The 121,927-nt window shown below is 43.6% G+C and overlaps 3 protein-coding genes across 4 annotated transcripts; 2 read left to right on the forward strand and 1 right to left on the reverse strand.

Annotated features, from left to right (window-relative positions):
• The first annotated feature begins 24,536 nt into the window (after positions 1 to 24,536).
• On the forward strand, positions 24,537 to 35,446 carry LOC311100952 (epidermal growth factor receptor kinase substrate 8-like protein 1). The gene is made up of 15 exons (XM_084141935.1): positions 24,537 to 24,636; positions 26,668 to 26,804; positions 27,154 to 27,218; positions 27,321 to 27,450; positions 27,620 to 27,708; positions 27,786 to 27,860; positions 28,672 to 28,820; positions 29,413 to 29,557; positions 29,707 to 29,759; positions 29,861 to 29,969; positions 30,457 to 30,582; positions 30,742 to 30,895; positions 31,238 to 31,403; positions 33,387 to 33,519; positions 34,940 to 35,446. The coding sequence occupies exons 2-15, from the start codon at positions 26,714 to 26,716 to the stop codon at positions 35,024 to 35,026; spliced, it is 1,572 nt and encodes a 523-aa protein (XP_083998061.1). The 5' UTR covers positions 24,537 to 24,636; positions 26,668 to 26,713; the 3' UTR covers positions 35,027 to 35,446.
• Positions 35,447 to 35,538: 92 nt separating this feature from the next.
• LOC311100955 (putative RNA-binding protein Luc7-like 1) lies at positions 35,539 to 64,313 on the reverse strand. 2 transcript variants are annotated; one of them, XM_084141938.1, is made up of 11 exons: positions 64,112 to 64,257; positions 62,684 to 62,754; positions 61,454 to 61,548; positions 50,236 to 50,334; positions 49,974 to 50,084; positions 49,699 to 49,842; positions 39,541 to 39,717; positions 38,833 to 38,921; positions 38,612 to 38,653; positions 38,344 to 38,508; positions 35,539 to 38,184 (listed from the first exon to the last, which is right to left on the reverse strand). In XM_084141938.1, exons 4-11 carry the CDS (start codon positions 50,329 to 50,331, stop codon positions 38,037 to 38,039), a joined length of 972 nt encoding a protein of 323 aa, XP_083998064.1. In that variant the 5' UTR covers positions 50,332 to 50,334; positions 61,454 to 61,548; positions 62,684 to 62,754; positions 64,112 to 64,257; the 3' UTR covers positions 35,539 to 38,036. The 2 variants fall into 2 exon arrangements, with proteins under 2 accessions (XP_083998064.1, XP_083998063.1); XM_084141937.1 differs by lacking the exon at positions 62,684 to 62,754 and having other exon boundaries at positions 64,112 to 64,313.
• Positions 64,314 to 81,550: 17,237 nt separating this feature from the next.
• On the forward strand, positions 81,551 to 98,170 carry LOC311100951 (protein FAM234A-like). The gene is made up of 12 exons (XM_084141934.1): positions 81,551 to 81,639; positions 82,224 to 82,505; positions 82,767 to 82,877; positions 85,872 to 86,054; positions 86,330 to 86,454; positions 86,682 to 86,814; positions 90,349 to 90,481; positions 90,685 to 90,828; positions 91,074 to 91,155; positions 91,282 to 91,434; positions 91,703 to 91,805; positions 96,089 to 98,170. The coding sequence occupies exons 2-12, from the start codon at positions 82,256 to 82,258 to the stop codon at positions 96,298 to 96,300; spliced, it is 1,629 nt and encodes a 542-aa protein (XP_083998060.1). The 5' UTR covers positions 81,551 to 81,639; positions 82,224 to 82,255; the 3' UTR covers positions 96,301 to 98,170.
• Positions 98,171 to 121,927: the final 23,757 nt, after the last annotated feature.

Consider the following 121,927-nt stretch of genomic DNA (forward strand, 5'->3'; position numbering starts at 1 on the left):
AGTGAGCCGTAAGTAGATATTCAAGAAAAAGCACAAAAACTTCCCACGCCCACATTTGACAAAATCGAGATTAGACAATAGCCTACGTTGTTTTAGCAGCGCTTTAGCAAGTTAAAAAGAACTCCTAAAACAAATCCAAATGTATATCTTGAATAAACGGTCGACCGCTGTCTGGCGGCGAGTGTGCTATCCATGGTGCTGAAACCAGATTACAGCCCCCAACGCTAATCTGCCCGATTGTGTAGTGAGGTATGGTGTCACTTCCTTTCCTGCATCCCGGTGTGTTAAGTAGCCTGGCTATTCTTGTACCACACAAACACTGAATGAAGAGCATTAGTTTAGTCTATTCTGACAAACATGTGCTGGAGAAACAGGTCCTTTAGGGCCAGAGTGGTCCCCAGAGATTGGGGATGTGATTGGAAGTATAACCACTATTTAAAATGAAAGCTCACCAAGTAGACAGGTCTGTTTGTTGCCATAATAACTGTACACCCACAAACACAGATGTGCTCCAATCTGTCCACATTATGAGTACTATTGGCTATTATTTTAGGATTTTTTGTTTTTATTGATGAGATTCTTATTCCAATCCCTGCCATCGCTGAGGTCTTTATCATAAAATCACCCTACTGTATCACCAGCATCCTGGTGTTCCAGGACCTACTGGCCTGAATATGACGTGCCATGTGATCTACAGTAGGCTACTCATCTACCATACACTACCATAGTATTGCAGTTCTTGAATTTTTGATTTTCCAAAAACCATAGGATCACAGGAAATGCACAGTGTGTGAGAGAGTCCATTTTATTATGTGTTCAATAGCACCAACTTTAGTTAATTTAGCTAAGAGAAAAAACATTGTTATTTTTTTTTTTTAGGGGGTAGATCAGCTTAATATTGCAGACAGATTGTAACGTCCATCAATGTAATTGTCTGCATCACTTCCAAGCCCCCATGTTTTATTTATATATATATATATATATATATATATATATATATAAACACACACATACATACACACATATACACACATATACATACACATATCCTTTAAAAATATATATATTCCCCTTTATTACTTTCCAACCCCACCACCCTTTCCCTAATTGGAGTAAACTAGTGAACAACAATTGTTCTTAATGATCAGGTTAATATGTCTCCAGTCACTGTTGATTAGTATCTAATATCAGACAAAGCTTCTCTCCAGATCTCTAACGGATATGGTCCTGAGAGGGTAAGAGGAGAGGAAGAGGGGAGGGTAGGGCACAGCGGAGGGAGGAGGGGACAGCCTGGGTGGTACGGAGATGATGGAGGGGGTGAAAGACCCATTACCAGATCTTCGCACCTCTCCCTTTCTGTCCGTTGCACTGACGGAACCGTGGAAGAAAACAGGAGGTTCCTCTGGGAGGTCAAGGGTCAACTCTTTAGCGAGAGAAGGTGAGAAAGAGAAAAGGTGACGGACAGAGAATGAGTCAACAACAAGAGTGATCACAAGTGCAGTAATTTCTATTGTTTCCAATGGTTTCAAAACTAGCCCAAAATTGTTGAGGGTAAAATTCTCTGATAGTATTGAAAAGGAGTTAGATAGTACTATTACCAGAGTGGTTGTGGAGCTGTGTGTGCAGGTACTGGTGCTTGGTGTAAAACTTCATGTAGATGCAGTAGATCATGCCCATCAGCACCATGGTTCCCAGGGCAGCAGCCATGAACAGGCCCAGTTTGGCATTGTCGTGGCCCACAGTCGCATCTGATGGGAAAGAGTGACACACGCTTGCTACCCATCTCTGAATATCATAAATTATTAAAACAAGTAAAAGTGAATTCCTTGGATATTCATGGATCACTTCATACACCAGCCTTTCAGATCGAATATAACCTACCCTCAAACTGCAGTATTGTTTGAGAACAACAGCAACATCATAAAGTAGCCCAGAACGAACAAATAAACAACAAATGAACCCCACCCCTCCTCTCTCTCCATTTCTCCCAACAGCTACCCGTCAGTGATTTCTTTCCCTCTAACGTGAATTCAACATTTGTTTCTCCCAGACCCTGCATCTATGAACATTTCCCCATCTGTGACTTTCACTCACACATTTGTTTTGGAGTGATCTCGGTCTCCTCTTTACTCGTCAGCACATCCTGGATGTGTGTTTCTGCAGGAGCTGGATGTGGTACTGATAAACTCCTCTGACTGGTGCTCTGGGACCAGCTCACTGGGAGGACCGAACAGAGACACATGGCCACCAGGCAGGCCATGAAGACATCCATACTAGCAGGTTCACCTTTGAGAAAGAAATTAGGACTTCTTTGGCAATTAGAAGTAATCAGAGTGCAGTTAAAATCTCCCTTTCATCCTTGAGTTCTACATTAGGATATTTAGATTAGTCACATAGAGAAGCTCCTGTAATTCATGTTCTTATTATGAGCATCCAACTACCACACAGCTCATAAGACAACTTTTTGTTGCAACATTTACTTTTAGGTCCACAAGCATTTCGCTACACCCGCAATAACATCTGCTAAATATGTGTATTCCACCAATAAAAATGATAGGTCTTGAAATGTGCGGTTTAAGCTTAGCAAGCACAACTTACTGTTTATTTAAATTCTCATGCATTTCCATGTATATTTAGATTGTTTCTCTCCCATTCAATGATACATTTAGATATACAAATCAGATATACAGACATATGTACATACCAGTTCTTTACCTGGTTTGGTAGCCACTCTCGTCTGCCAGGTGTGTTCACTCAGCGGTTCCTTCCCTTCTCTCGCTTTATCTGTACCTCGGATCCTACTCCCAGTGTCCCTAGATGATTGACAAGACTGCATCCAAGACAACTACTGTCCCCAGCCACCCACATATCCAAACAGAGAATACACACACATACAGTATGAAAGGGACATGCAATGCATGAATACATTCGGAGAGTATTCAGACCCCTTGACTTTATCCACATTTTCTTACAGCCTTATTCTAAAATGGATTCAAAAAATTCCTCATCAGTCTACACACAATAACTGTCACGATCGTCATAATGATTGGACCAAGGCGCAGCGTGATATGCGTACATCTTTTTTAATAGTGTACTGGCAACACGATACAAAATACAAAACAACCAAACAAAACGTGAAGTCCTCGGTTAACAACACAAACCAACACGGAACAAGATCCCACAAAACACAAGTGCACAACAGGCTGCCTAAGTATGGTTCCCAATCAGAGACAACAAGCAACAGCTGATTCTCGTTGCCTCTGATTGAGAACCACCCCGGCAAACCTAGAAAAAACATGAACTAGAAACTGAACATAGAACACAAAACATAGACCCTACACACCCTGGCTCAACATATAAGAGTCCCCAGAGCCAGGGCGTGACAGTACCCCCCCCCCCCCCGGGCTGGCGACGCGCACCACAGGCTTGGTGCGAGGGGCAGGAACAGGCCGGGTCGGGCTGGCGACACGCATCACAGGCTTGGTGCGGGGAGCAGGAACGGGCCGGACCGGGCTGTGGAGACGGACTGGAGGTCTGGAGCGAAGAGCTGACACAACCCGTCCTGGCTGAATGCCTATTTTTACACACTCTGTGTGAGGCATCAGCACAGGATGTACAGGGCTGTGTACTCGTACTGGCACTACAGCACGTGACACTGGCGCAGGATATCCGGGACCGAGGAGGGGTACTGGAGGCCACGAGCGTTGAGTCGGCACACTCCGTCCTGGCTGCATGCCCACCTTAGCACGATACGTGCGTGGTGCTCGCACAGGACGTACCGGACTGTGCCGGACCACTCGCGGCACAGTACGCAGCTCCGCATACCTCGGAACATGCCCAATCTCACGCTGCCTAGCCTGAGTATGGGGAGTTTGCTCTGCTCTACCTCTAGGCTCCGCCAACCTCCCTTCCAGCCCCCCAAACCCGGTGGCCTCCTCTCCTAATCCACAAACTCGTCCAGTAGCTGCCTCCAGCAGCCCCGTCGTCCATGCCGTGTGCCCCCCCCCAAAAAATTATTGGGGTTGCCTCTTGCGTGTCCGACGTCAGCCCGGTTGGCGCCGCTGCTCCTCTCTATGGCGCACCTCCACCGTCTCCTCCCACGGACGGCGATCCATACCGGCCTGGATTTCCTCCCAAGTCCAGGACCCCTGCCCGTCCAAGATCTCCTCCCAAGTCCAGGCTGTCTGCTCCTGGACACGCTGCTTGGTCCTGTTTGGTGGGATCTTCTGTCACGATCGTCATAATGATTGGACCAAGGCGCAGCGTGATATGCATACATCTTTTTTAATAGTGTACTGGCAACACGATACAAAATACAAAACAACCAAACGAAATGTGAAGTCCTCGGTTAACAACACAAACCAACACGGAACAAGATCCCACAAAACACAAGTGCACAACAGGCTGCCTAAGTATGGTTCCCAATCAGAGACAACATGCAAGGGCGTGACAATAACCCATAATGACAAAGCAAAAACGGTTTATTTATTTTATTTTTTGCAAAAGTATTAAACATAAAAAACTGAAATATCTTATTTACATAAGTATTCAGACCCTTTGCTGTGAGACTCGAAATTGAGCTCAAGTGCATCCTGTTTCCATTGATCATCCTTGTGATGTTTCTACAACTTGGACTCCACCTGTGATAAATTCAATTGATTTTACATGATTTGGAAAGGCACACACCTGTCTATATAAGGTCCCACAGTGCATGTCAGAGCAAAAACCAAGCCATGAGGTTGAAGGAATTGTCCGTAGAGCTCCGAGACAGGATTGTGTCAAGGCACAGATCTGGGGAAGGGTACTAAAAAATGTATGCAGCATTGAAGGTCCCCAAGAACACAGTGGCCTCCATCATTCTTAAATGGAAGAAGTTTGGACCCACCAAGACTCTTCCTAGAGCTGGCCGCCCGGCCAAACTGAGCAATTGGGGGAGAAGGGCCTTGGTCAGGGAGGTGATCAAGAACCCAATGGTCACTCTGACAGAGCTCCAGAGTTCCTCTGTGGAGATGGGAGAACCTTCCAGAAGGACAACCATCTCTGCAGCACTCTACCAATCAGGCCTTTATGGTAGAGTGGCCAGACGGAAGCCACTCCCCAGTAAAAGGCACATGACAGCCCGCTTTGAGTTTGCCAAAAGGCACCTAAAGGACTTTCAGACCATGAGAAACAAGATTCTCTGGTCTGATGAAACCAAGATTGAAGTCTTTGGCCTGAATGCCAAGCGTCACATCTGGAGGAAACCTGGCACCATCCCTACGGTGAAGCATGGTGGTGGCAGCATCATGCTGTGGGGATGTTTTTCAGCGGCAGGGACAGGGAGACTAGTCAGAATCGAGGGAAAGATGAACAGAGCAAAGTACAGAGAGATCCTTGATGAAAACCTGGTCCAGAGCTTTCAGGACCTCAGACTGGGGCGAAGGTTCACCTTCCAACAGGACAACGACCCTAAGCACACAGCCAAGACAACGCAGGAGTGGCTTCGGGACAAGTCTCTGAATGATGTTGAGTGGACCAGCCAGAGCCCGGACAAGGACCCGATCTAACATCTCTGGAGACCTAAAAATTGCTGTGCAGCGACGCTCCCCATCCAACCTGACAGAGCTTGAGAGGATCTGCAGAGAAGAATGGTAGAAACTCCACAAATACAGGTGTGCCAAGTTTGTAGCGTCATACCCAAGAAGACTTGAGGCTGTAATAACTGCTTCAACAAAGTACTGAGTAAAGGTTCTGAATACTTATACTGTAAATGTATTCTAAACCAGTTTTTGCTTTGTCATTATGGGGTATTGTATGTAGATTGATGAGGGGGAAAAAACGATTTATACCATTTTAGAATAAGGCTGTAACGTAGCAAAATGTGGGACAAGTCAAGGAGTCTGAATACTTTACGAATGCACTGTACATGCATGCACTCGCATACGAAATATACACTCACAAGATATATAACTTGAGCCCCTCCAAATAAAAATTGACAATTGTCAGGGTTTTGCACTGTTCATTGTTATTTTATAGCAAGCACAGAAATGATCTTACAACCAACTGCTAACATACAGGTATCAGTATCACAGTTAGTAAAATACACAAGGTGCAATTTTAAAATGTGGTAGCGCATCAGCAGTTTCTCTCTTATGTCAGTCCCTCAATTAGCCCATGTCAGCTAACATTTTTTAGATCGCTGACTAATGTACCAATCTAAACTTGTAGTAGTCATAGTCGAATTACCGACAGGGCACGTGCCCATTGATTTCGTCACTCTCACTCATATCATATTAACATGGCATAAGTCATGGCAAAACGTGTAGAATTGCAGGAAATTAGCTGTAAAACTGCACATTTTTCTTCCCACCCCATGGAAAAATGAGTAGAATTGCAAGAAATTAGTTTATAAAATTGCTAAATGTTCTCTCTGCCCCATGGAAAAATTTGTAGTTGCTGCAAACCTGCTTTAAAACTGCAAGGTGGGGGGTCCCCCAACCAAATGTAACTTAGGGCCCCCAAAAGGCTAAAACCAGCCCTGAGTCTACCACAACTCCAGCCAGCTGCATGTTTTTTTTTCTTTTGAAACATAAGGAGAAAACCCCCCAAAATTTAAGAAATATTAAAAAGTTGCACTTGCATTATATTACATTTTCTCTAAGTACTATTTATACAAAGGTGTATCTTAAAACACACAACGTGAATCTTATGTGTTTACCGTTCTCTAAAAACATTCAAATCCATCTAAAAGTAAAATGGAATGCAAGTCAAGTTCATGGCACATATCCTAATGGACGGACAAAATACAGCATTGAGGACACGGAGGCAATTCAGAACATTTCACTTACATTAATCAAAATCAAGTTCAATATGCTCAAGTAAAAGGAAGCTAAATTCTAACCATATCCGTAAATAAATAACAAAGGAGTAATTGTTAGTTGGACTTCCCAACAGGTGCTCCTATACTGGTCAAATTGATACATTGCTGCTGGTACTGTAACTTAGAGAATGCACTTGGGGTCTTGTATTACCAACACAATGGCAAAGTGAAATTTGGCAAGGACCTTTTTTACATTATGCTAAAACTAAAAAACTAAAACAAATTGACAACATATTTCCATCAATGTCTTAATTGACAAGTGCGTGGACGACTTCGGTATGCAAATATCAGATATTCATAAATTCTCTGTTTCTTCCCCCAGCCTTTTTGGATAAGGTGTATGCATGCACCAAGTTACCTCAACACATATTTTGAGGACATTTAACAGGGGCGGTCTGTGTAACTTTTCCTGCTTTTACTTTGGAACACAATCGTACAGTGAGAGGAACAATACCTACCCACCCAACCTGTGGTGGAAGGGAATATTCCAGTCCTTAAGAGTTCTCTACTCCATGTAACCAAGTGTGGGATGTTAAAAAGCAACAATATTGTGTGGAAAAACACTTGAGGTGGGCTGAAGATTTGAACATTTGAGGCAATGTCACGGCAACACATATCTCCTCACTTCTGAACAACTTCTGACAACTACTGAAAACGCAGTTGTTCACCCTTTGGCTTACTGCATAAAAAATGTAATGTAACCCAAAATGGCTGCATTCATATCATTTAAAACAGAGAGAATATCTGAAAGCAGAGGATCTTTAAAACTAGTAATTTAATCTTAAAAAGATCAATTGCTCAATCAATACCCATTCTTCCATGGTCCCTGATGTAATATCTGACATCCAGCGAGCTAGCAGCTCATATTTCCCTCTTTTAGTCCTTCCGTTTTCTCCTCGTTTCCTCCCCCTCACACGCCGGTTGAATCCTCTATAACCTCCACCCCTTCCCTTTGTGGGAGGAGCCTGAGGTTCTCCTCAGCGAATGGCGAGGGAGAATCCTTGGGTATGCCGTTCCTTTCCAGGTGTTCGTCCAATAGAGCAGCTACCGGGGTGTCGCACTCCACGGTGCTGCACTTGGTGTATACACCCCTTGTGTCGGTGCCACTTCCTAAGGGGTTGTGTCTAGTTCTGTTCCTGAGGGTGGAGTGGATGTACCCCAGGGGGACTGGCAAGGTGGTGAATATGATCAGGACAGCCAGGACAGCCAGGGCCCAGTCAGGGTACTCCAGAGACACCTCTGAGGCCTGAGGAAGAGATCAGTAAGTACACATATAAAGAAGATACAAAGTGGTAAGACAATAGACAATGTAGTTGGTGCAGACAATGTAAATGGATGGGCAGGTAGAGAGCAAGACTTGGACAAGCATACATAGGGAGGACAGAATGGTAACTAAAGCAGAAAGAAAAGGCAGAATCTTTACCATCTCCCTATTGTCACAAAAACTGCAGCTCATATATTGATCACATATAATATGTTACCAAAATATAGTGCATTCGGAAAGTATTGAGACCCCTTGACTTTTTCCACATTTTGTTACGTTACAGCCTTATTCTAAAACGTCAATCTACACACACACACACAATACCCCATAATGACAAAGCGAAAACAGGTTAGACATTTTTCATATTTCTTTAAAATAAAAAACTGAAATACCTAATTTACGTAAGTATTAGACCATTTGCCATGAGACTCGAAATTGAGCTCAGGTGCATCCTGTTTCCATTGATCATCCTTGAGATGTTTCTACAACTTGATTGGAGTCCACCTGTGGTAAATTCAATTGATTGGACATGATTTGGAAAGGCACTGTCTATATAAAGGTTCCACAGCTGACAGTGCATGTCAGAGCAAAAACCAAGCCATGAGGTTGAAGGAATTGTCCGTAGAGCTCCGAGACAGAATTGTGTCGAGGCACAGATCTGGGAAAGGGTACCAAAAAATTTCTGCAGCATTGAAGGTCCCCAAGAACACAGTAGCCTCCATCATTCTTAAATGGAAGAAGTTTGTAACCACCAAGACTCTTCCTAGAGCTTGCCGCCCGGCCAAACTGAGCAATCGGGGGAGAAGGGCCTTGGTCAGGGAGGTGACCAAGAACCCAATGGTCCAGAGTTCCTATGTGGAGTTGGGAGAACCTTAGAGAAGGACAACCATCTCTGCTGCACTCCACCAATCAGGCCTTTATGGTAGAGTGGCAAGACTGAAGCCACTCCTCAGTAAAAGGCACATGACAGCCCACTTGGAGTTTGCCAAAAGGCACCTAAAGGACTCTCAGACCATGAGAAACAAGATTATCTGGTCTGATGAAACCAAGATTGAACTCTTTAGCCTGAATGTCAAGCATCACATCTAGAGGAAACCTGGCACCATCCCTACGGTGAAGCATGGTGGCAGCATCATGCTGTGGGGATGTTTTTCAGCGGCAGGGACTGGGAGACTAGTCAGGATCGAGGGAAAGATGAACGGACCAAAGTACAGAGATCCTTGATGAAAACCTGCTCCAGAGCGCTCAGGACCTCAGACTGGGGTGAAGGTTCACCTTCCAACAGGACAACGACCCTAAGCATACAGCCAAGACAACGCAGGAGTGGCTTCGGGACAAGTCTCTGAATGTCCTTGAGTGGCCCAGCCAGAGCCCGGACTTGAACCTGATCGAACATCTCTGGAGAGACCTAAAAATAGCTGTGAAGCGACGCTCCGCATCCAACCTGACAGAGCTTGAGAGGATCTGCAGAGAAGAATGGGAGAAACTCCCCAAATACAGGTGTGCCAAGCTTGTAGCGTCATACCCAAGAAGACCCGAGGCTGTAATCGCTGCCAAAGATGCTTCAACAAAGTACTGAGTAAAGGTTTTGAATACATTTGCAAACATTTCTAAAAACCTGTTTTTGCTTTGTCATAATGGGGTATTGTGTGTAAATTGATGAGGGGGAAAATACTATTTAATCCATTTTACAATAAGGCTGTAACAAAATGTGGAAAAAGTCAAGGGGTCCGAATACTTTCCGAATGCACTGTATATGGTCGTATATCAACCATGGTAAAGACGCCTTTGAGTTAGGGAAGAAAGACGAGCAGCCTCCTTACCGTTTCTCTGTTCCAGGCGGTGTAGCTGGGCCGTTTGAAGCACATCCTCATCAGGCTGGCTCCCAGCAGTCCCAGCATGGCCAGCAGACACACGTACTTCCACAGGTACTTATAGACCACAGTGGGGCGCCAGCGCAGCATCTTCTCTATGTCATCAAGGAACCTGGACATTCAGATGCACAAGACAATGATCAGTGACAAGGGGGAACAAACAGACACAGCAAGTCTAAAGTCCTCTGTAGCTCAGCTGGTAGAGCACGGCGCTTGTAACGCCAAGGTAGTGGGTTCGATCCCCGGGACCATCCACACACAAAAAATATATGCACGCATGACTGTAAGTCGCTTGGATAAAAGCGTCTGCTAAATGGCATATTATTATTAAGTCGACCTGAAGGATTGATGTTTTGGAGCCACCTTCATTCTACACTGAATAATTGAAGTATGACTATTTCTTCATCAATTAATAACTCCTCTTTCGAGAAAGAAATGGTGTCATCTAATTTCTGATGGGCATCGTGTGGTTTATGTGATCAGTGTAGTTAATAGGTTCTTACCGGTCAGGGCCGTATACCCAGGACACGCTGAAACACTCAAACACCACCACTATGATGAGGGGCAGGGTGGCGGAGTAATCGTCAAACATCATCACAAAGTAGTTCCCACAGCACTGCGTGAACAGCATGCCAATCAGAAAGCCCATGATGCAGCTGAACACTGGGGGAGGAGAGGGAGAACATGACAGACCCCACACAGATACACTTGGCATATTTAGTAAAGAGGAGTGAGGATTAACACTCAAACCCCATTATGATGGCATGTTATAACACTTCTACTGTATATGAATAAGACTTCAAATGTTTCCCAATTTGTCTAGTTACATCCAGTGGTTCCCAAACTTAGGGTCAGAACCCCAAGATGGGCCACCTGATAGAAAAATGGGCTCATGAGAGAAAACACACACACAGACACCATCTCTCTCTCTTTACCTTTGAGCTTGGTCTTGTGGCGCTTCAGCACTTTGAAGTTGTCGGTGAGGGGTGTGAGGATGCCCTCCAAGGTGCTGAGGCCCAGGTTGAGCAGCATTAGGAAGAACAGGCCCGACCAGAAAACAAATCAGTCCGTAAAAACATCTGTGGCGCCCTTTTACTAGTAAAGGGCATTTCAAGTCTTTTCAATTTGCCTTTTCATTCTGCTTTGTACACCTAAAAGAGCTGGCTCCGAACAGCTTTTCGTTCAGTAGCCATGATTGTGTTGAATAGACATGGGGGGAGGGTCTCCAAGTCACTAAATCCACCGTTGACAATATGTGGGACCTCACTGTTAATGAGCTGTACATCATGGTACCTACTGTACATTTCAACATCAGGTCCCATATATTTACTGACATGCTAATACTACCATGCTTTATGCTAATTACATTTTGTTGGTGTGGAAGGGAAGTTGGTGTGAAGTGAAACTCAGACTTTTCCAGAATGTAATTAGGGGAGTCACTTGAGTTCTCAGGCAGATCAATGACTGTGGCACCAAAGTACTGTAATAAAGCTCGCTAGACCACCCGAGAGGGATCCAGAGTTGCGTGACGCTAGCACCACCTTTGTTTGACCTGTATGGTCCGGTGTCAGAGGATATGACACCAAAACTCAACACAGATATAGCAAACAATGATCTTTATTAACTACACCATTTCATAAGACGGTGTGCATTAAATGATAGGCGACCTGCTCAATTCATGCAGTCTCTGTAACCTTATCAGAGGTGCTGCAATGACCCGAAGGCACACAGGTTATTAAGTGTGATATTGCTCTAAAAAGGGACCCTACACACAGTAGTGAGGTATACGGTTAAGGAGAACGTCCAAGATTCTACTTCACTGCAAACCGGGCCTAGCCCAATGAAACGCAATTGTACCAACATGCAAATTCACTGCACACAGGGGCATAATAGCCTATGCACGGTCCGGAGACCCACACGTGATAATAACCTCATAGAACCCTCCCACATTGAGCTATGCAGTCTGCAATCCCCGTTCTGCTCGCCACCCTGCATCCCACTGCTGTCTTGCCTCTGAAGCTAAGCAGGGTTAGTCCTGGTTGGTCCCTAGATGGGAGACCAGATGCTGCTGGAAGTGTTATTGGAGGGCCAGTAGGAGCCACTCTTTCCTCTGGGCTAAAAAAAAAGATCCCAATGCCCCAGAGCAGTGATTGGGGACATTGCCCTGTGTAAGGTACCATCTTTCAGATAGGACATTAAATGGGTGTCCTGACTCTCTGTGGTCATTAAAAATCCCTTGGCAGTTATTGTAAGAGTAGGGGTGTTAACCCTGGGGTCCTGGCTAATCATCTCCATGGCCACCTAATCATCCCCAGCTTCCAATTGGCTCATTCCTCTCCCCTGTAATTATTCCCCAGGTTGTTGCTTAGAATGTGTTCAGTGAACTTACCGGGTAAAATAAGGGATAAATAAATATAACCCACGCTGTATTTTTAAAACATTTAACAAGACTAGGCCAATGAAAGAGGACATACCATTTAAATGTAACATTTAAAAACACTTAGCTCTCCCAGCTGAAGGGACCCCCATTTGGGTCTGGGCGTGTGCATAACCGTTGGGCCGGTCGGCGTGACTAGTGGCAGACCGGCAGTGGGTACTGTTACGAGATGTCCCCACGCCAATAGATGGCGCTGCTGTTATGTGTATCTGAGTGTGATACTATATAAATACTAGTGAGCCAAGTTAGGCATTACTTACTATACACTGAATGGAGCTTTATGCATGCTACAGAGTGATGCTGAAGTAAATACTTTATAATCAACATGACCTTGCTCTTGTATAGACTAAACACCATACAAAACATGGTGTCAGAAGTCAGAACCAAATAGGTATATCCTTGACGAATCAAAATATCAAAACAACACACGGATCAATGCACAATAGGAAGAGACATGCCAACGAGCTAACCAGCTACCAATAATAATAACAACGACAACGACAACAATGGCTTACCCGGTAATTCCAGTACCAGAGCCTATGGACATGAAGGATACCAGTACCAGAGCCTATGGACATGAAGGATACCAGTACCAGAGCCTATGGACATGAAGGATACCAGTACCAGAGCCTATGGACATGAAGGGTACCAGTACCAGAGCCTATGGACATGAAGGATACCAGTACCAGAGCCTATGGACATGAAGGATACCAGTACCAGAGCCTATGGACATGAAGGATACCAGTACCAGAGCCTATGGACATGAAGGGTACCAGTACCAGAGCCTATGAACATGAAGGGCGATACATACAACAACTGGACATTTTTCGAGCACAATGGGAAAACTATGAGATAGCTACCAGTCTGGACGAAAAGGACGCAAACGTCTGCAAAGCAACTCTGCTAACCATGATGGGAAAGGAATGTAATATCTTACAGTGGCATCTTCATATGCCTGAAGCAGAGAGAACTGACCCAGAGACTATACATTTTACCTCCCGTGAGCGACGTTCAGAATCAAAACGCCAAACATATGGTCGTAAACAGACAGAGTTTACAGGGGATAATAACAAACATAGAATGCCAAACGACTTACCCTGTCATTACTGTGGTTCAGTACATGCCAAAGCCAAATGCCCAGCATGTCACCTGTAAAGCATGTGGCAAACGAAACCACTTTGCCATAGTTTGTAAACAAGCACAACACAAACCTCAACTCAATCTATTAGAGGAAGATAATGAGTCAGATGACCAAACAACAGATGCAATGTGATACATCTCACAGGTTAATTATGTGGAAGACAAGGCAAAAAATTGTTCATTAACCTTAAGGTAGCTCCACTCAGTGATGAGCCATTGACATATGACCCCAGCCACACAATTAAATGCCAACTAGACACAGGATCAACAGTGAATGTCATAAGCTATGGGGACCTACAGCGAGTCATGCAAGACGGCAATCCAGTTCTCCTACCCAGAAAAGCTACAATCAAGCAAATGACAGTACACTGATAAAGCCAACAGTAGAAACATGGAGACATCCCAGATTCCTCTGCTGTCAGCTGACATGTGTGAAAGATTCAGCCTACTACATGTGAACCACAGCCATATGTTACATTACGTCGACGCCCCAAGCACCACATCCACTGAGGTCATCATGACAACTGAGGAGATCATCTCCAAGTACAAGGACGTGTTCGATGGGCTTGGCTGCCTTCCTGGAGAGTTACACCTAGAAGTAGACAATGCAGCCCGGCCTGTGCAGCAGCTACCAAGACGGATACCTATTCCACTGAAGAAAAGGATCACAAAGTCCATACATTCAATGGGCAATGCAGAAATCATCACGAAAGTCACAGAGCCAACACCGTGGATCAGCAACATGGTTGTCATTGAAAACACCTGATAAACTACGAATATGCTTGGGCCCCAGTGCACTCATCAAAGCCTTACTGAGATCGCACTTACAGATGCCCACAATAGAAGAGATTCTACCAGAGATATCCAACGCAAAGGTATTCTCAGTACTCGATGCCAAAGATGGATTTTGGCAAGTCAAACTTGATGAAGTGAGCAGCTATCTAACAACTTTCTGGACACCTGTAGGCAGGTATAGATGGCTGAGAATGCCATTTGGAATCAAGCCAGCAGCTGAAGAATACCAGCGAAGACAGTGTGAAGCACTACAGGGACTAAAAGGAGTGAGTGTGATCGCAGATGACATTCTACTCTATGGATGTGGTGACACACATGAAGAGGCGATGGCAGTTCATGACAGAAACCTTACAGCTCTCCTGCAGAGAGCAAGAGATGTCAACCTGAAGCTGAACAAAAATAAACTCTGGTTAAAGCTACCTAGTGTGACATACAGTACATGGGTCATCTTCTCATCACAGTGGGCCTTCGCCCTGACCCAGAGAAAATAACAGCCATTCAGAACATGGGTACACCGACCGACGTCAAGTCACTACAGCGGCTGTTGGGGTTTGTGAACTATCTTGCAAAATTCATGCCCCACCTATCTGATGTGTGTGAGCCACTCAGAAGACTGACTGACAAGGACATTGAATGGACAGCAGTGGAGACTATCAAACAGTTAGTCAGACAACACCCAGTGCTCAAATACTACAACCTGAATGATGAAGTCACACTGCAGTGTGATGCCAATGAGACAGGTTTGGGCGCAGCCCTTCTACAGAAAGGACAACCTGTTGCATTTGCCTCCAGAACATTGCCTCAGACAGAACAAAGATATGCACAGATTGAGAAAGAATGTCTCTCCATTGTTTTTGCATGTGACAAGTTTGACCAGTATCTGCATGGCAGAGAGTTCATCACAATACACAGCGACCACAAACCGCTTGAGACGATCTTCAAGAAATCCCTACTCACAGCACCCAAGCGACTGCAGAGAATGTTGCTACGGCTACAAAGACACCAACTCCACATGCAATACAAACAAGGCAAATAACTACATGTAGCTGACTTCCTGTCCAGAACAGCTCAATCAACCACAGAACACAGACCAATGCAAACACCAGCCACGGTCTACACTATGGGTCTAGCCACAACTGACCTGGAACAGGTGGATCACACCAGTGATGTCAACATCTCAACTAAGACAATGGAGTCAATCAAAGCACTCTGTTCCTAGGACCCACTGTTTCAGGCTCTGTACACACAAATCAAATCAAAAACGGCTGGCCTGGAACCAAGCAGGCTGTGAGTACCACACTGAAAGATTTCTGGACGTACAAAGAGGAGCTCACCACAGAAAATGGACTGATATTTAAAGGAAACAGGGTCTTCATCCTTGACATGTTACGCGCTGACTTTCTACACAAAATACACTCTGGCCACTCAGGCAGAGGCCAGTCTCAGAAAGGCACGCGATGCTGTTTTCTGACCAAGGATTACGGAGGACGTAAAGATCTTTATCAGCAAATGTGCAACCTGCAACTCCATCCAGAAGAGACAACAAAAGGAGACACTCATCCCCCACCAAATCCCTCCCCTCCCATGGTCCAAGATTGGGATGGACTTACTCACAGTCAACAAAAGCAATTACCTCATCATGGTTGATTATTACTTGGACTACTGGTAGCTCGATGAGCTGACTGACACCATATCAGACACCATCATTGAATGCTGCAAAAAGCAGTCCAGCAGACATGGCGTTGCCCACACTGTTGTTTCTGATAATGCCCCCCCCCCCCCCCCCCCCCCCCCCCCCTCTCCGGAATGGACTTTCAAAAATGTGCTGATGAGTGGGACTTTAAACATGTGATGTCATCACCGTAGCACAGCCAAAGCAATGGCAAAGCGGAATCAGCTGTGAAAATTGCCAAAACGCTCCTAAAAAAGGCTGCGATGGATGGTGAAGACCCATGGAAAGCAGTGTTGGCATGGCGGAATACTCCAACAGAGGGACTTAACAGTTCTCCGGTACAGCGACTCATATCCAGACGCACACGCACGATCCTACCCACCATGAAAAAACTGCTCAAACCCCAAGTGGTACAAAGTGTCATTCCAAGAAAACAAGCCAAAGGGCTGACAGAAAAACACCACTATGACACACATGCCTGTGACATGCCCAACATTATCCAAGGACAAACAGTAAGGATTCTTCTCCACCCCAACAACTCAGCCAGCACTTGGACGCTGGGCATGTGCGCTGATCAACTCTGTGACCGGTCGTATGAAGTACTAGTTAATGGAAAAAAATACTGCAGAAACAGAAAAGACATTAGTCCAGTGACTGAACAACTCAGGATCCCCCCGAACGACCACCAAACAAACATGGATGAGGATGACTGGGGACCATGGAACGAACCTGCCATCCAAGGTGGTGGTGAACAACAGTCTGCTGATATGGAAGCAGCCCCACTGCCTGAAAATATAACTCTGAGACACACCACAACCAGGGCAAATATCAGGCTGCCTGTAAAATAATCCAGAGACTATGTTGTTTAATCTAAATATATATTATTTTTTTGTAAGGGGGAAGAGGGTAGTCTGCTTATTGACTTTAAAGTTGATGCTTATTGAAGGTACTTGAATAAGAACACAGTTATATGTAAGGGTCTAATCCCAGTTCTCCTGTTTATGAGTCGAGGAGGAGTTATCTTCATTTGTTGGGTAAAGGAAGATGTTGCGAGATGTCGCCAAGCCAATAGATGGCGCTGCTGTTATGTGCATCTGATTGTGATACTATATAGTACTAGTGAGCCAAGTTAGGCATTACTTACTATACACTGAATGGAGCTGTATGCATGCTACAGAATGATGCTGAAGTAAAGACTTTATAATCAACATGACCTTGCTCTTGTATAGAATAAACACCATAGAAAACATGGTGCACTGAATAGGCTACAAACTGGACAGGAACAACTAGGCTATACTTGGATTCAGGTTGATCACTGTAGGTTTTATCCCGATTCATTACGTAGAATAGAGGAGCGCACTACACTCGCAGCGTGCTCTGTTTACAAACACTGATAAAGCTTAGCTAATTAATTTGCATGTCAAAGAACACGCTACAACGCGCAGCGCGGTCTGTTCCCAAAAGCCAGCTGGCTGGCTGATGCTGCAACGCCGGGGAGATGGCTCGCTGTCCTAGCAATCCCCACTATTTTATCTAGTTCTCCAATTTCCCCCTCACTACCCATCTTCGTCGACGGCTTCCCTACCCAGGGGCGAACGACAACCTCCCTCATCAAGGTGTTTGCAATGCGCATACTTGCAAAGGCTACAAGCCCAACGCTCATCAAACCACATCTCCCCGGTTAAGACCTGCCTGCATGCTTGGCTCTGCTTTATATCAGTTTCTCAGAGTCCCAGGTAGAGTCTTGCAAGCAATAATTTCATGATTTAGTGACGTCCTTCCTTACAAGCTGTCTCACAGCTCACCACAGTTCTGTGGTCAAACTGGTTGGGTGGGTAAATCACAGGTTAGTGAGTGAAACAGGGAGAGGGACAGATCGAGACTGACCCAGGGAGGGTGAGGGTGTTCAGGTCCCTCTTGGGTCATACAGGCAGGGCTCTAAAGTGTGACCAATTTGGTTGCATATGCTACGTAATATTTTTCTGGCGACCAGGAGTTTTATTTTGGTAGCACTGTGCGACAAGGATTTTTTTCTCTCCCAGATTATAACTGTTGTGGTGATAAGGTTTCGCTGTACCATTGTTCCGAGTGTTAGAGCAGGTTCCCCCAACAGGCAGCGATTTTATTTGGCTCCCCAACTTCTCTGAGCAAAACAAATTAAACTTTTTTTATTTTGTTATTCTTTATTGTTGGACATAAAAGACTGAAAAGACTGTAAAAACATCTGCAAATTGCTCCAAGTGATTTTAATTTTGGAAATCTGTTCCAAAGTATTGCCACCCATAATGGAGAGATATACACTCAGTGGCCAGTTTTTTAGGTACACCCATCTACACTGAACAAAAATATAAACGCAACAATATCTAAGATTTCACTGAGTTACAGTTCATATAAGAACATTTGTCAATTGAAATAAATTCATTATGCCCTAATCTATGGATTTCACATGACTGAGTATACAGATATGCATCTGTAGGTCACAGATACCTTTAAAAAAAAATGTAGGGGCGTGGATCAGAAAACCAGTCAGTATCTGGTGTGACCACCATTTGCCTCATGCAGCGCGACACATCTCCTTCGCATAGAGTTGATCAGGCTGCTGATTGTGGCCTGTGGAATGTTGTCCAACTTCTCTTCAATGGCTGTGCGAAGTTGCTGGATATTGGCAGGAACTGGAACACGCTGTCATACACTTCGATCCAGAGCATCCCAAACATGCTCAATGGGTCTGGTGAGTATACAGGCCATGGAAGAACTGGGAAATGTTCAGCTTCCAAGAATTGTGTACAGATCCTTGCGACATGGGGCCGTGAGTTATCATGATGAAACATGAGGTGATGGCGGCAGATGAATGGCACGATAATGGGCCTCAGGATCTCATCATGGTATCTGTGTGCATTCAAATTGCCATCGATAAAATGCAATTGTGTTCGTTGTCTGTAGTTTATGCCTGCCCACAGGGGCACAACATTGGTTTTTGTAAATTTTTTATTCAGTCGGATAAACACTCCAAACAGCCTACCCGACTGCTCTGAGATGTCCACATGGTTCTAAAGCACGCCGTTGCCTCGTTTTGTATCACATTCCAATTATAAAACTGGGGGGGGGACAAAAATGCAATTTCAGAATGTGAGGGGGACATGTCCCCCCCATCCCCAGTGAAAGTTGCGCCCCTGCCTGCCCATACCATAACCCCACCGCCACCATGGGGCACTCTGTTCAGAACGTTGACATCAGCAAACCGCTCACCTACACGATGCCATACAGGCTGTCTGTCATCTGCCCAGTACAGTTGAAACCGGGATTCATCCATGAAGAGCACACTTCTCCAGCATGCCAGTGGCCATCGAAGGTGAGTATTTGCCTACTGAAGTCGGTTACGACACCGAATTGCAGTCAGGTCAAGACCCTGGTGAGGACGACGAGCACGCAGATGAGCTTCCCTGAGACAGTTTCTGACAGTTTGTGCAGAAATTATTTGATTGTGCAAACCCACAGTTTCATCAGCTGTCTGGGTGGCTGGTCTCAGACGATCCCACAGGTGAAGAAGCCGGACGTGGAGGCCCTGGCTTGTATGGTTAAACGTGGTCTGCGGTTGTGAGGCCAGTTGGACGTACTGCCAAATTCTCTAAAACAACTTTGGTAGAGAAATTGAGTGGCACGACAATGGGCCTCATGAGAAATTAACATTAAATACTCTGGCAACAGCTCTGTTGGACATTCCTGCAGTTAGCATGCCAATTGCACACTCCCTCAAAACTGGAGATATCTGTGGCATTGTGTTATTGTCACATTTTAGAGTGGCCTTTTATTGTCCCCAGCACAAGTTGCACCTGTGTAATGATCGTGCTGTTTAATCAGCTTCTTGAATTGCCACACCTGTCAGGTGGATGAATTATCTTGGCAAAGGAGAAATGCTCACTAACAGGGATGTAAATAAGCGTTTTGTGCGTATGGAACATTTCTGCTCTCTTTTATTTCAACTCATGAAACATGGGACCAACACTTTACATGTTGCGTTTATATTTTTGTTCAGTGTAGTACTGGGTCTGACCCCGCTGTAGCCATGAAGGGATATACCTGGTCAGCAACAATGTTCAGATATGCTGTGGCGTTCAAACATTGCTCAATTGCTATCAGGGGACCTAACGTGTTTCAGGAAAACACTCCCCACTATTACACCACCACCACCAGCCTGTACCGTTAACACCAGGCAGGATGGGGCCTTGGACTCATGATGCTTACGCCTAATCCTGACTCTGCCATCAGTTTGACGCAACAGGAACCGGGATTCGTCGAACCAGGCGATGTTTTTCCACTCCTCAATTGTCCAGTGTTGGTGATCGTGTGCCCACTGGAGCCGCTTCTTCTTGTTTTTAGCTGATAGGAGTGGAACCCGGTGTGGTCGTCTGCTGCAATAGCCCATCCGTGACAAGGACCGACGAGTTGCGTTTTCCGAGATGCCGTTCTGCACACCACTGTTGTACTGCGCCGTTATTTGCCTGATTGTGGCGCGCCTGTTAGCTTGCATGATTCTTGTTATTCTCCTTCGACCTCTCATCAATGAGCTGTATTCGCCCATAGGACTGCCGCTGACTGGATGTTTTTTGTTTGTCGCGCCATTCTCGGTAAACCCTAGTCTCTGTCATGTGTGAAAAGCCCAGGAGGCCGGCTGTTTCTGAGATACTGGAACCAGCGTGCCTGGCACCAACGATCATACCACGTTCAAAGTCGCTTAGGTCACTTGTTTTTCCCATTCTAACGTTCAATCGAACAGTAACTGAATGCCTCGATGCCTGTCTGCCTGCTTTATATAGCAAGCCACGGCCATGTGACTAATGTCTGTAAGAGCTAACAATTTTCGTGAATGGGGTGGTTTAACTAATTAACGGTCCACTGAGTATATGTGATTGTATGTAAGCAAGGTAATTATGTTCAGGCCAGCTGACCATCCACTCAAGAAAAAGTCGGCAAGTGGCTGATTCTAATTGATGAACCCTGCCCTAGAGAAAAAACTGAGTGCAGATTCGATAGCGTCATGGTTGCACGCGTTAACGATTTGTTTACACCTTGTTCAGTCATGTTACCTCATTGGCAAGTTAGCTAACTTTACTAGTATATCCAAACATTTGGTGGCACAGAAAGAAAGGAAAATTGATAGTTTCTTCAGGAGATCAATGTTCATAGCATAGCAATAAATGAATGACAGATCTCTTACATGTCATCATTACAAACCTGACGTTTTTAAAGAGACAGTGTACAATTTTCAATGTAATGTATCTCAATAGGAAAATACCGTAGTGCTTTTACACAATGTAGAAACCTAATATTCAACAAATTACTTTGAAATGTCAATAACAGGTATTTGTATCAATATTTTAGCTTTTATAATAAACTAATGTCTTTACAGTGTTACATATTAGTTTCTAGGGCACACCATATGACAGAAGTCATATAGGCCCAATATAGGCTGTAACTCAATTAAAAATATATATATATTCTGGTGCTCCTAAATTTCATGTGGCGCTCCTAACTGTGTGGTTGTTTGAGTGAGAAAGAAAACACATCCCCTTCGTAATGGACGTATCGTACTGAAAACATCGAAGTCAGGAGGACTTCGAGTTAGGTGTTAGCCAGACTAACTCAGGACAGTAAATAGCTAGAATCAAAGCAGTTGGACAATACCAAATTAACTACACCCATCATAGAACAAAGGTATTTTGACTACACCCTCTGTTACAGTTCTAAATGGTTTATGAATGAGAAGCCCTTTAGTTTCATCATCCTTTAACAGTGATCTTCACCTTTATCAAGTAATAGTTTTCTCTCAAACCTTCTGCCTCCAGGAAAATGCAGACATTTTCCAAGTAAAAGTCACATGATGACAGATGTCTCACGGTATCTCATCAACATAAGTGCTTTGAACATTTCTTCAATGTTTTTATATTACGTCATATCAGAATTTGTTATATAACCATTGTTATACTGTGTTATTACAACCATGACAATACTGTATATACCTGTGTAGATGTGGTTTCTAATTGATTTCCTTGGAAATATCCCAAATCTCTTTATTTTTCTTCTTCCTCTTCCCTGTGCAGCACCAAGTGGTGTTCTCCGTGCAGAATGGCAAAGTGAAGAGTGTGGAGGAAGCCCAGTCGTGTCTGTCCCTCCTGGCCTGGGCAGAGAAGCTGTGGAGCCAGCAGATAGTTCTGGAGGCCGTCCCTGAGGTCCTCCGACTCAGAGACACACAGTACAAATAATGCTTTGTACATCTCCTTATCAATACATTTGGCGTGATGTACAGTGCCTTCAGAAAGTATTCACACCCCTTGACTTTTTCCTCATTTTGTTGTGTTACAGCCTGAATTCAAAATGGATTCAACTGAGATGTTGTGTCACTGGCCTACACACAATGCTCCATAATGTCAAAGTGGAATAATGTTTTTTGAAATTTTTACAAATTAATAAACAATAAAAAGCTGAAATGTCTTGAGTCAATATGTATTCAACCTCTTTGTTATGGCAAGCCTAAATAGGTTCAGTAGTAACAATGTGCTTAACAAGTCACATAATACGTTGCATGGACTCACTCTGTGTGCAATAATAGTGTTTAACATGATTTTTGAATGACTCTCTCATCTCTGTACCCCACACATACAATTATCTGTATGTTCACTCAGTCGAGCAGTGAATTTCAAACACAGATTCAACCACAAAGACCAGGGAGGTTTCCCAATGCCTCTTAAAGAAAGGCACCTATTGGTAGATAGGTAAAAAAATAAAAAGCAGACATTGAATATCCCTTTGAGCATGGTGAAGTTATTAATTACACTTTCGATGGTGTATCAATACAGCCAGTCACTACAAAGCTACAGGCATCCTTCCTAACTCAGTTGCCAGAGAAGAAGGAAACCACACAGGGATTTCACCATGAGTCCAATGGGGACTTTAAAACAGTTACAGAGTTTAATGGCTGTGATAGGAGAAAACTTAGGATGGATCAACAACATCGTAGTTACTCCACAATACTAACCTAATTGACATAATGAAAACAAGGAAGCCTGTACAGAATAACAATATTCCAAAACATGCATCCTGTTTGCATTAAGGCACTAAAGTAGGACTTTTTTGTCCTGAATACAAAGTGTTATGTTTGGGGCAAATCCAATATAACACATTACCGAGTACCACTCTTCATATTTTCAAGCATAGTGGTGGTTGCATCATGTTATGGATATGCTTGTCATCGGCAAGGACTAGGGAGTTATTTTAGGATGAAAATAAACGGAATAGGCAAAATCCTAGAGGAAAATCTGGTTCAGTCTGCTTTCAAACAGACACAGGGAGACAAATTCACCTTTCAGCAGGACAATAACCTAAAAGACCAGGCCAAATATACACTGGAGGTGCTTATGAAGACAACATTGAATGTTTCTGAGTGACCAACTTGACAGAGCTTGAAGAAATATTGTACAATCCAGGCGTGCAAAGCTCTTAGACACTTACCCAGAAAGACTCACAGCTCTAATCGTTGCCAAAGGTGATTCTGACGTTTATCGACTCAGGGGTGTGACTACTTATGTAAATTAGATATTTAGGTATTTCATTTTCAATCCATTTGCAAAAATGTCTAAAAACATGTTTTCACTTTGTCATTATGGGGTATTGTATGTAGATGTGTGAGAGACACAATTATCAATTTAATCCATTTTGAATTCAGGCTGTAACACAACAAAATGTGGAATTAGTCACAGGGTATGAATACTTTCTGAAGGCACTCTATATATAGAACTGTGGATAGAGGAAATGTGTGACTCAAACATGGGGGTCACAATACAATTTAGCGAGACAAAAAAGTTGCTTTATATAAGGGGCGTGAACAGTAGGACAATGCCTTATTAATTAACAAACACAAATTACATTTTGGTTAAGGGGCTTGTACATATGACCTTTATGATTCTACTATTTAAAAGCACTTTAGTCTTTTAAAGCCATACTGCTTAATTAGCTATGGTTACATGTGAGGCGTTACAGTTCCGGCCATTTCAAATGTTGAATGTATTGTTTTAATGCAGGATGAGTTGGAAAGGTATCCTGTTTCATCTATCCATCACTGTGACACTATCCTCACTGAGAAATAATTCCCATCCCTTGTTTTACTCGTCTGCCGGAATGCACCTGCAGACACAGACGCATACACAGACAGAGAGATTGAAAAGATAATAGATACTTTTAAGGAAGTAGAAATGTCCCACAGCCATAGATGACTTTTACGTTGTTTACCTCTATGCATCACTACCATCCATTCTCAGTTTCTATATGGATTTAGGCCAAGGTGAGTATGCACGTCAGACTGAAAGCGAGCGCACACACGCAAGAGAGAGAGAGAGAGAGAGAGAGGTGGATGGGAGAGAGTGAGCAGCTGAGAACGAGAGGACAGACTTGTTGGACCGGTTTTGCATAACTTAAGGTGTGACTGAGAGAACAAGGCCATTGTGGTAGGGAGGAGAGGATGGTGGCAGTTCACTGACACAGGCTTAAACTTACTTTGAAACCCACAGTTAAAGGACATTTAAAGGACACACAGAAAAGGTAAGATATAATTTAGATGCTACCTGGTGTATATTTCTACATTGCACATTGTTGAGTATGTAGACATAGACTAGAAGTCACTGGCCACTTTAATAAATGGAACACTAGCCACTTTAATAATGTTTACATAGCTTGCATTACTCATCTCATATGTATATACTGTATTCTATACTATTCTACGGTATCTTAGTCACTTTAATAATGTTTACATAGCTTGCATTACTCATCTCATATGTATATACTGTATTCTATACTATTCTACGGTATCTTAGTCACTTTAATAATGTTTACATAGCTTGCATTACTCATCTCATATGTATATACTGTATTCTATACTATTCTACGGTATCTTAGTCACTTTAATAATGTTTACATAGCTTGCATTACTCATCTCATATGTATATACTGTATTCTATACTATTCTATGGTATCTTAGTCACTTTAATAATGTTTACATATCTTGCATTACTCATCTCATATGTATATACTGTATTCTATACTATTCTACTTTCTCTTAGTCCATGCCGCTCTGACATTGCTCATCCATATATGTATATATTTTTAATTAATTCCTTACTTAGATTTGTGTTTATTGGGTATATGCTGTGAAATTGTTAGATATTACTTGTTAGATGTTATGTATGAAAATGTATGCACTCACTAACAGTAAGTTGCTCTGGATAAGAGCGTCTGCAAAATGACTAAAATGTAAAAAATGTAAATGTTACTGCACTGTCGGAGCTAGAAGCACAAGCATTTCGCTACACCCACAATAACATCTGCTAAATACGTGTATGTGACCAATACAATTTGATTTGAGTACTTTGTGTACAGTAAACTCCTAGAAAAAAAGTGCTATCTAGAACCTTAAAGGGTTCTTTGGCTGTCCCCATAGGATTTATGCTGGGAGGCTCTGTTACAGAGGAGTGTAAATGCTTATTTTAGGCTGGATCAAGTTGTTGAATTGTATTGTATTGTTGTATGTTTTAATTCAGTAATGTATTGATTGTTGCTGCCTTCTTGGCCAGGTCTCCCTTGAAAAAGAGACTCTGGGTCTCAATGGGCTTTTCCTGGTCAAATAAAGGTTAAATAAATAAATAGAAATATGAGAACCCTTTGAAGAACCCTTTTTGGTTCCAGGTAGAACCCTTTTGGGTTCAATGCAGAACCCTTTCCACAGAGGGTTGTACATGGAACCCAAAAGGGTTCTACCTGGAACCAAAAAAGGGTCTACCTGGAACCAAAAAGGGTTCTCCTATGGGGACAGCCGAATAACCCTTTTGGAACCCTTTTTTTCTAAGAGTGTATGTGTGTCTTCGAGAATTAGCAAACAGACCAATAACAAACAATGTCTCGACCTAACGTGACAAAACTATTTATCTGTCTAAATCTGTTGTTCCAATTCTGTCTAAAGTTGTTGAGGAATACATTTGCTTTGTCATTTTAGCCATATAAAGTTGTATAAATGTGAGTTGACGTGTGTTAGTCACAGTAGGCCTACGTAAATATTGATATTTGGACCTCTGCTTATTAAATATTACATTGAATTGTTTTTAAAGTACATTTTTTACTAGATTATCACTGATCAAGATAGTTTGTGCCTTCATTTCAAGACTTCCTTTTGTAACCCTATTATGCACATTTGAGAGGAAGGTGGTGGGTGCCTTTGACTCTGTATGTCATTCATTATTTACCAAGGAGATTAAATATGTCACAGTTCCATATGCATTTACTGAAGGGCGTTTCCCATGGTGTTGAATCAATGGTTGTTATTAGCAACAGTCATGAACTAAGTCTTAGGAACAACATTTTTTTTGCCTTAATCATATTCATGACAGTGGCAGGCCTTTGTTGCAAGTGAGGATATTGACCTCACTGACTGTAGCTTCATTTGTGTTTTATCCGCTGGATTCCAACCATGAAGTCAAATGACAAAGTTGCTTTACAAAAACTATCCCTTGAAGGTAGAAAGGTGCATGATACAGTATGAGTGTCCTGGTTTTAAAAAATCTCTCTCTCCTTTTCCTCCAGACTTCCTCCGATAGACCCTGTTCTTCCCCAAAATACCAAAGCAGCGATGATGGACCCCTACGGAATTCCAAGCCCCCCCATTCCACATGCTCCCAACCCCCTGCTTTCCAACCCTCCACCTTACCCAGGAATCAGAGGTATGAAGATGGGAGCCATCTTCTTTGTTTGAGAGCCAATGTTTGTGCATGCTCTGGCAATTTACATGTTTGCCATGTCAATGAAATGCTTTGAACCGAATTGGCTAAAAGGAGGGGAAGAGTTGGGAAGAGAGAGAGGAAGAGAGAGGGGGGGGGAGGGAGGGGAGAAATGAGGCACTGGTAGAGGTATTTAAGGTAAAATAATCTCAGGAATACAGAGATTACATTGTGTGTGTTGGGGGAAGGTGTGTGGGGAGTTAGAGTGGGCAGGAATTCTGAATGCAGGCAATTCCAACTATGGCAATGAATAGAAATGGACGCTAGGAATCTTCTCTTCTGTCCTCAACAGCGAATGGTGTAAACGGCGGGCAACCTCAGCCTGATATTTATTTTCTACGAGCTGAGAGAGAAGTGGTATGTAATAATATTATAATACACTTTACAATTTCAATATTAAATGATTTAATCACAATTTTACTGTAAGGTTAACTCTTTTCTCATGTGTCTGAATTTTAGGGGATCCTTAATCACTGTTTCAATGACATTGAGGTCTTCATGGCAAAGCTACAACAGACTGCAGTGGCTGCCACAGTTTTAAGCCAGAGGAAGAAGAAAAATAGGAAAAGTCGCAAGCAAAGAGCAGAGGGTAAGAGGGATAAGGAATTTGTTTTTGTTTTGTCCTAAGCTACTCACATGAGCAACAATAGGTTTGCTAGCCAAGTGACCTCCTGAACTGGTTCAACTCAGGATGCCTTTCAAAGCTAAAATCAATGATCCTTTCCTGATAATGTATTTTTTCTCTGCCTTGACTATAGAGGACTTGCTTACTGCAAAGGCTTGCCCTCCACCTAAAGAAGAATTCATGGATATCTTCCAAAAATTCAAATACTGCTTCAGTCTACTGGTGAGTAAAGGGAACACTGCCACTACTATGTCTACAAAACAGTTTAGATATTGTGTCCTCATCATATTTATTTCCAGGTTCGTCTCAAGTCTTCCATCTCCAACCCATCCTCAGAAGAGCTGCTCCACCATATGTTCAAACCTCTAGATATGGTGAGTCAACAATGATAACCTTTATACCCATTGCTTATGCTCTGGCTATAAGAGGCCAACAGAGGGAGAAAGCTATGGGGACAACACCTGTTGCTATTGTTGTCAACACAGGATTAGATCTTTATAACTAGAAGGGGGGGGAAACAAAAGTATTATCTTTAAAAATAACTTTTATATGATCATTAGTATCCTTGTCTCAATTATGAAATTAGATAGGTGAGTGATTCTCATATTTAAGGGCTAAATTAGTCAGGATGTTTAGAAATTATGTAGATTTTTACATACCTTTGTTACATACTTACTAGGCTATAGTGTATGTATGCTCTGTCTATTTGTCCATATGTTTGTCCGTATATACTTAATGTGTATTGCTACACATGTACAGTGCCTTCAGAAAATATTCATACTCCTTGACTTATTCCACATTTTGTTGTGTTACAGCCTGAATTCAAAATTGATAAAATAGATTTTTTCTCTCACCCATCTACACACAATACCCCATAATGACAAAGTGAAAACATGTTTTAGACGCTTTTATAGGTTCGGTTTTTCAGACACACTCCCTGTGTATAGCTGACTTTGTGGACTTATAGTAACTCCTGGATAGAAAAGTGTTTTCAATGGAGAATCTCCATTGATAATTATGTTTAGTCCAGGACTAGGCTTAATCTGTGTCTGGGAAAACCGGACCATAGAGTTCATTAGGCCTAGCTTGCTCTTCATTATGAATCTACTGTTGCCAATTCTCCAGTCAATCCATTCTTTCCAATGATCCTATCTAAACTGTGGTCTCTTTCCTGTGTGGCCCCAGCTGGTGAGGATTACTGGGGGCCCTGCTCTAGGGGCCTCAGTGATCAGCCCTGCCCTGACCAACTCAGCCATATCCCTACTTCAAGACAACCTGTCTGAAGAGGAGAGGCAGCTATGGACGGCCCTTGGGCCCCACTGGACACTCCCACGGTCAGTACTAACAAGTGCTTTGTGCCTCATGGACCCCTATGAACCCTTATGATGAATAAACCCTTGGCTATTGAGTGTGGCAGTCTATAGTCTCACGTGATAGACCTGTATGGCTCTCTTTACTGACACCGCCGCAGGCATGACATGATGAGACAGCATGACATGCCAATGTCAATATTTAGTCAGCCAGTAACACGTGCCACTGAAATAGTACTGTGGAGAGAGATGACCTAATTCCTTTGGCTCATCTCAGCCAAGTTCTAGGCTATGTCTACACTGGTTATAATATTCGTTATAATATTTGTTTTTTAAAGGTCAAAGATCATTACTTATGTAACCGGTGTGAAATGGCTAGCTGGTTAGCGGTGTGCGCTAGTAGCATTTCAATCGGTGACGTCACTCGCTCTGAGACCTTGAAGTAGTTGTTTCCCTTGCGCTGCAAGGGCCGTGGCTTTTGTGGAGCGATGGGTAACGGTGCTTCGAGGGTGACTGTTGTCGATGTGTGCAGAGGGTCCCTGGTTCAAGCCCAGGTAGGGGCGAGGAGAGGGACGGAAGCAACACTGTTACAATTACTCTCTCTCTCTCCTCTAAGTTCCCAGCTCAGAGGGCCCGTGGCCCCGTACACACCTGTGTTCCTGGACGGGTGGAAGCCAGAGGCCTCCAGGGCAGATGGGCAGGTTTGGGAGGATCCGGTCGAGTCACAACACAAACATGAAGCCTTGCGGGAAAAACAACAGGTATGGAATATGAGATGTACATCCATGTCAATCATGTACATTGAGGAGTTCACAAAGTGAGTAACATCATATGAATTTGCTCTGTACTGTCCTGACATCATCCTCCCCCCCCCCCCCCCCCCTACCGTCCCCCCTCTTTGCTAATTCAGCTGCAGCCTACTCAGCCAGTTGGACCTCCAGTCACCCCTATGAGCGATGAAGCGTACGTATTGAAGTCACCTTTGGATTAAAAACAAAACTATTTCTTCGTATTGTTGACTTTTATTTTGTAGTAATATCAATCATCCACTCCGTCCCTCTCAGGGATAGCAGTGTCCTACCCCCTGAGGGAGAGAGGATGTACAGCTGCAGCTATGACTTTGTGGCCCGCAACAACAGTGAGCTGTCAGTGCAACAGGGAGATACACTGGAGGTAAACATCTGAAAAGTCATTAAGTGACATTACGTAACATTACACAACAGAACTATTCAGGAACATTCTTGAAAAACACACGCCTGGCAGCTAGTCTCTGTGCCACGCTTCTAGGGCTCTCTTTTAATGGTAAGGCACATGGCTGATAAAGACAAAATCTGGTATACAATCCGGTAATATTGGTGTACTGTACAAAATCCATCTCTAGAAGAAATGTCTCCTCAATCAAGCATTATTGTTTAATCAGGGTGTGACGCCAGAGTTAAAAAACCTAGTAAACAAATATTGGTGCACAGGTACACTTTGTCCTTGCCAGATTCTGGGCATACTGTACATACATACGGGTTGTTACCTTGGCAACAACTATCACTGCTAGAAATAGAAAATTGTGAGTTGTGCAATACCACACGATTAAATCTATCACTTGTTTCATTCTTCCTTAATTATTCTCTGTATAAACATTGGCTCCTCTCCTTTTCTGTGTCAGGTGGTGGAGTCGTCCAAACGCTGGTGGAAGTGTCGTAATCGCTTCAACGAGGTCGGCTTTGTCCCCTTCAACATCCTGGAGCCAGTGTCTCACATAGAAAGCCCTGTGACCATGAGACCACCCAAGGTAACACACCAATGTAACACACACATGCACACACACACCCCAATCCATGCCCATTCCTTTACTCACACCCACATACAGGTACTGCTTTTCCTTTCATTGATTCAATATTCCTTATCAATGTTGTTCACTCTCTTTCCTTTCCCCTCTGCTCCGGTCCAGCCTCCAGTCTCGCCTGCCCTGACCAAGACTCACACTCCTCCCAGCCCTCCTGCCTGGAATCCTAGCTCCTTGACCCCTCGCCCCTCAGCCCACCACCGCCCTCGCCCACTATCATACAACCAATCCATTCCAGCCGGAGATGACACAGACAAAGGTATCACACTATACTGAGAGGCTTTATATTTCTGCACTGTGTGTCAGAGGAGCAGCTCAGGCGCTGCACTATACAGAGACGCTTTCTGTCTTTTCTCTGTTGTGTGAATGTGTATGTGTGTCTGTGTGCACACGCAAGTGTGTGTGTGAGGGAGGCTCCAGAGAGGGGGGAAAGTGGTTGTCTGTTTGCACTGTGTGTGAATGACATAAAAACAGGAGAGAACGACAGACAGTGCTTTCAGGTCTTATGGCTGCTCTGTTTTAGTAAGATCAACCAGATAGAGATAGACAACCTACTGTAGATAACACTATAACACATCGTAAAAACTCTCCCTCTCCTCAGTCATGATGGTGAACGACAAGCTGCTCCAGAGACTGACCAATGGGAAGGCCAGCCTGAACAAGCCCCTGGTCATCCCTCGCTCCTCAGACACCTTGGTCCCCCTGGACTACCGCTCACCCCCCGAGGAGGTGGAGGAGTGGCTCAGGGGGAAGGGCTTCAGTGAGATGTGAGTTTGACGTGACCCCCTCTAACCCTAAACTCCGTACTCATCCCATTCCAATCAGGGACCTATTCTGGTCATGGGGACTTTGTGGACTTATAGTAACTCCAGGATTTACAGTTGAATTTGGAAGTTTACATACACCTTAGTCAAATACATTTAAACTCAGTTTTTCACAATTCCTGACATTTAATCCTAGTAGAAATTCACTGTTTTAGGTCAGTTAGGATCACCACTTTATTTTAAGAATGTGAAATGTCAGAATAATAGTAGAGAGAATGATTTATTTCAGCTTTTATTTCTTTCATCACATTCCCAGTGGGTCAGAAGTTTACATACACTCAATTAGTATTTGGTAGCATTGCCTTTAAATTGTTTAACTTGGGTCAAACATTTCGGGTAGCCTTCCACAAGCTTCCCACAATAAGTTGGGTGAATTTTGGCCCATTCCTCCTGACAGAGCTGGTGTAACGGAGTCAGGTTTGTAGGCCTCCTTGCTCGCACACGCTATTTCAGTTCTGCCCACACATTTTCTATAGGATTGAGGTCAGGGCTTTGTGATGGCCACTCCAATACCTTGACTTTGTTGTCCTTAAGCCATTTTGCCACAACTTTGGAAGTATGCTTGGGGTCATTGTCCATTTGGAAGACTCATTTGCGACCAAGCTTTAACTTCCTGACTGATGTCTTGAGATGTTGCTTCAATATATCCACATAATTTTCCTTCCTCATGATGCCATCTATTTTGTGAAGTGCACCAGTCCCTCCTGCAGCAAAGCCCCCCCACAGCATGATGCTGCCACCCACATGCTTCACGGTTGGGATGGTGTTCTTTGGCTTGCAAGCCACCCCCCTTTTTCCTCCAAACATAACGATGGTCATTATGGCCAAACAGTTCTATTTTTGTTTCATCAGACCAGAGGACATTTCTCCAAAAAGTATGATCTTTGTCTCCATGTGCAGTTGCAAACCGTAGTCTGGCTTTTTTATGGCGGTTTTGGAGCAGTAGCTTCTTCCTTGCTGAGCAGCCTTTCAGGTTATGTCGATATAGGACTCGTTATACTGTGGATATAGATACTTTTGTACCTGTTTCCTCCAGCATCTTCACAAGGTCCTTTGCTGTTGTTCTGGGATTGATTTGCACTTTTTGCACCAAAGTACATTCATATCTAGGAGACAGAACGCGTCTCCTTCCTGAGCGGTATGATGGCTGCGTGGTCCCATGGTGTTTATACTTGCGTACTATTGTTTGTACAGATGAACGTGGTACCTTCAGGCGTTTGGAAATTGCTCCCAAGGATGAACCAGACTTGTGGGGGTCTACAATTCTTTTTCTGAGGTCTTGGCTGATTTCTTTAGATTTTCCCATGATGTCAAGCAAAGAGGCACTGAATTTGAAGATAGGCCTTGAAATTCATCCACAGGTACACCTCCAATTGACTCAAATTATTTCAATTAGCATATCAGAAGCTTCTAAAGCCATGACATAATTTTCTGGAATTTTCCAAGCTGTTTAAAGCCACCGTCAACTTAGTGTATGTAAACTTTTGACCCACTGGAATTGTGATACAGTGAGTTATAATTGAAATAATCTGTCTGTAAAAAATTGTTGGAAAATTTACTAGATGTCCTAACCGACTTGCCAAAACTATAGTTTAACAAGACATTTGTGGAGTGGTTGAAAAACACGTTTTAATGACTCCAACCTAAGTGTATGTAAACTTCAGACTTTAACTGTAGTTACATGCATTGCTTATTGATCAGTTCAAAGGCATTTGTCGCAATATACCGATATTCATTTACTTTCTACCGAATCAATTGTAATTGGTTGAACCTGAAACAGTCCTCAAGACCTGGATTGAGTAACCCTGTCACTCAATAGATCTTTCTAGTTCATACACAGAGATGACTCAGTTGTTAACGGATGATTGAATAGGATAGATAAACGAAGGGTAGTGACTGACTACCTGTGTGTGTCTCCCCCCTCAGGACGGTGACGTTACTTGGAAAGCTGACAGGAGCCCTGCTCTTCTCTCTGAACAAGGAGGACCTACGAGAAGTCCTACCAGACGAGGGCGCCAGAGTGTACAGCCAGCTCACTGTGCAGAAAGCACTGTTGGAGGTACTGATCAACCTATTCTGCACATTATTATACACTACATGGCCAAAAGTATGTGGACACCTGCTCGTCGAACATCTCATTCCAAAATCATGGGCATTAATATGGAGTTGGTCCCCCCTTTGCTGCTACAACAGCCTCCACTCTTCTGGGAAGGCTTTCCACTAGATGTTGGAACATTGCTGCGGGGACTTGCATCCATTCAGCCACAATATCATTAGTGAGGTCGAGCACTGATTTTGGGCGATTAAGCCTGGCTCGCAGTCGAAGTTCCAATTCATCCCAAAGGTGTTCGATGGGGTTGAGATCAGGGCTCTGTGCAGGCCAGTCAAGTTCTTCCACACCGATCTCGACAAACCATTTCTGTATAGACCTCGCTTTGTGCACGGGGGCATTGTCATGCTGAAACAGGAAAGGGCCTTCCCCAAACTGTTACCACAAAGTTGGAAGCACGGAATTGTCTAGAATGTCATTGTAAGCTGTAGCGTTAAGATTTCCCTTCACTGGAACTAAGGGGCCTAGCCCAAACCATGAAAAAGCCCCAGACCATTATTTACAGTTGGCACTATGCATTCGGGCAGGTAGCATTTTCTCCTGGCATCCGCCAAACCCAGATTAGTCCGTTGGACTGCCAGATGGTGAAGCATGATTCATCACTCCAGAGTCCAATGTCGGTGAGCTTTTCACCACTCCAGCCGACGCTTGGCATGGTGAGCTTAAGCTTGTGTGCGGCTGCTCGTCCATGGAAACCCATTTCATGAAGCTCTCAACGAACAGTTATTGTGCTGAAGTTGCTTCCAGAGGCAGTTTGGAACTCGGTGCTTCAGCACTCGGCGGTCCCGTTCTGTGAGCTTGTGTGGCCTACCACTTCACGGCTCATGTTGCTCCTAGAAGTTTCCACTTCATAATAACAGCACTTAGAGTTGACTGGTGCAGCTCTAGCAGGGTAGAAATGTGAAAAACTGACTTTTTGGAAAGGTGGCCTCCTATGACGGTTCCACGTTGAATGTCACTGAGCTCTTCAGTAAAGCCATTCTACTGCCAATGTTTGTCTATGGAGATTGCATGGCTGTGTGCTCGATTTTATACATCTGTTAGCAAAGGGTGTGGCTGAAATAGACAAATCCACTAATTTGAAGGGGTGTCCACATACTTTAGTGTAGGGTCATATAAGTGGGAATTATTTTAGTAGGCAACCTCTGATGAGTGCCATATAGATCTTCTACAATTACTAATTCTATGATGATTGCAGTGTGCCTCAGCATTATCTTATGTATAAAACTAATACAAAATAATATATTTTCCAAGTTTTACTCCAGCTGCACACAGTTCTGAGTTTTAAATCCATAATGTCCCTGTTGTGTCATCTTTCCATGTTTTGACCTACCATAATTTGTACCTGATTGAAATGCTGTTTTTCCAGGACGCCAAGAAGGCCACAGAGCTGGAGGCAGTGATGGAAAAGCAGAAGATGAAGGTGGATCTGAAACTGGAGAGTAGCACACTGTAAGACCCAAGTGTCAGATATCATGTATCACTCCCCTAAAAAGGAAAAGACTCATGCTTAAAAGAGAACAACCCCTGCACACATACATGCACGCACACACACAATTACAAAGACTGTCTTGATTCTATCCATGAAAAGACATTCACTGACGGATGTAACATTATGCCGATATGAATTTTATGTAATTGGTTGCTCTTCAAGTCAGACTGTCCAGTCTTGAATCAAGGCTTTGCCTTTTGTTGTAAATGCTTGCTTTTAAGTTAAACTTTTTATGAGCAATTGTCCTCTGTTAAGACAATGTACATCCATTATCTTGGCTGTACTCTGGAATATTCTCTCCTTTCTATGTTGACTTGACTGAATCAATTGTACCATGTCCCCCTGCTATTTGCAGACCAACTTAAATTAATGTATACTTGTCTTGATTCTGTCCATTCTTTATACACTCACAATATATTAGACAAGAAAGCCTTTTCTTCTAATAGAACTTCAGTTTTACACAGATCTTAGGTAAATACATGAAAATGGGGATTTTTATTCAGGCTTCAAGAGAAAATCATCTTCCAGGAAATAATACAAACAGACCAGACAAAGTCTACAGACGGCACACATTAGGAAAAGCAATGCATCATTTATATATGTTTGCATCCAACTTCAAGTGACTGACTTTAACCAAAAAAGAAAGAACATTTACAAACTGTTGAATCAGCATCAAAATATTGGAAAGTGAAATGGACATAAGCACCTACTGTGCTTAAGACAATGTTCCCAGCACAAAGTGTCGTAGGCCAAAAACAGGGTAACGTAGCTGACTACCAGGGCAACATAGCGGACTACCAATGCAACGTAGCGGACTACCAAGGCCACGTAGCGGACTACCAGGGTAACGTAGCGGACTACCAGGGCCACGTAGCGGACTACCAGGGTAACGTAGGGGACTACCAGGGTAACGTAGCGGACTACCAGGGTAACGTAGCGGACTACCAGGGTAACGTAGGGGACTACCAGGGCCACGTAGCGGACTACCAGGGCCACGTAGCGGACTACCAGGGTAACGTAGGGGACTACCAGGGTAACGTAGGGGACTACCAGGGTAACGTAGCCAACTTCTAGGGTCACATACAGTAAGAAGCCTGGAACAGTCATTTTCAATCCAAAACAGCATTTACTACTCAAAACATTGGAGAGGCATGCAAAGTCCATGTCTACACACATATGCAGACTTGACCGCTCGCATGCCAAGACTATGATAATAAGGGTTAATATTTGTATTCAACATGAAAACTTGGAACAAACTTGTACAATTCTATGGAGAGAAAAAAAAAAAACTAGCCACCGTTCGTGAACACAAAGGACAATAAAATCTAAAACGTATGAAAATCTTGTCCGTATTAGTCATCATGACATTAAATTGAACTGCTACAATCTCTCCAGCGATAAACATCCTCAGTCAGTATAAACCACAGATATAGAAGCAGAGGGTATTTCACAAGCTGACAGAAATGAGGTCACTGATATTCACAACTGACCAAATTCCCTTTGATTTCCAAATGTCCTGATCCAGTCAAAAAATAACAATATGGGTTAGTTTATCAATCTTAGGCCAGATATGTGCAGAAGAGATTCTATGATTACTGGTATATTACATATTTAGTGCAACATCAAATGGCAAATTGATGCAACCAGCGTTGTGAAATAGCCTCTAGGAAGGGAAGAAAGCCTTGCAGGGAGAAGCCAATCCAAGACAGTCTGCTGGGTCGTGTTTATTAGGGCAATAACTGAAAACATTTAGCAATGTTTTTACAGGAAATAAAAAATTTAGGTTTTTTATTGGACAAGTCCAGGTGACCCCTCCCTGTTTCAGTCCGGTTTCTTCCATTTGGTGCCTAATGAACATCACCCAGGACAGTACGCAGGAGGTATGATTATGCAAAGTATCTCAATCACACATAGCAATTCTGACAGTTTAAAACTAACAGCATCATAAAACACAGCAATATGGAAATGCTCTATTCTTTAAGTTTATGGTCAATGGTCATTCATTTATTGTTTCTCTAGCTTCGGCTACTGATTCCTCCAGGAAATTAATATTTAGGACAGTTTTATATAATATATATAATCATATGTATGTAATCAACAGCAATCACATCTAACATACACTGGCAGGACTTTATGTACCCCCACGCCCAATGTTCAACAACCCCCCACACCCTTATCCCAAGATATATTTGAACGCTTGAAACTAAAATATATATATATGCATGTACGATATACAGGTAAGTGACAAAATAAAGGAAACACCAACATAACGTGTCTTTGTAGGGCGTTGGGCCAACACGAACCAGAACAGCTTCAATGCACCTTGGCATAGATTCTACAAGTGTCTGGAACTCTATTGGAGGGATGCGACACCATTCTTCCATTAGAAATTCCATGATTTTATGTTTTATTGATGGTGGTGGAAAACACAGTCTCAAATGCCGCTCCAGAATCTCCCATAAGTGTTCAATTGGGTTGAGATCTGGAGACAGACGGCCATGGCATATGGTTTAAACATCGTTTTCATGCTCATCAAACCATTCAGTGACCACTCCGTGCCCTGTGGATGGGGGCATTGTTATCCTATGGGAGCATAGCCATGGTAGCCAAAATAATGGCCTGCCCAGCATTTTTATACATGACCCTAAGCATGATGGGATGTTAATTGCTTAATTAACTCAGGAACCACACGTGTGGAGGCACCTGCTTTCAGTATACTTTGTTTCCCTCATTTACTCAAGTGTTTCCATTATTTTGGCAGTTACCTGTATATACTTCTGTGGTCATATAAGCGCTATGTATTTGGGACAGTGGGTTGGCTGGAATATCGGTCAAAGCAAAACATCTCTGGACAATTCTGATAAGGGAATGGAGGGAGGATTCATACAAGGAGAGTTCAAATAGATGTATGGACAGATATGAAAGAGAGAGACAAAAGGAGGTTGTGTGTTAAGGATGGAGACAGCGAGAGAGGTCAAAGGTCTCTATCCCTGTCCTCAACCCGGCGGGAGTCTGTCCTCCCGTTCTGATCCCTGCTGTCCTGCCGCCGCTCCGAGGATCCCCTCTTCCTGCTTCGCTCCCGTGAACGGTCTCTGGAGGAGCGCTCTCGATCCCTGGATGACCTGGAAACGTAAACACGGTCTTGTTACACACAAATCTGTGTATGTGTGTTTGTCATGTGTATTTATTATGAAAATAAGCTTTATGATTAAGTGCGCACTTGTTTAAGTAATGAGATGGAACGTGTGTGTGTGTGTGTGTGTGTGTGTGTGTACTCCTACTTGTGTCTGGAGCTGGGCTCGTGGCTGTGGCGGCAGCCCTTGCTGCGGGACCGGCTGCGGTGGCGTCTCCTCCTCTCCCGGTCCCTGGAGCGAGAGCGGGAGGAACGCCGCCTCTCCCGAGACGAGGAACGCGAACGCCGTCTCCTACGGTCGCGAGAGCTGGACCTGCAGCACGGACACAGAGAAGTGTTTTATACAGCAATAAACTAGGAGATAGTGTATTCAATAGGGTTCATATGGCAGTAGATGGCTGGTGGCCTATACTAACCTTCTATGTTCCCTGCTCCTTTCCCTGCTCCGTGATTTGGTCCTATAAAGTGACAGAAAACAATTGATAAGATGCCACAGTGAAGATATCTGCATTTGTCTCCACATACAGTACACGGATCGATTATATTTTCCAAGTAGTGCTGCCATCACCACAGACATGTTTATCAAATTTGCCTACATCAATTTCATTATTTTGGAAAAGTTAAGACCTGTACCCACCTCTTCTTCATCCTCTCCTCCTTCTCTCTCTCCTCTCTCCTCTTCAGACGATCCTGGTTCCTCTTCTCCTGCTTTTCAAGGACGGTTTTCTGATAGAAAATGGTGAGCATTGACATTAGCCTCAGTGTTTAGCATAGACAGTAGCCTCAGTGTTTAGCATAGACAGTAGCCTCAGTGTTCAGCATAGACAGTAGCCTCAGTGTTCAGCATAGACAGTAGCCTCAGTGTTCAGCATAGACAGTAGCCTCAGTGTTTAGCATAGACAGTAGCCTCAGTGTTTAGCATAGACAGTAGCCTCGGTGTTCAGCATAGACAGTAGCCTCAGTGTTCAGCATAGACAGTAGCCTCAGTGTTCAGCATAGACAGTAGCCTCAGTGTTTAGCATAGACAGTAGCCTCAGTGTTTAGCATAGACAGTAGCCTCGGTGTTCAGCATAGACAGTAGCCTCAGTGTTCAGCATAGACAGTAGCCTCAGTGTTTACATTAAAATGTGTTCTCATGTTAATTCATTCTAATGTCAAAAAGAATGTCCTTGCTGCAAAATTAATCCCAAAAGGGAGATGTTTGCAGTGCTTTAATCCCAAACAATGTCCCTGTATAATCCTCAAAAGGGGAAAGCAGTCAAAAATCCCCTTTTGAGGATTATACATCCACATCTCGCTACGTGTATTAAGTAAGCTATGTGGTCTGAGGTGGTTCAGAGCATACCTTCAGGGCTTCCAGTTTCTCCCTGATCTGGATGAAGCCCAGGTGCAGCTTCCCACCAAAGTGGTCGGCCAGGCGACGGTCGTTGTCGTGGAGACCCAGGTAGGCCGAGCACACCTCGCAGACACGAAGCTTCTGCTGCTGGAAACTGGAGGCAGGCATGGAGTTTCTGTACTCCTCCTGAGAAGGTGAAAACCGAAGAGATGGAGAAAGAGATTGAGTCAGGATAGGAAAGAAGGGGGTCGAGTTCAGTGTGGTGAAAAACAGGACGGTTCCACCTAACCTTGTCCAATAAGAACAAACATTTAATTTTCCATTGCAAAATGTTTTTGCTACGTTGTGCCCTACTGAACACGCCCAGGTCTACATTCCGGGCTAGTTTTTTGAGCGCGTCACTTCTCTCCGTGCTGCTGTGCTGTTTGTTGCTGCTTGGCTACCTGCCAAACTTGTTGTTAATCAATCTTCATTTAACACATTTTACCAACGTCTTAGTTATTGCAGTCGTTGTACTAATAATATACAGGAAAACTTTCGCCTTCTGGTGAAGATAGCCTTGCTGCAATCTCAGCTTCTGATGAATTCGTTAGGCAAGGGCAATGTAATTGTAGGAAAGGATGAAACAGCGTCTGTGCCACCAGTAAGTACAGATAGTAGTATAAATCCCCCCGCACAGTCCCCGTAGCCGGACAATTTTCTCAAGGCTTCTGGAAAGAAATGCTGTCTGCATTCTCAACCGGTGTCGCTCATTCAGCCGACAGAAACTTTCAACCGGTTCTCCCCATTAAGCAACGAGTCGGAGTCAGAGGCCGAGCCTTATCAGGTCTCTCCTTCACCCGTTACGGGGTCTGAGCCACCGAAGCCTCCCACCATTAGCTTTGACTAATTGAAAACCCTAGTCATTGGCGACTCCATTACCCGCAATATTAGACTTTAAAATAATCATAAACTGTTTACCAGGGGGCAGGGCTACCGACATAAAGGCTAATCTGAAGATGGTGCTGGCTAAGGCAAAAACTGGCGAGTGTAGCGAGTATAGGGATATTGTTATCCACGTCGGCACCAACGATGTTAGGATGAAACAGTCAGAGGTCACCAAGAGCAACATAGCTTCAGCGTGTAAATTAGCTAGAACGATGTGTCTGCATTGAGTAATTGTCTCTGGCCCCTTCCCAGTTAGGGCGAGTGATGAGCTCTACAGCAGTCTCACAACTCAATCGCTGGTTGAAAACGGTTTTCTGCCCCTCCCAAAAAATAGAATTTGTAGATAATTGGCCCTCTTTCTGGGACTCACCCACAAACAGGACCAAGCCTGGCCTGCTGATGAGTGACGGACTCCATCCTAGCTGGAGGGGTGCTCTCATCTTATCTATCAACATAGACAGGGCTCTAAATCCTCTAGCTCCACAATGAGATAGGGTGCAGGCCAGGCAGCTGCCAGCTTAGTGGAGTCTGCCACTAGCACAGTCAGTGTAGTCAGCTCAGCTATCCCCATTGAGACCGTGTCTGTGCCTCGATCTAGGTTGAACAAAACTAAACATGGCGTTGTTCGCCTTAGCAATCTCACCGGAATAAAGACCTCCTCCATTCCTGTCATTATTGAAAGAGATCTCTCACATCTCAAAATAGGGCTACTTAATGTTAGATCCCTCACTTCCAAGGCAGTTATGGTCAATCAACTAATCACTGATCATAATCTTGATGTGATTGGCCTGACAAACATGGCTTAAGCCTGATGAATTTACTGTGTTAAACGAGGCCTCTCCTCCTGGTTACACTAGTGACCATATCCCCCGTGCATCCCGAAAAGGCGGAGATGTTGCTAACATTTACGATAGCAAATGTGAATTTACCCCCCCCCCCCCCCCCCAAAAAATACTGCGTTTTCATCTTTTGAGCTTCTAGTCATGACATCTATGCAGCCTACTCAATCCCTTTTATAGCTACTGTTTACAGGCCTCCTGGGCCGTATAAAGTGTTCCTCACTGAGTTCCCTGAATTCCTATCGGACCTTGTAGTCATGGCAGATAATATTCACATTTTTGGTGACTTTAATATTCACATGGAAAAGTCCACAGACCCACTCCAAAAGGCTTACGGAGCGATCATCGACTCAGTGGGTTTTGTCCAACATGTCTCCGGACCTACTCATTGCCACAGTCATACCCTGGATCTAGTGTTGTCCCGTGGAATAAATATTGTGGATCTAATAACCCTGGACTATCGGACCACCATCTTATTACGTTTGCAATCGCAACAAATAATCTGCTGAGACCCCAACCAAGGACCATCAAAAGCTGTGCTATAAATTCTTGGACAACCCAAATATTCCTAGAGGCCCTTCCAGACTCCCTCCACCTAACAAAGGACGTCAAAGTACAAAAATCAGTTAACGACCTAACTGAGGATCTAAATTTAACCTTGCGTAATACCCTAGATGCAGTCGCACGCCTAAAAACAAAAAACATTTGGTCACAAGAAACTAGCTCCCTGGCATACAGAAAATACCAGAGCCCTGAAGCAAGCTTCCAGAAAATTGGAACGGAAATGGCGCTCCACCAAACTGGAAGTCTACCTACTAGCTTGGAACGAAAGTACAGTGCAATATCGAAGAGCCCTCAGTGCTGCTCGATCATCGTATTTTTCCAACCTAATTGAAGAGAATAAGAACAATCCTAAATGTATATTTGATACTATCGCAAAGCTAACTAAAAAGCAGCATTCCCCAAGAGAGGATGCCTTTCACTTCAGCAGTGATTAACTTCTTTGACGAAAAGATCATGATCATTAGAAAGCAAATTACGGACTCCTCTTTGAATCTGCGTATTTCTCCAAAGCTCAGCTGTCCTGACTCTGCACAAAACTGCCAGGACCTAGGATCAATGGAGACACTCAAGTTTTTTAATCCTATATCTCCTGACACATTCATGAAAATAGTCATGGCCTCTAAACCTTCAAGCTGCATACTGGACCCTATTCCAACTAAACTACTGAAATAGCTACTTCCTGTGCTTGGCCCTCCTATTTTGAACATAATAAATGGCTCCCTATCCACTGGATGTGTACCAAACTCACTAAAAGTGGAAGTAATAAAGCCGCTCTTGAAAAAGCCAAACCTTGAGCCAGAAAATGTAAACAACTATCGGCCTATATCGAATCTCCCATTCCTCTCAATTTTTTTAGAAAAAGCTGTTGTGCAGCAACTCACTGCCTTCCTGAAGACAAATAATGTATACGAAACGCTTCAGTCTGGTTTTAGACCCCATCATACCACTGAGACTGCACTCGTGAAGTTGGTAAATTACCTTTTAATGGTGTCAGACCAAGGCTCTGCATCTAATGGTGTCAGACCAAGGCTCTGCATCTGTCCTCGTGCTCCTAGACCTTAGTGCTGCTTTTGACACCATCGATCACCACATTCTTTTGGAGAGATTGGAAACCTTAGTTGGTCTACACGGACAAGTTCTTGTCTGGTTTAGATCTTATCTGTCGGAAAGATATCAGGTCGTCTCTGTAAATGGTTTGTCCTCTGACAAATCAATTGTATGTTTCGGTGTTCCTCAAGGTTCCGTTTTAGGACCACTATTGTTTTCACCATATATGTTAACTTTCACTGCTATGCAGACGACACACAGCTATACATTTCGACGAAACATGGTGAAGCCCCAAAATTGCCTACCCTGGAAGCCTGTGTTTCAGACATAAGGAAGTGGATGGCTGCAAATGATTTACTTTTAAACTCTAGGTCCCAAGAAACAGAGAGATCTTTTGTTGGATCTGAGAATTAATCTTGATGGTTGTAGTCGTTAAAAAATAAATAAACACTGAAGGACCTCGACGTTACTCTGGACCCTGATCTCACTTTTGACGAACATATTAAGAATATTTCAAGGACAGATTTTTTCCATCTTCGTAACATTGCAAATATCATTGTCCAAAAATGATGCAAAAAAGCTCATCCATGCTTTTGTCACTTCTAGATTAGACTACTGCAATGCTCTACTCTCCGGCTACCCGGATAAAGTACTAAATAAACTTCAGTTAGTGCTAAACACGGCTGATAGAATCTTGACTAGTACAAAAAAATCTGATCATATTACTCCAGTGCTAGGTCCTATGATTGAGTGTAGTCTGGCCCAGGGGTGCGAAGGTGAACGGAAAGGCTTCCTGTTAAGGCTAGGGCTGATTTCAAGGTTTTACTGCTAACCTACAAAGCATTACATGTGCTTGCTCCTACCGATCTCTCCAATTTGGTCCTGCCGTACATACCTACACGTACGCTACGGTCACAAGACATAGGCCTCCTTATTATCCCTAGAATTTCTAAGCAAACAGCTGGAGGCAGGGCTTTCTCCTTTAGAGCTCAATTTTTATGGAATGGTCTGCCTATCCATGTGAGACACGCAGACTCGGTCTTGACCTTGAAGTCTTTACTGAAGACTCATCTCTTCAGTAGGTCCTATGATTGAGTGTAGTCTGGCCCAGGGGTGCGAAGGTGAACGGAAAGGCACTGGAGAGACAAACCTGGCCGGTTCCCGTCTCTCCATTGGGATTCTCTGCCTCTGACCCTATTACAGGGGCTGAGTCACTGGCTTACTGGTGCTTTCCATGCCGTCCCTAGGAGTGGTGCGTCACTTGAGTGGGTTGAGTCACTGACGTGACCTTCCTGTCAGGTTTGTCACCCCCTCTGACTCGTGCAGTGGAGGAGATCATTGTGGGCTTTACTCAGCCTTGTCTCAGGGTAGTAGGCTGTTGATATCCCTCTGGTGGTGTGGGGGCTGTGCTTTGGCAAAGTGGGTGGGGTTATATCCTGCCTGGTTGGCCCTGTCCGGGGGTATCGTCGGACGGGGCCACAGTGTCTCCCGACCCCCCGTCTCAGCCTCCAGTATCTATGCTGCAATAGTATATGTGCCGGGGGGCTAGGGTCAGTCTGCTATATCTGGTGTTATTCTCCTGTCTTATCCGGTGTCCTGTGTGAATTTAAGTATGCTCCTTCTAATTCTCTCTCTCTCCCTCCCGGAGGACCTGAGTCCTAGGACCATGCCTCAGGACTACCTGGCCTGATGACTCCTTGCTGTCCCCAGTCCACCTGGTTGTGCTGCTGCTCCAGTTTTAACTCTTCTGCCTGCGGCTATGGAACCCTGACCTGTTCACCGGACGTGCTACCTTGTCCCAGACCTGCTGTTTTGAACTCTCTCTCTCTACCACACCTGCTATTTCAACCTCTAAATGCCCGGCTATGAAAAGCCAAGTGACATTTACTCCTGATGTACTGACCTGTTGCAACCTCTACAACCACTGTGATTATTATTTGACCCTGCTGGTCATCTATGAACGTTTGAACATCTTGGAGAAAAATCTGGCCTTAATGGCCATGAACTGTTATAATCTCCACCCAGCACAGCCACCCCTCAGAGCCTGGTTCCTCTCTAGGTTTCTGCCTTTCTAGGGAGTTTTTCCTAGCCACCGTGCTTCTACATCTGCATTGCTTGCTGTTTGGGGTTTTAGGCTGGGTTTCTGTATAGCACTTTGTGACATCTGCTGATGTCACAATATCAAAGATGGCGTAGCAGTGCCGCCGTGTATTCTGTAGTGTGCTCGTGTAAATAGCCAGTTTTAATATATATTTCTCAATCTTGCTTTTCATCCTTCAACTAAATATACTTTCCTGCAACCCGCCTCACCCAATGTGGAACGGATTCTATTATTTCTTATACCTTTTTATCTAGAACCGGCTGAAAATAGCCAGCTAACTAGCTACTTGCTATTAGCCACCGTTAGCGGTTTCCACCATTGTCCGTGGCCTGCACTACCTACCAGCCAGCTCTAGCCTGGACAATTAATTATCGGCCAGTCTGCACAGCGCGCTATCGACCCAGAACATATCAGATTTTCTGCCGGAATCACTGAATCACTGGACCTTTAACACCAGATCATCGCAACTAGCTAGCTGCAACCGAATGGATGTTGTTGTTGGCTAATCACCACTGTCCCGAAGCTAGCACCAGTTAGCCTTGAGCTAGCCTCGAGCTAGGCCCATCTCCCGGCTATCTACTTCTCTGTCAACCGGACGGGACATCCTAGTGTCGACACGGAGCCCCGCTGATCCATCACGACTGGTCTGCTGACGTAATCGCCTGATGTGGTTTCAACAGGCTTCCCGTTGCGACGACCACGAAGATCAATATGCTAGCCCCGGCCCGCTAGCACACGCAATCAACAGCCTGTGCCGTAGCAGCCATCGAACTGCTCCCGGACTCACCTATTGCTGTTCACTGGACCTTATGATCACTCAGCTACACAGCTGATGCCTGCTGGACTGTTCCTTTACACGGTACCCCATCCTGTTTATCTGTTTAGCCTCAGCCCAAACTTTCGTCGCCATTACCAGTTGTTGTCTTAGCTCTCTCAAATAACACCTGTGATTGCTTTTTGCCTCTCTCCCATGTCAATATGACTTGCCTATCTCTGTTTCGGTTAGTTCTTATTGTACCATTTCACTGTAGAGCCCCCAGTCCCGCTCAACCTGCCTCAGATAGCTCCTTTGTCCCACCCCCCACACGGAGACCGGCTCAATAAGTGCCTCCAGCAATGCTATCTCTTTCATCGTTACCCAATGCTTAGGTGTACCTCCACTGTACTCATATCCTTCCATATCCTTGTCTGTACATAATGCCCTGAATCTATTCTACAACGCCCGGAAATCTGCCCCTTTTATTCTCTGTACCCAATGCACTAGAAGACCAGTTCTTAAAGCCTTTAGCCATATCCTTATTCTATTCCTCCTCTGTTCCTCTGTTGATGTAGAGGTTAACCCAGGCCCTGTAGCCCCCAGTATCACTCCTACCCCCCCCCCCAGGCGCTATCATTAGTTGACTCCTGTAACCGTAAAAGCCTTGGTTTCTTGCATGTTAACATCAGAAGCCTCCTCCCCAAGTTTGAGTTATTCACTGCATTAGCACACTCTGCCAACCCTGATGTTCTAGCAGTGTCTGAATCCTGGCTTAGGAAGGCCACCAAAAATGCAGAAATGTCCATCCCCAACTACAAAATGTTCCGTCTAGATAGAACTGCCAAAGGGGGCGGAGTTGCAATCTACTGTAGAGATAGCCTGCAGAGCTCTATCATACTATCCAGGTCTGTGCCCAAACAGTTTGAGCTTCTACTTCTAAAAATCCACCTTTCCAGAAATAAGTCTCTCACCTTTGCCGCTTGCTACAGACCCCCTCTGCCCCCAGCTGTGCCCTGGACACCATATGTGAATTAATTGCCCCTCATCTATCCTCAGAGTTCGTACTGCTTGGTGACCTAAACTGGGATATGCTTAACACCCCGGCCGTCCTACAATCCAAACTAGATACCCTCAATCTCACACAAATGATCAAGGAACTTAGCAGGTACAACCCTAAATCCGTAAACATGGGCACCCTCATAGATATCATCCTGACTAATTTACCCTCTAAATACACCTCCGCTGTCTTCAACCAGGATCTCAGCGATCACTGCCTCATTGCCTGCGTCCGTAATGGGTCCGCGGTCAAATGACCACCCCTCATCACTGTCAAACGCTCCCTAAAACACTTCAGCGAGCAGGCCTTTCTAATTGACCTGGCCCGGGTATCCTGGATGGATATTGACCTCATTCCGTCAGTAGAGGATGCCTGGTTGTTCTTTAGAAGTGCTTTCCTCTCCATCTTAAATAAGCATGCCCCAGTCAAAAAATTCAGAACTAAGAACAGATACAGCCCCTGGTTCAACCCAGACTTGACTGCCCTTGACCAGCACAAAAATATCCTGTGGCATACTGCATTAGCATCAAACAGCGCCCGCGATATGCAACTTTTCAGGGAAGTCAGGAACAAATATACACAATCAGTTAGGAAAGCAAAGGCTAGCTTTTTCAAACAGAAATTTGCATCCTGTAGCACTAACTCCAAAATGTTTTGGGACACTGTAAAGTCCATGGAGAATAAGAGCACCTCCTCCCAGCTGCCCACTGCACTGAGGCTAGGAAACACCGTCACCACCGATAAATCTACAATAATTGAGAATTGCAATAAGCATTTTGCTACGGCTGGCCATGCTTTCCACCTGGCTACCCCTACCCCCAGCTCTGCACCCTCCGCTGCAACTTGCCCATGCCCCACCCCGCTTCTCCTTCACCCAAATTCAGATAGCTGATGTTCTGAAAGAGCTGCAAAATCTGGACCCCTACAAATCAGCTGGGCTAGACAATCTGGACCCTTTCTTTCTAAAATTAGCCGCCGAAATTGTAGCAACCCATGTTACTAGCCTTTTCAACCTCTCTTTCGTATCATCTGAGATCCCCAGAGATTGGAAAGCTGCCGCGGTCATCCTCCTCTTCAAAGGGGGTGACACTCTAGATCCAAACTGTTACAGACCTATATCCATCCTACCCTGCCTTTCGAAAGTATTTGAAAGCCAAGTTAACAAACAGATCACCGACCATTTAGAATCCCACCGTACCTTCTCCACTATGCAATCTGGTTTCTGAGCTGGTCATGGGTGCACCTCAGCCACACTCAAGGTCCTAAACGATATTATAACCGCAATCGATAAAAGACAGTACTGTGCAGCCGTCTTCATCGACCTGGCCAAGGCTTTCGACTCTGTCAATCACCACATTCTTATTGGCAGACTAAATAGCCTTGGTTTCTCAAATGACTGCCTCACCTGGTTCACCAACTACTTCTCAGATAGTTCAATGTTTCAAATCGGAGGGCCTGTTGTCTGGACCTCTGGCGGTCTCTATGGGGGTGCCACAGGGTTCAGTTCTCGGGCCGACTCTATTCTCTGTGTATATCAATGATGTCGCTCTTGCTGCTGGTGACTCTCAGATCTCCCTCTACGCTGACGACACCATTTTGTATACATCTGGCCCTTCATTGGACACTGTGTTAACAAACCTCCAAACGAGCTTCAATGCCATACAACACTCCTTCCGTAGCCTCCAACTGCTCTTAAACACTAGTAAAACTAAATGCTCTTCAATCGAACGCTGCTTGCAACCGCCCGCCCGACTAGAATCACTACTCTCGGCGGGTCTGACTTAGAATATGTGGACAACTACAAATACCTAGGTGTCTGGTTAGACCGTAAACTCTCCTTCCAGACTCACATTAAGCATCTCCAATCCAAAGTTAAATCTAGAATCGGCTTCCTATCTCGCAACAAAGCCTCCTTCACTCATGCTGCCAAACTTGCCCTCGTAAAACTGACTATCCTACAAATCCTTGACTTCGGCGATGTCATTTACAAAATAACCTCATACACTCTACTCAGCAAATTGGATGTAGTCTTCACAGTGCCATCCGTTTCGTCACCAAAGCCCCATATACTACCCACCATTGTGACCTGTACGCTCTTGTTGGCTGGCCCTCACTACATATTCGTCGCCAATCCCACTGGCTCCAGGTAATCTATAAATCACTGCTAGGCAAATCCCCGCCTTATCTTAGCTCATTGGTCACCATAGCAACACCCACCCGTAGTATGCGCTCCAGCAGGTATATCTCACTGGTCAGTCCCAAAGCCAACACCTCCTTTGGCCGCCATTCCTTCCAGTTCTCTGCTGCTATTGACTGGAACGAACTGCAAAAATCTCTGAAGCTGGAGACTCTTATCTTCCTCACTAACTTTAAGCATCAGTTGTCAGAGCAGCTTACCGATCACTGCACCTGTACACAGCCCATTCTGTAATTAGCCCACCCAACTACCTCATCCCCATATTGTTATTTATTTTGCTCATTTACACCCCAGTATCTCTATTTGCACATCATCTTCTGCACATCTATCACTCCTGTGTTAATACTAAATTGTAATTATTTTGCACTATGGCCTATTTATTGCCTTACCTCCATAACTTTCTACATTTGCACACACTGTATATAGATTTTCTATTGTGTTATTGACTGTACGTTTTGTTTATCCCATGTGTAACTGTGTTGTTTTTATCGCACTGCTTTGTTTTATCTTGGCCAGGTAGCAGTTGTAAATGAGAACCTGTTCTCAACTGGCCTACCTGGTTAAATAAAAGTGAAATAAAAAAATAAGAGTAAAAAGGGCTTTATAAATAGATTTGATTGACTGATTGATTTGATGAAAAAGAAACATGCCGTGAGGAAAACAACCCCTCCTCCTCACCTCAGCGTCCCTCTTTCTGCTGCGAACCTTCTCCACTTCCTGTAGGACCTTCTGGGCCTCGTCCACATTCCCCTCGGCACCCAGCTGCTCTGCCTTGGCCAGGAGCTTCCCGATCTCCTCGTTCAGCTCGTGGACCGTCTCTGCCTGGAGAATAATACAAACAACACATGTCAACAACAGCATATATCGTGTCAAGATCAGAACGTTTTCAACAACATGTCATCCTTACACTCCACAATAAGATTCAGTGAACAAGGTCAATCTTGCCCTCTCACCTTTTCAGCCACCTCCGCACTGATCTCGTCTTGGGTCTCAACCAGTCGTTTCTTGGCCAACTCTGTTCTCCGGTCGCAATCGGCGATGAAGGACTCCAGATGATCCACAGCCTATAGTCAACAACAGAAAAGTAAACTCCATACAAGTCAATGGAACACAGACTGCTGCACTGGTAAAATGAACTGGGAGAAGTACAACTTACTTGCCCCTGAGGGGATAAATTAAGTTGTATTTAAAATCGAACTGACTGATATCACTTACGTCAAGCTCGAAGAAGAGGTCTCTCTCCTTGGAGGCAATTTCATAGTCGGCCCGGAGTGCCAGGTCGTGGGTCTTTGCACATTCTCCCAGATCCATACGCTGTTGATGAAGTCAAAGTCAGCCAGACAAGACACAGCCATAGTTCCAACATAGTCTGCAGTGAACTACTTTAGAAAGTTAAGTCACGTCACAAAATATTCACTTCAACTGCTGATTCAATAATATTTGGGTAACATGAAGATTCCCTACCCTAGAAACTAATATGTAACCCTGTAAAGAGATCTGTTTATTATAATAGCTAAGATGTTAATACAAATACCTTGCATTGAAATACAAAGTCACTTGTGGGATATTAGGTTTTTTCATTGTGTTAAAAGCACTATTTCCTATTGAGGTGATTTACATTAAAATTCTACATTGTCTCTTTAAGAAAGTCAAGACTGAGTGACAAGCAAGAGATGTGTCATAACCATGGATGCAAACTGGCAAGGGGTAAAAAAATGTGAAATTTTTTTTGTTGCATATTTTCAGAGTAGGGTTGTCACAATACCAAAATTGTACTAACGATGTGATACCAGGCCGAAGGCCGACCTGTGGGCAGGAGGAATACAGTAAGGAATACAAATTCATAATGATTATGGCTGTAAGGGGAAAGCACACTAGGCCTATATGAAACCATCTTTAGCCTACTCTTCAGACAAATTTACACATAGCCTACACTCTCCCTCCCTTACACACACCCTCTCACTCACTCCCTCCCTCTCCCACACACACACACACACACACACACACACACACACACACCCCCCTCCCAAAAGTGACGCACCAAATAGAATTTAAGGAACACTAGAAAAATATATTGATTTGATTGAGATTTAGCTTAGAATGACATTGATTAGGCATATGAATCCTACCTTTAAAGCATCTCTGAGTAGGCCATCTATCCCATTTCTTGTTTCCTGTGCCACATTTGTGCATAGCCAAGGTATCATGTTGTTAGCTAGCTAGCCAGGTAACATGACTAAACAAGGTTGTTTGTTATCAAACCAAAAACTTGCGGCCAGCGACATGGTTTATAAAATTATATAAAATGTGTGCCAATTCGTAGTAGAAAGGGGAGAAGGTACAGTACCAGTCAAAAGTTTGGACACACCTACTCATTCAAGGGTGTTTCTTTATGTTTACCATTTTCTACATTGTAGAAGAATATTGAACACATCAAGACTATGAAATAACACATATGGAATCATGTAGTAACCAAAAAAAAAGTTTAAACAAACAAAAATATATTTTATATTTGAGATTCTTCAAAGTAGGCACCCTTTGCCTTGATGACAGCTTTTCACACTCTTGGCATTCTCTCAACCAGCTCCCACATAGTTCCCACATATGCTGAGCACTTGTTGGCTGCTTTTCCTTCACTCTGCGGTACAACTCATCCCAAACCATTTCAATTGGGTTGAGGTCCGGTGATTGTGGAGGCCAGGTCATCTGATGCAGCACTCCATCACTCTCCTTCTTGGTCATATAGCCCTTACACAGCCTGGAGGTGTGTTTTGGGTCATTGTCCTGTTGAGAAACAAAATGACTGTACCGCTAAGCACAAACCAGATGGGATGGCGTATCGCTGCAGAATGCTGTGGTAGCCATGCTGGTTAAGTGTGCCTTGAATTCTAAATAAATCACTGACAGTGTCACCAGCAAAGCACCCCCCACACCATCACACCTCCATGCTTCATGGTGGGAACCACACATGCAGAGATCATCCGTTCACCCACACTGCGTCTCACAAAAACACGACGGTTGGAACAAAAAATCTCAAATATGGAGACACCAGACCAAAGGACAAATTTCCACCGGTCTAATGTCCATTGCTCGTGTTTCTTGGCCCAAGCAATTCTTATTGGTGTCCTTTAGTAGTGGTTTCTTTGCAGCAATTCGACCATGAAGGCCTGATTCACGCAGTCTCCTCTGAACAGTTGATGTTGAGATGTTTGTTACTTGAACTCTGTGAAGCATTTATTCGGGCTGCAATCTGAGATGCAGTTAAATCTAATGAACTTAGCCTATGCAGCAGAGGTAACTCTGGGTCTTCCTTTCCTGTGGCGGTCCTCATGTGAGCCACTTTCAAAGTTCTTGAAATGTTCTGTATTGACTGACCATGTCTTAAAGTAATGATGGACTGTCGTTTCTCTTTGCTTATTTGAGCTGTTCTTGCCATAATATGGACTTGGTCTTTTACTAAATAGGGATATCTTCTGTATAGCACCCCTACAGTGGCTTGCGAAAGTACTCTCTCTCTCTCTCCCCCTCCCCCCCATCTTGGCATTTTTCTTATTTTGTTGCCTTACAACCTGGAATTAAAATGGATTTGGAATTTAAATGGATTTGGGGGGGGGTTGTATCATTTGATATACACAACATGCCTACCACTTTGAAGATGCAAAATACAAAAAATTGTGAAACAAACAAGAAATAAGACAAATAAACAGAAAACTTGACCCCCCCCAGACATAGCGTTTTCCTAGATAGCCAAAAAGCTTAATTTTAGTCTCATCTGACCAGAGTACCTTCTACCATATGTTTGGGGAGTCTCCCACATGCCTTTTGATGAACACAAAACGTGTTTGCTTATTTTCATCTTTAAGCAATGGCTTTTTTCTGGCCACTCTTCCATAAAGCCCAGCTCTGTGGAGTGTACAGCTTAAAGTGGTCCTATGGACAGATACTCCAATCTCTGCTGTGGAGCTTTGCAGCTCCTTCAGGGTTATCTTTGGTCTCTTTGTTGCCTCTGATTAATGCCCTCCTTGCCTGGTCCATGAGTTTTGATGGGCGGCCCTCTCTTGGCAGGTTTGTGGTCTTTCCATTTTTTTTATAATGGATTTAAAATGGTGCTCCGTGGGATGTTCAACGTTTCTGATATTTTCTTATAACCCAACCCTGATCTGTACTTCTCCACAACTTTGTCCCTGACCTGTTTGGAGAGCTCTTTGGTCTTCATGGTACCGCTTGCTTGGTGGTGCCCCTTGCTTAGTGGTGTTTCAGACTCTGGGGCCTTTCAGAACAGGTGTATATATGCTGAGATCATGTGACAGATCATGTGAAACTTATATTGCACACAGGTGGACTTTATTTAACTAATTATGTGACTTCTGAAGGTAATTGGTTGCACCAGATCTTATTTAGGGGCTTCATAGCAAAGGGGGTGAATACATATGCAAGCACCACTTTTCCGTTATTTCTTTCTTCCGATTTTTTGAAACAAGTTCTTATTCACCAATTTGGACTATTTTGTGTATGTCCATTACATGAAATCCAAATAAAAATCTATTTAAATTACAGGTTGTAATGCAACAAAATTGGAAAAACGCCAAGGGGGATGAACACTTTTGCAAGGCACAGTACCATGTCACAACACAACTGATTGGCTAAAACGCATTAAGAAATAAAGAGATTCCACAAGTTAACTTTTAACAAGGCACACCTGTTAATTGAAATGCATTCCAGGTGACTACCTCATGAAGCTGATTGAGAGAATGCCAAGAGTGTGCAAAGCTGTCATCAAGGCAAAGGGTGGCTACTTCGATGAATCTCAAATATAAAATATATTTGATTTGTTTATCACTTTTTGGGTAACTACATCATTCAATGTGTTATTTCATAGTTTTGATTATTCTACAATGTAGAAAATAGTAAAAATAAAGAAAAACCCTGGAATGAGTAGGTGTGTCCAAACTTTTGACTGGTACTGTACCTCCGGTAATATGGGGCATAACGTTTGAGTGGTTTGGGCTAGAAACTCGCGGATTTCAGTGATGTAAAGGCGCAAGCATGGATGTCACCGTGCTCTATTTGTCCTCTATGGCAGTGGCATTTAGAGGCTACGTGACAACAAAAACTAGTCAGACTGGCCTGCTTGTTCTTACCGGCGAAATGAAAAGATACCTATCCATTTCGCTCGCACAGCAAGCCGCGCTAATATTTAAAACAAATGTAACAGAAACCCCATCACTGTCTGCACATCCCAGCTCACCATCACGGCTAAATAACATTTTAAAACTGATGGAGATGCGCAGAAGGAACCGACGGCGAGAAGCAGCTAAGTAGGCTAATGGCTGGTGAGGGGATGCGGCTGGCTGCTCACAGCTGTCACAGGTGATATTGGATGAAGCACCCATTCTGATATGACGTCACACTCTGAACTCTGTTTGATATTCTATTTGTCGGACGCATAGGGATGGATTCTGTGCTCAGTCATTCATTTCGAGAGAGAAGGTAGTGATCACACAGGGACAAGATCTGGTCACGCCTCTTTGATATCTCAATGGGTGCACACAGAAGAAGTTATAAGTATAATTTAGTTGCTAATGGCAGCCTACAGTACCCCAGCTGGCCTTCAACTAGAGTTCCTCAATGAGAGGGGCAACACTGAGCTAGCCTGTAACGTCACTTACTGGAGTAGCTCAAACTTCGCATGTTATGTCTCCATGAGACGCCATCTTAACAGACTTAATTTGGCTTCAATGTGTTATTGAGTCTTCACATAGGAATGAATGGTGTCACGTGATCGATTGCTTTGTCCATTCATATATACACAGTGTACAAAACATTAAGAACACCTTCCTAATATTGAGATGCATCCTCTCTTTTGCCCTCAGAACAGCCTCAATTTGTTGGGGCATGGATTCTACAAGGTGGCGAAGCGTTCCACAGGGATGCTGGCACGTTGACTCCAATGCGACCCACAGTTGTGTTAAGTTGGCTAGATGTGCTTAGGGTGGTGGACTATTGTTGATACACACGGGAAACTGTTGAGTGTGAAAAACCCAGCAGCGTTGCAGTTCTTGACACAAACCGGTGCGCCTGGCACCTACTATCATACCCCGTTCAAAAGGCACTTAAATCTGTTGTCTTGCCCATTCTTCCTCTTAATGACACACGTACACAATCCATGTCTCAATTGTCTTAAGGCTTCAAAATCCTTCATATCTTTCACCTGGTCAATCTATGTCATGGAAAGAGCACGTGTTCATAATGTTTTGTACACTCAGCGTAGTCATCGGTAGCAGAAGACGTATTGTAGGCCGTTAGTTTACTCCAATCAGGGGAGGGGTAAGTAGGGTTGAAAAATAAGGGGGGGGGGGGGGGGGGGAATGGGGCATTACAAATGATGCAAACAATTAGTTGGATAGATTTAGGGTTTAATCTGCAATATTAAAGCTGAAGAGATTTGTCAATAATTCATTGCTATGATCATTGATCTCCTAAAGAAACATTTTAATTGTAAGAAGCCCTTTTCCTTTCTTTATGTTTAGCTAATGAGGTAACATGATTGAACAAGGTGTTAACAAATGGTTCATGCCCGTGAGTAGTTTCAGAATGGCTGCGACATGGTATATGCCACCAGAAGGAAAGAAATCGTAGCGCCGGCAATATGGGTCATACGTTTTGAACTGTTTGGGCTAGGGACAAGCAAAGCCTAATCATTACAATAATTAATATCTGGTTGATTTTTTCCCTAGGTACTCTGGTGCTTCCATATAAAAATGTAGGAGCATATGCGACCAAAATGGTTGCACTTTAGAGCACTGGAGGCAGAGACGGGAACAGTAATAGTTGGAATAGTAACAGAAGTATGAACACTGACTGTAGGCCTCATATGTAGACCATTAACTCCTGCATAATTAAGTGTTTCTTGCAGTAAAATGATACACCAAATGTTAATATTGTCTCAGGAACAAGAGTAGAGAAATATGATTTATCTATTTCAGCATCTTGAGAGAATGTGAATGCATGGATAGGGACTGTTGTGTACCTTAAACGTGATTATTCTTTTCAGCAACATAAAAGCTGACAGTATTTCATTTTTCAACCACATAAAATATGCATCCAAGATCCACTGAAATACTATCAGAAACATGTTGGATCATTTTCACAGCTTTTCATTTCTTTAAAACTGGTCAAACTGATGACATTCAGACATTTTGTACGTACAGTGCCCTCAGAAACTATTCATACCACTTGACTTATTCCACGTTTTTACAGCTGGAATTCAAAATGGATTATTTTTTATCACCCATCTAAACACAACACCCCATCACAAAGTGAAAACATGTTTTTAGATTTTTTTTGCAAATGTACTGAAAATGAAATGCAGAAATCTCATTTACATAAGTATTCACACCATTGAATCGATACATGTCAGAATCCCCTTTGGCAACGATTAGAGCTGTGAGTCTTTCTGGGTAAGTGTCTAAAAGCTTTGCACACCTGGATTATTATTTTAAATTCTTCAAGCTCTGTCAAGTGGTTGTTGTTCATTGCTAGGCAGCCATTTTCAAGTCTTGCCATAGATTTCCAAGCCGATTTAAGTCAAAACTAACTAGGCCACTTGGTAAGCAACTCCAGTGCATATTTGGCCTAGTGTTTTAGGTTATTGTCCTGGTGAAAGGTGAATGTTTCCCTGTGTCTGTTGGAAAGCAGACTGAACCAGGTTTTCCTCTAGGATTTTGCCTTCGCTTAGCTCTATTCCATTTATTTTTATTCTAAAAACTCCCTAGTCCTTGACAATGACAAGCATACCCATAACATGATGTAGCCAATGTGTATTTTCTCAAATACAGTGCATTCCAAAAGTAATCAGACCCCTTGACTTTTTCCACATTTTGCTACGTTACAGCCTGAAATATCACATTTGCCTAAGTATTCAGACCCTTTACTCAGTACTTTGTTGAAGCACCTTTGGCAGGGATTACAGCCTCGAGTCTTCTTGGGTATGACAGATCTTTTGCTATGAGACTCAAAATTGAGCTCAGGTGCATCCTATTTCCATTAATCATCCTTGAGATGTTTCTACAACTTCATTGGAGTCTACCTGTGGTAAATTCAATTGATTGGACATGATTTGGAAAGGCACACACCTGTCTAGATAAGGCCCCGCAGTTGACAGTGCATGTCAGAGCAAAGACAAAGCCATGAGGTCGAAGGAATGGTCCGTAGAGCTCCGAGACAGGATTGTGTCAAGGCACAGATCTGGGGAGGGGTACCAAAACATTTCTGCAGCATTCAAGGTCCCCAAGAACACAGTGGTCTCATTTGGAACCACCACTCTTCCTAGAGCTGGCTGCCCGGCCAAACTGAGCAATCGGGGGAGAAGGGCCTTGGTCAGGGAGGTGACCAAGAACCCGATGGTCACTCTGACAGAGCTCCAGAGTTCCTCTGTGGAGATGGGAGAACCTTCCAGAAGAACAACCATCTCTGCAGCACTCCACCAATCAGGCCTTTATGGTAGAGTTGCTAGACAGAAGCCACTCCTCAGTAAAACGCACATGACAGCCTGCTTGGAGTTTGCCAAAAGGCACCTAAAGGACTCTGACTATGAGAAACAAGATTCTCTGGTCTGATGAAACCAAGATTGAACTCTTTGGCTTGAACGCCAAGCGTCACATCTGGAGGAAACCTGGCACCATCCCTACGGTGAAGCATGGTGGTGGCAGCATACATGCTGTGGGGATGTTTTTCATCGGCAGGGACTGGGAGACTAGTCAGGATCGAGGGAAAGATGAACGGAGCAAAGTACAGAGAGATCCTTGATGAAAACCTGTTCCAGAACCCTCAGGACCTCAGACTGGGGCAAAGGTTCACCTTCCAACAGGACAACAACCCTAAGCACACAAGTCTCTGAATGTCCTTGAGTGGCCCAGCCAGAGCCCGGACTTGAACTCGATCTAACATCTCTGTAGAGACCTGAAAATAGCTGTGCAGCGACGCTCCCCATCCAGCCTGACAGAGCTTGAGAGGATCTGCAGAGAAGAATGGGAGAAACTCCCCACATACAGGTGTGCCAAGCTTGTAGCGTCATACCCAAGAAGACTCGAGGCTGTAATCACTGCCAAAGGTGCTTCAACAAAGTAAAGGGTCTGAATATTTATGTAAATGTTATATTTCTGGTTTTTATTTTTAATACATTTGCAAACATTTCTAAAAAACAGTTTTTGCTTTGCCATTATGGGGTATTGTGTGTAGATTGATGAGGAAAATGTTATATTTTATCAATTTTAGAATAAGGCTGTAATGTAACAAAATTTGGAAAAAGCCAAGGGGTCTGAATACTTTCCGAATGCACTGTATGTAAAAATAGCCTACATAAAGCCAACAGATAAAAACATTGCAGCCTGCAGGTAGAAAATATCAGGATAAAAAAATAATCCAATAAATCACATTGGCTACAAATGGCCTATCTGCAACGAACTTGAAACAACTATTAACTTGGGTCCGGCCTGAAGCTTGTGCTAGCGAACTTGCAACATTGTATAAAATATTCTGGGCCCTCAGATTCTCCAGAGCCAGTGAGCTCAGGACAGACACAGCTGTAGGCCATTTGTGTAAGGGATAAGAAGCAGTGCTTGACTTGGGCAGGAGCTCACCGGAGCCAAATACCGGCACCTCAAATGTTCTACTACTTGAGCTCCTGTTCCTCTTATAGCATATTAGCTCAAAAGAATTGTGGAGCTCCTGCACCTAACTATAAAACAGTACCGGTACCCAAAATGAGTACTGGAACCTATTTCAGTCCAAGTCAAGCACTGACAAGAAGTAATCAGGTAGGCCTATTTTATGACATTTCCACTGGATCAGAACATTACATTTTTACCTTTCATGCTGAGTGGTTATTGAAAAGGAGAGAGCGGGAAAGATTTTTCAAATAGCCTACATTGAGGAACTATTGTCATTCTCAATAGATGTTAAAACAGACTTTGTTTGCTTGCTGTTTGAGGTGAAGAAAACATTACTTTGAGAAGCTCCACAGATCATTAGTGGTGGTGCGTTAAGCCAATCAGAAATACTATCAGATCCCCAAATTTGTGCGCAGGCCAGGTAGCCTATAGGCCTATATACTTCTATGCGTAATCAACATTGTATTTTGTTTGGAGAGCTCCTGTCAATGACTAAACTGAATTGACAAAACTCATAAATGGAATGAAATAAACCAAAACTTGTTTCTCACAAGTGTAGCATAGGTTGTGCACTCTGCAAACAATGGTAAGACTGGAATAATAATATATACACACATGAACGCATTAACAGAGGAAGGCCCAAAGAATTGTCAAAGACTCCAGTCACCCAAGTCATAGACTTCTCTCTGCTACCGCACGGCAATCGGTACCGGAGCGCCAAGTCTAGGTCCAAAAGGCTCCTTAACAGCTTCTACCCCCAAGCCATAAGACTGCTGAACAATTAATAAAATGGCCACCCGGACTATTTACTCGCTGTTTATTTCTATGCATAGTCACTTTACTCCTACCTACATGTACAAATTACCTCGACTATCCTGTACCCCCTCACATTGACTCGGTACCGGTACCCCCTGTATATAGCCTCGTTATTGTGTTACTTTTTATTTTCTTTACTCTATTTCTTGAACTGCATTGTTGGTTAAGGGCTTGTAAGTAAGCATTCCATGGTAAGGTTGTATTCGGCACGTAACAAATACAATTTGATTTGAAATTACCATAACCAAACAAACATTGTTGATTAGAAATTATAAGAATTAACAGTAAATGTATTACTGGTGATATACAGTGCATTCGGAAAGTATTCAGACCCCTTCCCTTTTTCCAATTTTGTTACGTTACAGCCTTATTCTAAAATATATATATTTTTTTATCTCATAAATATACACACAATACCCCATAATGACAAAGCGAAAACAGTTTGACATTGTTGCACATTTATCAAAAATAAACAGAAATACCTTACATAAGTATTTAGCCCCTTCGCTATGAGACTCGAAATTGAGCTCAGGTGCATCCTGCCTCCATTGATCATCCTTGATGTTTCTACAGCTTGATTGGAGTAAAGCATCTGAATACTTATGTAAAAGTGAGTTTGTGTTTATACAGGATGTACCAACCCCACCTACCGTCAACCAATCATGTCAATGCGGAGCTATACAGAGCCCTCCGCATTATTACAACATTTGAGAGGCGCATGGCGATGCGGTACTGAGCTCGATATGGCCTCTGCGTGCCTCTGGAGGCGCCGCAATTGCATCACACCCTCCATATGGAGCCTCTGACAACATTTTCAGATCAAGCATAAATTGGCTTTTAGTCTAGGCCTCCACAATGGATTAGTTCACTGAGATGGGCGTATAGAGTTACATATATTTGCTACTGCTTCGACTAAAAAAATATTGGTTGACCAACAGCCTATCGACCAAACAATCAACCAGTAGACTAATTGGGGTCAGCCCTAATTTCTTCGCAATTTTTTGGGCAGTTTTACCTTAGTGCCTTACTGCAAACAGGATGCATGTTTTGGAATATTTTTATTCTGTACAGACTTCCTTCTTTTCACTCTGTCATTTAGGTTAGTATTGTGGAGTAACTACAATGTTGTTGATCCATCCTCAGTGTTCTCCTATCACAGCCAAATAAACTAACTGTTTTAAAGTCACCATTGGCCTCATGGTGAAATCCCTGAGCAGTTTCCTTCCTGTATCTTTGTGGTGACTGGGTGTATTGATACACACTCCAAAGTGTAATTAATAACTTCACCATGCTCAAAGGGATATTCAATGTCTGCTTATCTACCAATAGGTGTCCTTCTTTGTGAGGAATTGGAAAACTTCCCTGGTCTTTATGGTTTAATCTGTGTTTGACATTCACTCCTCGACTGAGGGACCTTACAGATAATTGTATGTGTGGGGTACAGAGATGAGGTAGTCATTCAAAGTCATGTTAAACACTATTATTGCACACAGAATGAGTCCATGCACCTTATTGTATGACTTGTTAAGCACATGTTTACTCCTGAACTTATTTAGGCTTGCCATAATAAAGGGGTTGAAAACGTATTGACTCAAGACATTTCAGCTTTTTAATCTCCCCGGTCCCTAAATGTCCTCGCTCCACGAGAGAAGCAGAAATGTAAGAGAAAACTTTACCAACGTCAACTAGATTATTGATAATGCATTCTTTCATTTTATCGATGTAGGACATTCTTCTGGTGAGCAAGGCTTTGTTTAGTATTCTAGAGCAACAAGACAAGTTGACTAACAAATAGCCTACCAAATGTCAGAAATTTAGAGCAGAAGAATATCTAAATGAGGCTTTAAAAAAAATACGTATTCCCCACACCCCCTTTCAAAAAACAAATTTCGCCGTCCCTGCCTGGAGGGGACACAATGGAAGAAGAGAGTGCTTAGTCTGCTTACAGTTCCGGAGAGGATGTCGTGGGGACAGCAGTTCAGGAGATGGCTTTTGCAGACCCGCTCATCAGTGAATTTGACCCTCTGCCGCGTCTCATCCCCTGAAACAGTACAAAACCAACAGTCAGAAAGACCTCACATACTCGTCCACTAGAGCGAGGTATCCAATGCTTTAGCATAACTATGTGTGCCCATATTAGGGTAAAGGGGCATAGATTTGACAATTTGTACAATTGCATCTTGGGATTCTCCTTATTGGGATGAAATGAACAGATATATTGAGCTACAATGTATGGTACTGGCAGAATGTGTGCCTTTGGACAGTATTCACGACATCCACTTGGGGCCTGCATTGGGACCTGAGTGGCGTGTCCCTGATGGCTTGATGTATTTTCTGCCGTGACTTAGAGGCTTACCTTACCAGAGCCTCGATACTACATGAATCATGTAATAATATAGGCCTACGTTTCGCTAAGACTGAGACTGACTTTCCACTTTCATTATGTCTTTCTGAAAGCACCTGTTCAACTAAAGAATATTGCCCTATAGAATCACAACATGGTAGTAAGCCTACTGTATGGGTGTTCTTATGGTTACTGTATGGGTGTTCATCAGGCTACCTTGGTCTCATGAGATTGTCACTCAGCGTAACTGGGCTACATGTGTCACTCTAACAGCTGTTAGGAGGAGATCTAGCTGACACACTAACTCCAACAAAAGAAAAGGCCATTAAAAAAAGATTTAGGCTTGGCCTATAGGTGGCGCCAAGCAAGTCCCTGACACAAATGGAACATAGAAAATGAAAATAAAACCAAGAAAAAAAATGTTAGTTTTATACACACTGCGAGCTGCAACATATACTGTACCCATCTGCATCTTCAAGACCTCAGCTGCAGAATTTTAAACCCACTGTAGAAAAGTATAAAATGGGAACTGTTTTCTTGCCCATACCTGTAGTAAGGAAGTTGATATGAATGATACACAAGTCAGATTGTATTGCTTGACAATAGACGTCTTGCTTGACAATAGACGTCTAAAGCTCCTTGGCTTTCAGTGCAACCAGACAATGTCTTAGTTCAAGCTGCATGTACTACTTCCAAATTGTAATTCAAAGAGTCATTGAAGATTTTAATGTCCTTTGTTGTGATGCTAAAAAAAAGTACAACAACTTCCGGAAAGCAAACAATTGTTTGGATTACTATTATTCATAACAGCTTTAAAAATCATGTGACTCACGGCTCGATGAACATGAGGCTTTTCTGCAACTCCTTTGCAGATTGATGTAGGCTGGCAAAGATACACTGAACCTTTATGAATAAAATAAAGGGGCCACAATTGTTCAATTTGTATGCAACATATGTACGGGAAAAATTTGAATTCATCTCAACACTCACACACAACCTCACTCGACACAAACTCACTTTGTTAGTCTGATTAAGCCCAAAGACGAACCATGGATTGAAGTCAGCTTATCCGACTCTATATGTTACCATTGTAGACATTACAACCTTACTAAATGGCGGCTGTTATATTTTTAATGTTTGTATCCTTGTAGCCAGATACGTCATTTACTATAGAAGTGGTGCTTGTACAAATGCTACACAATATAGTAGATACTGTGCACTGTATGACTAACTGTTTTAACCTCCTGTCAATGACATGCAGACTCTCAACACTGTAAAAAATATTGTGCTAGTTCTACTTTTTAAAAATGAGTTTACTATTTGCATCAGCTTTTCTAGTATTTCCAACATGAGGTATTCTTATGTATAATATATATACTTAACCTTTGGTGTTTCAAACACATTATATTAAGTCCAGCATCTAAAAAATGTGATCAATTCCAAAACTGTTATTATTCGTTAGAGCTACTTCATATTTTTGATTGTTACTTCCAGTGATCATGTCTTATTGTTAAACATTGTTTTCTGCTTTAGATTATTAGCCATTTTAACCCACTTTCGCAGGCATTGTTGTGGAGGTAGCGCTGCAAGCATTTTAGGATGATGCATTTGCCTCTGTCATTATGGGTTGTGTGTATAACCTTGTTGATGGGGGTATTAGGTGGTCTCATCTTTGAAAGTAAATTTGCTTGACAGTTTTGATACCTGTTTATCATCATCCATTACACCTCATAGCACAACAAACTGCTTAATACTTACATAGAAATATACTTTTCTATTTTTAAACATGCATATAACATTGTAATAGTATCTCAAGTCAAAAAAATATATATACCCACAATGTTCTAAAAACAGAGTTACATGGCAAGTTGTTGCAAGAACTTAACATTCTTAAGTTTGTAGCTATAACATGAGTTTTATCCCAGATTTTTCAGGGACCTCTTGAAAACTCTGAAGCACCCAGGGGCCCTATAGTTGAGAATCACTGATCTAGACGGCTGGTCTATCAACAATTAATGGCGAAATGGACGTCATTAGCTATGGATACAAACATTAAATCGTGAAACAACAACTAGGCCGGGTCCAAATCATGAATGCGCTCCTTTTATATCACACAGACGTCCTCTTGTACGCCATTCATTAAAGGTATGGCCATCTGACACACGCCACAAAAACTAGTTCGCTAGGCTAACTGCAAGCCACTGGCTCCATCTTTTAGCTAGCACGCTAACAAGCTAGCCACCGCCTTTTCGCTACTCACCATCCCTCGCAGTCCCCATTAGTTGATCGAGCAAAGCTCTCATTTGAGCTTGGGCCGACATTGCTGTGGGTAAATTGTTTAAAGCTTCTCCCCACAACAAATACGATAACACTGTCTATTGAGGCGTATCCTATATTATTGATGAAATATGTTTACTCTTTGGACAGGCTTCTTCAACGATCTCGCCAGGCCCTTCTTTCGCAATTGAGGAAATGACGACACCTTCTATTATTGAAAACACGCCCATATGCTAGAATTGGCCAATTGGAGTGGTGGTTGGTAAGAGAACTAACCAATCACAGCCACTTGAACGCAAATTAGCTCATTTCACGTATCCTAACCAGAGAGGAAGAAGCGAAGCGAGAGGTTTCACTCTCGCCAAAATCTGTCCAAAATAAGATTAATGCGTTTCTATGGGCTTATTTTAGACCTAAGCTTGTCGTCTTCCTTCCCGCAAGGGGAGAACGACTGCCCCCCATAGTATAGCTCAGTGCTGCCACCTCTCATTGAAGTCACGGAAATTCAAGGCTGATCGCGGTACTGCAGGCTTTGTCAGCAGAAAACAGGATCCCCTATTATATAGTGAATGGAAAAATGACAATCTTCGTGGTCAATCTTCGTATAAATAAAACAATGTTTCGAAGACAATCTTGGTACCAATAATTTCTTCTAATACATGTATTGTCCTTTAACCGATTATTTTACAATTGCACACAGAAGAAGTTATAAGGATAATTTAGTTGCTAATGGCAGCATGCAGTACCCCGGTCGGCTTTCAATTTGAGTTACTCAATGAGAGGGGGCAGCACTGAGCTAGCCTGCAACGCCACTTCCTGGAGTAGCTCAAACTGCATGGAATGCAGCATAGATGGCACTTTCAATGCCGCGTTCAAAACAACTGGGAAGTCGGAAAAATACGAGGTCAAATCATGACGTCAGTGATCTTCAGGTTGGAAAGTTGAGCTCTAGAAAGTGTCCCGAGTTGGAATTCAGAGTTGGATGACCGTTCAAATATATTTTTTTTAGTCGGAGCTTGTTTTTTCCAAGTTCCCAGATGTTATGAACGCACTGAGGTCGGAATTCGGAGATTTACGAGTTCATAGTTGAACGCCCCACAGTGGAGGTGTCATAATACCCATAAAATCTAGAGGTCAAACAGGGAAATGGTCCCAATCGTTTTTTACCATTGGGAAATTTTAAAACACTTAAAATAAGGTCTGTGTTTCGTGTAGGCTTACCCTGACATGATGTTTCGATAACCATGTAAATCTCTCTCGGACAAGGTGACATTTATCAATATATGTGGCTCTATTTACTCTCAGATTCGAAAATGCTAATTAGAACCAAAGTAGACATCATGCAAGACTACAAATCCCTTCAAGCTCCAGCACATACTCTCTAGTGGACACCTTTGCTAACAGGTATTATGTCAATTTAAAACTTGCTCTAGACAATTTAAAGAAATTGGAACCATTTCCTTTTTGACCGCTAGGCTTTGTGGGTATTATGACTCATACTGTGGTTCTCGATTCGAAACAACTGGGAACTCGGAAATCACCAACTTCCGATTTCAGTGCATTCAAAACAACTGTGAAATCTGAAGAAAAAAACACTAGCTCTGCCTGGGATTACTCTTTTTTTGAACGGTCATCCAACTCGGAATTACAAATCGGATTTCCTGACCTGAAGATCACTTGACATCATGATTTACCTAGTTTTTTTCAGAGTTCCCAGTTGTCAGCCGCTGGCTGATCCCGCCCTGGCTTACATTAAGGGCGGGATGTAAATGTAAAATGTTCTTTGTCTAAAATAAATCACTGCACAAAAATAAATCACTGCATTTGACTCACATAGCCTCAGTCACTTACTCACCTCGTCCACTGTGTGTGTGCCTCTCTGTGACATAAGCTAAACATCTAGCTGGCTAGCTCATCATGTCTCAGTCTAAACTGTACACTCAAAAATACAGAAAGGAGTGGGAATCAAACCCTGAATTCAAAGGCTGGTTGAAGCCGTTTATTGGAGATGATACACAGGCATACTGCCTGTATTGTAAGGCTGATTTCTACGCCAAACTTAGTGATGTAAAGAAACAAATGACAACTCAAAAACATACTCAAAAGGCAAAGCCTTATAACAGTTCCACCCAAAACAATCTGCCATTTATGGTTAAGAAAATTGACTCTGCAAAAAAGTCTGAGGCCACGATGGCATTAGCTATCGCTGAACACTGTTCCATGCTGGCATGTGATCACATTGGAGAAGCATGTAGAGCTGCTTTCTCAGACTCCAGTGCTGCTACCCACTTCAAAATGCACAGGACAAAGTGCACAGAAATGATTAATGGTGTTCTAGCACCATACTTTCTGAAAAAGTTGGTCGCAGATGTGGGTGACCAGCGTTTCAGCCTCCTCCTTGATTAGTCCACGGATGTAAGTGTTTATAAGTACCTGGGGGTTGTGATAAGGTACTTTAGTGACACCAAGCAGACAATTGTATCAACATTTCTGGGGCTTGTTGAGTTGGAGGGAGGAGATGCCAAATCTATAGCCCGTGCTGTTGTGGCTTTCCTCGAGAAGTGTTGTCTTAAAAAAGAGAAACTCCTGGGGATATGGACTGACAATGCCTCTGTTATGACGGGGATTAACAATGGGGTCCATAAAGTGCTGAAGGAGGAGTATGTCCTCAAAGATCTGGTTCTTATTCGCTGTGTGTGCCACTCTCTGCAGTTTGCTGTAAGTCATGATTCCAATGACACCATCCCCCGTAGTGTGGAGTACTTGGTACGAGATACTTATAACTGGTTTTCAGTGTCTCCAAAGCGCAGGGAGGCCTACAAGGCCATATATGAGACCATCATCTGTGGGGAGAAACCTATACAGATAACCAAGGTGTGTGCCACACGTTGGCTCTCCATTGAACCCGCGGTTTCACGCATTTTGGACCAGTGGGAGGAGCTTAGGCTGCATTTCGCAGTCACCAAGTCCAGTGAACACTGCTACATGGCTGAGGTTTTATACTCCATGTACAGTGATCCTCAAAACATATTGTATCTGACTTTTTTGAAGTCAGTGCTGGGTGAGGTACAGTTGGCCATCACAGCTTTTGAGGGAGAGCAAGTAGATCCTCTTAAGCTACTTGACAGCTAGTCATGTCAAAAATGTTATAAATTGAATTGCATTTTAATGAGGGAAATAAGTATTTGACCCCTCTGCAAAACATGCCTTAGTACTTGGTGGCAAAACCCTTGTTGGCAATCACAGAGGTCAGACGTTTCTTGTAGTTGGCCACCAGGTTTGCACACATCTCAGGAGGGATTTTGTCCCACTCCTCTTTGCAGATCTTCTCCAAGTCATTAAGGTTTTGAGCCTGACGTTTGGCAACTCAAACCTTCAGCTCCCTCCACAGATTTTCTATGGGATTAAGTTCTGGAGACTGGCTAGGCCACTCCAGGACCTTAATGTGCTTCTTCTTGAGCCATTCCTTTGTTGCCTTGGCCGTGTGTTTTGGGTCATTGTCATGCTGGAATACCCATCCACGACCCATTTTCAATGCCTGGCTGAGGGAAGGAGGTTCTCACCCAAGATTTGATGGTATATGGCCCCGTCCATCGTCCCTTTGATGCGGTGGAGTTGTCCTGTCCCCTTAGCAGAAAAACACCCCCAAAGCATAATGTTTCCACCTCCATGTTTGATGGTGGGGATGGTGTTCTTGGGGTCATAGGCAGCATTCCTCCTCCTCCAAACACGGTGAGTTGAGTTGATGCCAAAGAGCTCGATTTTGGTCTCATCTGACCACAACACTTTCACCCAGTTCTCCTCTGAATCATTCAGATGTTCATTGGAAACTTCAGACGGGCCTGTATATGTGCTTTCTTGAGCAGGGGGACCTTGCGGGCACTGCAGGATTTCAGTCCTTCATGGCGTAGTGTGTTACCAATTGTTTTCTTGGTGACTATGGTCCCAGCTGCCTTGAGATCATTGACAAGATCCTCCCGTGTAGTTCTGAGCTGATTCCTCACCGTTCTCATGATCATTGCAACTCCACAAGGTGAGATCCTGCATGGAGCCCCAGGCCGAGGGAGATTGACAGTTATTTTGTGTTTCTTCCATTTGCGAATTATCGCACCAATTGTTGTCACCTTCTCACCAAACTGCTTGGCGATGGTCTTGTAGCCCATTCCAGCCTTGTGTAGGTCTACAATCTTGTCCCTGACATCCTTGGAGAGCTCTTTGGTCTTGGCCATGGTGGAGAGTTTGGAATCTGATTGATTGATTGCTTCTGTGGACAGGTGTCTTTTATACAGGTAACAAACTGAGATTAGGAGCACTCCCTTTAAGAGTGTGCTCCTAATCTCAGCTCGTTACCTGTATAAAAGACACCTGGGAGCCAGAAATCTTTCTGATTGAGAGGGGGTCAAATACTTATTTCCCTCATTAAAATGCAAATCAATTTATAACATTTTTGACATGTGTTTTTCTGGATTTTTTTGTTGTTATTCTGTCTCTCACTGTTCAAATAAACCTACCATTAAAAATTATAGACTGATCATTTCTTTGTCAGTGGGCAAACATACAAAATTAGCAGGGGATCAAATACTTTTTTCCCTCACTGTACATACATACATACATACATACACATACATATCCTTTAAAAAATATATATTCCCCTTTATTACTTTCCAACCCTGCCACCCTTTCCCTACTTGGAGTAAACTAGTGAACAACAATGCTTAGGCCTCTACTTCCAGCTTATACTTACTATCTACATTTTATTGACACAGTCAATTTTACACAATAATTATATTTTGTTTGTTTTTTCTCCTGAACTTCTTCTACTCTCAACATCTCCGATAATTTTCATGATGTCCATCCGGTTTGCTTCTATATGCCATATCTTTCTAACTGTGCTCTTTCACAAAAGCTCCCAACCTACAACCTATATACTTATTATCGACACAGTATGCTTACATTATTAGTTATCTTGTTATTATTTGTTGTTAGTTGTTATTAGTCCCATCCTTCAATTCCATTCAACACCTCCCCTCTATCTCTTAACACCATCCATATAGGATTTCTATTTGCCATATATATTTCAACTGTACTGTGATGTTTTACAAAAGTTCTGAACCTTTCTATTCTCATTGTTTCTACAGATTGTTAATTGAAAATAAACATTTTTGCTAAAAGTATTATTATATTATTGATCAACTGACTATGACTTTTCAGATCACCCAGTAATGCTATCTGCAAGGTTAGCTCCAGGTAAATATTGCAATCCTTTAGCCATTCCTGGACCTGTGTCCAAAAACAAGCTACAAATGGACAGTACCAAAACAAATGATCTAATGCTTCTGTCTCTTCGCAGCAAAATCTGCAGAGCTGGGAAGATTGTATCCCCCATATAAATAACATTATATTGGTAGCAAGAATTTTATATAATAATTTAAATTGAAAGATTCTAAGTTTTGAATCCGGTGTCGTTTTGCGTATCAGTTCATAAACACTATGCCATGGGATCGGTACGTCAAAAATCTCTTCCGAACTATTTTGCAATCTATATGGGACGGCTGTCAATCCCTTGGTCCTTAAATGAAACTGGTATACTTTTTTATTTATCACAGTTTTCCTTAACCAATTATGTTCTTTAATTCAAGGCCGACAGACAAATGCCTTACTTTCTCCCCCTTCCACTTTCCTCTTCCATTTTTGCGGTAAGGCTGCAATTATTTGGTTGTAATTTTGGGTAGAGCAGACATTTCCATATGTTTTTGTTAGCTGCATGTGCGACATAACTCCACCAGTCCTACCGATGATATCATTTACGAAGATTATACCTTTTTTTAAACATTTTGTCAAAAAAAAGAAGGTTTTTTGTCAATTAGTATATTTGAGTTTAACCACAATATTTGTTGCATTATTTGTTCTGTCGTTTCTGGAGGATTACATTGAAATTGCAACCGACTTTCTATGGCTTGTTTTAGAAATAGTGATATTTGGGAGATTATTTCCTTTTCAAATAACTTAAAGTGAGTGGTTGTAATCTGAATAAAGGGAAAAAGGCCATTCTTGAACATTGGGTGAGATAATCTTACTAATTTGTTAGAGAACCAGTTCGGATTTAAGTATAACTTTTGTATGACTGAAGCTTTTAGTGATAGGTCTAATGCTTTAATATTTAATAATTTCTGTCCTCCGAATTCAAATTAATTATATAAATAGGCCCGTTTAATTTTGTCTGGCTTGCCGTTCCAAATAAAATGGAATCTTTTTTTCTCATATAATTTAAAAAACTGTTCGCTAGGCGTAGGCAAGACCATAAGCAAATAGGTAAACTGGGATAATACTAAAGAGTTAATCAGGGTGATTTTTCCACAAATTGACAGGTATTTACCTTTCCATGGTAGCAAGGTCTTATCTATTTTTGCTAACTTTCTATTAAAATGTATTGGAGTGAGATCATTTATTTCCTTTGGGATATGTATTCCGAGTATATCCACATCACCATCAGACCATTGGTTAGCCTGATCAAGTCTGTGAGCAGCATGGTGCTGAATCCACTGGCAAATGTTGATGTACTCAAAGGGCCAATAGATGGATACATCAGTCCCAAACCGTACCTTGGTTACCTTTTTGAGTCAAAGGCAGCTGAGCTCCACCTTGCGCCTGAGGATGTGGTCCTCTGTAGCTCAACTGGTAGAGCATGGCGCTTGTAACGCCAAGGTAGTGGGTTCGATCCCCGGGACCACCCATACACAAAAATGTATGCACACATGACTGTAAGTCGCTTTGGATAAAAGCGTCTGCTAAATGGCATATTATTATATTATTATTATTAGGATGAAAACAATGTCCGAAAGCGGTGTGTAGCCTTCACCATCTCCCTCACTAATGAGTTGAGGGTGAGACTGCCGGACAACATCGAAGCATTGCAGTACATGTCAGTTTTAATGTGGAGGAAACTCTAAAGCACAAGAAGAGCCCTGGAGAAATAGAAAAAATTGCCATCCATCTTAGTAAATGGAATGAGACAAAAAACACACTGGGCTTCTGTAGTGAGATTTGGAAGTTCAGGGATGCAGCTGATATCAACCCCGTTTCAAGAACTTGCCATGGCTGCTGTGTCTTTGTTGTCCTTGCCACATTCAAATGCTGAAGTCGAGAGTATTCAGCCAGATGAGTGTGGTAAAATTGGATGTCCTTGCAGACCCTTAACTCCATCCTGTACATTCGATATGGACTGAAGCTGTCTGGTGAGGCTTGCTATGAGCACCAGCTGCCTGATAATGTTTTGCAGCTTTTTGGCACATCAGCTGCTTACTCATTTAAGTCAGCTCCCTCAGTTGCTGAACCTGCCACAGAGAGCCTTGACCAAAATGATGATGACCCACTCTTTCTGTGAGCCAGCACAGCCTGTGTGTGTGTTGAGGGGGGTCTGAAAAACAACAACAATTCACCTGAATTAGGGCCAGACTAGTTACCATCATTTTCTCACATTGCCATTGACAGTTTTTTCTATTGTCTCTTTTTGGTCCATTTAGATTGTTAATGTAGATTGTATACAACAAATGTTTTTAAATGTTATGGTTACAAATGTTAATGTTTTACTGTGACTTGTTGAAGGCTCCTAAGTGGACCATAAGGTTAAAAACCAAACCAAACTTAAGAAAACTAAACTAAAAAAAAGTTTACAAAAAAAATTATAATAATAATGAAGTAACTCTGCCAGAGTGTCTCTTTTGGGTCACTTTTGCCGGTCCCAAGCCCGGATAAAGGAGGAGGGTTGGAATTGTGACATAAAAAAAAAACAAGAATCGACAGAAGAAAGTTCATTTGTAGTTCTAAACATATTTAGGGTGTTTTTTACTCACTTTTTGTCTCTCCCACGACATTATTCACAATTACATGCATATGGCCAATTATGCAAATTAGATGATGACGTCATTCAGCGACTTTTAGGACAGCCAATAGCTACTTTCCTTACTGAGGAGTTGGCAACACTGGTGATCGGGGATTTCTAACCGAGAAGCAGTTTTAGCCTTAAATTGACCACCCTCAGCCTTAGCACTAGCCACTTTCCCTTGGGGAAATCCCCATCATCATTGTAAATAAGAATTTGTTCTTAACTGACTTGCCTAGTTAAATAAAGGTTAAATAAAAAATCAACATACAACATACTCCCTAATGTGTGATGTAATGTCATATAGAGGAAGACTTGCATAGCTAACGTTGCACCTGATAAGGTTTGGTAGGATGTCGCCTAATGTTAGCCAGCTTGCTGTCCATAACCTGTAATACATTACATAGATGGAAGGGACTTCATCACCCACTGGAGACTTGAAGACAGAACCTCACCTAGAGAGCTGTGTATGTCAGTGTGTGGTTAGACAGCCAAATCCTTACACTATAGAAATAGAACAGAATGCCATGTTAGTTCTGGGACAGCTGAAGTTGTACCAAAGATTTGTATGTTCCTTGTTCTATCTGTGGTTGTACTCTACACAGAACTTATTTTCATTTGCTAGGTAAAGTGTAGGCATACTGTCTTGTCAAAATGTTTTGTTTTTGTAATAAATGTATCTACACTCAAGCTGGCCATGTTTGTGCAATGTCCACATGTAGCCGACACCTGTAGGGATATTAGTTCTGGGATTTGTCCCCCGGGAAATATCTAATGGCAGACAGGGAGAGACAAGACAAAACTAGCCAGTTAGGGACAGATTGCAATTTACGTGGGGAGGGGTGTCAACCTTTTTTTGTTGCTTTGGGGAGGATTGTGTGTTTTTTTTATTGGGCACAGGGGAGGGTGGTGCATTTCCCCCTGGTTTACATTCACTCTTTTGCAGGTTTTACTATATAAATTCTTCCATCCTAGCCACATTTCCTCATCTGCTTGCATGATCTGCAATAGGCTAACTAGCAATCATGCCACACATAAAAACATTCAAATCTGCATACATTTTTTTATATGAATCGCCATGAACAAATATGAATAGCTGAAAGGCTGCGGAGAGGCCAGGTGCATCATTGCGCATAAAAGAACAGTGAAGACGAGGCACACAGCTCAAAAATCTTCCCTATTGATCTTGTTGAGGGACAATATAATTATCCTACCTAAACAAGCAAGCCTACAACACCACAATGCAATGAATAATTGCATTATTGTTTTCAATTGAGTACAACATTCTAGCCTGCTGTAGGCTGCAGTGAAAACAATTGCATTTGAATAATGGTGAAAAAACCCTGTGATTTGAATGTTTCATTCGATTTGGATCAGTTGTGGGTCTACTCTCGAGTTTATAAGGTCTAGAAAGGCACAGTAGCAGGCCAGTCTGGCTGTATTTTTACTTCTGATACTGAATGCGCTGTCTGTTGCAGACCATCATTCTCCCAAGTCTTCCTATAATAATGTGGTCACATACTGTTGCTCCCGGCAGGCCCAGTTATTCAGGAAAGCTTAACACACGCTCTGCCTCTTCTCCAATCCGAGCACCTATTCCTCGCTCACCTAGAACCTAACGCTTCAGTATAGCCAAAATATGTATCATTTAACTTTTTTATATGTGGCATAAACACAACCAGTTGCAATATTTTAATCTGATTAGGCTAATTCAAACGTTTCCTGTAGGCAGGTGTACTTCCTCAAAATATAATTCTAGCATCCTCAAAATGTCTTGACATTAATCAGGTTTCCATCCAACCTTTCTATGCAAGTAAAGTAGCCTACACGTCTGATAATAAATGCCACCACATCATGGGAAAGCATGCAGTTTATTAGGCTACAGTTTAAATACATTATTATGAGCTTCACAGGGTGGTGAACGTGCACAGTGATGAGGTTGATGCTCCTTTCAATAAATATCGAAGGTCTTATTCTGGTGACATGATGATCGATGCTTAGGTGGCATTTGACAAATAAAAATAATCTCGTACTTTTGTCCATAATAATCTCATCATGTAGTAGCTTATACCTGCACTATATCTGCAAGCTGTTGACTAGAGTGCACGTACCAATACCCAACCTGCAACACCGGAGTGGGCACATTGCTATACCTATGAAACATTTTTTGTGACAAAACCATCAGTATGCCTAGAGTTGAAAATGCGATGGAAACCCATTTAACTTTTATTTTTTATTTAACCTCAAAAGGTATTTTTGTCTGCACTATGTATTTACCCACATAATTGTATCTGCAACAAGTCAATTGATGGAAACAACACGGATGGGGAAATGCTCCAGGGTTTCCTTTAGCTGGTAATTGCCGCCATTTGGCTGATAAAACAAATTGTACCAGGCCCAACTGTCCAGGAGAGGCTGTCTATCATAGCCTACACCCTGAATTCACGCTTCGGCACCATTCTCTCAAGCCTTGAGCATGTGCGCCTGCTGCTGAGGAGAGAGAGAGCAACAGAGGAGCCTTGGCCTAGGCTACTGTTGATTGGGAAGATGGAGGGCTTTTTCATTTAAGTAAAATAAAAGATAGAGGAAAAAGAGTATGCCTATAGTGAAACGCCTACAAGGGGAATTTAATAGAAGTTTTTATATTGTAGTGGACTAAGATGAGAAGAATGTAGGCTACTGTGCCAGTCCCTATTCAGGTAGGATGCAATTTTGGAACTTAAAGTTATTTATAATAATTTGTTAAATCATTATTATTGTTATTGTATATCATTGTTATTATTGTAAGACTATTAATCGAAACCAGTTCTTTAAATATGCAAAACCTGTTTTGTTAAATTCTGTTGAGACTTTTTCATTGGCTAAATTAAATGTAATCTGTCTTTTTAATTGTGTGCTCCATATTTAGTTTGAGGTTATAAGTAGGTCTGTTGTAAAATAAATAGGGCCTAACATTAGCCTATTGTCACGCCCTGGCTCTAGGGACTCTTATGTTGAGCCAGGGTGTGTAGAGTCTATGTTTTGTGCTCTTTGTTTCCGTTCTAGTTCTTGTGTTTCTATGTTGGCCAGAGTGGTTCTCAATCAGAGGCAACGAGTGTCAGCTGTTGCTGGTTGTCTCTGATTGGGAACCATATTTAGACAGGCTGTTTGTCCACAGTGTTTTGTGGGATCTTGTTCCGTGTTGGTTTATGTGTGTTAACCAAGGTCTTCACGTTATCGTTTGTTGTTTTGTTCGGGTGATTACTCGAATTAAATAAAATATGTTCACCTTCCACGCTGCGCCTTGGTCCTCCTTCGACGATCGTGACAGAAGATCCCACCAAACCAGGACCAAGCAGCGTGTCCAGGAGCAGGCAGCCTGGACATGGGAGGAGATATTGGACGGGAAAGGGTCCTGGACTTGGGAGGAGATCCAGGCCGGGATGGATCGGCGTCCGTGGGAAGAGACGGTGGAGGCGCGCCGTAGAGAGGAGCAGCGGCGCCAAACGGGTCAACGTCGGACACGCAAGAGGCAACCCCAAGAAATGTTTAGGGGGGGGCACACTGCATGGACGACGGGGCTGCTGCAGGCAGCTACAGGGCGAGTTTGGGGATTAGGAGAGGAGGCCACCGGGTTTGGGGGGCCGGAGGGGAGGTTGGCGGAGCCTAGAGGTAGAGCAGAGCCAACTCCCCGTACTCAGGCATGGCAGCGTGAGACTGGGCAGGTTCCGAGGTATGCGGAGCTGCGTACTGTGCCGCGAGTGGTCCGGTACGTCCTGTGCGAGCACCCTGCACGTGTCGTGCGAAGGTGGGCAAGCAGCCAGGACGGAGTGTGCCGGCTCAGCGCTCGTGGCCGCCAGTGCCCCTCCTCGGTCCCGGATATCCTGCGCCAGTGTCACGTGCTGTTATGCCAGTACGTACACACAGCCCTGTACGTCCTGTGCTGATGCCTCACACAGAGTGTGTGAAGGTAGGCATTCAGCCAGGACGGGTTGTGTCAGCTCTTCGCTCCAGGCCTCCAATCCGTCTCCACAGCCCGGTCCGGCCCGTTCCTGCTCCCCGCACCAAGCCATTGGTGCGCGTCGTCAGCCCGGCCCGGCCTGTTCCTGCTCCCCGCACCAAGCCAATGGTGCGCGTTGCCAGCCCGGCCCGGCCTGTTCCTGCTCCCCGCACCAAGCCAATGGTGCGCGTTGCCAGCCCGGCCCGGCCTGTTCCTGCTCCCCGCACCAAGCCAATGGTGCGCGTTGCCAGCCCGGCCTGGCCTACTCCTGCTCCCCGCACCAAGCCTGTGGTGCGCATCGTCAGCCCGGTCCGGCCCGTTCCTGCTCCCCGCACCAAGCCAGGGGTGCGCGTCGTCAGCCTGGTCCGGCCCGTTCCTGCTCCCCGCACCAAGCCTGTGGTGCGCTTCGTCAGCCCGGTTCGGCCCGTCCCTGCTCCCCGCACCAAGCCTGTGGTGCGCGTCGTCAGCCCGGTCCGGCCCGTTCCTGCTCCCCGCACGAAGCCTGTGGTGCGCGTCGTCAGTCCGGCACAGCCCGTGCCTGGGTCACCGGTGCCTGGTCAGGTACCGGTCAGCTGCTCCACATCGGAGCCTAAGCAATCCGCTCCACCGATGTCCAATCCCGCTCCAGCCAGCGGGGCCAGACCGGACCAGGGGCGCTACGGGGGGATTGTTGGAGGGTGGTGGTCAAGCCCGGAGCCGGAACCGCCTCCGAGGAGGAATGCCCACCCAGCCCTCCCCTGTTCGGTTATGTTTAGGCGCGGTCACAGTCTGCGCCTTTGGGGGGGGGGGGGGGGGGGGGGGGGGGGGTACTGTCACGCCCTGGCTCTAGGGACTCTTTTATGTTGAGCCACAGTGTTTTGTGGGATCTTGTTCCGTGTTGGTTTATGTGTGTTAACCAAGGTCTTCACGTTATCGTTTGTTGTTTTGTTCGGGTGATTACTCTAATTAAATAAAATATGTTCACCTTCCACGCTGCGCCTTGGTCCTCCTTCGACGATCGTGACACCTATTTCTGTTGTTTGTTGGGTATGGTAGGCACTTGCCTTTGTTGGTAAATGCTGCAATATAGCCTGTTCAAAACTTTTGTGAAGGTTTAAACCAGTTCACAAGTGTTTTGTTTCATTCTGTTAATTAAGTTCCAACTGTAATACTATGTTTGCCGCAATATAACAGCCTGCTTGTATGTTCCCTATAAAAATTGGCTTGACTTACTTTTGATATTACCCTACTAAAGTTTAGAAACATTTGTGAAGGTTTGGTGTCACTATTATTAAGCTTTAGCTACTGAAGCCTATGATATGAAGGCAGTGTGCACTGGTGCTCCAATTGACTCCAACAGTTGAACTTGAGGTGCGGAAGAATGTTTCAGGCCTACCAAAGTTACTCCTATAATCTAACAATATAATGCTTATCTTTTTACAAACCATTATGATAGAACATTTATGAATTAACCTCTTTCTGTACATCTATATCTGTGCAGCAGATATCTGACATAAATAAATGCATGTCAGTGTTGTAGCATGCCGCTGGCATATCTCTCTGGGGCTAGGCCTATGCTTCTCTTCCTTTATATAGGCTATATATATTTTTTTAAATATGAATATCATACAGTGGACATCTAAGCCCATAGGCCTTTGCATACAATGCCCTGAATTCCAGAAAATCACATTGTAGGATTTTTAATGAATTTATTTGCAAATTATGGTGGAAAATAAGTATTTGGTCACCTACAAACAAGCAAGATTTCTGGCTCTCACAGACCTGTAACTTCTTCTTTAAGAGGCTCCTCTGTCCTCCACTTGTTACCTGTATTAATGGCACCTGTTTGAACTTGTTATCAGTATAAAAGACACCTGTCCACAACCTCAAACAGTCACACTCCAAACTCCACTATGGCCAAGACCAAAGAGCTGTCAAAGGACACCAGAAACAAAATTGTAGACCTGCACCAGGCTGGGAAGACTGAATCTGCAATAGGTAAGCAGCTTGGTTTGAAGAAATCAACTGTGGGAGCAATTATTAGGAAATGGAAGACATACAAGACCACTGATAATCTCCCTCGATCTGGGGCTCCACGCAAGATCTCACCCCGTGGGGTCAAAATTATCACAAGAACGGTGAGCAAAAATCCCAGAACCACACGGGGGGACCTAGTGAATGACCTGCAGAGAGCTGGGACCAAAGTAACAAAGCCTACCATCAGTAACACACTACGCCGCCAGGGACTCAAATCCTGCAGTGCCAGACGTGTCCCCCTGCTTAAGCCAGTACATGTCCAGGCCTGTCTGAAGTTTGCTAGAGTGCATTTGGATGATCCAGAAGAGGATTGGGAGAATGTCATATGGTCAGATGAAACCAAAATAGAACTTTTTGGTAAAAACTCAACTCGTCGTGTTTGGAGGACAAAGAATGCTGAGTTGCATCCAAAGAACACCATACCTACTGTGAAGCATGGGGGTGGAAACATCATGCTTTGGGGCTGTTTTTCTGCAAAGGGACCAGGACGACTGATCCGTGTAAAGGAAAGAATGAATGGGGCCATGTATCGTGAGATTTTGAGTGAAAACCTCCTTCCATCAGCAAGGGCATTGAAGATGAAATGTGACTGGGTCTTTCAGCATGACAATGATCCCAAACACACCGCCTGGGCAACGAAGGAGTGGCTTCGTAAGAAGCATTTCAAGGTCCTGGAGTGGCCTAGCCAGTTTCCAGATCTCAACCCCATAGAACATTTTTGGAGGGAGTTGAAAGTCTGTGTTGCCCAGCGACAGCCCCAAAGCATCACTGCTCTAGAGGAGATCTGCATGGAGGAATGGGCCAAAATACCAGCAACAGTGTGTGAAAACCTTGTGAAGACTTACAGAAAACGTTTGACCTGTGTCATTGCCAACAAAAGGTATATAACAAAGTATTGAGAAACTTTTGTTATTGACCAAATACTTATTTTCCACCATAATTTGCAAATAAATTCATTAAAAATCCTACAATGTGAGTTTCTGGATTTTTTTCCCTCATTTTGTCTGTCATAGTTGACGTGTACCTATGATGAAAATTACAGGCCTCTCTCATCTTTTTAAGTGGGAGAACTTGCACAATTGGTGGCTGACTAAATACTTTTTTTCCCCACTGTACCTTGTCACAACACAAGTGATTGGCTCAAACACATTAAGAAGGAAATAAATTCCACAAATTAACTTTTAAGAAGGCACACCTGTTAATTGAAATGCATTCCAGGTGACTACTTCATGAAGCTGGTTGACAGAATACCAAGAGTTTGCAAAGCTGTCATCAAGGCAAAGAATGGCTATTTGAAGAATCTCAAATATAAAATATATTTTGATTTGTTTAAAAAAATAAGTGGTTACTACATGATTCCATATGTGCTATTTCATAGTTTTGATGTCTTCACTATTATTCTAAAATGTAGAAAATAATAAAAATAAAGAAAAACCCTTGAATGAATAGGTGTGTCCAAACTTTTGACTGGTACTGTATCCCTGGACTTCGTCACTGGTCTCCCCCCGTCTGATGGCAACACCGTCATCCTTACTGTGGTGGACCGGTTTTCCAATGCCGCCCATTTCATTCCTCTGCCAAAGAGACTGCCCAGCTCATGGTGCAGAACGTCTTCCGGATCGATGGACTCCCGGTGGACATGTACATGAAAATGTATGCTGTAAAAAGTACATTATTTTCTTTAGGAATGTGGTGGAGTAAAAGTAAAGTTGTCAAACATATAAATAGTAAAGTAAAGTACAGATCGAATATTCAAAAAAGGATTACAATAATGACATGTAAACACCAATCCAAAGAAAGGATAGGCTGGAGCTAGACAGCTGGCCGTGCCACTTTGTGGGCAAGGACTCCCTTTGTTAGGGCGGCGAGACATGTAGGCTATTTTGTCAGTATTGCCGTGTTTAAAACAACTGGGAACTCTGAAAAATAGAGGTAAAATCATGACGTCAGTGATCTTCAGGTCGGAAAGTTGGACCTCTAGAAAGAGGCCCGAGTTCCCGAGTTGGAATTCCGAATTGGATGACTTTAAGGATTTTACATCTGAAGACTTGCAAGGGGAACTGGCGCTGGAAGACTGACCCTACCAGGTTCCTCTTGAGCCTGTTTAGGGATCAGATCTGTTCAGAAAGGTTGTTTGATTTAGTTTATTTTATTTATTTATTGGTAGTTTGGTAGTTTTTTTGGTATTTAGTTAAATTTTTGTGAATCCTATTTTCATCCCGCATTAAATTGTGCGATCGCCAATATACCATAGAAGAAGAGGAAGAAGTTCACCTTCAACTTCCAAAAGCGGAAAACTCGTCACAGGCTCTCTATCTATTCCTGTAAATCCACCATGGCTACTCCCGCCTCCAGTAGTTGATCTAGAAGTGTTGGCGATATTAAAGAAAGATAGGGAGGGTGTTGATCCATCTGATTTGTTTAAGAGACGTCTGGATACTGTGTATCAGGATTTTATGGACATTTACACAGATGGTTCAAAAGATCCAAGGACAGGACGTACTGGGTCAGTATTTGTAGTGCAGGAATGTGGGGTGGCAGTCAGGAAACGAAATTACTGATAATCTGGCTGTATATATGGCGGAGCTGATGGCCTTGCAGTGGGTGGAGGAGGTCAAGACAGACAGAGTAGTTATTTGCTCTGATTCATGGCAAGCAGTACCGGAGCGCCAAGTCTAGGTCAAAAAGGCTCCTTAACAGCGTCTACCCCCAAGCCATAAGACTGCTGAACAATTAATCAAATGGCCACCCAGACTATTTACTCGCTGTTTATTATCTATGCATAGTCACTTTTATCCTACCTACATGTGCAAATTACCTCGACTAACCTGTACCCCCGCACATTACCCCCTGTATATAGCCTCGTTATTGTTATTTTATTGTGTTACTTTTTATTTTATTTATAACTTCATTTTATTTAGTACATATTTTCTTAACTCTATTTAGTTTACTGCATTGTTGGTTAAGGGCTTGTAAGTAAGCATTTTACGGGAAGGTCTACACCTGTTGTATTCGGCGCATGTGACAAATACATTTGATTTGACTAAGGGCAGCAATTTATTTCAAGTACAGAGGACGGCAGGAAGGGACAGAAGAGAGGAGGCTATTTTTACAAGATTAAAGATGGTACACAGCCGGTTGAATAAGACCTTAAATGTGATAGGAAAACATCCAACAGGAAAGTGTGATTATTTCTAGGAAACATAGACCGTGGAGCATGTATTGCTACAGTGTGGGCAGTATCAGAGGGAAAGAGAGAGGCTGAGATATAGTATGAGGGAAAAGGGGATACAGGAAATTAGTTTAAAGAGTATATTGAGTAGAACGTCATTATATATAGTCTCAAATATTTTGTTTTCTTTCAGAGCAACGGGGCTGGCAGGTAGGATTTAGTTTCTCCCGGTCTCTGGCCTACACTCCAGTACAGTAGGTGGCGGTAATGCACCATAATGTTGGATGCCAACCGCCGATAAACCCCACCGAAGAAGACAGGCTCTCTTTCCAATTCTCCTGAAAACTGGATGCATCCGGTTGTAACTTTCCCCGTAGAGGGGGCGTGTGAATGGTTTACGCAGGTGACGTTGTGTTGACAATTCTGGATCAGACAAAGACACGGACAGAAGTAGCATCTAAAGTAAGATAAATAATTAATTCAACCCGCTAATTGAAATAAATGAGACTTCTTTATTTATGAGCTGGAAAATGAATGGTGACACTACTAGCTAGCTAGTCTTGTCTGAGAGAATGCCGACGAATACGTTTTGTAGCCAGTAGCTATGGCAGATTTGCTATGCCAACGTTAACTGTTAGCGGGTAGCTAGCTAGGAGTTTTGATAACTTGACCAATGCACACCTATAGGCTTTCAATGGATCACGAAATGAACTCGCTAAATGTACATGCTATGGATGATTAATTTAGCCAAATAGTTATTTGTTTACGGAAGTGGTGAATCCAAAGCCATATGCAGTCAGAGTGAATAGCTAGAGTGAAACACTGGAATTCTGCCTCAGGATATGAACAGTGCGTGTTAGGTCATGGGTTAAGCATATTATTGTTCTGTTCAGAAATTTCTGGAGGCAAACTTGAAAAGGTTTGGAGTGAGATGGTTGGAGTCCCACAGGCAGCCCTGAATAGCTTTGGTACTGTGTCAAAACTAGGGGCGGTGCAGGTATGTGTCCGTTCCTCTAACCCCTACACCACATCTGCTCTGTGTTTAGGTCTGTTTGGACTGTGATGCATTGTTGAGGAGATGATGGAGCCAACAGATCATGCCACAGAAGCCGACCCTCTGAAGAGGGAGGTTGAGGGTGGTGGAGCAGCACCACCAGCTCAGACCAAGAAGAAGTTGGGTCTGGCCAAGTTGTCCCACTGGAGGACGGCTGCCTTCTTCCTCTCCCTCTTCCTCTGCCTCATCCTAGTCTTCGCCTTCTCTTTCATCATCCCCTGTCCCGTCCGGCCACAATACCTCACCTTCTGGAACCGCTCCTTCCCCCAAGCAGGTGAGGAAGAGATACAGTAACACATTATACCTGAGAAGGCAAGTTAAGAAGTGTGTTAACGCTTGTGTTTTTTCCACTATGGGCCGGTTTCCCAGACACTGATTAAGCTTAGTCCTGAACTAAAACGTCTCTAAATAGTTGAATTGAAATAGCTTTTTAGTATATGACCAGGCTTAAACTGTGTCTGGGAAAACAGCCCTAGATGTAATGTTTGTTTCCTTACCCAAAAGGTTAAATGTACTTCCTTTCTCTCCATCACAGCCACCTATGATTTCCTGGCCATAGAGGATGCAAGCAAAGACAAAGTGATGGATGTGCTGTTTGTCCTGAAGGACTCGGAGGGCAGTCAGAACATCAGCTGTTTTGACGCAGGTACTAGGAAAGCAGGTCTTACAGTGCCTTCAGAAAGTATTCACACCCCTTGACTTTTTCCACATTTTGTTGTTACAGCATGAATTTAAAATGGATTAAATCTAGATTTTTTTGTCACTGTCCTACACACAATACCCCATAATGTCAGTGGAAATGAAAAGCTAAAATGTCTTGAGTCAATAAGTATTCAACCCCTTTGTTATGGCAAGCTTAAATAAGTTCAGGAGTAAAAATTTGCTTAACAAGTCACATAATAAATTGAATGGACTCAGTGTGCAATAAGTGCTTAACATGGTTTTTGAATAACTACCTCATCTCAGTACCCCACACATACAGAATAAAAATATTCCAAAACATGCATCCTGTTTGCAATAAGGCACTAAAGTAAAACAGCAAAAAATGTGGCAAAGAAATAAACTTTATGTCCAGAATACAAAGTGTTGTTTGGGGCAAATCCAACACAACACATCACTGATTACCATTCTTCTTATTTTCAAGCATGGTGGTGGCTGCATCATGTTATGGGTATGCTTGTAATCGGCAAGGACTAAGGAGGTTTTTAGGATAACAATAAATGGAATAGAGCTAAGCACAGGCAAAATCCTAGAGGAAAACCTGGTTCAGTCTGCTTTCCAACAGACACTGGGAGACAAATTCACCTTTCAGTAGGACAATAACCTAAAACACAAGACCAAATATTATCTGGAGTTGCTTACCAAGACGACATTACATTTTCCTGAGTGGCCTAGTTAGTTTTGAGTTACATCGGCTTAAATCTATGGCAAGACTTCAAATGGCTTTATAGCAATGATCAACAACCAACTTGACAGAGCTTGAATAATTTTTTAAAGAATGATGTACAAATATTGTCCAATACAGGTGTACAAAGCTCTTAGAGACTTACCCAGAAAGACTCACAGCTGTAATCGCTGCCAAAGGTGATTCTAACATGCATTGACTCAGGGGGTTGAATACTTACAGTGCCTTGCAAAAGTATTCATCCCCCTTGGCGTTTTTCTTTATTTTATTTTGTTGCATTACAACCTGTAATTGATTTTTATTTGGATTTCATGTAATGGACATACACAAAATAGTCCAAATTGGTGAATAATAAAAAAATTAAAAGAACTTGTTTCAAAAAATCCAAAAAAATAAATAACGGAAAAGTGGTGTGTGCATATGTATTAACCCCCTTTGCTATGAAGCCCCTAAATAAGATCTGGTGCAACCAATTACCTTCAAAAGTCACATAATTAGTTAGATTGCACACAGGTGAACTTTATTTGTCACATGATCTCAGTGTATATATACACCTGTTCTGAAAGGCCCCAGAGTCTGCAACACCACCAAGCAAGCGGCACCACCAAGCAAGCGGCACCATGAAGACCAAGGAGCTCTCCAAACAGGTCAGGGACAAAGTTGTGAAAAAGTACAGATCAGGGTTGGGTTATAGAAAAATATCCGAAACTTTTAACATCCCACAGAGCACCATTAAATCCATTATTAAAAAATGGAAAGAATATGGCACCACAACAAACCTGCCAAGAGAGGGCCGCCCACCAAAACTCACGGACCAGGCAAGGAGGGCATTAATCAGAGAGGCAACAAAGAGACCAAAGATTACCCTGAAGGAGCTGCAAAGCTCCACAGCGGAGATTGGAGTATATGTCCATAGGACCACTTTAAGCCGTACACTCTACAGAGCTGGGCTTTACGGAAGAGTGGCCAGAAAAAAGCCATTGCTTATAGAAAAAAAATAAGCAAACACGTTTGGTGTTCGCCAAAAGGCATGTGGGAGACTCCCCAAGCATATGGTAGAAGGTACTCTGGTCAGATGAGACTAAAATTGAGCTTTTTAGCCATCAAGGAAAACGCTAAGTCTGGCGCAAACCCAACACCTCATCACCCCGAGAACACCATCCCCACAGTGAAGCATGGTGGTGGCAGCATCATGCTGTGGGGATGTTTTTCATCGGCAGGGACTGGGAAACTGGTCAGAACTGAAGGAATGATGGATGGCGCTAAATACAGGGAAATTCTTGAGGGAAACCTGTTTGTCTTCCAGAGATTTCAGACTGGGACAGAGGTTCACCTTCCAGCAGGACAATGACCCTAAGCATACTGCTAAAGCAACACTCAAGTGGTTTAAGGGGAAACATTTCAATGTCTTGGAATGGCCTAGTCAAAGCCTAGACCTCAATCCAATTGAGAATCTGTGGTATGACTTAAAGATTCCTGTACACCAGCGGAACCATCCAACTTGAAGGAGCTGGAGCAGTTTTGCCGTGAAGAATGGGCAAAATTCCCAGTGGCTAGATGTGCCAAGCTATAGAGACATACCACAAGAGACTTGCAGCTGTAATTGCTGCAAAAGGTGGCTCTACAAAGTATTGACTTTGGGGGGTTGAATAGTAATGCACGCTCAAGTAATTGATTTTTGTCTTATTTCTTGTTTGTTTCACAATAAAACAATATTTTGCATCTTCAAAGTGGTAGGCATGTTGTGTAAATCAAATGATACAAACCCCCCAAAAATCCATTTTAAATTCCAGGTCGTAAGGCAACAAAATAGTAAAAATGCCAAGAGAGGTGAATACTTTCGCAAGCCACTGTATCTAATCAAAATATATTAAAATTTTATTTTTCATAATTTATTTGACAAATGCCCCCCCCCCAAAAAAATACAATTTAATGGATTTTTGTTCCACTTTGTAACACAACAAAATGTGGAAAAAGTAAAGGCGTGTGAATACTTTCTGAAGGTGCTGTGGCTTCTTTTGTAGAATGGTTTCACTGAGAGTCCAGTTAAAGTAGAGGCTGCCAGCCAAAGATTTCTAGAAGACAGGCTAGACAAGTTTCCTCAATACAAAGATACTGTTACCTTTTTCCTACTAATGAACCTACTGTAATTGTTCTACGCCATATCGTGTCTGCTGTGTCATTGTAAAACCTGTAGTGTCTGTGAGATTCAGGTGTGCTTTTTACGTCTTCCAGGTCTGGACACACCTTGTGTGTTTGTGTCGGCGGTAGCCGGGACCAACGGCGAGACTCTGTGGGAGCGGCCCTTGGCCCCTGAGTTCCACTGGGCCCATTGTGGTCTGGACGGGCTGGGAGAGATGGACAGAGGCTGCCTGCTGTCCCATTCCAACCAGCTCACTGCTATCGACAAATACACTGGTGAGTGACTTAGAATGTCGTTTACTCACCTCCATCTCTACTAACGTCACACTTCAAGCAATCATACTTTCTCTCCTCACACCTCTCATACTGCACAAATATGTGCCTTCATATCCCACTATTGCATAGTTTGGTTGGTGTCTCATCACTATTTTGTAACCAGACTCACTTCAAAGAAAAGTGGGACAAACTGTCTTCCTATTTTTTTTAATGATTTCTAATGGAGGTGGGTTGTAGCTGTGAGTGCATTCTGAATAACTGGTATTTCTGTACAGGAGTGGTGACGTGGTCGTGGCCCCAGCCTCCCAACCTGAGCAGCACCCTACCAGTCCTCAGTGTCCCAGACCTGGATGGGGATGGGGTCAGCGACGTGGCTCTGGTGGCCCCCAGCCCAACGCAGGTAAACCTGAAGGGCATCCTCGTTGTCTCAGGATAGACTCACTCACCAGCTGTGTGCCTTATGACACCTGCTCAGACTAGGTTTATGTTTTCGATTTCTGCTTTAAAACACTGTACAATAATGTTAGAAAATGTGAGCTTTACATATAGAATGGCAACCTCTGTGCCAGTACCTTTTAACAGAAGACCTCAAGTCAGTTCGTTCTATTATTATGCTTTTCTTTCTAGACACAGCTGGCGATCCTCTCAGGAAAGACGGGTGTCCAGATTGGCTCAGAGGTGGTTCTGGACACAGCTGAGAGTGCCATGCATCTCCTCCACTCCACAGGGAAAGGCTCCCACTATGTACTGCTGCAGAAAGGTGAGCAAGCCATCATTTACCACAGCATGCTAGTGAACACAGTTCTTGATCTGCTGTTAGTGTATCATTTAAAAAGCCAATAACTCACTGACCAAACTATTGATCTCATAACATTCTATGTGATAGAACACATTGATTTCAGTCCTACTGTATGTGACCTAGTGCACCGATCAGTGAGTTATCCCACTATATTGATATAAGGGTCCTATATGGCAGGTTGGCAACAGCCCACAGCACATTGATCTCAAATCCAAATAAAATAAAATAGTATTTGTCACATGCGCCGAATACAACCTTATCCTAAAATGCTTACTTACAAGCCCTTAACCAACAATGCAGTTTTAAGAAAATAGAGTTAAGAAAATATTTACAAAATAAACTAACGAAAAAAAGTAACACAAAAAAAAAAACGACAATAAAATAACAATAATGAGGTTATATACAGGGGGTACCGGTACTGAGTCAATGTGCGGGGATACAGGTTAGTCGAGGTAATTTGTAAATGTAGGTAGGGGTAAAGTGACTATGCATAGATATTAAACAGTGAGTAGCAGCAGTGTAAAAACAAACAAAGGGGGGGGGGGGGGGGGTGTGTCAATGCAAATAGTCCGGGTGGCCATTTTATTAATTGTTCCGCAGTCTTATGGCTTGGGCGTAGAAGCTGTTAAGGAGCCTTTTTGACCTAGACTTGGCGCTCCGGTACCGCTTGCCGTGCGGTAGCAGAGATGACAGTCTATGACTTGGGTGACACCGCCTAGTGTATAGGTCCTGGATGGCAGGAAGCTTGGCCCCAGTGATGTACTGGGCTGTATGCACTACCCTCTGTAGCGCCTTACTGTCGGATGCCGAGCAGTTGCTATACAGGCGGTGATGCAACCGGACAGGATGCTCTCGATGGTGCAGCTGTATAACTTTTTGAGTATCTGGGGACCCATGCCAAATCTTTTCAGTCTCCTGAGGGAGACTTTCTTGGTGTGATGACCATGATAGTTTGTTGGTGTGGACACCAAGGAACTTGAAACTCTCGACCCACTCCACTACAGCCCCGTCGATGTGAACGGGGGTGTGTTCAGCCCTCCTTTTCCTGTAGTCCACGATCATCTCCTTTGTCTTGCTCACATTAAGGGAGAGGTTGTTGTCCTGGCACGACACTGCCAGGTCTCTGACCTCCTCCCTATAGGCTGTCTCATTGATGTCGGTGATCAGGCCTACCACCGTTGTGTCGTCAGCAAACGTAATGATGGTGTTGGAGTCGTGCTTGGCCACGCAGTCGTGGGTGAACAGGGAGTACAGGAGGAGACTAAGCACGCAACCCTGAGGGGCCCCTGTGTTTAGGATCAGCGTGGCGGATGTGTTGTTGCCTACCCTTACCACCTGGGGGCGGCCCGTCAGGATGTCTAGGATCTAGTTGCAGAGGGAGGTGTTTAGTCCCAAGGTCCTTAGCTTAGTGATGAGCTTTGTGGGCACTATGGTGTTGAACGCTGAGCTGTAGTCAATGAACAGCATTCTCACATAGGTGTTCCTTTTGTCCAGGTGGGAAAGGGCAGTGTGGAGTGCGATTGAGATTGCGTCATCTGTGGATCTGTTGGGGCGGTATGCGAATTGGAGTCGGTCTAGTGTTTCCGGGATGATGGTGTTGATGTGAGCCATGACCAGCCTTTCAAAGCACTTCATGGCTACCGACGTGAGTGCTTCGGGCTGTAGTCATTTAGGCAGGTTACCTTTGCTTTCTTGTGCACAGGGACTATGGTGGTCTGCTTGAAACATGTAGGTATTACAGACTCGGTCAGGAAGAGGTTGAAAATGTCAGTGAAGACATTTGCCAGTTGGTCCGCGCATGCTCTGAGTACACATCCTGGTAATCCGTCTGGCCCCGCAGCCTTGTGAATGTTGACCTGTTCATAAAGGTCACATCGGCTGCGGAGAGTGTGATCGCACAGTCGTCCGGAACAGCTGGTGCTCTTATGCATGCTTCAGTGTTGCTTGCCTCGAAGCGAGCATAAAAGGCATTTAGCCTGTCTGGTAGGCTCGCGTCACTGGGCAGCTCGCGGCTGGGTTTCACTTTGTAGTCCGTAATAGTTTGCAAGCCCTGCCACATCCGACGAGCATCTGAGCCGGTGTAGTAGGATTCGAACTTAGTCCTGTATTGACGCTTTGCCTGTTTGATAGTTCGTCTGAGGGCATAGCGGGATTTCTTATAAGCGTCTGGATTAGTGTCCTTCTCCTTGAAAGCGGCAATTTAGCTCGGTGCGGATGTTGCCTCTAATCCATGGCTTCTGGTTGGGAAATGTATGTACTGTCACTGTGGGGACGACGTCGTCAATGCACTTATTGATGAAGCCGGTGACTGAGGTGGTATACTCCTCAATGCCATTGGATGAATCCCGGAACATATTCCAGTCTGTGCTAGCAAAACAGTCCTGTAGCGTAGTATCCGCGTCGTCTGACCACTTCCGTATTGAGCGAGTCACTGGTACTTCCTGCTTTCGTTTTTGCTTGTAAGCAGGAATCAGGAGGATAGAATTATGGTCAGATTTGCAAATGGAGGGAGAGCTTTGTACGCGTCTCTGTGTTTGGAGTAAAAGTGGTCTAGAGTTTTATTTTTTTCTCTGGTTGCACATGTGACACGCTGGTAGAAATTAGGTAAAACTGATTTAAATTTGCCTGCATTAAAGTCCCCGGCCACTAGGAGCGCCACTTCTGGATGAGCATTTTCTTGTTTGCTTTATACAGCTCGTTGAGTGCGGTCTTAGTGCCTTCGTCGTTTTGTGGTGGTAAATAGACGGCTCTGAAAAATATAGATGAAAACTCTCTTGGTAGATAGTGTGGTCTACAGCTTATCATGAGGTACTCTACCTCAGGCGAGCAATACCTCGAGACTACCTTAATATTACACATCGCGCACCAGCTGTTATTGACAAATAGACACACACCCCCACCCCTCGTCTTACCGGACATAGCTGTTTTGTCCTGCCGATGCACGGAAAACCCAGCCAACTATATATTATCCGTGTCGTCGTTCAGCCACGACTCGGTGAAACATAAGATATTACAGTTTTTAATGTCCCGTTGGTAGGATAGTCTCGAACGGAGCTCATCCAGTTTATTCTTGCACGTTGGCTAATAGAACTGACGGTAGAGGCAGGTTACCCACTCGCCGACGAATTCTCACAAGGCACCCTGATCTCCGCCCCCTGTATTTCCTTATTTTCTTCATGCGAATGATGGGGATTTGGGCCTTGTCTAGGAGCAACATTATATCCTTCGTGTCCGACACATTAAATAAAAAATCTTCGTCCAGTTTGAGGTGAGTAATCGCTGTTCTGATATCCAGAAGCTCTTTTCGGTCATAAGAGATGGTAGCATCAACATTATGTACAAAATAAGTTACAAACAATGCGGAAAAACATGGAAAAATAGCACAATTGGTTAGGAGCCTGTAAAATGGCAGCCATTCCCTCCGGCGCCGTTCTTAGTGTGATGTTAGTGTAATGTTATATAACCATTGTCACTGCCTCTGTCCCCTCTCCCCAGACTCAGGGTTGTATGGCCTGGCCCTGTGGAGGATTGCAGCCCAGGCTAAGGCAGGCATGGAGAAAGGCCTTAAGAAGGACAAGCACTGGGAGAGCAAAGCCAATGACTCCTCTGGCCTTGTACCAATCTATGAGTAAGAGCAGCAGGTAGATGCTAATACACAATTCTCACGATGCCTCCGGATATCACAACTTGGGGGCAAACGTAACACCAATATTGCAACTGTTTAGTGGTTAAATGATCATTTCCTATGTCCAATAACCTGGACCATGGACAGAAATGAATTGCTAATGCTAACATTGAGGCTTTCCTTTGATGGTCATTCCTCCTCTGCAGGTCTGGGTCATTGAGACATGTGTTGATGACAGGAAAGGCAGAGGGTCTCTCCAACCTGCTACTGGTCACTGGGGGCAGTGTGGAGCTGATGGATGGCAACAGTCTCAACTCACTGTGGAGGGTCAACATCAGCACAATCCTCAGGTAAAAAAACGACATCACCCGACACACTGATTGGTTAGCTAGTTAACATTGTTAGGGAGCTTACTCGATACACAGTATTGAATGGGCTTATCAGGACTAACAACCTCCTTGTATTCCTTGACATTTGTAGTAAATTACCACGCTCTGAATTTCTTATCTAATGACAACCGTGATAACCAATGTATTTGAGCCAATGACATCTACTGAATGGGAGGGTTTTAAGTAAGTTTCTCCTCTCCACTCAGTGAGCCTTCATTTGGCCACTTTAACAAAGATGGGACACCAGACATAGTGATCGAGGAGGAAATTGGTAACGGCATTAAAAGGGTAAGTTGGGACCAGCTTGGAAGCGTTGGAATATATTCAGCTTATCTGCTGAGTATGTCATGTTTTTCCACTCCTGCAGTATTTGAATTGAATGTGACATCCATCCATGGTCTGTGTGAATGGTAGGTGGTGATCCTGGATGGAAACACTGGGGGAACGCTATGGGAGGTCATCCTACTGGCCAGTCCCAACTCACCCAAGCCAGCTTCGGTCAACACCATCAACTCCTTCTCTGTGTTCATGTTCTGGGGGGTGATGCCTTCAGAGGCCAATTCCACAGTGAGTACATTGACTTCACAGTGAATTTATGAGAACAGATAATTTACTGATCTCCATGTCGTTACATCTTACTCTGTGTTCATGTAACCTTGACTGAGAATCTGAAGACTTGTCTTAGCTTCCTGAGCTAATGACTAGGCTTCAGCTCAGTGGGCTAGCACAGTCTTGTGGCATGCAGGGTTTGAACCGTGGTCAATCACATTCACATCAGTCATAGTGTTGTTCTCTAGACATTCTGACCTGTTTCTAAATGAATGCTTTCCTCCAGAGCGATTTGAGTAAGGAGCGGCACTCCTACATGATGCACCCCCTCTACTCCACAGTTCTCCTGGAGAAGAGCAACATCATAGACCACATCATCGCATTTAAAGGTGAGTTACATGCTTTAGCAAAACAATATTATTATGGGGAACAAATTAACCGTCTATATCTAGGTTGTCTGACAACGTTACTACCTCACCTCCCTCACAAATGCTCATTGGAGGTCTGAGGGAGGGACCTTCGATCCTCTACTCCAATACTCTTTGAGAGGGAGGTGAGGAATTGAGGAAAAAAGGACTGTGGATGCAAGGATTTGACAGCTAGTAAAGTTTTCAGACACCGCCCTAGGCCCGGTTTCCCAAAAGCATCTTAAGGCTAATTTCATTGTTAGAACCTACGTAAGAACATCTTAACACTTCCAAGATGTTTCCCAAAACCGTCTTTATTAACGTTGCACTTGAAAACGCTCATTATCTAACGCCTGCCTTAGACCACTCGTAGAAGTGCGTCATTAGATCACCGTTTGCCCTCCCGCTTGACTTTAAACACAGAAGATCTCCAATAAACATAGAAGGAAGATGTCTCTCTGTGACCGCCTAAAACTTAATAGTTGAATATAATTAGCCTAAAAAGTTTGCAATGTTATAAACAAGCAAAGCAAGGATACATAAAAAAATTAAAACCAAATTATATGATGGCTAGATTAAATCAAATAACATTTTATTTGTCACATGCGCCGAATACAACAGGTGTAGACCTTACAGTGAAATGCTTACTTACAAGCCCTTAACCAACAATGCAGTTTTAAGAAGGAATACCCCCCCCCCCCCCCAAAAAAAAGTAACAAATAATTAAAGAGCAGCAGTATAATAACAATAGTAAAATAACAATAGCGAGGCTATATACAGGGGGTACCGGCACAGAGTCTATGTGCGGGGGCACAGGTTAGTCGAGGTAATTGAGGTAATATGTACATGTAGGTAGAGTTATTAAAGTGACTTTTCAGGAGTCTTATGGCTTGGGGGTAGAAGCTGTTAAGAAGCCTCTTGGACCTAGACTTGGCGCTCCGGTACCGCTTGCCGTGCGGTAGCAAAGAGAACAGTCAATGACTAGGGTGGCTGGAGTCTTTGAAAATGTTTAGGGCTTTCCTCTGACACTGCCTGGTATAGAGGCCCTGGATGGCAGGAAGCTTGGCCCCAGTGATGTACTGGGCCGTACGCACTACCCTCTGTAGTGCCTTGCGGTCGGAGGCCGAGCAGTTGCCATACCAGGCAGTGATGCAACCAGTCAGGATGCTCTCGATGGTGCAGCTGTAGAACCTTTTGAGGATCTGAGGACCTATGCCAAATCTTTTCAGTCTCCTGAGAGGGAATAGGTTTTGTCGTGCCCTCTTCACGACAGTCTTGGTGTGCTTGGACCATGTTAGTTTGTTGGTGATGTGGACACCAAGGAACTTGAAGCTCTCAACCTGCTCCACTACAGCCCCGTCGATGAGAATGGGGGCGTGGTCTGTCCTCTTTTTCCTGTAGTCCACAATCATCTCCTTAGTCTTGATCACGTTGAGGGAGAGGTTGTTGTCCTGGCACCACACGGCCAGGTCTCTGACCTCCTCCCTATAGGCTGTCTCGTCGTTGTACAGGAAGGGACTGAGCACCCACCCCTGAGGGGCCCCCGTGTTGAGGATCAGCGTGGCGGATGTGTTGTTACCTACCTTTACCACTTGGGGGCGGCCCATCAGGAAGTCCAGGATCCAGTTGCAGAGGGAGGTGTTTAGTCCCAGGGTCCTTAGCTTGGTGGTGAGCTTTGAGGGCACTATGGTGTTGAACGCTGAGCTGTAGTCAATGAATAGCATTCTCACATAGGTGTTCCTTTTGTCCAGGTGTGAAAGGGCAGTGTGGAGTGCAATAGAGATTGCATCATCTGTGGATCTGTTGGGGCGGTATGCAATTTTGGAGTGGGTCTAGGGTTTCTGGGATAATGGTGTTGATGTGAGCCATGACCAGCCTTTCAAAGCACTTCATGGCTACAGACGTGAGTGCTACGGGTCGGTAGTCATTTAGGCAGGTTACCTTAGTGTTCTTGGGCACAGGGACTATGGTGGTCTGCTTGAAACATGTTGGTATTACAGACTCAGACAGGGAGAGGTTGAAAATGTCAGTGAAGATACTTTCCAGTTGGTCAGCGCATGCTCGGAGTACACGTCCTGGTAATCCGTCTGGCCCTGCGGCCTTGTGAATGTTGACCTGTTTAAAGGTCTTACTCACATCGGCTAATGAGAGTGTGATCACACACTCTTCCGGAACAGCTGATGCTCTCATGCATGTTTCAATGTTATTTGCCTCGACGCGAGCATAGAAGTAATTTAGCTCGTCTGGTAGGCTCGTGTCACTGGGCAGCTCACGGCTGTGCTTCCCTTTTGTAGTCTGTAATAGTTTGCAAGCCCTACCACATCCGACGAGCATCGGAGCCGGTGTAGTACGATTTGATCTTAGTCCTGTATTGACGCTTTGCCTGTTTGATGGTTCGTCGGAGGGCATAGCGGGATTTCTTATAAGCTTCCGGGTTAGAGTCCCGCTCCTTGAAAGCGGCAGCTCTACCCTTTAGCTCAGTGCGGATGTTGCCTGTAATCCATGGCTTCTGGTTGGGGTATGTATGTACAGTCACTGTGCAGTTATTGATGAAGCCAATGACTGATGTGGTGTACTCCTTTTTTCCCTCTGGTTGCACATTTAACATGCTGGTAGAAGTTAGGTAAAACGGATTTAAGTTTCCCTGCATTAAAGTCCCCGGGCCACTAGGAACGCCACCTCTGGATGAGCGTTTTCCTGTTTGCTTATGGCCGTATACAGTTCATTGAGTGCGGTCTTAGTGTCAGCATCGGTTTGTGGTGGTAAATAGACGGCTACGAAGAATATAGATGAAAACACTCTTGGTAGATAGTGTGGTCTACAGCTTATCATGATATACTCTACCTCAGGCGAGCAAAACCTCGAGACTTCCTTACATATCGTGCACCAGCTGTTGTTTACAAATATACATAGACTTTCACCCCTTGTCTTACCAGAGGCTGCTGTTCTATCCTGCCGATACAGTGTATAACCCACCAGCTGTATGTTATTCATGTCTTCGTGCCAAGACTCGGTGAAACATAAGATATTACAGTTTTTAGTGTCCCGTTGGTAGGATATACGTGCTGTTAGTTTGTCCACTTTATTATCCAGCGATTGTATGTTGGCCAATAGTACCGATGGCAAAGGCAGATTAGCCTTATCAGGCACCCCGATCTCCTTCCGAGATATCTCTGTCTCTTCCCCCTGTGAATGACGGGGATGAGGACCCTGTCGGGTGTCTGGGGGAAATCCCTGTCGTCCGACTCGTTAAAGAAAAATTATTCAAGGTGAGTAATCGCTGTTCTGATGTCCAGAAGCTATTTTCGGTCATAATAGACGGTAGCAGCAACATTATGTACAAAATAAGTTAGAAACAATGCGAAAAAAAACAAACAAAATAGAAACGGTTAGTTAAGAACCCATAAAACAGCAGCCATTCCCTCCGGCACCATTTCAAAAAGGCTACATATTGACATCACTTTCATGTATGTGCAATCGATAGACCTACCAAGTACTAAGCCGATTCAATATTTGTAGCCTATAGGCTACTATTATCTCAAAGCTCACGCATTTCACTATCGCTTAACCAATAACCTAAAGATCAACATATTGGGTAAATGGCAACGTCGCTTAACTTGTAGCCTAGGCTAGGCTACTTCAAGTTTAATTATAGAATTTTAGAATATCTATAGGCCTACTTAAAGCTCAATACCTGCCTGCCGTTAGGCTACGATGATTTGTCGAGCAATTACGAAAATCATGATCCTATTTTTAGGTCACGTTGATATTTTCTAAACAGCGAACGACTTTGGCTCAATTCATTCTTGCTCACAGTTGACACAAACTGAAGAAATGCAAAATGTACATAAACATTGCATACAAAATAGCACTAGAAAACACTTAGAATACATAACACATGGAAAACCCACATGAATAATAGGCTACAGAACATGTATTATCTTGATGGGAAAACTGTATTGTATAAAAAAGATGACATACATTTAAGAGGTACAGGGAGCTCTTTAGCCTATATATTCTGGAATCGTTTTCAGCACTGGACAGCTCCAGTAACGACACAGTTAAGTTTCACTTTGTAACGAGTGTGCTGCGTGGTGTTTTGGGAAACGGGTGTGTCATCTTTTACGACACATCCGTTAAAACATTCGTAAGCCTAAGTTCCATTGCCATCGGGAAACCGGGCCCTAGTCTACTGTACTTCCGGATAATGACTGTTCTCTGTGTGGTAAATGACTTGTTGTCTATGTGTTTCCTGCCTGTACCAGCCACCCTGTTGGAGCGGGGGCGTCACGCCTGCTACATCCTGCTTACGGGGCCCGAGGGGGAGGGGGCCGAGGGTACGGTGGTCCTCAGCAAGCGCAAGCTGAAACAAGACGTCCCCGACAGCCGGGTCCTCCGAATGGGCTCCATGAGCAGCAAAGACACTAACGAGGACATCAAAGAGGCCTTCCAGAGACTGCGCTTCAGTGACGAGTGACAGGCCGCTGTTACCATGACAACATTACTGCTGATGTATCTAAGCTGTGTACATTATTACAATAGCTTTGACAACCATTAGTTCTGACAATCAACCAAACTGGTTACCTTACTGCTGACAACTAAACCTTCCTCGGCTGACCATGTATTCAGACTGTCGTCATGACAATCAGATTACAAACGGCTCTTCTCCTATAGAGAAATGGTCACATTTTGTCTACATTTCTCGTCTCCTTAACTATGCACTTTTGAGCATCGCTGCGAAGCTCAGTTTTCTTAGCGCACAAATGGACAAGTCTCTTAGTAGAGACAGACTTGGCTTGGGGTCTATGCAACTAATAACTGCAAAACTCACAAGACTGCCAGGGCATACCAACCAGGCAGGATGGTATTTTTAGGTAGCTTAATGCATTTATGCACAACTACTTGTTAGAAACCTTTTCTCTTGCAGCTTGAGGCTATTTAAAGACAGTTAAAGTGACTAAGTGTTGATGATATGTCACAAAAAGAGGCACTAATAGCCCCAAAGAGCTGGACAACACTGGTTATTGGAAGTATATAAAAAGTCATAACCTTATATTTTAGCCAGAGGGTAACTGTGCTAGACGACAATCCAGATGAAACTAGTAGCAGGTACTGTACTATTTCAAGTTGCTGTAAATTAAGGTCTATTAAATGTACATTGATAGAATTGGCCCAGGGTAGGGGAGGGAATGGCCGGCAGGGATGTAGCTCAATTGGTAGAGCATGGCGTTTGCAACGCCAGGGTTGTGGGTTCGTTTCTCACGGGGGGCCAGTATGAAAAAAATTATGTATGCACTCACTAACTGTAAGTCGCTCTGGATAAGAGCGTCTGCTAAATGACTAAAATGTAAATGTAAATGTAGAACTGTAGGCCCTGTATGAGGGACTCGAGCCTTGAAAGTTGAACGTCTCTGGTGATCTGTTTGGCGTTGTGTGTTGATGTTCAAACCAGGCAAAAGTTGACGAGGAGAGATGTAGAAAGCTTTAAAAGATACTCATGGGGTTCATAAAATAATTAATGCTCTTGTTTTTTTTAATCGTTTGCCTTGCATGAATATATTGAACCTGTAGAACAGGCTTCCTTTTGAGCTGGTTTTCCTTCTCATTTGACTATCTATTATCTATGATTTATTTTTAATTGTTGGAATTTCAATTGAATTTGAAAAAAGGCTAAATATTATTAGTAAGTACACAATGACAATGTTTATGTCTATAATGCATATTAAAGGGACATACAGGTATGTTACAGCAAACCCACTTACCTACGTGGGTTGACGAGGGGTCGGTCACGTCTCACTAGGGTCAGCGTTATTACTTAATCTCTATATCTATAAATGTATAGGGAGCATCTCAATTGCAACTCCTCGTGTCCTCCCTCCTTGCCTCCTCAAAACCCATTGGAGGAGAAGGTCAGAGGGGAGGGACCTGGCTACCAATTGCCCATAGTAAATGGAGTTTTACACAGAATCCTATGTTTGTCATACAGGGTTCCCTTGTAAAAGAGACCTCCCACTTGGCACAGACGTCAATTAACTTAATTGAAATTACGTGGAAACAACGTTGATTCAACCAGTGTGTGCCCAGTGGGCTTGGTCTCAATTGGACTCCACCCTGCCTAAATTAAGGTTAATGCAGTTCGACATTATGTGACAGAGCAGACTGTTGCGCAGTGACACGGGTCTCTTGAGTTTGTTTGGGTTCATTTGGAGATTATCTTTAGCCTATAGTGTACTGTGTAGGGTAGCTGTGGAACGCTCAACTCTGCTCTCTTATACAAGTTGTATAAATGTCATTTCTGAAAATGCTTACCTGTACCAATATATTATTAAAGATGAAATTGAATCTGGTCAGCCTGTCAGGAACGATGCTCATCCACTGTAAATCTAAATATTGTAACAAAATGTTGACTGTCTTAACAATGGAACTCTAGTTGGCTCTTTGGTGTCACACACTTATTTCAGTTGCATTATGACTGAAGAACTAGCAGTTGACATGCCTAACCTTTATTAATAGAGTACAGCATTATAGATTAACTGGCATGACACTTTTACCCACGGTCTGTCCAAACCGAGCTAATTTAAGGCCACACCTCCAGATCCTCTAATGTGATTATAAGAGAAGTCATGATTTTTAAATTCACATGTCCTCTCTGAATTTCTGTATTCCTCAGCTATGTGTAGGTAATAATTTTACAACCCGACAGAGCGCATGTGTCTATACAAAGGCTGTGTCTGTCCATCTAAACTGTAAAAAATATAAACGCAACATGCAACAATTTCAAAGATTTTACTGAGTTACAGTTCATATAAGGAAATCAGTCAATTGAAACAAATTCATTAGGCCCTAATCTATGGATTTCACATGACTGGGCAGAAATACTCCTCAGCACCCCCCCTCAGACGATGCCGCAGGTAAAGAAGCCGGATGTGGAGGTCCTGGGCTGGCGTGGTTACACGTGGTCTGGGGTTGTGAGGCCGGTTGGAGGTAATGCCAAATTCTCTAAAACGATGTTGGAGGCAGCTTATGGTAGAGAAATTATCATTAAATTATCTGGTAACAGCTCTTGTGGACATTGCTGCAGTCAGCATTCCAATTGCACGCTCCATCAAAACTTGAGACATCTGTGGCATTGTGTTGTGTGACAAAACTGCACATTTTAGAGTGGCTTTTTATTGTCCCCAGAACAAGGTGCACCTGTGTAATGATCAGGTGGATGGATTATCTTGGCAAAGGAGAAATGCTTTTGTGCAAAAAATTTTAAATAAATAAGCTTTTTGTGCGTATGGAAGATTTCTGGGATGTTTAATTTCAGTTCATGAAACATAGGACCAACATGTTGCATTTATATTTTGGTTCAGTGTTTTTACATGAACATGTTAGGGGGTAGCATAGTTACAGTATTTCTTTACCTGTTGTGTAGGCAGATTTTTTCTTTTTTATGCGTAAGTTAGCTAGCTTAGCTATCATGTTCTCCAGCTGCATTGGCTGCTAGCTAGGTCTGACCATAAACAACTTTAAAAACGTATTTCCATGGATATTGACAAATATGAGGTCTGATAACCCTCTTGCTATGTCATAAATTGGGTTATAATTTTTGAGTATTTTGAAACGGATGACGATAGATTTGATTTATTGAATGACTAGGCTACTTGGCTAGTACTTGACGATGGTAACCAGGTCACATGACCCGTCATGTAAATAAGAAAGTGATTGCAATTAAATAGTAAAGAGAGCTTTAAAAAAAATTGTATATCACATTATTTCCACTGAATCACATGAGTTATTAATTAAATTGGTCACAATTGAATAAAAAGTTTAATTTATATAGACATTTATTCATTTAACATCACTTTCTCTTTTACTTTAAGCTTGCTTGGACAGTTTCCCCACCTGCACCATGTGAGTTATCTTCTAGTCACTGTAATTCTCTACCTTGTATTTGAAGCAGTTTAACAGAAGGCCACTACAGAGTTGATAAGTGCATGAGAAAACAATACATTTACTAAGTGATTAATCGGTTTCTGATTCTTTGTCTCATTTGCAGCTCCATTTTGTCCAGATGTCTACTAGTTAAAAGTGAGCAGGTTTGCTTTACTACTACAATGTACACTCACCGGACAGTTTATTAGGTACACCACCTCGTTCACGAAAATGGATCGCTCCTACAGCTACTAGTCCGCTTATCTAATCTCTTGGCGACTGTTTTTCCTTTTTTACAGATGGAGCAATTGTGGGACACCACCACTTGTGAACACCTACTTAACCTCTAAGGTAAATGGTTTACAGTAACTTAATAGCATTGAAGCATTCACATCGAAACAATGTACCTTATGTTGTTGTCATAGGCCCAATCCCAAATGGACCCCTATACCCTATGCACTTGTGGAGATCTGAGATGATTTGATGGGCCTAAACAATATGGTGAAACTTCCACCTAGCCTTTCAGAGAGCTAATTGGAATTATTTCCAAATTGCTTACACCTGTCCAATCCTCTCAGATCTCCTCAAATTCATAGGGAGGAGGGTCTAGGGCAGGGGTATACAACTCTTACCCTACCAGGGTCGGAGCCTGCTGGTTTTCTGCTCTACCTGATAATTAATTGTACACACCTTGTTTCCCAGGTCTAAATCCATCCCTGATTAGAGGGGAACAATGAAGAAATGCAGTGGAACTGACTTCGAGGTCCAGAGTTGAGTTTGAGGGGTCTAGGGGTTGATTTGGAATTGGGCCATACTTTTGGAATCAGAACTTTCAAATTAAGTGTGACATACATTATACGTCTGTTACTGTTAACGTGATTAATTTTGTCTCACATAAGTTTCTCCAATAAGCTCACCTGGAAGTGTCACAGAGCAGAGGTAAATGGCCTACAGTAACTTGATAGTATTTAAAAACATTGAAGCATTCACATCGAAACAGTGGACCTTATTTTGTAGTGTCATACTTTTGAGCCGGAACTTTCAAATGAAGTCTGACATATATTAGACATCTGTTAATGGTAACATGTGATTCATTTTGTCTCAGACATCTCTCCAACCAACCATACTGCAAGACAGCAGAGGTAAATGACTTTCAGTAACTACATATATTTAAAAACATTGAAGCATTCACATCAAAACAGTAGACCTTATTTTGAACATTACACGTCTGTTAACAGAAATCTCTCCACCCAACCGTACCGCAACAGTCTGTCTCTCCACCCAACCGTACCGCAACAGTCTGTCTCTCCACCCAACCGTACCGCAACAGTCTGTCTCTCCACCCAACCGTACCGCAACAGTCTGTCTCTCCACCCAACCGTACCGCAACAGTCTGTCTCTCCACCCAACCGTACCGCAACAGTCTGTCTCTCCACCCAACCGTACCGCAACAGTCTGTCTCTCCACCCAACCGTACCGCAACAGTCTGTCTCTCCACCCAACCGTATCGCAACAGTCTGTCTCTCCACCCAACCGTACCGCAACAGTCTGTCTCTCCACCCGGAAGAGGAGGACATACCCTCTGTGACAGTAAATAAACACTGAAGAATACAAATTGAGTGAAAAATAGAACAAGTGTGTAGAGTCTACCGTGAACAGCCCTTTCCCAACAATGCAGTTAAAAAGTAAGAAAATGAACAATAGATCAAAAAGAAAAATAGTAACACAATAAAATAACAATAACGAGGCTATATACAGGCTATATACAAGGAGTACTGGTACCGAGTTAGTGTACTGGGGTAAGAGGTAGTTGAGTTGATTGACGTAATATGTACATGTAGGTTTGGTTAGGTGATTGAAGTACAATGCACATGTAGGTAGGGGTGAAAAGCAGAAAGTGTCATACCAAGCGGTGATGCAGCCAGTCAAGATGCTCTCAGTGGTGCTGACAGGGCAGGAGATGCTGTGCAGGCAGATAGTTTAATTCAGGTCACAGGAAGGGAGGGCATTGGTGAATCAGACACAACCGGGTAGGCCCGAGCATATCTCTGTCCCTTAGGTAATAGTTACGAGAGAGAAAAGTAATTAGTGGCAGCATATCCAAGATCACAAAGTACACCAGCTACAGTATTCTAACCCTGGTACTTTTGGAAAAAGCCTGCATGAAATTTGATAGTCATGAGTCCGGGTCGCCTCCAAAATGCCGCTGCCTTTGTCCCATTAATCTGTCCTTTCTCCTGAAGTGTGCATTTGTTCACTTCCCTTCATGGATTTGTAATGAAGTTATTGAATATGATTTGGATCATACATCCACATGGCGTCTCATAAAAATGCAATTCCACATCCACTCTTTGGATAAGTGGGAGACCACGGTTCACATCCCACCAGTTGCACATTTCACTCACTCACTCATCTACACTTTTAATTAACATGCAAATCTGAATCACATAATGCTGAGACATATGCCAATTGCTTAGAATAAATGAAACGTATCAATAAAACAGCCAATTGCTGTCAGTAGTTCCGATGTGGATGTGGTGGAGGAGTCAGGCGCAGGACACAGAGGATACGTCCAAAAAGACTTTAATAGTCCAAAGAGCAACAAACAAAACACGACCTCGAAAACAGACGGAGGCGAGGCAATTACGCAAACACGCGTAAACAATAATCCCAAACATAGACAGAGTGCAGACACGCAGCTCTGCACGACAGGCAGAAAATAACAACACACAATCAGACTAATGCAAAACAAGGAACTTATAAGACAAGTAATCAACACACAAATGGACACAGGTGTAAAAGACAGACAAAAGCAATCACACTACGAAACATAGAGCGGTGGCAGCTAGTACTCCGGGGACGGCGAACGCCGAAGCCTGCCCGAACCAGGAGGAGGAGCAGTCTCGGCAGAATCCGTGACAGTACCCCCCCCTTGGACCCCGGCCTCGGGGACGGCCAGGAGGACGCGGACCCGGGCGCGTGGGATGCCCACGGTGGAACTCAGTCAGGAGGGATGGATCGAGGATGTCCCTCCTGGGCACCCAGCACCGTTCCTCCGGACCGTACCCCTCCCACTCCACGAGATACTGGAGACCACTCATCCGGCGCCTCGAGTCCAAGATGGTCCGGACCCTGTACGCCGGGGCCCCCTCGATGTCCAAAGGGGGCGGAGGGGTCTCTCCTATCTCATCTTCTTGGAGTGGGCCAGCTACCACAGGCCTGAGAAGAGACACATGGAACGAGGGGTTAATATTTTTGTACTCTATAGGCAGTTGTAACCTGTAACACACCTCGTTCAATCTTCTCAGGACTTTGAAGGGCCCCACAAACCGCCGACCCAGCTTCCGGCAGGGCAGGCGGAGGGGCAGGTTTCGAGTCGAGAGCCAGACTCGATCTCCCGGTGCGTACACCGGTCCCTCACTGCGGTGGCGATCGGCGCTAGCCTTTTGTTGACGGATGGCACGCTGCAGATGGACATGGGCAGCGTCCCACGTCTCCTCCGAGCGCCGAATCCACTCGTCCACCGCAGGGGCCTCGATCTGGCTCTCGTGCCATGGTGCCAGGACCGGCTGATAACCTAAAACACACTGGAAAGGTGTTAAATTGGTGGAGGAGTGGCGGAGAGAGTTCTGGGCCATCTCTGCCCAGGGGATGAACCTAGACCACTCCTCCGGCCGGTCCCGGCAATAGGACCTCAAAAACCTACCCACATCCTGGTTGACACGTTCCACCTGCCCATTACTCTCTGGGTGGTACCCCGAGGTAAGGCTTACCGAGACCCCCAATCGTTCCATGAACGCCCCCCAAACTCTGGAGGTGAACTGGGGACCTCGGTCAGACACAATATCCTCGGGGACCCCATAGTGCCGGAACACATGGGTAAATAGGGCCTCAGCGGTTTGTAGGGCAGTAGGGAGACCCGGCATTGGAAGGAGACGACAGGCCTTGGAAAACCGATCCACAACGACCAAAATGGTGGTATTCCCCTGGGAGGGGGGTAGGTCAGTTACAAAATCCACCGATAGGTGGGACCATGGTCGTTGTGGAACGGGCAGGGGATGTAACTTACCCCTGGGCAAATGTCTAGGCGCCTTACACTGGGCACACACCGAGCAGGAGGAGACATAAACCCTCACATCCTTAGCTAACGTTGGCCACCAGTATTTCATGCTAAGACAGTGCACGGTCCGGCCAATACCTGGATGTCCAGAGGAGGGTGATGTATGAGCCCAATAAATAAGACGATCACGAACCTCGAGCGGAACGTACGTCTGCCCCACAGGACACTCGGGGGGAGTAGGGTCGGTACGCAGTGCCCGCTCGATTTCCGCATCGACCTCCCATACCACCGGAGCCACCAAACAAGACTCCGGCAGTATGGAAGTAGGCTCGTTGGACCTCTCCTCTGTGTCATACCGCCGGGACAGGGCGTCTGCCTTACCATTCTGGGACCCTGGGATGTATGTGATCTTAAAAACAAATCGGGTTTGGAACATGTTCCACCTAGCCTGACGAGGGTTCAATCTCCTAGCTGCCCGGATGTACTCCAGGTTACGGTGATCAGTCAGAATGAGGAAAGGGTGTTGAGCCCCCTCAAGCCAATGCCTCCACACCTTTAGGGCCTGGACTACGGCTAACAGCTCCCTGTCCCCAACGTCATAGTTGCGCTCCGCCGAGCTGAGCTTCTTGGAGTAGAACGCACAGGGGCGGAGTTTAGGTGGCGTGCCGGACCGTTGTGACAGGACTGCCCCAATACCGGTCTCGGACGCGTCTACCTCTACTTGGAATGGTAAAGAGGGATCCGGATGCGCCAGCACCGGGGCCGAGGTGAACAGGTTCTTCAGTTTGACAAATGCCCTGTCCGCCTCAGCCGACCACTGCAAACGAACCGGACCCCCCTTTAACATGGACGTAATGGGAGCTGCAACTTGTCCAAAACCCCGAATAAACCTCCGGTAGTAATTAGCAAAACCCAAGAACTGCTGCACCTCTTTTACAGTGGTTGGAGTTTGCCAATTACGCACGGCCGATACACGGTCTACCTCTATCTCCACACCAGACGCGGACAACCTATAACCCAAAAAGGAGACGGACTCCTGGAAGAACAGGCATTTCTCTGCCTTGACATACAAGTCATGCTCCAACAGTCTTCTCAACACTCGGCGCACCAGGGCTACATGCTCGGCTCGTGTAGAAGAGTACACTAGGATGTCGTCGATGTACACTACTACACCCTGCCCATGCATGTCCCGGAAAATCTCGTCAACAAAGGATTGGAAGACTGAAGGAGCATTCATTACCCCTTATGGCATGACGAGATACTCGTAATGACCCGAGGTGGTGCTAAATGCTGTTTTCCATTCATCCCCCTCCCTAATGCGCACCAGATTGTACGCGCTCCTGAGATCCAACTTTGTGAAGAACTGCGCTCCGCGTAACGATTCCGTCATAGTCGCAATCAGTGGAAGTGGGTAACTGTACTTAACTGTGATCTGATTGAGACTACGGTAATCAATACACGGGCGCAATCCCCCGTCCTTCTTCTTCACAAAGAAGAAACTCGAGGAAACCGGGGAAGTGGAGGACCGTATGTATCCCTGTGCCAAGGACTCGGCTATGTAAGTCTCCATAGCCGCTGTCTCCTCTTGAGACAGGGGATACACACGACTCCGTGGAAGAGCCGCTCCTGTTTGGAGATTTATCGCACAGTCCCCCTGTCTATGAGGAGGTAGCCGTGTTGCCCTCGATTTGCTGAACACAAGTGCTAAGTCCTCATACTCAGGGGGAATGCGCAGTGCGGGCACTTGGTTCGGACTCTCTACCGAGGTCGCCCCTACGGAAACACCTAGACATCTCCCTACACACTGGGCAGACCACTCCGTAAGAGCCCTCTGTTGCCACGCAATGGTAGGATCATGGGTGCTTAACCAGGGAAGCCCCAACACCACGGGGTACGCAGGAGAGTCAATCAGATAAAACTGAATGATCTCCTCATGACCCCCCTGCGTCGTCATCGTCAGTGGTGCTGTGACCTCCCTGATCAGGCCCGACCCCAACGGCCGGCTGTCTAAGGCGTGGACAGGAAATGGAGCTTCTACCGGCCGAAGGGGAATTCCTAACCTACAACAAAATGCCCGATCAATAAAGTTCCCAGCTGCGCCTGAATCTACTAGCGCCTTATGCTGGGAATGAGGTGCCACCTGTGGAAATCTCACAGGAATACTCATGTGACCAACAGAAAGCTCTGGGTAAGTGGGGCGCCTACTCACCTGAAATGACTCCCCAGTGCGTGACCTGTTGTCCCCTCTCCCAGGAGACCCTCCCCAGCACCTGGCCGCGGTGTGTCCTCCACGACCACAGTTGGTGCAGGGGATGGCCCCCCTCGGGTTCTCTCTCCTCCTCTCTCTAGCGCCAGCACCCCCGAGCTCCATGGGAATCGGCTCGGAGGTGCTGGAGGGTGGAATGGACGACCCCCACTCGGGACGTCCGCGGGTAGCCAGCAGGGTGTCTAGACGGATGGAAATGTCCACCAACTGGTCGAACGACAGGTTGGTGTCCCTGCAGGCCAGCTCACGACGAACGTCCTCTCGTAGGCTACACCGGTAGTGGTCGATGAGGGCCCTCTCATTCCACCCCGCATCCGCCGCTAGCGTCCGGAACTCCAGTGCGAACTCCTGTGCACTCCTCTTCCCCTGTCGGAGGTGGAACAGACGCTCTCCCGCCGCTTTCCCCTCAGGTGGATGATCGAAGACAGCCCTGAAGCGGCGGGAGAACTCCGCGTAGGTGATGGTAGCGGCGTCTATTCCCCTCCATTCGGCGTTGGCCCACTCCAACGCCTTGCCGAATAGACAGGAGATGAGGGCGGAGACGCTCTCGTATCCCGAGGGCGCCGGGTGTATGGTTGCCAGGTAGAGTTCCACCTGCAGGAGGAATCCCTGACACCCGGCTGCAGAACCGTCATATGCCCTCGGGAGCGAGAGCCGAATGCCACTGGGTTCCGGTGTTGAGAGAGGAGGACTGGCCGTTGGTGATGGGATGGTGTAAGAGTGCATGGGCACCTCTCGAGTCACCAACCGGCGCAGAGTGTTGAACACCTCGCCCATGGCGGCCCCAAGTTGCCGGATCATGGTGTCTTGGTAGCTGATCCGGTCTTCCAGGGATTCGGGTGCCGCCGCTGTTCCTGCTGACTCCATAGTTTCGGTGTGTTGTTCTGTCAGTAGTTCCAATGTGGATGTGGTGGAGGAGTCAGGCGCAGGACACAGAGGATACGTCCAAAAATACTTTAATAGTCCAAAGAGAAACAAACAAAACACGACCTCGAAAACAGACGGAGGCGAGGCAATTACGCAAACACGCGTAAACAATAATCCCAAACATAGACAGAGTGCAGACACGCAGCTCTGCACGACAGGCAGAAAATAACAACACACAATCAGACTAATGCAAAACAAGGAACTTATAAGACAAGTAATCAACACACAAATGGACACAGGTGTAAAAGACAGACAAAAGCAATCACACTACGAAACATAGAGCGGTGGCAGCTAGTACTCCGGGGACGGCGAACGCCGAAGCCTGCCCGAACCAGGAGGAGGAGCAGCCTCGGCAGAATCCGTGACAATTGCTTAAAATAAATCAAACGTATCAATAAAACAGTACATTAAGGCAGTCTGCCGGAAATTGTTTTATCAGAGATGCTTGATAAAGGGAGAAATGTCCATCAAAAAATGGGGAGACTGGACTAGGATCAAGCGCGCAAAACTACCGGGATCAAAGCAAGCCTGCGAACACTGACAAGGCCCAGAACTATTCGACTGTCGGTTTACTAACTCGTTGAAGGTTTCCAAAATAATCTAACGAAAACCTATTATAATGGTACAATCTAATATATATTTGAGTGTGTTGCATGTATTTTGTGTATTTGTAAAAAAAATTTAAAAAATAAAGTTTGTTTCGTTTTAGCTAGGTTAGCCCGGCTAGCTAACAGCAAGCGTTAGCTGCCACTACGTTAGCTAACCAACGCAAGAAGGACGAAGATAATTAATTATCTTAGCTATTACTATTGACTATTGTCACTGAATATAGCTAACTAATTACTATACTAACGTTAGAAAGCACAAGTAATGTTAGCCCATTCTTGCATAATCAATGCTTGGAGTTTGTCAGAATTTGTGGGTTTTTGTTTGTCCACCCGCCTCTTGAGGATTGACCACAAATTCTCAATGGGATTAAGGTCTGTGGAGTTTCCTGGCCATGGACCCCAAATTTCGATGTTTTGTTCCCCGAGCCACTTAGTTATCACTTTTGCCTTATGGCAAGGTGCTCCATCATGCTGGAAAAGGCATTGTTCATCACCAAACTGTGCTTGGATGGTTGGGAGAAGTTACTCTCAGAGGATGTTGTAGTGTCTAAACAGTTTATGACTTTGCTGATGTTTGCAAATGGTGTGTTAGAGAAAGTCTGTTATGTGGAGGCCAGGGATTGGCCTGTAGGGAAAACCACCCATATCATGTTACATAGGGCATAGGATAAATACCATGGTTGAAACAAAGGACGGGGAGGAACAACATATTAGAGATTGGTTCAGTTGTTCTCCAGATGTCTGCAGGAGTCTGTAAATTGACGCTGAAATCTTTGATGTATTAAACTATTATAATCAAGGACAGTGTCAGCGGATTTCTTGTCATCACAGCATAATTAGCATCATTATTTAGATACCACAATGTGTTGGTACCATTCTTTATTCATGGCTGTGTTCTTAGGCAAAATTGTGAGTGAGCCCACTCCCTTGGCTGAGAAGCAACCCCACACATGAATGGTCTCAGGATGCTTTACTGTTGGCATGACACAGGACTGATGGTAGCGCTCACCTTTTCTTATCTGGACAAGCTTTTTTCCGGATGCCCCAAACAATTGGAAAGGGGATTCATCAGAGAAAATGACTTTACCCCAGTCCTCAGCAGTCCAATCCCTATACCTTTTGCAGAATATCAGTCTGTCCCTGATGTTTTTCCTGGAGAGAAGTGGCTTCCTCGCTGCCCTTCTTGAAACCAGGCCATCCTCCAAAAGTCTTTGCCTCACTGTGCGTGCAGATGCACTCACACCTGCCTGCTGCCATTCCTGAGCAAGCTCTGCACTGGTGGTGCCCCGATCCCGCAGCTGAATCAACTTTAGGAGATGGTCCTGGCGCTTGCTGGACTTTCTTGGGAGTCCTGACGCCTTCTTCACAACAATTGAACCTCTCTCCTTGAAGTTCTTGATGATCCGATAAATGGTTGATTTAGGTGCAATCTTACTAGCAGCAATATCCTTGCCTGTGAAGCCCTTTTTGTGCAAAGCAATGATGACGGCACGTGTTTCCTTGCAGGTAACCATGGTTAACAGAGGAAGAACAATGATTTCAAGCACCACCCTCCTTTTAAAGCTTCCAGTATGTTATTCTAACTCAATCAGCATGACAGAGTGATCTCCAGCCTTGTCCTTGTCAACACTCTCACCTGTGTTAACGAGAGAATCACTGACATGATGTCAGCTGGTCCTTTTGTGGCAGGGCTGAAATGCAGTGGAAATGATTTTTTGGGATTAAGTTCATTTTCATGGCAAAGAGGGACTTTGCAAATAATTGCAATTCATTTGATCACTCTTCATAACATTCTGGAGTATATGCAAATTGCCATCATAGAAACTGAGGCAGCAGACTTTGTGAAAATAATATTTGTGTCATTCTCAAAACTTTTGACCACAACTGTACATGTTCAGATGAAATATCACGATTAGGGGAGCTAAAGTATTCCCTTAAACTGATGTTTCTAAAAAACGTAAACATGTCTACCATCGAAGTCGTTGCACTGAAATATAAATCGTTGGCTGAAATAAACTCAGCAAAAAAAGAAACGTCCCTTTTTCAGGACCCTGTCTTTCAAAGATAATTTGTAAAAATCAAAATAACTTCACAGATCTTCATTGTAAAGGGTTTAAACACTGTTTCCCATGCTTGTTCAATGAACCATAAACAATTAATGAACATGCACCTGTGGAACGGTCGTTAAGACACTAACAGCTTACAGACAGTAGGCAATTAAGGTCACAGTTATGAAAACTTAGGACACTAAAGAGGCCTTTCTACTGACTCTGAAAAACACCAAAAGAAAGATGCCCAGGGTCCCTGCTCATCTGCGTGAACATGCCTTATGCATGCTGCAAGGAAGCATAAGGACTGCAGATGTGGCCAGGGCATTAAATTGCAATGTCCGTACTGTGAGACGCCTAAGACAGCGCTACAGGGAGACAGGACGGACAGCTGATCGTCCTCGCAGTGGCAGACCATGTGTAACAACACCTGCACAGGATCGGTACATCCGAACATCACACCTGCGGGACCGGTACAGGATGGCAACAACAACTGCCCGAGTTACACCAGGAACGAACAATCCCTCCATCAGTGCTCAGACTGTCCACAATAGGCTGAGAGAGGCTGGACTGAGGGCTTGTAGGCCTTTTGTAAGGCAGGTCCTCACCAGACATCCCTGGCAACAATGTCGCCTATGGGCACAAACCCACCGTCGCTGGACCAGACAGGACTGGCAAAAAGTGCTCTTCACTGACGAGTCGCGGTTTGGTCTCACCAGGGGTGATATTCGGATTCGCTTTTATCGTTGCAGGAATGAGCGTTACACCGAGGCCTGTACTCTGGATCGGGATCGATTTGGAGGTGGAGGGTCCGTCATGGTCTAGGGCGGTGTGTCACAGCATCATCGGACTGAGCTTGTTGTCATTGCAGGCAATCTCAACGCTGTGCGTTACAGGGAAGACATCCTCCTCCCTCATGTGGTACCCTTCCGGCAGGCTCATCCTGACATGACCCTCCAGCATGACAATGCCACCAGCCATACTGCTCATTCTGTGCGTGATTTCCTGCAAGACAGGAATGTCAATGTTCTGCCATGGCCAGCGAAGAGCCTGGATCTCAATCTCATTGAGCACGTCTGGGACCTGTTGGATCGGAGGACCTGTTGGATCGGAGGGTGAGGGCTAGGGCCATTCCCCCCAGAAATGTCTGGGAACTTGCAGGTGCCTTGGTGGAAGAGTGGGGTAACATCTCACAGCAAGAACTGGCAAATCTGGTGCAGTCCATGAGGAGGAGATGCACTGCAGTACTTAATGCAGCTGGTGGCCACACCAGATGCTGACTGTTACTTTTGATTTTGACCCCCCCCCCCCCCTTTGTTCAGGGACACATGATTCAATTTCTGTTAGTCACATGTCTGTGGAACATGTTCAGTTTATGTCTGTTGTTGAATGTTTTTATGTTCCTACAAATATTTACACATGTTAAGTTTGCTGAAAATAAACGCAGTTGACAGTGAGATTACGTTTCTTTTTTTGCTGAGTTTAGTACTCACACACAACTACTTCATGTTTCTAAATTATTTCATTATTCAGACGAAGGGTACTGCTATGGGATCCCCTATAGCTCCAAACTATGCTAATTTGTATGTGGGTTACATGGAGAAACAGTCCATTTTCAATCCTCTCAAAAATGTTTTCTTGCCTAACATTATTATTTGGAAACGGTACATTGATTATATTTTTGTTCTATGGAGGGGTGATTCAAAACAGCTCCAGGCATTCTATGCTTTTCTTAACTCTTGTTCTGAGCACCTGAGATTTACTATGCAATCTGACACACGTCAAATCAGTTTCCTTGATCTTCTGATTTTGTGTGAGGATAATGTTTTATACACTGATCTTTATAGGAAACCTACTGATCGTAACAGTTTGTTGAGGGTTGATAGTTGTCACCCGCTTCCATTGAAAAACAGTTTGCCCTACAGCCAATTCTGTCGAATCAAAAGAATTTGCAAAAAACGATCAGATTTCGAAAGAAATATGGCTGAGACGCAAAGAAAATTCAAGGAGAGGGGGTACAAAAATGGTCAGATTAATACTGCCATTGAGAAAATTCAAAACAAATCGAGACCTGATCTCTTTCAAGGACAGTCTCGCAAAAATAAGCATTCTACACGCTATTCAAAGTGCTCTGAACAAATTAAGGGAATCGTTCACAAACATTGGCACATTCTAAGATCCGATGACAGTATTGGTAATGTGTTTTCGGACCCTCCCTTGGTTGTATTCTCGCGGGGCAGAAATCTCAGAAATCAATTGGTAAACTCTGATTTACCACCCCTAAATATCCCTGCACAACGTCTATTTGCGCCTCTACCGGATGGAAACTACAAGTGTAATGGCTGTGCTCAATGCAATGGCACTTACAAATGTAGATCCTTCAAACACCTCCAAACAGGGAAACAGATCCCAATCAAAGGTGTTATTACATGCTCCACTAAGGCAGTTATTTATCTTATAACTTGTCCTTGTGGTAAGAATTATGTGGGTAAAACAAAGCACGAATTAAAAGTACGAATCTCGGAGCATCGTAGCACCATTAGGTGCAAAAACTCGACATACCCAGTCGCTGCCCACTTTTTGGAAGCGAACCACTCGATTTCGTCCCTACGTTATATCGGCATCGAACATGTCACCCTCCCTAGGAGAGGGGGTGACCTCGACAACTTATTGTTAAAACGAGAGGCTGCCTGGATCTTTAATTGAAAGACCCTTGCTCCCGTCGGTCTCAACGTAGACTTTGATTTGAAGCCATTCTTGTGATTATTGTGATTTTGCTATTCATTGTAAATGTTTGTGGGCCTATGTAGCCAAATTGTATCTATGATCGTATGCTATCTATTCATGTTTTTTGTATGTTCTGTTTATCTGTGAGTTAACCAATGATATCAGGCCACACCCGGCCATGATTACAGACACCTGTGTGTGTCCTTTGACACTATATAAACTAGTGACCCGCAGTGTTTGTCATTATACCCTGATGAAGACAGCTTGTCTGTCGAAACGTTTGTTATTAGGTTATTAAATTATTGTATCTGAGCTCCTAGAGTGTGCGGCTCTCCTTTTCTTTTTCAAGGGTTCTACTCTGTTAGCCAGCACCTCGTCTAAATAGGTGTGCGTTTCTTTCGCCTCTATATTAATGTTAGCTAGTTAGCCATGTGGCTACAAATTTAAGCAAGCGTTAACGTTAGCTACCAAACTAGTATCGGCATAGACAAAAGTTATAATTGTTGCGATCGGGTTGTTTTAACGTTAATGGCCTTTCTTTGGCAGAGTTGTAGTTAACAATTAGCTAGCTAGCTAACATTATTTACATTTTATAGGGCGTCCACTCACTACTGTACAACAATGTAGAGAAAAACGGGGCACTTCAAGAGGGTGCTACGAAATTAATGTCAAAAAGTAGTTTTCTTTGCCCTATGTCGTTATAAATTACATATAATTAATAATTAGCTAGATTGCTCTCTACAATATTATAACCTTAATATACTTGCCTAACACTGTAAGGTCATATTTTCTAACTTAACTAGCAGTGGAGGATGCTGAGAGTCATTGTCCTGTTGAAAAACAAATTATAGTCCCACTAAACCCAAACCAGATGGGATGGCGTATCGCTGCAGAATGCTGTGGTAGCCATGCTGGTTAAGTGTGCCTTGAATTCTAAATAAATCACAGACGGTGTCACTAGCAAAGCACCCCCACACCATAACACCTGCTCCATGCGTTATGGTAGGAAATGCACATGCAGAGATCATCCGTTCACCCACACCGCGTCTCACAAAGACACGGCGGTTGGAACCAAAAATATCACATTTGGACTCCAGACCAAAGGACACATTTCCACCTGTCTAATGTCCATTGCTCATGTTTCTTGACCCAAGCAAGTCTCTTCTTCTTATTGGTGGCCTTTAGTAGTGTTTTCGTTGCAGCAATTCGACCATGAAGGCCTGATTCACACAGTCTCCTCTGAACAGTTGATGTTGAGATGTGTCTGTTACTTGAACTCTGTGAAGCATTTATTTGGGCTGCAATTTCTGAGGCTGGTAACTCTAATGAACGTATCCTCTGCAGCAGAGGTAACTCTGGGTCTTCCATTCCTGTGGCGGTCCTCATGAGAGCCAGTTTCATCATAGCACTTGATGGTTTTTGCGACTGCACTTGAAGCAACTTTCAAAGTTCTTGAAATGTTCCGTATTGACTGACCTTGATGTCTTAAAGTAATGATGGACTGTCATTTCTCTTTGCTTATTTGATCTGTTCTTGCCATAATATGGACTTGGTCTTTTACCAAATAGGGCTATCTTCTGTATACCCCCCCCTACTTTGTCACAACACAACTGATTGGCTCAAACGCATCAAGAAGGAAAGAAATTCCACAAATGAACTTTTAAGAAGGCACACCTGCTAATTGAAATGCATTCCAGGTGACTACCTCATGAAGCTGGTTGAAAGAATGCCAAGAGTGTGCAAAGCTGTCATCAAGGCAAAGGTGGCTATTGGAAGAATCTCAAATAAAAAATATATTTTGATTTGTTAAACACTTTTTTGGTTACTACATGATTCCATATGTGTTATTTCATAGTTTTGATGTCTTCACTATTATTCTACAATGTAGAAAATAGTATAAATAAAGAAAAACCCTTGAATGAGTAGGTGTTCCTGGTAGTGTTTAACATTAATTTATACATCCAAAAATGGAAATAGCAACTGCAGATAGGCTCTTTAAGGAAAACTGCTATTTGAGAATGTGTCAACTCCCAAAGGTGATTAAAGACCATGACCTCAATCTTTTTAGAGGAATGTAATCCAATTTCTTTAGATTTCCACAAGACCACTTACATGACCACGACCCTTGCCCCGAACTCATAGATGTACACATTTATTCCTAACATCTCTGTTGTTGTTGCTATATTTATAGATTGTCATTGCTGCCAAAAATCCCTGGATGCTAAAGGATTCGACACTGCCCCGTGTGACTGGTATAAGAGCGTCTACAAATCACTGTGCCCCATTTCCTGGGTAAATGCTTTTAAGCAAATACAGTGGGGAAAAAAAGTATTTAGTCAGCCACCAATTGTGCAAGTTCTCCCACTTAAAAAGATGAGAGAGGCCTGTAATTTTCATCATAGGTACACGTCAACTATGACAGACAAAATGAGAAAAAAAAATCCAGAAAATCACATTGTAGGATTTTTAATGAATTTATTGGCATATGATGGTGGAAAATAAGTATTTGGTCAATAACAAAAGTTTCTCAATACTTTGTTATATACCCTTTGTTGGCAATGACACAGGTCAAACGTTTTCTGTAAGTCTTCACAAGGTTTTCACACACTGTTGCTGGTATTTTGGCCCATTCCTCCATGCAGATCTCCTCTAGAGCAGTGATGTTTTGGGGCTGTCGCTGGGCAACACAGACTTTCAACTCCCTCCAAAGATTTTCTATGGGGTTGAGATCTGGAGACTGGCTAGGCCACTCCAGGACCTTGAAATGCTTCTTACGAAGCCACTCCTTCGTTGCCCGGGCGGTGTGTTTGGGATCATTGTCATGCTGAAAGACCCAGCCACATTTCATCTTCAATGCCCTTGCTGATGGAAGGAGGTTTTCACTCAAAATCTCACGATACATGGCCCCATTCATTCTTTCCTTTACACGGATCAGTCATCCTGGTCCCTTTGCAGAAAAACAGCCCCAAAGCATGATGTTTCCAACCCCATGCTTCACAGTAGGTATGGTGTTCTTTGGATGCAACTCAGCATTTTTGTCCTCCAAACATGACGAGTTGAGTTTTTACCAAAAAGTTATATTTTGGTTTCATCTGACCATATGACATTCTCCCAATCCTCTTCTGGATCATCCAAATGCACTTCAGACGGGCCTGGACATGTACTGGCTTAAGCAGGGGGACACGTCTCGCACTGCAGGATTTGAGTCCCTGGCGGCGTAGTGTGTTACTGATGGTTGGCTTTGTTACTTTGGTCCCAGCTCTCTGCAGGTCATTCACTAGATCCCCCCGTGTGGTTCTGGGATTTTTGCTCACCATTCTTGTGATCATTTTGACCCCACGGGGTGAGATCTTGCGTGGAGCCCCAGATCGAGGGAGATTATCAGTGGTCTTGTATGTCTTCCATTTCCTAATAATTGCTCCCACAGTTGATTTCTTCAAACCAAGCTGCTTACCTATTGCAGATTCAGTCTTCCCAGCCTGGTGCAGGTCTACAATTTTGTTTCTGGTGTCCTTTGACAGCTCTTTGGTCTTGGCCATTGTGAAGTTTGGAGTGTGACTGTTTGAGGTTGTGGACAGGTGTCTTTTATACTGATAACAAGTTCAAACAGGTGCCATTAATACAGGTAACGAGTGGAGGACAGAGGAGCCTCTTAAAGAAGAAGTTACAGGTCTGTGAGAGCCAGAAATCTTGCTTGTTTGTAGGTGACCAAATACTTATTTTCCACCATAATTTGCAAATAAATTCATTAAAAATCCTACAATGGGATTTTCTGGATTTTTTTTTCTCAATTTGTCTGTCATAGTTGACGTGTACCTATGATGAAAATTACAGGCCTCTCTCATCTTTTTAAGTGGGAGAACTTGCACAATTGGTGGCTGACTAAATACTTTTTTTCCCCACTGTATGTGTTTTCATTAGCTGAATATCCTGAAGCTAATTGGAAAGGATTTCAGAAGTATTGATAACACAAATTTACTGTGGGTTGACTGGTTTAGTACAGTATAAGGTAATTTGAGGTAATGTGTCCACTGTTCAACCATCCTGTTACACATTGTTCTGCATTCAACAAGCAAAACCACAGGATATTAAGGTACATAATGTGATTTGCTCACATGTACACTTAACTGAATTTCAAGTATGTACATTTTTTATTGAAGGGGTCACTGGGTTCAAAGTGTTAAAAACATCATTTAGAGGGGGGTTTGTTTTCAATCAAATTTCAACTATTGCTGGTACAATAGACATTAGCGGAGAAACATTTGCCCTATTCTGAGCTATACATGACTCCGGCCTTATCTAGTCAAGCAAATAGACCATGGTGGCCATACAAAGGCAAACTCTTTAGTCAGCTGAGTTAATATTCAAACATCAGATTTCTCTTAGAGATTATTGACCTAGTCCGACCCATTACAAAATTTGATATTGGTATTGGACAAACTGTTAGAAATTGTACATAATCCAAATCCAATTCAAATCATGCAAGATAATTGGTCTGTGACAACTACGTCAACATTTAGGTTTTTTTTCAGGTACTGTACTATGGTCTGTCAAGTAAATGTTTATTTTACCTGTTTGCCCCCAGGTTCAGAAATGGGAAGACCAGAGGGAGGAGGGGACTTTCCCAGGGACAATCTGAGAGGCATCTCTAAAGAACTCATCTTCATGGCAATATGTTTGGATGAGTTGTAGAAATCCAGGTTGGTCCTCTGCTACCTTTTCTCTAAGTACTGCTCCTCTAGAATGTGTGCAGAGTAAAACTGAATACCATAGTCATTCCTTATCAAAGAGAATAATTGCATTGCAGATTCTGCATTAAAGTGCCTTGGGTGATATTTATCGAACTGAAGAGTCCCTCTTGTTTTTTTGGGTATTGAAGAGAAGTAGTATTAGATGTCTGACATCATGACACCAAGACCAACTCTGTCACTTGGTTTTAAAAGTATTTAATTTTATTTATTAAAATGTACCTACATGAAATATACACGTACAGTTGAAGTCGGAAGTTTACATACACGTCCTTAAGCCATTTTGCCACAACTTTGGAAGTTTGCTTGGGGTCATTGTCCATTTGGAAGACCCTTTTATGACCAAGCTTTAACTTCCTGACTGATGTCTTGAGATGTTGCTTCAATATATCCACATAATTTTCCTTCCTCATGATGCCATCTATTTTGTGAAGTGCACCAGTCCCTCCTGCAGCAAAGCACCCACATAGCATGATGCTGCCACCCCCGTGCTTCACGGTGGGGATGGTGTTCTTCGGCTTGCAAGCTCCCTCTTTTTCCTCCAAACATAACGATGGTCATTATGGCCAAACAGTTCTATTTTTGTTTCATCAGACAAAAGGAAATTTCTCCAAAAAGTACGATCTTTGTCCCCATGTGCAGTTGCAAACCGTAGTCTGGCTTTTTTATGGCGGTTTTGGAGCAGTGGCTTCTTACTTGCTGAGCGGCCTTTCAGGTTATGTCGATATAGGACTCGTTTTACTATGGATATAGATACTTTTGTACCTGCTTCCTCCAGCATCTTCAAAAGGTCCTTTGCTGTTGTTCTGTGATTTATTTGCACTTTTTGCACCAAAGTACGTTCATCTCTAGGAGACAGAACGCGTCTCCTTCCTGAGCTGTATGACGGCTGCGTGGTCCCATGGTGTTTATACTTGCGTACTATTGTTTGTACAGATGAACGTGGTACCTACAGATGTTTGGAAATTGCTCCCAAGGATGAATCAGACTTGTGGAGGTCTACACTTTTCTTTCTGAGGTCTTGGCTGATTTCTTTTGATTTTCCCATGATGTCAAGCAAAGAGGCACTGAGTTTGAAGGTAGGCCTTGAAATACATCCACAGGTACACCTCCAATTGACTCAAATGATGTTAATTAGCCTATCAGAAGCTTCTAAAGCCATGACATCATTTTCTGGAATTTTCCAAGCTGTTTAAAGGCACAGTCAACTTAGTGTATGTAAACTTCTGACCCACTGGAATTGTGATACACTGAATTATAAGTTAAATAATCTGTCTGTAAACAATTGTTGGAAAAATTACTTGTGTCATGCACAAAGTAGATGCCCTAACCGACTTGCCAAAACTATAGTTTGTTAACATGACATTTGTGGAGTGGTTGAAAAAAAAGTTTTAATGACTCCAACCTAAGTGTATGTAAACTTCCGACTTCAACTGTATTTGAACAAGATTTAAAAAATAAAATACAGAATGTCACACATACAGTAATAGCCACTCAAAGCATGACTGAGGTGCAGTGTGAAGCCTATACCTGCAGACTGACATTTTAAAATCAAGTACATAAAACAGCATTTCAAAAAAACAATGCACCTCCTCTGTCATATACAGTACAAGGGTAAGAAATAGGCTATATTGTGGCTCAACCGTGGTAACTTGTCCATGCAACAAAATCCTACTGGGTATAGGAATACAACGCCAACTATGGATTATACTCACATTCAAGATAAAACAAGATTTCATCAAATTGCCATCCCTTTTAAAGATCACATCTTCCCTATTTGAGGTATGTTTTCAGTGTTTGCATATTAAATATTAAAAGTTGTTTCTGGTTACATATTCTTAAGTGTTTTTCAACCAAAAGCCAACATGTTGTTCACACAACAATGTATATCTTGGTAATATATCTCCAACTCAACTTTTGGTAATAACTATGGTTGACAACTTTCGCAAACAAATGGGCGTCTCAAAAAATAATTTTAATATCAAACAACTTCAATAAAGGTAACTTCTTTTGCAAATAAGTACTTCTAATAACTGGTGTTGCATATATATATATATATATATATATATATATATATATATATATATATATATATATATATATATATATATATATATATATACACTACCAGTCAAAGGTTTGGACACACCTACTCATTCAAGGGTAATAGTGAAGACATCAAAACTATGAAATAACACAAATGGAATCATGTAGTAACCAAAAAAGTGTTAAACAAATCAAAATATATAAATCAAATAGCCACCCTTTGCCTTGATGACAGCTTTGCACACTCTTGGCATTCTCTCAACCAGCTTCATGAGGTAGTCATGTGGAATACATTTCAATTAACAGGTGTGCCTTCTTAAAAGTTATTTTGTGGAATTTCTTTCCTTCTTGATGCGTTTGAGCCAATCAGTTGTGTTGTGACAAGGTAGGGGGGGTATACAGAAGATAGCCCTATTTGGTAAAAGACCAAGTCCATATTATGGCAAGAACAGCTCAAATAAGCAAAGAGAAATGACAGTCCATCATTACTTTAAGACATCAAGGTCAGTCAATACGGAACATTTCAAGAACTTTGAAAGTTGCTTCAAGTGCAGTCGCAAAACCAATCAAGCGCTATGATGAAACTGGCTCTCATGAGGACCACCACAGGAATGGAAGACACAAGAGTTACCTCTGCTGCAGAGGATAAGTTAATTGGAGTTACCAGCCCAAATAAATGCTTCACAGAGTTCAAGTCACAGACACATCCCAACATCAACTGTTCAGAGAGGACTGTGTGAATCAGGCCTTCATGGTCGAATTGCTGCAAAGAAACCACTACTAAAGGACACCAATAATAAGAAGAGACCTGCTTGGGCCAAGAAACACGAGCAATGGACATTAGACCGGTGGAAATTTGTCCTTTAGTCTGGAGTCCAAATTTGAGATTTTTGGTTCCAACCACCATGTCTTTGTTAGACGCGGTGTGGGTGAGTGGATGATCTCCGCATGTGGAGTTCCCACCGTAAAGCATGGAGGAGGAGGTGTTATGGTGTGGGGGTGTTTTGCTGGTGACACAGTTTTGATTTCTTCACTATTATTCTACAATGTAGAAAATAGTAAAAATAAAGAAAATCCCTTGAATGAGTAGGTGTGTCCAAACTTTTGACTGGTACTATATATATATATATATATATATATATATATATATATATATATATGTGTGTATATATATATATATATACATATGTGTATATGTGTGTGTGTATGTATATATATATATATATATACAGTGGGGAAAAAAAGTATTTAGTCAGCCACCAATTGCGCAAGTTCTCCCACTTAAAAAGATGAGAGAGGCCTGTAATTTTCATCATAGGTACACGTCAACTATGACAGACAAAATGAGGAAAAAAATTCCAGAAAATCACATTGTAGGATTTTTAATGAATTTATTTGCAAATTATGGTGGAAAATAAGTATTTGGTCAATATCAAAAGTTTCTCAATACTTTCTTATATACCCTTTGTTGGCAATGACACAGGTCAAACGTTTTCTGTAAGTCTTCACAAGGTTTTCACACACTGTTGCTGGTATTTTGGCCCATTCCTCCATGCAGATCTCCTCTAGAGCAGTGATGTTTTGGGGCTGTCGCTGGGCAACACGGACTTTCAACTCCCTCCAAAGATTTTCTATGGGGTTGAGATCTGGAGACTCCAGGACCTTGAAAGGCTTCTTACGAAGCCACTCCTTCGTTGCCCGGGCGGTGTGTTTGGGATCATTGTCATGCTGAAAGACCCAGCCACGTTTCATCTTCAATGCCCTTGCTGATGGAAGGAGGTTTTCACTCAAAATCTCACGATACATGGCCCCATTCATTTTTCCTTTACACGGATCAGTCGTCCTGGTCCCTTTGCAGAAAAACAGCCCCAAAGGATGATGTTTTCACTCCCATGCTTCACAGTAGGTATGGTGTTCTTTGGATGCAACTCAGTATTATTTGTCCTCCAAACACGACAAGTTGAGTTTTTACCAAAAAGTTCTATTTTGGTTTCATCTGACCATATGACTTTCTCCCAATCCTCTTCTGGATGCACTCTAGCAAACTTCAGACGGGCCTGGACATGTACTGGCTTAAGCAGGGGGACACGTCTAGCACTGCAGGATTTGAGTCCCTGGTGGCGTAGTGTGTTACTGATGGTAGGCTTTGTTACTTTGGTCCCAGCTCTCTGCAGGTCATTCACTAGGTCCCCCCGTGTGGTTCTGGGATTTTTGCTCACCGTTCTTGTGATCATTTTGACCCCACGGGGTGAGATCTTGCGTGGAGCCCCAGATCGAGGGAGATTATCAGTGGTCTTGTATGTCTTCCATTTCCTAATAATTGCTCCCACAGTTGATTTCTTCAAACCAAGCTGCTTACCTATTGCAGATTCAGTCTTCCCAGCCTGGTGCAGGTCTACAATTTTGTTTCTGGTGTCCTTTGACAGCTCTTTGGTCTTGGCCATAGTGGAGTTTGGAGTGTGAATGTTTGAGGTTGTGGACAGGTGTCTTTTATACTGATAACAAGTTCAAACAGGTGCCATTAATACAGGTAACGAGTGGAGGACAGAGGAGCCTCTTAAAGAAGAAGTTACTGGTCTGTGAGAGCCAGAAATCTTGCTTGTTTGTAGGTGACCAAATACTTATTTTCCACCATAATTTGCAAATAAATTCATTAAAAATCCTACAATGTGATTTTCTGGATTTTCTTTTCTCAATTTGTCTGTCATAGTTGACGTGTACCTATGATGAAAATGACAGGCCTCTCTCATCTTT

Source organism: Coregonus lavaretus (genome assembly GCF_964263955.1).
Source record: "Coregonus lavaretus genome assembly, chromosome: 25".
NCBI classification, from domain to species: Eukaryota; Metazoa; Chordata; class Actinopteri; order Salmoniformes; family Salmonidae; genus Coregonus; species Coregonus lavaretus.

Bases quoted from the DNA above. Each gene is read 5' to 3' on its own strand.
- LOC311100952 (XM_084141935.1), top strand. From the start codon at position 26,714: ATGATGGACCCCTACGGAATTCCAAGCCCCCCCATTCCACATGCTCCC. The intron at 29,760-29,860 runs GTACGTATTGAA...CGTCCCTCTCAG, and splicing joins ACCCCTATGAGCGATGAAGC to GGATAGCAGTGTCCTACCCC. The intron at 33,520-34,939 runs GTACTGATCAAC...CTGTTTTTCCAG, and splicing joins TGCAGAAAGCACTGTTGGAG to GACGCCAAGAAGGCCACAGA.
- LOC311100955 (XM_084141937.1), bottom strand. From the start codon at position 64,172: ATGTCGGCCCAAGCTCAAATGAGAGCTTTGCTCGATCAACTAATGGGG. The intron at 50,085-50,235 runs GTAAGTGATATC...TGTTGACTATAG, and splicing joins ACCTCTTCTTCGAGCTTGAC to GCTGTGGATCATCTGGAGTC. The intron at 38,654-38,832 runs GTGGGTACAGGT...GTCACTTTATAG, and splicing joins GAGGAGAGGATGAAGAAGAG to GACCAAATCACGGAGCAGGG.
- LOC311100951 (XM_084141934.1), top strand. From the start codon at position 82,256: ATGATGGAGCCAACAGATCATGCCACAGAAGCCGACCCTCTGAAGAGG. The intron at 86,815-90,348 runs GTGAGCAAGCCA...CCCTCTCCCCAG, and splicing joins CTATGTACTGCTGCAGAAAG to ACTCAGGGTTGTATGGCCTG. The intron at 90,829-91,073 runs GTAAAAAAACGA...CTCTCCACTCAG, and splicing joins AACATCAGCACAATCCTCAG to TGAGCCTTCATTTGGCCACT.